The following is a 121,896-nucleotide window of genomic DNA, read 5'->3' as shown; positions in this document are numbered from 1 at the left end:
GTCGATTTTTTTTTTAAAATAGGCCCTCGATTCCGGAATTTTTTCATGTCATTATTATTTTCAAAAATATGTTAAAAAGCATGTGTGACGCATGTAAAAATCCATTTAAATAGGGGCTCGTTCTCATTTTAATATTTTTATCAGTTTGTCCAAAATTGGGGCAATATTATCTTCTAATGTGAAGCGGTGGTGGTGTAATGGTTAAGACGTCCGCTTGTGGATCGAAAGGCCCCAGGTTCGAATCCTACTCGTGCCACATGAGTTTGTATACAAATCTGACTCATATATAGTAATTTTCATCGACCACCACTTGCTTCTGGTGAAGGAAAACATCGTGAGGAAACCTGCACACTGGTTGATTCTTATTACCTTGTGTGTGAAATGGAGAAGGCAATAGCAAACCACTCCATTAATAATGCCAAGAAAGTTGTTGTGTGTGTTTCATTCCACGTAATGACTACGACCCTCAGCCATGAGGAATATGACTATCTTCTACTGTCTGCGAGTCGGCCAATGGACGGACACAAATATCTTCCATTTTAAACTGTCTGACATTGTACGTTTAATTTATAAAATAAAATGTTTTAAACGTTTTAAATTATTGTTTTGTATATGTTGTTTTGTAATAGTTTTAATCCGTTGTGTGTGATAATAAAATAAATAAAACTAGTTGGTCTATCTATACTATTATTATAAAGAGGTATGTAAGCGTTTGTGAGTTTGTATGTTTGAGGCGGGTAATCTCCGAGTCTACCGAATTGATTTCAAAAATTCTTTCACCATTAGAAAGTTACATTATCCAATATTGCTATAGGCTATATTTTATCTCAAAACTCCCACGTGAGCGAAGCCCTGGGCAACATCTAATATATTATAATTAATGCAAAGATCCAATTATTCGAAGTCGCCCTGACCGATTTCAGATAACATTTTAAATGGTCGGTTAAAAATTTAATTCAAATTGGGATTTGATTACGCCACTATACAATCCAATCGATTCGAACGTGTTTTGTTTTCCAAGTTTTGAAGGTTACTATTAGTATGACCGTTAATATGTTAATGTACATAATTTATTTTTGATCACAAATGAAATGGAAGGGTTACTGACTCTTTAAATATGTGTTCTGATTTTAATGTAATTTGTGCACAACTCATCATATCGAGTGTGTTATTGCTAACACTGGTGTCAGATTTTATTCAAGTCGCCTAAAGACATGTACACTAGTAAACCAAACTGTCCACCAGTGCCCAGGTTTCCTCACGATGTTTTCTTTCACAGGAAGCAAGTGGTGGTCTATGAAAACTTCTATACCTATCAGAGTCAGATTGATACAAACTCATATGGCACGAGTAGGATACGAACCTGAGACCTTTCGATCCACAGGCGAGCGTCTTAACCATTACACCACCAAATTTGTACAAAACGAACTCTTTCTTCCTCTCGAAATTAAAACACTTTATTTCACTATAAATAAGTGTACAATTTTGTGTGTCTAAAACTAAAACATGTCGCGCGTTGAACCAGGAATAGCATGGATAAATAGGTAATACAAAAAAGAAGATATAACTCAACTATCAATATTAAAAACAAATAAGTTAAACTAAATCTCCTCTCTCTTTTTTCGGAGCTGAGACCCGCTATCTTACTTTTTCTCTTGTCTTTTTTTTTGTACCATGTTTGCCATACTTATTGTCAAACATTGGCATCGTCAATATCGATAAAAACTAAACATGATATTATAAAAAAAAAACATAACGCGCAGAAACTGAATGAAATACCTATTTAAAACTTTTTTATTGCGCAAAATGTAATTTAATCTTTTGCAATTTACCTGAAAATGTTATTGTCGATAATTGTCCGTAATTAGTGTATATATATATTTTTGTCAATTCACTTCCTATTTATTAATATTTGTACAAACAAGAATGCAATAAACATTGTAAGTAACGCGCAGTGTGTCCATTCTCTCGATCGTGGGGCCACAGAAATGGCGGACATAAAATGCTTATAACAATAAAAGTAGGTACTTACATATCTTTTTAAACTATATAACTATTGTTTCTATGTGTATATAACTAATAATAATGAATTAATAATTAATCTTTATTTCTTCTCTCACGTAGAAATTACATAGGTAGACAATAATTAGGAGAAATCATTCAGTTACAAAAATAGTGATCTATGTGAGAGACTGGTGTCTGTACTAGGAAAACCTGTATGACAGCTCCAACGTTGAACCAGGTGTTTACAATGCAAGTTAAACAATTGATATATTTGTTTCTACAATTTTGTTCCAGACCGCCAAGTCGAGCAAAAAAGCGGCACGGCTTGGTTAGCTGGTATATAACATGATTTAACAGAAGTTTAATTTGAGTTACCTATCGCAAGTTTAGTGGCTCCATCTAGATAACCTTGACACAGTCTGACTGATATCTTTAAGTCACTCATTTCTCTCTCTTCCGATGTGAATAAAATATGGTCGTTCGTTTACATAATTAATCGTCAAGTAATTTGTGAGAATTCCGTAATCTATATATCTAACAGTAGACATAAACACCTATAGAATGTCATCAGCATTCCCGTGCCGCCCGTGTTTACCCCCTTAGAGATGGAATTTCCAAAAATCCTTTCTTAGTGGACAATTTAAATCTAGAAGTTTTCGTGATGAGTGAGTGAATGTTTTTCGCTTTTATATTTCAATAATTCAAATAACTATTGTCATAGCTTTCATTTCGTATATATGTTACTGTAAAAGCCTGTATACAGGTAAATCTTAGGTTTTTTCAGAAAATCTTAGGATTTACCGGCATGTTGTTGGGTTGGTAAATGTAAGGATTTATAAATAATTGACGATATTTTCGGGCTTTTGCCATTAAATGTTGGTTTTGGGAAGAAAATAATGAGTAATTCTTATTAATCATTTATTTTTCAGCCAAAACCTTACATATTTTTATGTAGGTATCATAATTATGAGAGTAATTAATTAACTAAGTAATTAGTCAAATCCTTCATAGTACTTCAAGTCATATTTTAAATTATGTTCATTTGGTAAGTATTGTTATTTGTAAATGTTTTTATATTTGAAAGGTAAAGTTATACCTTACCTTTAAAATACTTCTTAAATAGTAAAAAATAAGAAAACTAAAGTTATTTTCTCAACATTTACCGTACCTTTGATGTAAATATAAATTAAGATTTACCAAGTGAATGGTGGTAAAAGTTAGAATCGCAAAAATGTTCGGACTTTTACCAGTAAAACCTAAGATTTACCAACTCTTAAGAGTTGGTAAACCTTAGGTTTTACTGTAATATCTAAGGATTTACCGTAGTTCGTGCTTTTACAGTAACATATGTTACTGTATATATGTGTACATGAGAAGAAACCTGTGATAGTGACGGTTAAGACACTCTCACAATGGTAGGTCATTGAATGAGTGACCAAAATTATCTTGAGCTCCTCCGTGCTTTGGAAGGCACGTAAAGCCGTTGGTCCCGGTTGTATTTGCAGTCGTTAAAACTCGCCAATCCACAATGGGCCCGCGTGGTGGGTCATGATCCATACTCCTTATCCATCCATAAGGCACGTGCCCCAGCAGTGGGGACATTTGAATGGCTGATGATGACGATGACTGCAGTAATTATATATGTATATATATATAATTCATATATATGACAACCTCGGTGGCGCAGTGGTAAAGTTCTTGCCACTGAAGCTAGAGGTCCCGGGTTCGATCCCCGGTCGGGTCATGATGGAAAATGATCTTTCTCTGATTGGCCCGGGTCTTGGATGTTTATCTATATTGTATGTATTCGTTATAAAATATAGTATCGTTGAGTTAGTATCCCATAACACAAGTCTCGAACATACTTTGGGGCTAGCTCAATCTGTGTGATTTGTCCTAATATATTTATTTATTTATTATTTATTTATGTAAGATTTCCAAAGATGAATGAATGAATTATAATCATTCCAGTAATGTGTAATCTAGATAATGATAAATTAATACAATAGAATATTACCTACAATTTATCTAACAGTGATTAGCATATGATGCAACTAACACGAATGTTACATACTGGACCTGTCCTATTAATAAAACTATATTAGGTATGTATTTTAATAGACCTTTTAATTTATGTATAAAAAAATGGTATAATGATTCAGGCAAGTAGGTGACTCTAGGTTGTGAAGGGCATATAGGGTATTAGCTTTTGCTCGCGGCTTCGCTCGCGTGAATCCCTGCGTGTCAAGTTTCAACTTAATTACTTTTTCACTGGTTTTATGGGCCTTTGAATAGACTATCAAAATAAAACATTTGTCAATTAGCTTATTAGCCGTAGATGACTATCAGCTGCCAAGGTCCTTAGAGTGGGTTCCGTCATTCAACTTTGACGTTAGCTTTTACCTGCGGAACGAGGATATGTACGTCATTTTACCAAATCGATGGTTCACAAGTACCGTAAAGTTAACGTTACATTTGAGTGGTGCAACTGACATTCATGCAAGGATGAGGCATGTGTATGCCACTACTATTTTTGCTTGTATTATTTCAATCAATATTAAATCGCATGTATATATTGCATGTTGCATTGACGTCAATTCTTACTCATGACTAAAATATTTTTATATTTAAATTTAGGTCGATGACAATTAGTTGAAAAACGAAAATAGACATTCGAACTGAACTGAATATCACTTCTTCATAGTCGTATTCCTCATGGCTGAGGGTCGTGGTTATTACGTGGAATGAAACACACACACACAACAACTTTTTTGGCATCATTAATGGAGTGGTTTGCCATTGCCTTCTCCATTTCACACACAAGTTAATAAGAATCAACCAGTGTGCAGGTTTCCTCACGATGTTTTCCTTCACCGGAAGCAAGTGGTGGTCGATGAAAACTAGGTACTATACATGATTCAGATTGGTTTACAAACTCATGTGGCACGAGTAGGATTCGAACCTGGGACCTTTCGATCTAAAGGCGGGCGTCTTAACCATCACACCACCACCGCTGAATATCACAAAGATATTGTTAATCCGGAGATTTAAAGACAGTTAAGTTTTTTGTGGTAAAGTTCGATATTTTAATTAGCAATTTATGTGACGTTAATACATGTTGAAGTAGTTTAAATGTATGTTTATATTTTCCCTAATGTAAATGAGAACGGGTGGTGATGCAAGAGGTAACTTGTCTTTCGTAATGGGAATATTTTAAGTTAATACCTATTTTATATAACTTATATATAACTTATTTGTAAAAAAATGTTTGCGCATTTTAGCGAAATAAACTTGCTTTGTAAGCACGTGATGTAATACACTTGTGTACCTACAAAGGGCTCCATATTATTATCCTTCCGTAAATGACATGAGGCAACTAAGCAATATGAAGTCTTTGAATGCTGCAAAGCAATATATTCCCATGGCGTCAGGCGGGTGGGCCGGTCATTAACTCACACTCATATATGTGTGTAAGTTTATGTCTAAAATTTTCACAGTTATTAAATTGGGAAAAATTGAGTGTTAAGCCATGTCTGATTATAACTAATAAAAATAATATTTTACCTCTTGTGGGTGCGGTAAGCTCTTCTGGCATAGTAGGGATCGACACTGTTGAAATGAGTGGTTGTTCCTAAACTCTAGTAGTTTGTAGCTTTTGGTAGATATTATTTAATTTAGAACATTACGTGAAAAAGTGCCTGTGAAGGTGCTGCCTGTGAAGGTAATGCTTAATAAAAATAAAAATATTCTTTTCATAAATTAATTTATGAGAAAAATATTTTTATTTATATTAAAATTATTAAAAATAAAAATATTAAAAAAAAATATTTTTTTCATAAATTAATTTATGAAAAAAATATTTTTATTATTATTAAGCATATGCAGAAAAACGCAAAGCTCGCCATTTTGTCTAATTATTAAGTTAAAGCCACAGTTGGTTGGTGTATACTTAATTTGGGTAAAATGTAGAAGGAAACCTTATGAACACCGATGTAAAAGTTTACTTCAACTCATCAAGTCATACTATAATTACTTACTGACTCAAAGTCATATCCTGGTAGACTATTACGGTCAAGGCAAATAGGTATATGCACTTTTGTGTAATTCTTATCGATATTTACACCTTGTTTTGTTAATTAGTTGTAATTGGTATTTATTCCATCAAAACTAGATTCACTGATTAAATTAAATAAATATATAAATATATTAGGACAAATCACACAGATTGAGCTAGCCCCAAAGTAAGTTCGAGACTTGTGTTACGGGATACTAACTCAACGATACTATATTTTATAACAAATACATATATAGATAAACATCCAAGACCCGGGCCAATCAGAAAAAGATCATTTTCCATCATGACCCGACCGGGGATCGAACCCGGGACCTCTCGGTTCAGAGGGAAGCACTTTACCACTTCGCCACCGAGGTCGTAATTTTAATAATTAGGATTTTAATATTAACTTAGGTGCTATACTGTGTACCTGATACGGATAAACTATCGCGTCTTTATCGTGATTACGAGGTAGACAGAGCCAAGAGGTATACCTGACGGGTTCATAGGTGGAATTGAGATTTATTTGCGATACGAGAAGAATCTCCACTTTATAGCATCTCCCTTGATTGAGTTTTACGATATCCGCGGTAGGTGAAGCAGCTGACACATCCTACTAATATTATAAATGCGAAAGTTTGTGAGGATGTACGTTATGTGTGTATGTACGTTACTCTTTCACGCAAAATCTACTGGACGGATTTTTATGAAATTCCGTACACGGGTAGAATATGGCCTGGAATAACAAAAAGCTGCGCCCCGGGGCTTCGCTCCCGTGGGAATTTCGGGATAAAAAATACCCTTTGTGTTATTCCAGGTTACAGTAAGGTCTGTAACTTGTACGTAAGTAAAAACTTGCTTTACTTATTTGCAGTACGAAGTATTGATTTTTTACTTTTTTCTTCTCTTGTCGACAATTGGTTAATTACACTACTATTTCCTGTTTGTGTACTAGTAAACAGACAAGAAGTAGGGCCTACGAGTAATTTTTATTGGTTTAAAATACTTTGGTTCAGGATATCTTGCATTGCTAAATGTCAAGAATATACTTATCCTATCAAGGATGATAGGACAAGGTTTAGGAAAACCTTGTCATATTTTAGGAAGCAAGTCTCATTACACTAGTCTTCTTTAATCTGTTATATATCTATTCATTGTTCTATAATAACAACATTTACGTTTGTCTGTATGTTTATATATTTCTCCTATATCTTTTTATTTTAATATTTTATATTTGTCTATTTATTTAATACTGTTAAGTTTCCTGCACCCTCTTAGTTTGCTTGTTCCTCATTCCATCCAAAGGTTGGCTGGAAGAAATTGCATTAGCGACAAGTCAGCCTTTGCACTCAATATGTTTGAATATCTTGTTGTAACTTATAACTCCTTTGTGAATGGTGCATTAAAGAGTTTATCTGTCCATCTATCTATCATATCCACGAAGGTATATTCACCTCTTTGAGAACATTATTGTTGCTGATAATGCCTTAAGATATCTTGTACGACAGACGTCCAACCGAAGATAGTAAGTGTAAGTAAGTGGTTTTATTGTAGTGCCTTGAAGACATCTGTTATAGCTATTTTTAACAAACAAAAGTTAAGGCAGATTACATTATATATATATATATATATATATATATATATATATATATATATATATATATATATATATATATATATATATAGTATAAGTGTTAAATCCCGTTTATATATGTATATAAACGGGATTTAGCACGAACCTTTTTATAAGCATCACTTATATATTATTTTTGATACATTGTGATGCTTGTGTATAGTATCCAATTTTGGGGGAAAAGCTATGATTATAATTTAAAAAAAGCGTTCATATTACAAAAAAGGGCAATAAGAACAATGCTCTGTAAACATCAAACGGAGTCTTGCAGAAGACATTTTGTAGATTTAAAAATCCTCACAGTCCCGTGTTTGTATATTTTCATTTTACTTACAAATCTAGTTAAGCATTTAGATAAGTATGAAACCGAAGGTGAAAGGATAGAACGCTTGAATTCTAGACGAAAAGACATTCCAAATTTCCTTATACCACATTTAAAAATAACTGAGCAAAGCGTTCAATTCCAAGCAGTTAAACTTTTTAACAGACTACCTCGCGATTTTAAATTAATAACTAACGTAAATGTATTTAAGGCGCGACTGAGAGCTTATTTATTGGACAAATGCTTTTATGCAGTAGATGAATTAACTTGATGACACAAATTTCATAATTGAATGTTAAATAGGTTAAATATGACTTATAAATACTTAAATGACGAATTTGAATTTTTAATTGTTTTTATGTAAGTGAATGTTAACAATGTATTAGTAAATGTTAAATTGTAAATTATTATATGGATAGGACATTATTTATTATTATTTATTTTGTATGATTTAATTGTATGCCTAATGTTAATTCCGACACAATGTCTTATTGTAAAATGGAATAAATAAATAAATCTTCGCTGTGTCAATTACACAAGCATCACAATGTATCAAAAATAAAATCTCGCAAATAAAAATTTGTCCTACAGAGTTGAAATTTCTCATGTTTCACTTCAATATTGCATTATTATAAACATGACCAGATGGTGCATCCAGGATCGGCTCCCTCCTCAACTATAATAGCACGGTTACGGCTTTTTTGTCTCCGACGACAATAAATCTTGTGGATATAATTTTTTGTAAAAAAATCTTTAGATTGTTTCATTGTTAAGTACTTATCTCTGCGAAGATCTCCAATCATAATTAAGTTATTCGCCAATGCATAAATCTGTGGTTTACCTGAAACAGTGCAACTTTATGCATCATTGCATCAGTCATCTCGCTCAATCTAATTGATTGTTACGTGCGGTGCCATCGGAAATGATGATTTGTATGTCTGCATTCATCTGCATATCTTATGAAGACACTTTGTAAGATATTCTTCGGAAGTTACATTTATTTATTTATTTCCATAATGTCCCATTGTCTCCAAGTCACACAGTCTTTGGTTTTTCCTACACATTTCTTGTTAAAAGCCTTCAAGTCATCTGACCGTTTCTAACATTAAGGTGAGAGCTGAAAATCCGTGCCTATGCCAGTTATAAGCATGACACTCGTCATCATATCGAGTGTGTTATTGATAACACTGATGTCAGATTTTATTCAAGTCGCCTAAAGTCATCTGACATGACTTTTACGACTACTTACCGCCATCTAGTGGCATGTCATCGCATACACACTAGTGAACTAAATTGTCCACCAGTGTGCAGGTTTCCTCACGATGTTTTCCTTCATCGGAAGAAAGTGGTGGTCTATGAAAACTACTATAAATGAGTCATATTGATATACAAACTTACATATCGTACGAGTAGGAAACGAACCTGAGACCTTTCGATCCGTAGGCGGGCTTCTTAAACATACACCACTACCTCTTCCGCAACACACTGAGGCTTCACCTAACCATTGAACACTAACTCCAGTTTTATGTTTTCTCCAAGTTGATGTTATTAAATTGTTTGTTAGGTATCAATAAAAAAATACCATTATATTATTACTTATCTTAAATATTATATATTTTATCTAAAGCATGCATATTTTTTACAATTCTCTGACCTTTTCATCGACGTCAATTTACGTCAGGCAGGTCGGTGAAATAACAACCGAGTTATTGAAATTTTAATGTATACTTTAACATATATATAAGTCTACACACAGGAAACGTGTAAAAAAAATAGAAGAAACGTTACTGGAACACGGTTGAATGTAGTTTAGATTGTTAGATTAATAGTTCCTTAGTTATTTAAATTTTTAATATGACCCGATAAAATGAACGGAATGTTTTGTACACAAAGGATCGTTATTCATTATTAAACCTAATGAATAATCAGATCAACTAAATTAATAAAGTGTTATTTTAAAGACTAAAAGGTCATAGCTAAACAATCATTACTTAAAATATTTTTGTACAACAATGAGCGACCTCAATAGTATTTATTGTTCCATTTTTTTATCACCGACGACAGAAGGATGGGTTGGTATGTCTGTCTGTAGCATCGTAGCGACCAAATTGATTGGATGAACCGATTTGGATCTAGTTGTTCAATATTATTTTGAAGAGCCATACGAAACGAAACAAAAGCATGAATAAAAAATATTAAATTGAATTTTACAAAACTTTATGATTGTTTTTCTTCTTCTAACTACTTGAGACGTACGTTCGCTTTATAAAACATTAAGAACATCAGAAGTTCTCCAAGTCGTTTTCAAAATCAAATCAAGTTCAAGATTTCGTTTTTTAAATAAAGCTCATAGAGTTCCAAGAAATATTTATATTTATATATATTATATATTTTACTGGCCAATGATTTTTTCCCATACAACACAAACTAGGACCAAAAATCGAGAGGCAAGCCATCAATCCATTTTTGGACAACATTGTCGGCTTCGTGGATTTTTCATGTTATTTATATTTCTTTTTGCCGAATCCAACACTTTTGGTTATAAATACTTAGGAATTGCAATCTTTTCTTTCTTTTGTAAGTATATTTCCCACGATGGGTTAATGCCAGACAGGCAACCGGTTGTAAAATCACAGCTATATCTTCAAAATTTTTGATTATAGATATAACCTATAAAGTCAAGCCTAGTTTTCGAGTACCTAAAGGGTGAAGAGGGGCTATGTGATATCACTATAAAACTTCGAGTGATAACATTTTGTAAGTCTTCCATCGTCATCCATCCATCTAAGAAGAAAGTGTTTTTCTTCTCCTTTCCATATTCAAGCTCTCCAATGATTATCTTACTAAACCTACAAATATTATAAATGCGGAAGTTTCTGAGGATGTATGTGTATATGTATGTTTGTTATTCTTTCACGCAAAATCTACTGGACGGATTGTTATTAAATTTGATACACAGGTAGAATATAACCTGGAATAACACATAGGGTACTTTTCATCTCGAAATTCCCACGGGAGCGAAGCCCCGGGGCGCAGCTAGCATTTTACAATTTTCTCAGATAACCTTACTTACATAGTCAGTAACGTAGTCGCAAACATTGAAAGCTTGTGGCACACCTTATATTTTATTTATTCCCTGTTTTCAGCTTACGGTTCGATGGGCGAATTAATTTGCTTTTTTATCTGTCGGTATTCCCTAATGGTCTCAAATTTAATTCGACTGAAAGCTCCGGCCAATTACGGGCGTTTTTTCAAGCTAATTGCCCTATTACGTTTGAAGCTCTTTATTATATGGACTCTTTAATTATTGCGAATTAACAAGGCCTTGACTGTGAATTGTTTTATGTGTTTACTAGCTGCAACAGGGTTTTGGTCTCGTGGGAAATTTGGCATAAAATGATCGCCTATTGAGTAAAAAAGGATACTATCTAGACAAATTAACGCATGGCTTTTGGATGTGAATGGAATATAGTATCAATATTTTACATCCGTACAACATATGTACATATAATAGACATATTGCGCCGAACCCACATAATGGCATAAGATATGATAGGTGATCATGATGACCTCAATCGGTTAAATCAGGCAGCCATGTTTATTTTAACGTTTCGTGAAAAAAGTCGAAGAGATTTTGCTTCATTACCACGATTATTCGCATCAAAATTCATAAACAGACATACGATAAACGTCTACTACTAATATGAACATCAGCCTCAACAATGAATTAAAATTGTTTACGCGTTCACCATGTCTATTGTCCTCGCTTCACAGCTTTGATCTCAACAGTTTTGTACACAAACAGAAACCAGAACATTCCAGATGGCATGAAACATAGTTGCAGAGATAAACGAAACCTTCAGGGGTAAAATAGTCTACTTTTTTAAATTATGGGTTTACACGAGTGCAGCCGGGTCATCAAAATCATCAAAATCAGTCCAGTAGTTTTGGAGTTATTCATTGCTAACAAAAAAATAACAAAAATACAAATCTTTTCTCTTTCCAATATTAGTAAGTATGGAACGCGACTCCAAGAATCGTTACGGCAACTGATATTGTAATGAAATGAAATGAAAAAATATTTATTTTCCACAACAACACAATACATGAGTATGTATTGCGAGGTGGACTGGAGCCTAAACTAGGTTAAACCTGTATGTCAGGCCTCCAGGACACCCACCCGCAGTAAGAGAAGTACAGTCTTTTGTTGCATTAGATATGTTCTTAACTAAAAATATAACTAAACTTATGTTCTATGTAGGTACATGTTATGTAGAATTAAGTTTAATTAACGTGGAATAAAAGCTATACTTGCTTAGTTCAAAACAGTAATCAGATTCCGTCTCACAGTAGTCCAATGTAAGTAAATAAGTTTGAATAGTGGACTTGCAGTGTATAGGTGGACTTTGGAAAAATATCCAATTTGGCGTTAATATTATTATATATGAAAGAGGCAAGGAAACATGAATGACGTCTAAAGAAGTATATTGTAATCAAGAAACAGTCTGTAATATGGAAAGGCACCTAGAAAGCTAAGACTTAGGACATACATCTTCAGGCATATCCTTAAATCGTACACCTCCGTCGGGTTTCCAGCTCGGCCTGTCAAACACAGCTCGCTTCGAGGCTCCATCTAGAGTACTTCTTGAATCTCGTGATAACGTAGCGAGTGTAGAACTACTGTAATATTATAGAATTTTTTTTTGCAAATGTAAAGAAGTATTTTTAACTGTAATACTGGACATTCGGAAGCGCAGATTAATTTAAGAATCATTTGTTTGCACTTATAAATTATCCGCGCTGGAAATCGAACCCAGGACCCCAAGATGGGCGTGCGTAGTGAGCTGCTATGACAGTGATGTCGGCAAAGTTCATTATCATATGAAAGGCGCTGTTCAAGTGGAGGTTCTTCATTGCTTTCCTTTCCATCGCTAGATGACTTTTGACAATGATTTATGAAGATAATACCTACGGTAAATTACTTCTGAAGAGTATTTTAGCAATGTTTCTCATTGAAATTAAATTATATAATTAGGTACTACTTAATATAAAGGCGAACTCAGACACAAAATAATTACATCATCATTTTAATCATCAAGAGATGAAGTCATTCATTTTCTTCATTAACCTCTAAAATGTGTTGAAGATATTAATATAATACCTTTTATTAATACAATACATTGATATATGTTTCAGTCTATTTAACTTTATTTGCACATCAATAAAGTAAGTACATTTGTTCCCAAAGGCTACTAAAGTCCTTACCTGCAAGTGAAGAGGGTTGAATGAGGGTTGGTTATATATCAACCCATATACAATGCAATCTCCTTCTTTCTCAGGCCTGAAGGTGCCAAACAATTTGTCCCAGACGATTAGAGCTCCTCCATAGTTCACATCAATGCAGAATGGGTTACTGCCTGCGGATTTTAACATAGCAATCTATATTTACACAGCAAAATATATTTGCCAATGATTAAATTTGCCACTTTTTATTGCTTATCTGGGACCGAAAGAAGAACATTGAGTACACTAGCTGTCATCCATCCCCACATATTGTATAAATTGGGGATTATTCGCATAGGAAATGGGCTCGTAACTTTTCACTAAGGTATTTTTAAATGGATTTGTCATGTCACACATGTTTTTAAATTAATTTTGAGAATAATAATGAAATGAAAAAAATCTGTAATCGAACGGGAATTGAACCCACGCCCCTGTCTATCCGGGACAATTCCCGCTCGATTCCAGAATTTTTTTATATCATTACTAAACTCAAAAACATCATGTACCCTATTCTCAGTTACACTAAAAAACTTGTCAAACAGCTAAACATGAACTTCGAGTTTCAACTCTTAACTCTGTCTACCCCGTTACAGATAAAATGTGATTCGCCTGGGGATGCTATAGAATATTGAGTATACTGAGAACTGTATCATTAAAATCCTAAAGTAACCATTATGGTAACGGTAGGTAAGAATGGCTATCTCTGTAAGTAGATGGCCATTCTTTCTTAAATTTTAGTAACCCATTGCTGGGCAAACCTCCCCCTAGGCCTCCCTGCTATTTCACCATCTTATCCCTGATTCAGATCGTCCGATTATCTCATTCCAGATGACAATATATATTTTAATTAATTAGTCATTAGTAAGAACATATTACTTAGCGTTTGACGTAATGCTCAATATTCACTCCGTAACGTAACGATATACGAATTCTAGATAATTAATTAGATTAAGTATAATGTTATAGTATATGTTAGACACCCATTGTATCTGCCACTAAATTAATCTATGTCTTATTTGAGTATTAGGCCATTCAATTAATTACTTGTTAAACTTGATGCCTTGAGTTAATTGTGTAGAACAAACAAGTTGAGTAACTCGATCCAAAACAACAGTCAATTGTTTTAATAACGCGTTCTCTAATTGAATTGAAATTAAAATTCTACGTAATTCTAAAAAAAAACATCTTAATTTTAACAGCAATTAGATTACGGTCATTAATCCGCTCGGAATGACTTTATATCAGTAGGTACATAGTTTATCTAAATAGTCTTCAAACACAGTGGTAACGCGTTGGGAACTAAATCAGGGTTTGCATTTTTTTGGAAAATTAAGTGAATTCATACAGATATACGTTCGCATCAGGCCTTTCATATTTTGTGACAATTAACTGCATTGTCAACGTTGGTTACTCGCCTTCCGTCAAACATCTTATGATGTAAATAAATACATGAGGACAAATCACACAGATTGAGCTAGCCCCAAAGTAAGTTCGAGACTTGTGTTATGGGATATTAACTCAACGATACTAAATTTTATAACAAATACATATATAGATAAACATCCAAGACCCGGGCCAATCAGAAAAAGATCATTTTCCATCATGATCCGACCGGGGATCGAACCCGGGACCTCTCGGTTCCAACCTCTAGGTTCGTCATTAATTCATTGGATAAGTCGGTAATGACTTAAGAGTTACAAATACGAAGAAAGACGCTCACCGTGGTGAATACTATGATGACTGGGCGTGTTCAGTATGTACTCCAGAGGACCCAGACTCTTGATCGCCTCAGTGTGGATCCAGAACATATTCAGTGTGGATCCAGAACTGGGCCGGGGGTATTGCCAGGGCTAGGGGTAGGTAGAAAATCTGGAAACAGGAATCGATTTCAGTAATAACCCGTTCCTTTGATTGACTTTTACAATCTGCGCATGAGGCGGAGCAGTTGGCATATTCTTTTATTTCACTCCTAAGGCATCATCGGATGCATGATGAGATTTATCGAGATTAAAAAATGGAGAATACGACAAAGATTACGAGGTTGTTTGGTGCATATTAATTTCTATTTAGACCTAAATGGCAGCCATTGTTAGGTTAGGTTGGTACCATCAAAGTGTGAATCGGAAATGACATCATGCATCCATGTATTAAAACCCATGGAATTAATGATAAAATCATCAATATATACAAATGAATGTCGAAGATATTTTGGATGTCTACAGTTCACGGTTTTTCATAATCTAGATAAGATTGAATTAAAATAATCGGTGAGTTCAGTTCTGCTTGACACAATTATAGGTTAAGTTTGATTAGGTAAGAATAATCTAAAACATCTTGAAATAAAATCTCAGGTTCCACACTCAAGATATATTGGTGGATTTATGAAAGTGTCATAATCATTTCATATTTACCTAGCTGTATGAATTGTAATATTAAAATCCGAAAATAGAAAACTATCACAGTTTTAAATATAAAGCATTTATGAGTATAGGTACAACAATTGTACAAAACAAAATATTGGCCCTAATGAAATCCTATACAGACACATCTCCACCAATTAGCTGCATTCTGTCTGTTAAATGTGCTGTCTAACGCAATCATGGTAGAAGCTGTAGGAGCCATTTGCACTGTGCAGTCTTCATTATACGTAATAGGATTGTTCTTCAGAGAATATTGAAGGTATAGAGTTTGTGGCGTATCACTACATTCAAACGTAACAATTAAGAAAAATTGTAGCCAGCCCTTCAGGCTTGATAGAGACCAGCGCTTAAATGACAATAATTAATGAGTGAGACTAGTATACAGATTTGAACTAACTAGATTTGAACCTACGACCTTTCGATCATAGGCGAGTGTCTTAACAACTGTGTGCGTAGTGTGACTTTGTTTTTCACATCACACACCATCGAGTCGATTCGAAGTGAGACGCAGCTAACCAATCACAGTGTGCCATTCTGACGCAACGACAACCACACTGCAATGTGATTGGTTCGCTGCGTCTCACTTCGAATCGATTCGATGGTGAGAAGTGAAATGTAAATCCGCACTTCGCCCACTGCACTAACACTTCAAAACTATTATTAATGAGTGAGAATTGTATTCAGACTTTAACCACTATAATATAATACTTCCAGCAGGCCTACCATCAACTTTTACAGAACGTTTCCAATGCAACTCAGTTTAATTTAGGAACCTAAAATGAATCGCAATAGTACAAAAAATTAAGTCGATGGTACGAATTTGCGATGCAGTTAAGTTTAGGTCGTAAAGAGATGATGGTAGCCCCCCAGTACTTGAACTGGATTTGAACCACTAAAAGCATTACAAGGATTGTAATGCACATGCGTGGTGGGGTGTTGTGATAGTATATTTTAAAATAAGTTACAATTAAATTATAATATACAGTCAAATCTATATAAAATCTATATAAAATCTATATAAAATCTATATAAAATCTATATAAAATCTATATAAAATCTATATAAAATCTATATAAAACCTATATAAAATCTATATAAAATCTATATAAAGTCTATATAAAGTCTATATGAAATCTATATAAAATCTATATAAAAAATCTAGATATAAAATACCAATACTTACAAAACCACACCAGCCTTGCAGAACAGACTGTCTGATCCCGACTCCCATGTTGAAGTCTTCTGATGTGTGGTGCACTTGATGCTGTGCCCAGAGAATGTGGATCTCTGTGAAAAAGAAAATATATTACTTTATATTGTAGGGGGATAATTGTTTCCGCAGCCATTGAGCGTCGGAGCCCAGGGTCCGCTTTCATACTCTTTCGTTTTCACTTCGCACAGTCGTCGGCATTTCTAGTTGTCAGACCATTGGGACATTTGCAATTGCTGCGATTATTTCAAGGCAATCTAATGTGACGTGTGGTTGACTGTACCAATAATAGAACTGTTTTCTCAGTAAATTGTTTGTTAAAACTAATTAGCAATCCCACACGGCATCCTAGTAGAGCGCTATCAAAGGGATTAAACTTCTCAGTTAATGAGTTCAGTGGTTTAGTTACACACGAGCGAACTCAACTATTATAAACTTTTGTATAATATTATAATTGAATAAAAGATTTATTGTGAATCTAAGTATTGTTTTTATTTTAACATAAACTGATTCATTTATTAAAAATACGAATAATAAAGGAAAATAAAACATAAATAATTGCAAAGCTAATCAAAAATGCCACCCCGAATTGTACCCGGTTCAAAAGTACCCATAACGCTAGCTGCGTTTCCTCGTTGGATAGCAATTGATAGACTTTGAACCAAGTACCATCCGGAGCGGTAGTCATTTATTTTAATACCAATTTAACTGATATTTTTTAGACCACTTCTTTACCAAGATGAGAGTAGTAAAAATTTAGGTGACATGTATAAAATCTAATCCAGTGTTAGCAAAATAACACTCTTGATACGAAAGAAAGAAAAGGTCTTGTGTCATCATTAGCTTTCCACGAACAATGTATAGATATTAAAACTGAAAAGTGTGAAACATCAAAGTGTTGTTGGAATAAACAAAAATAAATGTGTCTCTCCCTCTAATTTCAAGAGTCTATCCCTCTCATACAGTTTGTTTATGTATAAAACAATAAGTCTTTATTATCGAAATCCGAGTTATACGAGTATAAGTACATTTTCTAAGCTCTCTCAGAATATAGAATCATATCTCATCTCAGAATATAGTGTATTCCCGGCCCTTGGATTAACTAAGCGTCACACACTTTTTAACGTGAAATAAATAATTAATACTTTTAATTACGTCTCTCATTGACTTCCACAATCCAATAAGTCTCACTAAAAGATAAACCTTTAGAAAAATTGGCTCCAATTATATGATCGGCTCTCTGTACGAAGGTCCGGCCGATTCCACGAACATTATTTATTATTAAATATGATTTATTTCCTAAATTGTGACGTCTTGTCAAAGTCATATAAGTTGATGTATCTTCTGTAAAAAAGAGAATATTTCAAGTATTTTTAAAGTACTTACTAATTCCATGGAAAATAGCTAGCTAATGTACAACGAATCAACCAATTTCTTTGATTATACATTTTTAAGCTCCATTCTATTGAGCGGTTTTATAAAAAAAGGATTCGTAAACTCAAAAAGTAGTTTGTAAATGATATACTAAATATACACATATATGGTTAGTTTGTATACCTTCGTTAATTGCTTATCTAATTAGTGTTGAAATTCAGCCGAGCTCAAATGCGCTTAAGAGGAATTTAGAGGAAAGGGTTGGCTTACAAAGCTATTTCAAGCTCCTACAACGATTTATAGTAGTCCAGGCTTTGTGCATTATAATTAGATTAGATTTATGTAATAAATTATAGTACAAAGAAATTAGTTATGGTGAGAATGATGGTCTAAAATGTCGGTGGTAGAAAACTATAGACACGGAAGACCGTGTAAAGTAGAGGAGAAAAGTAGAAAAGTGCATTCAGATCTATGGGTGAAGAAGGATTCGGAAAAAGGCTCAGATGAAAGAGGGAGAGAGATAGATTTGGAAAAAGAGACTAATGGAAAGTACTCCACCAACCAGAGCCTAGCCTTTTTCTGGTGATCTGGTGATGTTAATACAAATGATAAATATGAATAAAATATTCTTATACATAGTTCTGAATAGTTAACTGGATTAGAATTCTCAAGCAGTTTAAGTTCATTTCATAAATTATCCGGTCCTCAAAAAAAGAATCACAAGCGAAAGAGTTTCATTGATCGCATCAATCGATCGAACTTTTACGCATGTTCTGTAAATGCAGAAACTGTGTCACCACTATTTTTCTCTTATCTCAGCTTTTTTCCCAGTTGCGGTGGTGGTGTAATGGCTAAGACGCCCGCCTTTAGATCGAAAAGTCTCAGGTTCGTATTCTACTCGTGCCATATTTGCAGTGATTGCAAAACTCTTGCTTCCGGTGAAGGAAAATATCATGAGGAAATCTGCACACTGGCGGACACTTTAGTTCACTAGTGTGTACGCGACTACCTGCTACTAGATGGCGGTGAGTAGTCGTAAAAGTCATGTCAGATGCCTTTAGGCGACTTGAATGAAATCTGACACTGGTGTTAGCAATAACACTATAATGTAAAAAATAAACATTATAATAAAAAATAAAATTTCATCAAAATCGGTCATACAGATTTATACGAATAATTAATTTGAAAAAATAATCGTGCACAGATCTCAAATACCGCCAAAATGAACGCCTCCATTTATAACATTGTATTTTTCATAGAAACGAAGGAATACTTTGAGAAATGCATATAGTAGCGCCATCTGCGTGGAAAATTTAGAATTTATAACGGCGCGTAACATTTCCCAAAGTGTCTTACAACCGCCCTCTGTAGTTACTTTAATGAAACTTTAATCCCTATAAAGTTTACGGAAAACTCATATATTTTTAAACTATACTTATTTTCAAAGATGTCTCTGTAATCTACTTTCATTTCACATGCAAATATGGAAGTGTGTCGAGATACTGTGCCATATCTATTACATGCGAGCGTTTTCCTAGTTATTTCCTCACCCATTGAATGTCGGAGCCACTTCGCAAGGTCATCGACATCCCTAGTTGTCAGACCTTCTTGAGATTGCCGTCTTTTGCCAGGGCTTGGCGGGGCAATTGTTTCTTAGGTAAACTTTACGCAGAAGTATTGTTTTATAATTATATCATTAGCTTATCAGACACTATTATTATAAAGAGGTAAGCGTTTGTGACTCTGTGAGGTTTGAGGCGGGTAGTCTTCGAAACTACCGAACCGATTTCAAAATTTCTTTCATCATTAGGAAGGTACATTATTCAAGATTGCTATAGGCTATATTTTATATCAAAACTCCCACGGAAGCGAAGGCCCGGGCAACATCTAGTGTTACATGAAAAAAATGTAAGTTTGGTACAAAGAGATACAAAATGCAAGAAACGTTACATGCAAGATACAAAGTTTCCATTGCAAATATCTGAAAGTTCACATGCGTCTTGTCATCTGAATAATTTAAGAGTGTGTTCCCATTGTTCATACGTGCTCCATTGCGATGGCGCAGTCTGAGACTGTCGATGGATCAACGCAGAAAAACGTTGAAATTGTATGAAGTTTCGACGTACGTCAACGCACGTCAGTTACATCGTGGTACGTCGACGCAATGAAGCATGGCTCTAAAAGCTTGTAAAATAGTATGTTACTTACATAATTAAAGTTTTCGTTCTAGTAAATTCACAGTTGACCGGCACCACGGAGGTCACGTGATTAGTTCCCGCTCTATTAAACACCACATAATGAATTTACTGCATTTTACCCGACTACAAAAGATCAGTTTTATGGGCAAATTCTTGATGTTTTGTAAATTTGTAAATTTTTGTAAAAAAAAAAAATTACTAAATCAATATTTCTCATGTACAGATTACGTTACACATTCAAAGACAAAGACAAAAATTATTTATTTGCAAAAACATAAGTTATCATTGGTGAAGTATACGAGGCTACAAAACGTAAAAAGCCTTGACAGCCAACAGATAACAACAGCATTCTTAAAGAGAATCACGTCAGTTAATTTTTTGAACTGAGGCTTCCAGGCTTATAGTCGTGAATGCAACCGAGAACACTCAAATCAATCAGAGAAAGTGATACTGCACACATTTTATTATGTCCTCAGATAAATGCTCTAATAATTGTTTAGAGTTAATTGTGTTTCACATCGATATATATATATATATATATATATATATATATATTATAATCAGCACTAGGATCACAATCATAACCTGTTTTGATATGTACATTATGTACTTTTATATATTATTAGAAAAAAAACATTTAATTTAATGTAAGATACAATAATGGTAAGCCGATCTGGCATGATAGGGACCAACACTGTTCAAATGAGTTTCTTTCGGCAGAAATAACTATAAATATTAAAATTGACGAGAAAAAGTGCCAGTGAAGGTTTAATTTCTGAATGATTTGAATTTGAATTTGAATTTAAGATTATGACAAACAGTTTATTTGTTAGACAAATTAAAAAACCCCCTTTCAATATTAATTTCGCTGCATTGAGCGGCTGAACCGATTTTGATCAAACATATCTAAGAACCACCGCATCAAAAATAGCTATCGAATACAAAAACCACATCCGAATCGGTTCAGCCGTCGATGAGCTGCAGTGACATGTACACAGATCCCTCTTTATGACGGTTCACTGTCAAGAAGCATAAAAATTTTAAGCATAAAATAAGTTAGCATATTGTAATGACTACTAATTATAATTTCGCATAATACTAATAAGCACAACAGTTTCAAGCATATTCATGTAAGGTCATTATAAAGCGGCTTACGGGTGGCCCAAGGGCCACCCCCGCCGCACCTAAACCTACACATATTATGCTAAAACCAAATTCAGTCTAATTAATATTATGCTAAATAAATTATGCCAATTTCATTATGCCAATCCATTTTAGGACAAAACACATTATGCCAATGAAAAGGATCCCCTTTATGACATATTCCTTTGTCCTTTTCCTTTAATTTTAAAGAGGGGTAACACATTGCAGATTTTCCCATTGAAACTCGGACACTGACCGCAAATGCACTATGTACTGCATTACTTGCGAAGATAACTAGGCAATTATTTATATACCAGCCTCTACCCACGGCTTCACCCGCGAGTTTTTCCCACGGCAGAAGTTGTTTTTCTGCGATGAAAGGTACTCTACTCGTATGTCCTTCCGTATTTCAAACTACATATATAATTACAATTTCAAAATGATAAGTTGAGTAGACAAAGCTTTGAGAGGCAACAGACTTGAACCTACCTCAGGAATCACAATATCTACTGGTGATAACCGCATGAAAATCCATGCAGTAGTTTTGCAAATTATAGCGAACAGACAGACACACGCGGCAATGTAATTTGTTTTATAATATGTAAGGAATAGATATAAATTAACAGTAGTTAAAACAGCAGCTTGTCGTGCTGGTAATATCGATTAATTTCGAATACGTCACAATCACTAGCGGGTTTTTCTGTTACCAAGGAATGGCATGTACTCGTGTGTAGTACCGCCCTAGAATAGGACCACGCCATGTCCTTCCATGGATGTCGTAGTAATAAGGGAAACACTCCTAGTTGCTGATAGGCACCAATGGCATTCAAGGGAGTTGACAATAATCAGTCGGTCGGTTCGGTTGTAAATTCACAGCCTAATCTTCAAAGTTAGGTTAATTAAAAATATCGCTTTATTGCCACACATAGTATACAATACTTTAAAATAGACATAGACAAAGACAAAGATTATTTATTTGCAAAAATATGAGTTTACATTTTTTTACAATGTGGTGTTAAAAGAAAATCTTAATCCTACATGTTTCACCGTCCACGGGCATGCAAATTTAAATGAAGAGCATGAAACAAAATCGAATAAATAAAAGTAACTAAATTAAATAATTTTTTATCTGAGTCTATCATTAAAAAATGGTTAATTATAAAAGGTTAATTATATTATTTATTTTAGTTTTAGAGATAAATTTTGTAATAGCAAGGTGACAAAGGAATGACGCAGCTTCACAGCCCCGAATGAAACTATACAAGTATTATAAGATAGAATATACATATAGTTTTTCTGTATAGTCCCGTCTTTTGCAGTGAGCTTCCTGACTGCAGACGGAGTACTTCAAAAAGGGCGTGAAAAGATTTGAAAGAATTCAGAACCGGGAACACGCGTGTGATACCGTGGTGCTGTTGCAGGCGGTCATAGGCTGCGGTGACCACTTCCCATCAGGTGGCATGCATGCTTGCTTGCTCAGTAGTAAATTAAAAAAGTACTAGTTTGAAATTTTCGAACATTCTACTTAACTATAGCTTGAAGAATATTACTTAAATGCAAATTGCCAAGTAAGGGCGTGTTCCCATTGTTGAATCGCGCCCCGTTGCGACGACGCACCGCGTTGTATCTCTCTCGTGTTCCGTTGTGATATTCGGAATAAGACTAAAAGATACAAAACACTTGGTTTACGCCTTATATTACAACGTTATGAAATAAATAGGAAACCACAGGCGACACAAAAAAAAAAAATGTCTACAGGGTTTGACACTCGAGTTGACGTAAGTCAAAACTTCATGCAAGTTCTACGCATGGAATTAGTAGGTACTCCGTACGAAGTACTTATTAATTCCATAGTTCTGCGTTGAGGTGTCGACGGATGTCACCATGACGGAGGCTGTCACAGCGAAATCAAAATTAGATATGGGAACGCTCTCTAACAGTACACACATAGTTAAAATGTCCGAGAAAACAATTTGATTCCATTAACAGAATGACCTCATGTAGAATGCAAAATTAGAATAATTCTGTTGACTCTTATAACAAGCGATGATTGAGCGTTTTGATCCTTATTTTCTCAAATACTCGCTTCCTCAAATTCAACTACGTAATGATCTCTCCCATTGCCAACTGATATTAAACTCAACGACCCAGTTATAAAGTTACTTATTGCCTGTACGAGAGTGTTTAAGTTGATAGCAGGCCAAATGTCGGTGGAATCGATACGGCTTTTAGTCTTGGAAGATTCTGTACTCCCGAAAACGTGTGAACTTATCTTGGCTCCATTTTTATATTTTAGAAGTTCTTGTAATATGTTTTCTATATTTTTTATTTATGTTGCAAATAGTGCCAGCATACATGAGTCTTTATCTGAAAAAGTTATTTTTAGATGCATCCCAAAATATATTTTCTCTCTCGCGTTCCTAGTTGCATTCTTGACTGTGACGCCATAAAATCCACGCGGTAAAACATGCCTGACCTAGACCTTCTTTGAGAATGTTTGTCTCTCAAAGATTTCTATTGCTCCGCTATTGTTAAATTTTCAGAATAAAAAAACCGGTCAAGTGCGAGTTAGACTCGCGCAGCGAGGGTTCCGCGTGCCTAACGTCAACCCTCATTGGGAATGCTATGGTTGCAATTTGTGTATTTTTTCCTATATCAGCATAGTATGCCCTTACTTTATTCCAAATTTCATGACTCTGGGTCTACGGGACCCCATAGGTGTTGATTCCAATAGCAAATGATCTAAATTCCAATAAAAATAGCAAAATATCGCAAAATATGCGACATAAACGGTTATATTTTTTTGATCGCGTTAACGTATAAGTTTGATTTTTTCTCAGCTGAAAGAGATCGTAGACCTGGGTATTTGGTATAAATTTCAACTTAATACCTTTACGCGTTCCTGAGAAACCTGAACCTGAGAGACGGACAGACAGACGGACAGACAGACGGACAGACAGACGGACAGACAGACGGACAGACAGACGGACAGACAGACGGACAGACAGACGGACAGACAGACGGACAGACAGACGGACAGACAGACGGACAGACAGACGGACAGACAGACGGACAGACAGACGGACAGACAGACGGACAGACAGACGGACAGACAGACGGACAGACAGACGGACAGACAGACGGACAGACAGACGGACAGACAGACGGACAGACAGACGGACAGACAGACGGACAGACAGACGGACAGACAGACGGACAGACAGACGGACAGACAGACGGACAGACAGACGGACAGACAGACGGACAGACAGACGGACAGACAGACGGACAGACAGACGGACAGACAGACGGACAGACAGACGGACAGACAGACGGACAGACAGACGGACAGACAGACGGACAACGGAGTGTCCTATAAAGGTTCCGTTTAGACCTTTTGAGGTACAGAACCCTAAAAAGCAACTTTTGTGTTATTTCATATTCCATGTGCACAAAATTCAATTGAAAAAAAAAATCCAGTTGTGTTCGTGTGAAAGAGACACAAACATACACATGACGTAGAATCTATCTTGTACCCGGAATTCTAAAGTGTCCCAATGGTAAACTGGCAGAAAATGATTAGCATTATATTTATTTTATTATGAAATGTTTCTTTGAATTAACTTCCTTGCACAACAATGTATAAAAAAAAAATAGCTGTTGTATTGTTTACGAGTGTGTGCTCGAAATACAAAATTATTTTAGCATCTCAATTTTATAAGGATTTTAGACTTCAATTGTTCCAAATTCAAACGTTTTGTTAAAACTAACTCTGCTTCAGTATAATTCAGGAAAATTTATTGTTTATTACAAACAATTCCTAAACTTCTTCGTTTTAGCAAATATAAACTATATAAGATGAGATATATTTTTATTGTTACCAGATCACAAAGTAATGGACGTATTATTTTTAAAATGTGATTGTGTTCGTGCAAAGTTGCTGTAAAGCTTTGAAACGAACGGTTTCAGCGTGTGGATTCACAATGAAAACTTCGAAATAAGCTTTTGAAAGCATGCACGGATTTTTTTTTTAATCTGTCGAATTTAAGGTATACAATACAGTTTGTTCAATAGAATAAAATCAAATAAAATAATTCATTTATAAATTAGAATTTTGTGGACATCATTTCATGTTTAATAAAAAATCTCTTTTAAAAAGCTGATGACAAACTAGTGACATTTCAGAACGATCAGAGCTTAGAAGAAATTCCGAGCCAGACAAAATTATTTTTACTGTTGTATTAAGCCTAGTAAGTGTAAGGAATTGCTTATATATAAGTATGTTACGGTATATAATTATATACTTAGGGATATAACAATATTACGGCTTTTTCCACCTTACTGCGACATATGCACAATGGTGCATGCACAGATACTGTTATAGGGGAAATTAGCTTTTCCACAATCATTTCCACAAAAAAATACATACTATATTGAAAAGTACATAATTACCATTAATTATGTACTTATAAATATTATTAAAATCAATTAAAACAAAATGTTTAGTCATCGTGCAGCATTTGATGAAAAAAAGAACAATAAATTCTTGGTAAAAAAGTGGGGCAGTCGCTGCGGTTTTATTTCGTTTACGTCCCGAGAATTCGTGTGTAAAAAGTTTTATCGCGCACGAAGAAGCGCCATCTAGTATGCAGACGGGGAAACGATCACGTGCATTATTTACCCTGCGAAACTTCAGCTCCTGGCCGCTACTTTACACGCATGCGCGGAAATGTTGTAGGGATGGGAGTTGGGAAACTTGAGTGGTATCGAGTGTCAAGCTATTAATTGTATATTTTAATATATTCATTCAACTATAATTTGTTTTGAGTGGGATGGGAAAAGGAAAAGGAGAATAAACTGCGCTTCGACTCTTTATGCGTAAACAAGGAAACTATTGACGACCTCGGTGGCGCAATGGTAAAGTGCTTGCCTCTGAACCGAGAGATCACGAGTTCGATCCCCGGTCGGGTCGTGATGGAAAATGATCTTTTTCTGATTGGACCGGGTCTTGGATGTTTATCTATATATGTATTTGTTATAAAATATAGTATCGTTGAGTTAGTATCCCATAACACAAGTCTCGAACTTACTTTGGGGCTAGCTCAATCTGTGTGATTTGTCCTAATATATTTATTTATTTATTAGTTAGATTAACGCCTCGTACAACACCAGAGAATAATATTATAGTGAAACAATACATTCTTGCGCCGATCTAAGCATCTGAGAGAGACCTATATGATGAATATAAGCTATATGGGACAGAACTATGACGATTTTATTATATCATCTATTTTTTTGTTGTTTTAGAGCACTAAGCTAGCCATTGAAGTTAAATTATTCTATTGTTATCGTAATCGGCGGTTACTTATTAATTCTATTTGGCAACACACACATTTAGTCATATTAAGTATCTCTATATGAAACATTTCGGCTCCTCCATTACATTCCAATTAAGGGGAAATTAAAACTTACTTGACTAAAGATGTTGATGAAAACCATTAACAACCTAATCAATTTAAATCCTGCTATAGTTAAATAAGAAAATTATCGACATAAAAATATTATTATATAAATAATCTTTATTTACAGACACTATAAGTGAATTGTCGATACATTTTCCATATAATATATCGACAACCGACGTTTCCCATCGTAACGACATGTCCAATCCCTACTTCACCGAAGTCGCAGTGAACACCAACTCGCGGCAGCCGCGCCCGCCTCCATCGCACAGCTATAATTACACTACAATTATACATAATTATGATACAGTGTTAGTGTTGCCAGTGTCCTGTGGATTCAACACATGTGGCTGAAGGGAATAAGGTTCGATACCGCTTGGCACAAGCCCGGCTAGATCACCCCTCAGCCCTTTATACGTCGAAATGACACGGTGAGTTGCCTTTCACGATATTGAGTAATTTATTTGTGATTTATTACAATTATATATATGATTCATAATTGTGTTAGAATATTATTAAGGAGTTAGAAATATTATAAAAATAATTATTAGGTATATTTGTCTGCAACTTCTATTATAAGTTTAACGTGTCTCTCTGTGTATCTGTCTGTGGCATCGTAGCTCCCAAACGGATGAACCGTTTTCGTTTAGTTTTTTTGTGTCGTAGATAATGTTATCCCGAATGTTCTTAGCCATGTTTCATGAAAATCGGTTCAGCCGTTCAAATGTTGTTGCGAAATGAATATTGAAAGTCGGGGTGTTTTTTAATTTGTCTAACAGATAAACTTGTAAATATAATTTTTAATTACATAAATACTTATACGTGAAATAAATATATTTTAGAATTGTAAAACTGTTCTAATTTGCTTGAAACTTAATAGACATTAAACTTAATATTAAGCGCATATCATTGGATGTCAGTTATATAGCAAGTTAGTATAATTATTAAATTTAACTATTAACACTTGTTTATTTATAATATTTTACACTAAACCTCTAAATATATAGGTATTTTGTAGCATAATTCCCACAGGAGCAATTGCGTTCTTCTGTGTGCTGAAGTGTTTCAGGATACAGTCACCTGCACATAAAAATAACCAAACCCAGATCTTTGATGTGGCGGTAATAGTGGAGAATATTTAAAGAATTTGATTAGTTTTATGTACCGTTGACAATGTACACAATTAATAAAACTTTAACAATCAGATCAATACTTTATACAACGTTAGACAACTCCATAAAAGATTATGTTATTTTGGCATGAGTTTATCCCCTTTTTCCCCATTTCCCTTGTCTGGTCATGGCGTAAGGAATTTAAACGGAATCTCGACGAAACAGGGATAGGGATTTACAATGTCCAGGTTTTAAGGAAATTTTAAGGTCTGTCATTTATTTGCTCGTAACCATCGGTATTATTCCCATGGGATCCTATGGGGATATACCCTTACGAATCTGGAAACGAAATGTATTTTCAAGTTTCGTACCTCACATGAAACGGAATCTTTCTGTAATCACTTGTGCGTCTTTGAAAAAAAAGTTTGAATTGGCGATTGCGTGAGAATTGGACATTTTACGAATAGAAATTACACCATCCATATTTAATACTAGGTGCGTCCTGAGGCTTTACCTCCATGGGAATATGATAATATATAATGTATCTTGTGTCACTAAGGAATAAAATAACTTTTTATGGATGGAAAAAAATCGGAAATAGCTTATTTAATTTTGAAGATTACTTACCTTACGAAAACTTCCTCTTTATAATATACCAGTGGATGACCGACCCAGCTCGCTCGGATAAAATCATAACAAATTATACGCCTAAACCTTCCTCGGGAATCACTCTATCTGTTGGTGAAAGCCGTATAAAAAACCGTCCGGTAATTTTTCAGTTATCACATACAGACAGACGCGGCTGGTGGCTATGTCTTATAATATGTAAAAATATTATAAATTATACCTATCCCTAAACCTTCCTTGATTTTTTAATTATATCCATGCTATTACTGCTGGTGATACATTGCAATCTCATGTGAGCATTTTCCACGTTTATTAAATAAAAATAAAATAAATAAAATCTTTATTCAAGTATCTTAATAGCTATGTTACAATAGTACACGTATAACAAAAAAGTACAAAAATACATGTTGCATGCGCTAGGGTGAAAATCACCCTGTGTCTCAGGAGTTTAAAAGCTAAAACATGTGTATTAAACAATTATTAAAAGCAATAAAAATAAAATAATTAATAAATATACTGATTTAAATAATAGAAAAATGTATAAGGAAATTTAGGTAAATAAAAAGGTTAATTAGAAATGCAGGTATACTTGAGATATAACTGGTAATAATTCCTATGTATCTTCATACGACATATTCTGGCTTCTTGGAGAACTTTCTTAATCACACTAAGAGTGCACGGATAAAAGTCAAGATTATTATTCCGCAGCCATTGAGCGTCGGAGTCCAGAGTTCGCTTTCCTTTCGGTCCGGTCTGCTTTCGACAAGATTATTTGTTATACAAATTAAAAAAACTCCTGAATTTTAACATATGTAAGAACTACTGCAAATCTGAACGTGCCGATGGTAATGGAATAAAATAAAAAGAATTTGGTACAATCTGAGTAAACATGCCATAAAGGTACTTCAATATTCTTTTAAAATACAGACAGAGCAATATAATTTTCAATGTGGTGTGCAAATATAAAAATTCGTCCACAAACAGAATACTGCTTATAGAATTTTCATACACGAACGAGTGAAAATTATTCTCAATGTCGGGCCCTTCAGTTCCGTGTTATAAACCGACGAAGGACAACCAGTTTAAAGTCCTTGTTTTTATAACACGAATAATACAACTACACAATTCTATTCTAACTGATATTATAAATGCGAAAATAAGTTTGTTTGTTACCTCTTCACGCTCTATCCACAGGACTAATCTTCTTGAAATTTTGCACACATCATGTAGTTTGAAGTATGAAGAAGGATATAGGGATACATTTGATCCCGAAAAACTAACTATTCTCGTGGGAAATTTACGCGGGCGTAGGCGTAGTCGATTAGTTTTCATATAAAAACAAATAATCATACAAATTGTGTATATTCCTGTGATCGCCTTTCAAAACTCTTCATTTTCAATGTTATAAAGTTTTAATAAATAATAAAATAAAAATAAAATAAATACTGCACTGCATGCACTCCATGATACTAAATAAATAAATAAATAAATATATTAGGACAAATCACACAGATTGAGCTAGCCCCAAAGTAAGTTCGAGACTTGTGTTATGGGATACTAACTCAACGATACTATATTTTATGACAAATACATATATAGATAAACATCCAAGACCCGGGCCAATCAGAAAAAGATCATTTTCCATCATGACCCGACCGGGGATCGAACCCGGGACCTCTCGGTTCAGTGGCTAGAACCTTACCACTGCGCCACCGAGGTCGTCGATACTGGTCAAAACTTTAATTCTTTCAATTCATATATCTTGATATCTTGTAATGTGCTTCCATGGATGTCATACAAGGCAACTATGTATCTACATAGCAGGCAACAATAGCATTTTCAAGGAAGGCTGAAGTCAGGCGCGGTTGTAATAAAAGCGATAAGAAGAGCGGAGCTTCCTGTCACAAGCATTTTTGCATAAAAGGAGGCCCCAACTACTTATATTTAATGTATAACATTGTTACCCAATAAAACGTTTTGTTATTGTTATTGTTATTATTATTATTATTATGTAATATAACATCCAAATCTTCAAAATTTTGAAGTATATTCTCTACGTTGACCCGGGCTTCGTGGCATCTCAGCCCCCGAACAACTCAAGTCTAGTTTAAATCGGAATCAAATTGATTCTATAATATTAACTTCATTTGATTTATGTTCACTACTTGTACGTAGGTGATCCACAAAAGAACACTATATTATATTATATCCAATTACACTTGGGTGATATCACCTAGGTGTACAGTCGGAGGCAGGTAAACCTGACTCCCACCTAAGTAACTTACTATTACAGAGGGATTGGAGGGGTTAGTGCGAGTTAGGGTTATTTCACTTCTCAAATCGATATAAAGTGAGACGCAGCGAACCAATGACATTGCAGTGTGGTTGTCGTTGCGTCACAATAGCGCACTGTGATTGGTTAGCTGCGTCTCACTGCGAATCCATTCGATGGTGAGATGTTACTAGCAAGCGGCACTACGGCCTCAGGTCTCCCCTTGATTGTACACAGTGGAATGAATTACAAAGGTGAGTGAGTGAGAGAGAGAGAGAGAGAGAGAGAGAGAGAGAGAGAGAGAGAGAGAGAGATAGCAGAGTTACAATTTAGTACGACAATAAAATTGTTGTGAACAGATTTGAAGTTACTTATTGACCGTAAAATGTTGAATCATTAAACAATGATGTATTCGAGGTTTTATTGCAAAGCTATTGTGCTAGATATTCAATTCTATGGTGTTAATGAATATTTGATTACTTGACACTAGCTGACAGGTTGGAAGGGGTGGCAACAAAGTGACACGACCCTAAACGATATTTTCCAGAAAAAATATTTCTAAAAATGTTGGACTCCGTTAATGTTGTTTTGTTTCGACGTATCCATATTCATACTTCTATTCTACCATACTTTCAATAGTTAAATCTATTCCACTAGCTGTAACCCGCGGTGTTACCTGCCGTTGTATACGTTGTGATTATTTAAACGTTTTAATTATTTTTACAAAAAAAAAACTTACGTTTTTAATTTTATGCACAGTAGCACCATTAACCAACAGACTTTTTGCTCAAATTTTAAGGGAATCGCGTAGTTTTGTGATAAAATGTGCCTTATATGTGTAAAGGTATCCGCTACCGCAGTATTAAATTTCATAAGAATCGGCCCATGCTTTTGTACGTGAAGAATTAAGAAACATACAAACTGTGTATAGGGATGATGATGTTTATTATTATCAGTTCCATATAATATTTAAAAAAAATAGTTAAGATGATATGAACATTTTAATTTTCACTTCACACATGAAAAGTATCTCGGTAAAAAAATGACAATCCATTTTCTTTCAGAGAATTTCTTTTGGAGAATTTATTCTTGCGAAAACGAAAACTAACCCAATTAATTTCTACAATACTGGCGTGAAAAGTTGACAATCATAATTTGAAGCGGGCACGACAATGATTAAAAAAAAAAAAAACAATTTTTCATTGGTTCGTTCTTGTGGTGTTTCCTGTACGCGATTTTTTTTTGGCCGAGATCCAACTTGAAAATCGCGCTGCTGTAACATCGCACCCGCACTGCACAGATTAAAAAGTCATTAATGTAGGTCAATTTCGTGGTAATCTTAAATTTGCAAAATGACAACGCTTAACGCCCCACTCTATCGCGGGTCCGATAGACAAAACACAAAACACCCAGGACAATCAAGATTCTTGGCTCTATATGAGATCTGACTACTTTTTCATATATTTTGACTAAAGTGTAGAGTTTGTGAAGTTAGGGCTTGTAGGTTTAGAGAATGTAGTCTTTAGTGCTTAGCTGCTTTATACGATAGGTCTGATACCTTTTTCATAGGATAAGCAAACTAAAACTCGTCTTCGCAACATTTTGAAATGAAAATATTGTTGGTGGGATAACATTTTCCCCGCAAACAAAGCCATTATTTTCTTTTCATTGTCGCACGTAGTTTCTGATAAACATCTAAAAAAAATCAAATTATCATTGTGGTCACGTACACAAGTTACCCAGAACACCAAGGCACTGACGTTGGAACAAGATCGTTAAAGATACGATCTTATTTTCTTTTTAACTTGACAAAATAAGAACTTTTCCTATAAAATACGAACGGGACGCGAACCCTGAGACCTGACGCTCTTTCTACCTCGTTAGAATTCGCGGCTGTGACGCCCCGAGGCCCGGGATACAAATAAAAAATTAACCTGTGAAAGAAGATTTGACTTTTTGACGAAGTTGCGTTCGGGGCTGTGATGTGGCAAAACCCGGAGTCAGCGTAAAAGATTTTACAGTTTGTTTGACGTCAATTCTTCCTTGGGAATATTATTGCCTTTCAGCTGCCTAGGCTAGGCTCTGTCCCTTAGTCACCTCGTACGGTACCACTCCATATCCTCTGTATGCAGTGGTTCTATTTTAGGGTGGAACCACACGCCTCTCACTCATTTGAATATGAAAGAAGAATCTTGTACGTGATATTTCAATGTCTGCCATGCCCTCTATATAGTCACATTCACACACTAAGCACCTCTGGCGCACCACAAAGCTTTTGACGAGCATTGAAGTTACGTTACATAACTACATACATTATGTATAGGGTTGTTTTTCACTCTACTGCCAGTGTGTCTTAGTTTCTTAGAATATGATATAATAGGAAGAAAAATGTACTTATTTGTTCACGAATTATTTTGTATTCAAATCATCCTTACTTATTATAAAACTCTGCCGCATCTGCCGCAAAATTAACTGCACGGATTTTTAAGCGGTTTTCACCAATAGATAGTGTGGTTTCTGAGGTAAGTTTTGATGTGTAATTTATATGTTTTAACCCGAGCTAAGCCGGGACGGGGTGCTAGTTTATTACTACGTTTTGGGCGAAAGCGGTGGTGGTGTAATGGTTAAGATGCCCGCCTGTGGATCGAAAGGTCTCAGGTTTGTATCCTACTCGTGCCATATGAGTTTGTATACCAATCTGATCTCATATATAGTAGTTTTCATAGACCACCACTTGCTTCTGGTGAAGGAAAACATCGCGAGGAAACCTGCACACTGGTGGACAGTTTCGTTCACTAGTCTGTATGCGACTACCTGCTACTGGATGGCGGTAAGTAGTCGCAAAGTCATGTCATATGCCTTTAGGCGACTTGAATAAAATCTGACACCAGTGTTAGCAATAACTAACTCGATATGATGATGACTACGTTTTGAAATATTGACTCAAAATTAACTGTAAAAATATTTTTCACGTCCATTTCATTTTTAAACACACAGAACATTCAAAGACACCTTTCATTGTTATATAATTTTTACCGAAAATTAACTATATAACATACGAAATAAGGTGCAAAATTCCGCAACACTAACAACAAATGAGGCACACGTGCTCTATATCATGGTTATAATTTATGATACTATGCTTTTGTTTATGACAGTACATTTAGAAATACAATAGCCATTAAGTTGTAATTTCCTTTGCTAAATTCGTTTTGCAGTGTTATTAATGGTATAAAATACTAAATTTTGCCCGCGGCTTCGCCCGTTTCAATTCCGTGCGTCCGCTCATAACTTATTATGGTCAATATCTTGGGTTCTAAGCAACGTATCGCGATGTAGCCTATACCAGATTTTAGGTTAGACTATCCCTTATACAGCTATGAAAACCGCATCAAATTCTGTCATTCCCATAAAGACAGCCTTTAAAAAATATCTTTAATATTTCCTATGTACAGAAATAGCCTACTTACAGTTTTATTAAATATATAGTCTAGTGGATCCCGGCTTCGCTCGGGTAAAAACATAATAAATTATACCCCTCAACCTTCCTCAGGAAGCACTCTATCTATTGGTGAAAACCGCATGAAAATCCGTGCAGTAGTTTTTTGTGTTTTTCGCTAACAGACAGACAGACAGACGTGGTAGAGGACTTTGTTTTATAATATGCAAGGATTATATATTATATTATTATATATATAATTTATATTTTTTTCTCAAATGAACTATGCTGTTAGCAGTACATAGTTAATTTGAGAAGAATTTAAAATTACTTCGCTCCGTTTGTATATTAAGTACTTGTATTGTACCTATCTCAATTGCTTTTAATGGTTTTGAGTAATCATTTATTTGGAGTAAATATAAATAAATAAAAATTAAAAAAAAATATCGTTTATTTCCTCAGATAACAAAAATTGTACAAGGAGACTTAATGCTAGTACTATGCTACTCGTAAGTTGGCATGTTGACATCAATCTTTGAAGAGAGGCTAGTTCCTGAAATAGGTTCATGCGAACCTGTGCTACAGGTAGCAAGGCCTCCCCCTCGAATATGAGTCTATGCCAGAAACACTAGTATTTTAGCGCTAAAATTAGCAAATAAATAAATGTATTATGACACAAATCACACAGATTGAGCTAGTCCCAAAGTAAGTTCTAGACTTGTGTTATGGGATACTCAAGGATATTATATTTTATAGCAAATACATATTATATAGATAAACATCCAAGACCCGGGCCAAATTTAATTGCCTTCTTAATTTCACACACAGTTATCAACCAAAGTACAGATTTACTCACGATGATTTCCTTCACCGCAAGCAAGTAGCGGTATATGAAAACTACAAATTCATGTGGCACGAGTAAGATTCGAACTTGAAATGTGAAATTTAAACGACACGGAAAATGTTATGTTTTAAATCTAATACTAACTGATGCCTGCGACTTCGTTCGCGTGGCCGAACAATTTTTGGTAAGGAGTCAAATTTATTAGAGAAATTTAATTGTACAGACAAATGTAACGATACCTATACATACAGAAGCCATGCCAATCAAACTGAAAAAGTATATTTTCTATAGTTGAACTGATAATAGCTGAACTGTTATCGGTCAGAACTTATGTCAGTAGTTTGTAGCTTGTGAGAAATTACTTTTTAATATACTAATAGACGTGAAAAAGTGCCTGTGGAGTGAAAGTCTAATTTCTGAATAAATGATTTGAATTTGAACTGTGCTTGTAAAAAAGTTTGTACCCAAAAAGTCACCTTATATACCTAAAATATGCAAAGTGTGTACATAGCATGGATCGGAGGGTGCTACAGAGGTCGGGGTTGGTTGAGGCAACGAAGCGAAATTAGGGTTGCAGCTGAGGCGTGCTTTTCTGGAAAAGCTGTATATTTTATGTCGTATAAAATGACGGCAAATACTTAATATTTTATCCATAAACTATTCGATGTTTAGGAATAGAAGAGGATCACTCCATATCCTTTCGTAGATGTCGTACGAAGCGACTAAGGGACACGTAGCGTTAACAGCTGTCAGAGCAATTGACGGCGTTTTTTTTACGCGAATCTTGGGCTTTGGAGTTCCCAGCTCTGTAACACGCGACGATGAAAGATAAGAAAGTATTCTTCTTGCTTCTTACAAAATCCCTTTTTAAATGTGGTCGGTGCATAATGTATTTTACATACGTTCATTATACTTTTACTACTATCATATAATTCCAAAAATACTGCTTCTTTTCTTCTATCTTCCTCTCCATCCATCCACATTAATATTCATTACATTTTTAATCAACAGATAAAGATTCGAAAGTCAAGATTTATTATTTTAACCACGTAATTTCTCACACAACATTACTCATTTCACAAGATATAATGTGTATATAATGTGTTAAAACTAGTAGAACAAAGTTACGTTTATTTGTCAACTCTTTGGTCCTGCGAGGATTCGTGTTTTTCAAGTAACTTCGTACGTTAGCTTCTGAGCTTCACTTTTGATGAACGTTCAGAATAAATCTATTTTTTGCCCATAGCTCAGCCCGTGATAGCTACGCCCATATTCTTGGGTCATTAACAATCTTTTCCAAATCAAAATCGTTGTCGATGTAGCCGAAAACGTGACAGAAAGGCGAGAGGAATGCCTCCGAAACTGTTTACACACTCCACTGTTTTACACACTGTGCTGTGCCGACATGAGTGAAATAAAGTCGAGAAGAAGAAGAATAGTCACTGTTATTAAATGAGTTGACACGATGAAAAAGAAGAATGTGCATCTAAAAAATATTTGTCGTCGACATTTTATATTTTATTTTTCCAAAGAAAATGGCTTCTACAACAAATCCAATGGCAGTAGAAATGCAGCGTAAAGGCTCGTAAAAAGCTGCATTTTTATAGCTTAGCTGACATTACCCACGCAATTAACATCGGAAGGTCCCGAGAGCAGAAACAAACTGGAATTGCTTAGCATTAAGATGTATCATGTTCATGTGTGTAGCTCGAGCTTTTTAAAAACTGAATAAGGGCATTATTATCTTCGTTCAACGGACACAAATTCATATTATATTATATAGAAATTTTGCAAAATGAATACTTTCTTATTTTATCTCTCAAATTCTCCGTTGTTGCACCTATTACGCCCAGAATAGGCTGTGTAAAAGATTTAGCTGTGACGTTATGACCGGCAACTGATGTCAGCAAGGAGTTCCGACGGCGTCTCTCCGAAACGTCGATTTTGACAATTTCCACTAATTAAGTGCCAAAGCATAAGGTCGACGCATGGATTTAGTAAGTACTTCGTCGGAGTGCCTACCTATTCTATGGGTCGACGACATAAGAAATGTTGCGGGTCGAAACTGGTTTCGTAAGGCACAAGACCGAGAATGATGGCGATATATAAGGATACCAATATGTCTTTATCCCACTTCTGGGATATTCCCAACAGTGGAAAAAAGAGGGCTGTCAATGAAGTGTTAAAAAGTTTTAGACCAGAAGGTTGTAGAGGTAGAGGCTGACAAAGATGGCGAGGTTACTTCTGCAATTTTTTTAAAAAATAGCCTAACACTGCAATGTATTGAGACGGGTGGTAAAGTAATGGTGATACTTTTACCCAGTAGTGGGACACGTCTGCTAAATATTAATTAGGAAAAAATATCTTGACAACAGTTTAAGTCGCTACATCAATTTTGGTAGATAAAATATTACTTCCATGATAATTACGTAATACAATTGTAATAATAATTTTATAAATAACCATGGAGACAAAGTGCAAAGTTATCGGGGTTTTATAGTGGGTTAAATAGTAAATAGGCACTAGGTAGTAGGTAGTAAAGTAAGTTTATTATAAAACTTAAGGTAAGACCCTTACTGGGTCTGTTCTTATTATTTTATTTTATTTTTATAAATTTATCACGGCCACCCTCTTGCCTCGCTAGCTTGATCGTAATGTTTACGCGTCAAAGCGTCCGAGCGGATTTCGAATTTCAAAATTTATGACAGTAGATCCAAATGTGCCATAGCAGGCGAAATACATCGAAAGAGATTCCAAACAAAGCGTAGCTGCGTTACAAAGTCTTGTAATTCGGAAACTATAACTAGTTTAAATAACAGCATTTCATTTTAATATCCACACAAACATGTAATGAATGATTTACACACAATGTACAACTTGTAAATGGAAAACTACTAATCATGTAGTCACACTTGGTCATAGCTTTAATAACTTCTTCTTCTATGCATTGTGTTATTGATGGTGACAGATTTTACTCAAGTTGCATATGAATATGATGCAGTTTTCACAGCAGATGGTCTAACGTAAAATTTGGTATAAGTTTCATCTCGATACGTACTAAACGCGGGCGATGCCGCGTGCAAAAGCTAGTGCCAAATAAACAATGTAATTATATGTACAGTAATTAAATGTTGGAATATTAATATTTTGATAGAGTTAATTAGCAAAATTGAATTGAGGTGACGCAAAACAAAATTAATGATTGAAAGTACTCGTAAATTAACAACTCATTTGTGCCATAATTATGTTACAGACAAATATATGTTCATTGCCTCTTCAATTTAACTAAAACGTGAATTTTGTTTGTTTTTATTGACGGCCATCAATTGGCATTTAAATTTAGTTTATTACTACGTTTTAGGCGAAAGCGGTGGTGGTGTAATGGTTAAGATGCCCGCCTGTGGATCGAAAGGTCTCAGGTTCGTACCCTACTCGTGCCATATGAGTTTGTATACCAATCTGACTAATATATAGTAGTTTTCATCGACCACCACTTGCTTCCGGTGAAGGAAAACATCGTGAGGAAACCTGCACACTGGTTGATTCTTATTAACTTGTGTGTGAAATGGAGAAGGCAATGGCAAACCACTCCATTTATAATGCCAATAAAGTTGTTGTGTGTGTTTTATTCCACGTAATGACCACGACCCTCAGCCATGTGGAAATACGACTATGAAGAAGATCAATTGGCATTTGCATTTCATTAATAGTTTAAAATAAAAATACATTTATTATATAATTCATTTAATTAAATGTACACGCAAAGCAGAAGATTAGTAATATCTAATGTTCCTTCTCCATTTACCCTTAGACAATATTAAAACGTGATAATATGACTTGAGACCCAGCAAACGAGCTAAGTTTTGTGGCGTCGAATGAAATATGAATATAGTTCAACGCAGATTGACACCGCCAGTTAATTATTAAGTCGAGAACATGCAACTTAGAAACTTTGATTAATTAGGTATGTGTCAAGTAATTTTCGTTAATATTAAACTTTTTTTTTTACAAAAAATGTAAGTTTGACACAAACATTTAGTGTTGTCAGAGAGATCTTTAAGCATATGTGACAAAAAATCAAGACCCGTTCAGTAAACCATTGGGGAGTTACAGAAAAAATAAGTTTAATTTTGTTAATGTCTATTATATATCATTTATACCTAAAAAATCTGAATACACGGCTTCAAAAGCAATTTTCTTTTTCATCCACCGATCGTAGATAAACTTTTGCGTGTTACATAGTGATTTTTACATGGAAAATCGTCAAAGTTCATTAGTGTTCATTAATTCAGGCGCAGTCAGTGTCATGCACCCGCAGGCACGGTTACCAGGATAATATTTCTGCAATTAATTGTGTTCAGTTTTTATTTCGTACAATGTTAAATAAGAAAGCGAAGAAATTTACAAAGAAGAGCGACCGTCACGGCATTTTAAAGATTCCTTTAGAATTTTAAACCTTATTTTTTACGATGACGCTGGGCTTCGGGACGTCACAACGTCGGATGAATCTGAGATAATGCATACTCTCTATGTCAAGCCCGCGTCGAGCGTAAAAAATAAATTTTTCACTATGTTTATTGGATAAATGATTTGAAAAACGAGTGAGAACCAAAGTGAAAACCAAAATGAGTTTGGAAAATATAAAATTACTATTTCTTTCTTTTAATTATCGCTTGAAGTTAATACTCCTAACGTCGGGCACCTAGTACCTACAGTGAAAATGGTAGTGAACGGGTTATGAAGAGTTAATGAACGAGGTGAGCGAGCTGAATGAAAAGAAGTTGTGATACAATCTCATGATCGAATTTAGTCAATACAGAAATCGAGTTTTTTTATTTGAATTTAATAACTTCAACAGTGATTTTATCGACTGCCTGAATCTGGGAATACAACATCATATATCGAGACATTTTTCCTTTAATGGCTTCGTACAACATCCACGGGAGGTTACGCCCTATAATCATAGGGCGGGAACCCCACGATCAGAAATATATTTATTAAGAACAAGCTTTTGTTTACCTGTCTGTAATCAAATCTTGCAAGTTAGATTTCTCCTACTTGCAGTTGTCCTACAGAGTTGAAATTTCCCACGTCGCTTCAGTTTCCATGACAATGTATTATGATAAGCATAACCCTATGGTGCTGCCTGAATCGGCTCCATATAAAGGAGCTCCTCAACCATTCACGCACATGGCACGGACATGGGTTTTTTCTCAGACGTTAAATGCCATAAGATCTCTCTGACGACAATAAAAGTTTGCGGCGAAAATGACATTTTTGTAAAAAACTAGTTTCACACGCCTCAAATTGTTCATTACGTTCTTCAATAATTCAGTATCTTTATCACGTCGCTTTAATAATTTTCAAATTTAACGAGTTAGTTCCGAGCTCAATGGCGCCGTCAAGCGTGATCACATCACGCCAAACTTTGGTAAACTGCAATAAAACTTAAGAAGCAATTTATACTTTAGTCTCGAGAGATATTTGCCAGCAAAAACACAAATTAAGTTAACACAAAGCTTAATTATTTTTACATTACCTATTATTTGTACTGACAGCTGTCAACTGTTTGTTGATAATCCTTTTGCTGACATTAATTACCTCGATTATTAAAAAGTTACTAGGCCGGCCGCCATATATCTATATTATCTGTGTAAAAAACGAGGCGCCAATTTTTTACGTTGTTTTATCGAAAGAGTAAATTGTAAGATTTTAATGGAAAACTATAAGTAAAAATACTTTGTTATTGATAAGGTGATGTGAATACATGTTATTATTGAATGACACCAAATTAGTTTTGATTTCCAATGATAATCTGATATTTTGATCCGATGCCACAAACATATTCCGTCATTTTGACATCCGTCGTCAGATAACGCAGTTCAACCAACAGATGTAAGATAATGTTCTTATATCTGCGTGAACAACGCAAATATTGTATGAAGTTTCAACGTACGTCATCGGACGTCAGTGTCAAAATTATAGCTAAAACAACGCAGCTGCAACGTGCTGCTTATAACTATATTGTCTGTTGCACTTCAGAAATGACTAAATGTGTGAAACACTCTTGATTTTTCCACCAAAAATAAATAAAGAAAGAAAAAACGTTTATTTAGCACAAAACATAGATAAGACTGGACATGTAATAGTATAAAATATTGTACTAAAATGGTCTTCGCTCAGCATGATGTCGTGGTCACGACGACGCTAGTCTCCCGCGGATGTCACAAAAGGACACGAAATAAAATAAAAATAAAATGTACCTAGTTACATATGTAGTTATACAGAGTTACTGGTATCAAACGCAAAACCTCCTAGAGACTACTTGAGTAGGTTTATCAAAATAAACATTTATTCTACGACTTTTCGTGATTCGTAGCTTTTTTTTTCATATAAAAAAAAATACAATCTAATTTGCGATTCTACACATCTTAACTCTATGTAATGGCCAAGGAACACGAGACATTACAGTAGCGTTATGTAGCGGAAAGGAACATAGAGTTAAAGTTTTATAGAAAAGACATTAAGACTAAAAAAAAAGGAAAATGTTTGTATTTATTACGTTTAGACAAAAGTGGTAGAACAAATGTGAGTCTCAATGTACCTTATACGCCTTTGGTTAGGCGTTAGATATCAGTAACCCTGTATAGTTAGTTACATAGAATAAAATGTTATAACTACATTTTATTTTTAGTCGCGCTTCGTTGCGATGGCGCATGAATGAAATTCATTCATTCATGCGCTGTCATGCAACGGAGCGCTACTGAAAAATGGGGCATGGCTCCAAAGCTCAGCCGACTACCAGCCTGATATAACGTTATCTTGATCCGGAAGCGGCTGGTGGTCGTCTATTAGCGTGATGAAGTTAGTGGAGCACTCTGACCGTCTGTCAATAAATGTATTGCGGTTTATCGGGTTTGGCTTACAGTACTACTAATTTAATATGTCACATTTGACACTACGTCGAAATTCATAAATGTAAACTTGAAACGGGGGGCACGGAGGGCACACAATATTTATTGATCCAAAATCAGAACTATAAAAATGCCGCGATTTCATGAATTATTATTTAGAACGATGTGATTCCCGCTCTAGAATAGGACCACTCCTTCGTGGTTACGAAGCAAATATAAAGACAGCATTCTCAATCCTAATTCATATACGCGACTGCTTTGAGTATCACAGCCAAGGATGGAACCTAGTACGTGCGTGGTTGTAGTATATGGTACATGTCAAAAGAGTACTTATATTTTTAGGTATGACCAGTTTTTTACAAAAATGTCATTTTTGCCACAAGATTTTATTATCGTCAGAGAGATCTTATGGCATTTAACACCTTACAAAAACCCGTCCGTGCTGTAAATCAAATGGTTGAGGGGTTCATCGTTTGGAGCCGATCCGGGATGCACCATCAGGTCATGCTTATCACAATAATGCATTGTGATGGAAACTGAAACGACTTGGGAAATTCAACTTTATAACAGTAATTGGAAGTAGGAGAAATCTAACTTGCAAGATTTGATTACAGACAACGGGACAGGTGTAACTAAATAAAAGCATATAAAAAGATGGTTGTCGTATTTACTATCACATTCATTACTATAAGAGCCACTTCAGGAGATAGTTGAAAATAAACATAAAATTGATTTACAATCACAACCCAATTACATTTCTATGATCAATAAACCTAGAGAGCTACTCGTAGTCTATTGGTTATCAGAAGGGCAGGGACGTTGCAGATATGAAATTTCGGATCTGAATACGGATACTTTGTCTATTGGAAGTGTAATTTTGGCGAGAGATAAATTCATTTGAGCTACAATTCTAATTTTGAATTAGCTGTCTGTTTTGCATTGATTGATTAAGTTTCCAATTATAATTTTGACTTTAGGAAGCAGGCTAAATTCTATATCCGAATAAATAATTGTCATTATTTGTAATTCAGTGAATAACAGAACAAGTAATACAAAGTTTTGACGACCTCGGTGGCGCAGTGGTAAGATTCTTGCCACTGAATCGAGAGGTCCCGGGTTCGATCCCCGGTCAGGTCATGATGGAAAATGATCTTTTTCATCTATATATGTATTTGTTTATCTATATATGTATTTATTATAAATTATAGTATCGTTGAGTTAGTATCCCATAACACAAACCTCGAACTTACTTTGGGGCTAGCTCAATCTGTGTGATTTGTCCTAATATATTTATATTTATTTATTTATATATTTACTATTTATTAAAGTAGAAAAGAAATAATGATTTAATAAACAAAAACAAACAAGCTTTATGCAAATCTTCACATCGTTCGATTCGATTTTGGAATGTTTTAATGCTAGCTCCACACTGTCTCCGAACTAAAACACATGCCAACACGTATGCGTGAACATTGCGTAGTTAGTTTGAGTACTTTTATTTACCATAATAAAAAACCAGCAGTGTATACTAAATCCGTCATAGTTTGGCAAACTGTTCGACGAAACTATGGAGTCGGCATAAAACATTCGATGTCGATAGTAGAACGTTTTCGAAGTGAGACGTAGCGAACCAACACACATATGCACTATATATATGCACTAATAGCATAATCGTATGCACTACGCTTACAGTTACAGGGGTGGTTCGCAGAGCCTTTCAAACGCTGCGGTCGCGCTGTCATTACAATTTTTCAAATTTAAACAAAGACAAGAATGAGTTTTACTATATGACTGTACATTAATTACTCTGTACTGTGTAGTAATGTCAATTTTATGAATGATTGATTTTGGAAATGATTCCTTTGTCAAGAAAATTGACGGATTGTAATGACCGCGCAGCCGCAGCGGTCGAAACGCTCTGCGAACCACCAACAGACATATTTTCGGATATCCGTTCTCGAATTACTAAGCTATATGACATAACTATTTATCAGAATATCGACCAATGTCAAGGACGCTGTTCCATACACGTGGTAAACGATTGATTGGTTTTGGGATGGCGGCATATGAATGTTATGACATAGGTGGTGTTTTTAGTTTGTTTTGTTACCTTTGCGTAATGATTTTTTTTATGATACCAGTGTTTGCAATACACACTCGAAAAATAATTTAAAAGAAAAAAATAAATTTACCTATTGCAGGAAATTTATTGTGGCTACGAAATAGTGTGTCCCTTTCGCTAGAACTATTTTCTGTTTCCTTCCACCATATACCGTTGGAGCCAAGGAGCGTTTTCCCATTAATTGTCAAACCATTGTGCGCATCTAATCTAACCGAAGGGTTATCATGAGAAATCCTGATTATATTATCACTTCATGTAATTACTCGTTTTCAGCTATGAGAAATACGACTATAGAGAGAGAACGATTCTTGTAAAGATTAACAGATCTTCATCATCATAATTATGTGTGTTATGTGCTAACACTGGTGTCAGATTTTATTCAAGTCAGGACTTTTACGACTACTTACCGCCATCTAGTGGCAGGTAGTCGAATACACACTAGTGAACTAAACTGTCCACCTGTGTGCAGGTGTTTCACGATGTTTTTCTTCACCGGAAGCAAGTGGTGGTCTATGAGAACAACTAATAACGGTTCATTGATCGTCATTATTAACGAATCGTGCGTTGTTAAAGTTTATATAGGTACTGTCATTATTTCAAGATATTCTTCCTCCTAGAACAGCTGCAGAGCTCGTGATATTTTGCTTTGCAGAGACAACTGACGTCGTATGAATTTATATGAGTACATTTGTATCCCGCTGGCAGATCGTTTATACAACTTTGCCAGGAGATCTGTCTCACAGAACTACTCCAATTTAAATGTGAGATTTTATACGTTTCCATTTCGTTGCATCGTAAATATGATCGTTCAGTATTTTATTGCGATTTGGTAAGTTGGCTGAATCTTTGCAATCTGTCTTTTCATATGCTTTGACTTGTAAAATATGTAGATATGTTTGAGGTTAACTATGTTCGCGCTCAGTATTGAAATTCAACTTTGAAGCGATTCATTATTCGTTCGTCGTGAAATTTTGTCCCACATTCTAATATGGGATAACGTTATAAGAGGCACAAATTCATGTTCCTTTTATCCCACCTGGGTTGAAGATGGCGATATCTGGAGAAGTGGAATAGGGGATTATATTGAAATTTAGTCTATACGTTTTGTTTAAGTCTCTACTCCGGAATATTTTCACGACTGTAAAACTTGTAATACAGCTGCTTTTATCATTAATTATTTTAAACTAAGCAAATGTTGCTCGCTGTTATGTGTTTATGTATCGCATTAAACTATAACTACAATTTACTTACTATAATATTATATATTATGTAAACATTGTAAGCATGTCTTATACTAAATTAGTAAATAAATTTAATTTCTACTTACATACTTACATATTATTATAAAGAGATAAGCGCTTGTGAGTTTGTACGTTTGAGGCGGGTAATCTCCGAAACTACCAAACCGATTTCAAAAATTATTTCACCATTAGAAAGATACATTATCCAAGATTGCTATAGGCTATATTTATCTTAAAATTCCCACGGGAGCGGAGCCCCGGGCAACATATAGTAACTAATAACGACGCCCATAGTTTGATACATCTATACTACGCACGCTACGATTACCAAAACTTGACATTAGATACTTTATGAAAGTTCATCGTTCTGATTGGCACGAATATTGGCCCAATTTTTTTCAAAGCGATCTAGTTAATTTGCGTATTGGCGTGTTGGTTCAAATGTTTGCGTCAGACGGTCACCAAAAACTATTTATTTTTTGTAATGGGAAAACCGCACGCTTTCCTCGTCTAGTAGGCGCCGCGCACTGCGGTATGCTAACTACGCATGCGTGAAAAATACTACAAATAAAATTGAATCAAATCATATAAGCCGTAAGGTGCAATATCCTTCGAGTTGTCTCATGTCACAGGCACGAATAGGCAGTGTTCATTCAAAGAATCGCGACCTCATGTTGTATTCAAATTGAAATGTTTCCAAAGCTACCTGCATTATATTGTTATGGAGATCGTAGGAATATTTGTGTATAATTTTATTTTATTGTTTTTTTTTTGCATCCAGATTTTTCTTCTAGAAACTTTTCTACGTCACTTTCTTTAAGATATCAAAAGTTTTTAATGACTGGTTTTTAGGTCCTCCCTCTCAAAGTTTTACATAATGTGAGGAGTTACTTTATAAATTGTGTCGATGTAAAAAGTGTTTTTGTTTAGGTTCAAATATAAATATATTGCTTATCGTAATTTATATAAATAGTTTGTTGTCGAAACAGTTCGTGCTTTAAATTCTATCTTTCAGTTTTTGGCGCTTTTGTCATTATTTGAGTTCGTACATCAATCTGACTTGTATAAAAAATATTGTAGTTTTCATAGGTAAGTATATAATATATAATATTGTGAGGTACTTGCAAAATGGTTGACAGGAAATGGAAGATTTATTGTATTATCTAACATAACTGTTTTGATTTGGTACTGAAATATTATTATTATTATAAAGTATCCTATCCTACTCTATATATGCGAAAGTTTGTGAGGTGAGGACCTCTCATGCAAATTCTACTGGACAGAGTTATAAAATTTGGTACACGGGTAGAGTATAACCTGGAATAACACATAGGGTACCTTTTATTCCGAAGTTCCCACGGGAGCGAAGCCCCGGGGCGAAGCTAGTATTCAATATTTTTGCATAAATAATACGTAGCAAGATCATTAACTAACTCGCGTCGTGTTATATCACAACAACTAATCAATATGAAGGGTTTATCGAAATCTTTCATAATAACTAACTTGGCTGTAATGAACGCTACATCATAATGATCTGAAATCGGAAGCACGTATATCGAGATCAAATTATTTGCCGCTACGAGAGGGCGAATCTTTGATGTCACTTATTACACATAATGTATTTTTTGCATAAATATATATTGCACGGGGCTTCGCTCCCGTAGGATTTTTGAGATAAAGTATAGCCTGTAGCAATTTTAGATAATGTATCTTTCTTGTGGTGAAATAATTCTTAAAATCGGTTCAGTAGTTTCGAAGATTACCCTCAAACAAACAATCCCACAAACGCTTACCTTTTTTATAATATTAGTATAGATGGCTCAATTCACTTTGGAAAAATTATATTAATTGTTAACCAGCATTTATATAAAATCATAATTTAAATAAAATAATGACACATGAAAATGTATGACAAAAAAAAAACATTATTTATTTTATACTTCAGTTTTTCTCGAATCTTGACTAATAATTACTACTTTTAGAATTACTTCCGCCATTTAAACCGTGTTGGTAGTTATGGAATAATAAAAATAAATAATTTTGTTAACGAAACCCTAATATAATTCAAAATTGTATAACAAAGCTTGCGGATTTCTGAAGACCGGCCCAAGATATAGATATTTAAAAAAATATAGATATCTAAAAATAACGTGAAATTTTAAATCATCGAGAGAAAGTTGTTGAGATTAGTAGCACTTAGATAAACACACAAATTCTGCATCCTACAACTTTATTACACCAACTTTTATATTTACATATTAAGTATAACACAAAGTCCTCTATCGCGTCTATTCGCGATAAACTCAAAAACTACTGCACGGATTTTCATGAGGTTCTCTCCAATAGATAGTGATTCCTGGAGAAGGTTTAGGGGTATAATTTGTTATGTTTTTACTCGAGCGAAGCCGGAACGGGCCGCTAGTCAATTATGACGAGAAAAACAAATATTTAAGCCCGGGTAAGTGTTGTGTCTAAAACTATGCACAATGCATTGATTAATTGTAGAATTTAACTTGCGTGTGACACGCACCAAATTATAACAGCCATACGCCGTAATTATTTGATTCTGCGTGGCAACCCTATAGCTGTTTAAAAAAAAACCGATAAGGGGACAAAAATCGTTCTTAATCTTAGTAAATAAATATGCCATCAAAAAAATTCTGTAAAAACAGCTCAGTTTTTCTACCGTAAAAATTTGTGAGATCCATGTAATACCAAGTCGATTAATTTATTTAGTCCCTACTTAATAGACCTTCTGTCTTAAGTTATAACGTAAGTTATTATCATATTAATATTAATTTTTTTTTACGTTTTAAATAAATGTGAGTGATAAAATCAAGAAATTTTTACAAGTTACAATTCTTAAATTACTGGTTCAAATTTAATGAAATTTGAAAATGCAGGCTTCGTGTTTTATCCACAACGAAGTTATTGAGGTTCCAAATTGGCATGAATTGTTTCGAGAAAAGGATGGTACTATTATAAAAGATGGTTTTATTATTTTATGACATACAATAATAACACCATCTTGCCCCTGAGGACAAGGCAGTGCCCCTGGGGGCACTGCCTTGCACTTGCAATTGCACTTGCCCTCAGATAACATACAATAATAATATAACATTAATTAGTATGCTCGTGATCGTATACCGGTTGTTTTTCAATCCCCGATGCAAAACGATGGGCTGTGTCTGTCTGTCTGTCTGTGTACGTGGCACCGTAGCTCATCAAGTTGTATCGAAATGAATGTTAGACAAATTAAAAACAAAAAACCCGACTTTCTATTTTCATTTCGCTATAACTTTTGAACGGCTGAACCGATTTGCATGAAACAAGGCCAAGAACACTCGGGATAAAATTATCTAAGACACAAAAAAACCTATACGAAAATTGGTTCATCCTTTCGGGAGCTACAATGCCACAGACAGATACACAGATACACAGACAGACACGTTAAACTTATAACACCCCTCTTTTTGCATCGGGGGTTAAAACATATGGGAACCAGAAAGGCGTAGAGATAGGGGAAGGCTTCAAAAGTGATGGCGGGTTGAGTTTTACGATTTCCTGCAGGTGTGGCAGCATACTGCAACCAATTCTTCTTCGATGCTCTTGGCATAGCAGTGGTTAGGCATGTTTGAAGCATGGATTTAATAAGAACTTGGGAATTCTATGATTTGGAGACAGGAGACAGTATTGTACTGTAAGTTCTCCATTTCACTCGAAATTAATTTTAAAAAAAATTAAAAAAAATACGGTATATATTTATCTCCTTTTTATTTTCAAAATTTGTTGAAAAGCATGTGTGACATGTTTAATTTAAAAAAAAAAATTAAACTAATTCAAAATAACAAACTATTTAAAAATAAAGGGGTAAGAATTGTACACATATGCTAGCGTCTCGCTCCGGCTTCGCTCGGGTAATACCATAACAAATAGTAGCCTATGTGACTCCTCAAGTTTTCGCCTATCTCTTTGCCAAATTTCATTAAAATTGGCCTAGTCGTTTTTGATTGTCATTGCAAACAAAAATACACATCTTTCCTCTTTATAATATTAGTATGGATTTACAAAAATGCCAGTTCCTGCATTTCGTTGACTAAATTACCTACCATTTTAAGATAACTGGTAACGTAAAATAATGATTTCATAGCTATCTCTCTCTCTCTCTCTCTCTCTCTCCTTCGGCCCAACTTATATCACACAAGAACAATGTATGTTGAGAACAAACAAGACACGAGTCCGCAACTATATAACAAGTTTCATCAGTTATTCTAGGTCTCAAGTTTTCCAAGATACCGCGTCATTCACAGTTTAGAATAATTTACTCTATTAATTAATAATTTAACAATATATTTTGTGGATGAAATTAAATTTTTATATATTTAAAGGTAAGCGCTATCTTGTTTTCTTTGTCTCATCACGACGTCTTTCCGCTTGTATTTTCTGCTATGAAGCTCAGGGTCCGCGAAAATAAAATTAAAATGTTGCAAATTTTGTCGGCAACCCTCTTTGAGAATGCTATTGCCTATCAGCATTGGCAGTCACTTGGTCGCCTCGTACGACATCCATGTGAGGTTATTATTTGGACCAGTGTTCGCTGATAAATCTTTTGAAACAATTTTTATTCGTGAAAGAGATGGATGTATATACATTTCCAAGAGACCTCACGAGAGACGGCATAATTCCGCCGAATTAATTTGTCAATCTCGAGCTTTTGAACACGTCACCTTGAAACGAGATTTATTAAGCAGAAGATTTATAGTCAACTGCACATGAATCTACTCAATTTCGACGCTGTTACCATGGTATTCGGTGGAATAACTTGATATAAGGGTGACTATTGCTTGGGTTATTTATGCAATTGCTAGATTTAAGAAATAATTTACTATTTTCTTCCCGTGTTAAAGGGTTTCGTACTCGTGGGAATCCTTTTATATTATACCATATGCTTTTGATTGCGATTCTCTGTCAGAAGGCATTATCAGTTGTTACTAATAAAATAGAAAATATGAATAAATTACTTGAAAATTTCAAGGGACTCGTTTAATCATTTAAATACTTTCTATGGGAGAAATTAATTTTATTTGTACCGTATAAATATATTGCCATGTTTTATAAAAGCAACTGGCCATTAGTAACTTTTTAACATCTCACATCATAGCTCTACCAAAACAAATACCTATAATTATTACAAAAGCACGGCAATAATGCGCATTCAATCTTAAATGGTTGGTTTATATCATGGACTAATCGAAACTCCGTGCCACGAATGTGGTTGGAACACGCAAATGACGTTAAGAAGTAAAGGTTTGACTCGTACGCCTTATATGCAATGTTTTATCCTTCTTCCTACTAATATTATAAACGCGAAAGTTTGTGAGGGTGTGTGTAATGTATGTATGTTTGTTTGTTACTCTTTCACGCAAAATCTATTGGACCGATTGTTATGAAATTTGGTACACGGGTAGTATATAACCTGGAATAACACATAGGGTACTTTTTATGCTGAAATTCCGATGGGAGCGAAGCCCTGGGGCGCAGCTAGTTAACTATAAATTATGTAATTTAAAAATGTTTTTGACATAAAACTCACGATGGCGTAATTTTTAATAAAATATTGTAATAAATTATTGAGATGAAATTATCGCAATAGTAATTTGAATTATATGTAACGCGTAATGCCATTATAGACAAAGCCTGTTTTGTTTTTCTTGAATTAAATTGGTGCTATATTTATCGTAAAATTATTTAAAGAAAGAAGAAAGGTCTCCTGCAAAACCAAAATTGATTGATGGAGAATTTTCTTTTAGTTTGTCGTTTGTCGAAATTTTATGTTATATGTTTTTAATATCTGCGCCCCGGGGCTTCGCTCCCGTGGGAATTTTGGGATAAAGAGTCCCATATGTGTTATTCCAGGTTATTTTCTACCCGTGTACCAAATTTCATAACAACCGGTCCAGTAGATGATGCGCGGAGAGGTAACAAACAATCAAACTTACTTTCGCATTTATAATAATGGTTGGTTGGTTAGTAGTATTTACATAAGTGATAGCGATGCTTTAACTTTTGACCAAAACGTTTCATTTTTTGTAAGAATGATATAATGTACTTATATAAGAATTTAAATAATGATGAAAAAATTGCCAAATGATTAACGAGGGTACTGAAAAAGTAAATTCGTTCCAACCGATGGTATTAAAAACCGTTCAGTACCTTATTACGACTCCGATTGAACTATAAATGATAATCGATATTCAATGTTGCCATATATAAATGATAAAAATGACCATTCCAAATTAATTTTGAACATCTATAATTCCTCAAATTCAAATTCAAATTCAAATCATTCAGAAATTAGACCTTCACAGGCACTTTTTCTCGTCAATTTTTATATTTATAGTTATTTCTCACAAGCTACAAACTACTGGCATTTCGGAACGACCACTGCTGAGAAGAAATGCCGAAAGAAACTCATTTGAACAGTGTTGGTCCCTATCATGCCAGAAGGGCTTACCATTATTGTTTCTTACATTGTTTTTTTTTTTTCTAATAATATAGAAAAATAAAGTTCTCAAAAACCACATTGTAATAATATTATTGATGATTACTTCTAAAACTTGTATGCCCCTGTGTCTCGGGTGGAATCTTGCAACACAATTTTGAAACAGATATCTTCAACAGATTGAGTTGAAGTATTGCTGATAAGGATGACCTAATGATGCACCCAGAAACGGCACCAGACGTGGGAAAATTGAATGCATAAGAGCACTCTAACAACAATAAAAAAAAACGAAATTTTAGAAAAATCTTAGTTTTTTTGATGTGTGTAAACTTAAAACATGCCCCGATACTCGACATACGTGTCGTATATCGGGGCACGTTTTAGGTTAGGTATTAACCTGTTTTTAAATGAAAAAAATAAGTTCAATATATTGTAGTAAATTAAAGCATCACAGTTTAAATTAATTACAAGATTTTGTTTGACCTTGTGCTATTTGTAAAAAACTTGCATGTAAAATTTCACCTACTATTTAACTTTGGAAAAATTCTACCTAAAATTAATTGAGTTAAAATTTCTCACGTTGATGCATGGTTAATATTTAGCATGACCTGACATGGTTAATTAGATGGATGGTGCACCCAGGAGCGGATCCCAACGAGGGAATTTCTCAACGGACATGTGTTTTCAATACGCGTTGGATGTATAACAAGATCTCTCTGACGACAATAAAAACAAAAAAAAAAGAATCAATTTTTGTAAGCAAAAATCTTGTTTTAAAATAAATTTAGTAGAAATACTATACAAGCTATTGTAAGCTATGTTACATAAACTGCAGCATAAAGGGAGAGATTTTTAAAGCTCGGCAGAAATATTGAGTTCGTATCGGTAGCTTTTAAATGCCATTTAGTTTTAAATATTTGATGTGGCGAGTGTTAACCTATACCGAACGGTTAACCGTTTACGGTAGTTTTATAGGCTATCTCGCCTCTGATTCAAATGTTTAAATTTAATGGTAGTATAAAATAAAGTTTGTGAAAGCTTTTAAACTGACTTGTTGATTTAGGATTTCGATTTTTTGAATAATTTTTATATACTAGCGGCCCGTTCCGGCATCCCTCGGGTAAAACATAACAAATTATACACCTAAATCTTCTTTAAGAATTACACCATCTATTGGTGAAAACCGCCTGAAATTTCGTGCAGTAGTATTTGTGTTTAAAGCGCACAGAGAGACAGACGCGGCAGCTAAAACGAAATATTTATTTATGTAAAGTTACATATTTCTCATATCTGCATGAAGCCTGGGCTCAGCGTAAAATACCTTATTTTTTTTAAGTTTTGGCTGTGATTTTACAACCGCCTGCCTGATGTCAACCCGCCTTGGGAATGCAATTGTTACCTTTTATCTGACTAGATTGTGTATCCCTTAGTCGCCATCTACGAGAGGATATGGGTCCTATTCTAGCGTGGAAACGCACGCTATAATTATGTTAAGTATGTAACCTAAAACACTTTATCGCACCAAAAGCAAAGTACAAAACACATTTTAAATAATGAGATAACTAGAAAGACAATGGCTGGCATTATCGCTAGTGCAATCTCGTCTAGGTCACCTCCAGGAATGGAGATATTATATTTTAATAATGTTATGAAAATAAAAATGTTAAAATTACTTGTCTCTCTCTCTGGGTAGTCGTATTCTTCAAGGGTCATGATCGTTACGTGAAATGAAACACACACAACGACTCTCTTGGTTCTATTAATGTTGTGGTTTGCCATTGCCTTCTCCAATACACACACACAGGTTGATAATCGACCAGAGTGCAGGTTTCCTCACGATGTTTTCCTTTAACGGAATCAAGTTAAGTGGTGGTTGATGAAAACTACTATAATATATGTGAGTCAGATTGGTTGGAATTACGGCACGAGTAGGATTCAAACCTAGGACCTTTCGGTTGACAGTCTTAACCATTACACCACCACTGCTTCAAGTATGCTTATAAAATTACTTACAGAAAATGTTTACAATAATATTCTGAGTCTTGTTTAAGTCGAAAGCAACATTCAATTGTCTACAATTATTTATGAGTTCCCATTAACATTACAAAGTTAATCCACCTACTCACCTATTTTTCTGCAAATCATGTCTGAATTAATTTTATTTCGTTCGTTGCGAAAAAGAATGAATAAAATTATTTAGCTTTACTGTGGTAATGAATTCTGGACGGTGTTTGAATGAGACATGAAAATTAGCGGCATTCTACACCTGTACAATGGAAACTATGATCTTAAAAAAAAAATTAACCATTCGAAAAGTTTAGATAGATACAAATTTCATTTGTTACTTTTTTTTACTAGCCACTGCTGGGCAAAGGCTTCGCCATCCATAGATACCTATCCATAATTCGTCCAGTTTTTATCCGTCGCATCTGCCAATCGTCTGACCATCTTATTCTGAGACGGCCTATTTTTCGATGCTTATAAAATGTAACCAATGTTTGCACGGGGGTCTTTAACTGCATGCCAAAATACCAAAACTGATCAAAATCGCTGTAACGGTTTAGCCGTGGAAGTGGAATAGACAGAGAGACTTTCGCATACTAGTATAGATATAAATCTCCAAGGTAGTCATATTAAAATGTTCAATGAAGATTCCCTTAAGATCAGATTCCATATTTCATCTCAAATGCCTAGTTTTGCAGCCAGCTTTTCCCAGTGGACCTATCTGCCTCGCTGCACAAAATATCTGGGTCGAATTGCTAAATCTCGTATCAGAATAAATTGTCTGCCTGAAAATAGTATTAGATTCGCGTTTAATGTAATAAAAAAACATATTTGGGTTAATAAAGATTTTCGAGTTACTGTGCCGAAGTAGAATAATTGAATTTGGAAATATTCCTGAGTAAGAAAATTTTTATTATTTTCATCTCAAAAATATATAAAATATTGCTTTCGGGGCTGTGACGCCGCAAAGCTCGTGGTCAGCGTAAAAAGTACCCTTAATATTTTGAAGATTCTATTGTCATACATAATCGAGGGTCGTAGTCATTACGTGCAATGAAACACACACAAAAACTTGTCTTTGCCTTCTCCATTTCACACACAAGTTAATAATCAACCAGTGTGCAGTTTTTGTTTCATCACGATGCTTTCCTTCACCGGAAGTAAGCGGTGATCTATGAAAAATACTACACATGAGTCAGATTGGTATACAAACTCATGTGGCACGACTAGGAATCGACCTGGGACCGTTCGATTAACTTGTCTTAACCATGTCTTTGAAGCGGTGGTGGTGATCACCGCTTCCAAGACTAGAATAATATTGAATTCTAGTCTAGAATTAAAGAATTTAATGTACCTAATTTTGTAAACTGTACAAAGGTTCGAACCCACCACGCCTTACATATGGTTTCTTAAAGAACCCTCGGCCCTTTAAAATTACTTCCTTGAATTTTACTGGTTGAAAGAGAGACAAAGGAAAGTCGGATTGAGTCAATCAAAGTGACTGATTCTTATCCCCAAAAAGGTTATATAAATTACTGTAAAAGCTCCATTGATAAATGCGTGTGATTTTCACACACAATCTTCACCATTTCTTCGAGACCATCCATTTTTTTATCCCACCCAATCATCAATCTTACGCTTAGTTTGTATCAAAATTGTATTACGAGATTGAATATTTTCTAGGTTTGTGGAGTGGAGAATTTATTTGCTTTTAAGATTTTTTTTTAAACTGAAAACACCAGGCGCTTTGTTCCTATTGGGACATTTCATGTTATATCCTAATCGTTTACAGTGTTTTATTGCGATTTGTATATTAAGTTTTGCATCATTTATGGTCACGAAGAGTTTAACTTTCGCATTTATAGTATTAGTAAGAACATAAAAACAAACTATGATACTATGATACTGATGAAAGTCGGTAGGATTCTTTCTTTCGTTGTATTCTTCGAAAAGACCTCTATTTCTTAGTGATGAATATATATATTAGAACAACATTTTTTCCTCTAAAATCCCAAATTCAAATAATTTATTTAGAAATTCGACCTTCACAGGCACTTTTTCACATTTTTCACAAGCTAAAAAACTCTAAAATCTCACTTAAGTAGGTAACTTTATCGAGATAGGTAATTAATATTTAAATAAGACTGTCATTTTTATTTTTACATGGTACCGAGCAAACGTTAAATGGCATTCCAGAAATAGAGAGTCAAATCGATTTATATAAAGTACACTACCTTTTACCCGGAGCTTCGCCCGGATGAATTTATCTGCGAAAGCGGAACTGACATGATATTCTTACAAACTGTTATCCCCTCTAGAAATTAATGGGTTGATTTTGAAAAAAAAGTAGCCTATGTTTGAACGGCGTCTTTAACTACATATATACCAAATTTCAGCAAAATCAGTCCAGCTGTTTAGCAGCGAAAGCGTTGTACTTAATTTATTTATCACATAAGTGTGGAAGTATCTATTGCATATTTACAGTATCACGTCTTTTTCCATTACGTGGTGGACAGACAAACAAGAGTTACCAAACTCCAAGGCTACATTACAATATAACTAACTTTAATTCTGCTTAAATATTTTGATTTATAACCAAAAAATATGCTTGTCTTACTTTAACTTGACAACAAACGTGTTTCAAATTACAGAATATTTTTTCGACAACATTTCCATTCCGGGTCGTTTAACAGTGACGACGTACTTATCTGTTTGCTCTAAATAGAATATTTGACACTGAGACATAGAATATTTATTGTCCAGATTTTCTTATTTACTACGTAATTCGGTTATCATAATTATTTTTGACATACATACTTAGCGGTCACTGCGTAAAATATTGTATTTTGGTTAATTTTATCTTTGAAACGCTGTTAAAGTTCAAATGCCAGAAAGTTATGTATTAGATAATATATAATCGTGTGAAACTGCGATGATAATAACTCTTGTATGTAAGCAAAAGTAAGTTTAGCTATCGAAATAGATGTAAAAATTGATACCTATGTAATGAACAATCTACTTACCAACTGAAAACTCGTTTTTATGTTTATCGAGACGGAATCCTGCACTGGAGGAGATTTTCATATTAACCTATGCTTTGGTTGTTTGACTTAACTAACACAATATGTATGATTATTTTAATTTTTATTTATTTTATTTGTCCACAGGATGTTGATTGGAATGTGACGCAGGCGTAGTGAGCGGCATGCGAGGCGAGCGCTTCCCGCGGTGTGCGGCCTCGCTCGCCGCGCTCATCGCATTCGCGCTGCTACCACTCTGTCTCGCTTCCACATCTAGTGAGTATTGTGAACTCAGTGATCGCTTCTCGCGGAGTGCGGCCTCGCTCGCCGCGCTCATCGCGTTCGCGCTGCTACCACTCTGTCTCGCTTCCACATCTAGTGAGTATTGTGAACTCAGTGATCGCTTCTCGCGGTGTGCGGCCTCGCTCGCCGCGCTCATCGCGTTCGCGCTGCTACCACTCTGTCTCGCTTCCACATCCAGTGAGTATTGTGAACTCAGTGATCGCTTCTCGCGGAGTGCGGCCTCGCTCACCGCGCTCATCGCGTTCGCGCTGCCACCGCTCTGTCTCGTTTCCACATCCAGTGAGTATTGTGAACTCAGTGATCGCTTCTCGCGGAGTGCGGCCTCGTTCACCACGCTCATCGCGTTCGCGCTGCCACCGCTCTGTCTCGTTTCCACATCCAGTGAGTATTGTGAACTCAGTGATTGATCGCCGTGAGCACCGTTATAATTTCCCGTTGTGTGCGTGTCCCGTTTACCGAGCTCATCACGTTTGCCACGCTCATTACAATAATCCCAATGATCGCTTTCCGCTTTGTGCTGAGGGCAGAACAGGTTTTCCCGTTATGCGTTATGCCCGTACTCACCTACGGTACAGAAACCATGACACTCACTCAGAAATCCGCCGAGAAGTTTCGAGTTACACAAAGAAGCATGGGGAGAGCAATGCTAGGAATCACCCTGCAAGATCGAAAACGAAACGATTGGATCAGATATAACACCAGAGTTAGAGACGTCAGGGCTGTTATAGCAAAGAAAAAGTGGGCATGGGCCGGACATATTGCGAGAATGCAAGAGAGTCGGTGGACGAGACGAGTTCTAGAATGGAGACCAAGAGCAGACACCAGAGGACGCGGCAGACCACCGCAGCGTTGCGTGGATGATATCCGACGGCACGGAGGTCGGGACTGGATGAGTCGGGCGCAAGACCGCCAAGAGTGGAAGAGGAGGGAAGAGGCCTATATCCAAGACTGGATCACCGATAGGCCACCATGATGATGAATACGTTATCTGAATTTTGAAGAATATATATGTATTTGAAAAAAAAAAACGTTCTTTTGTTCAAAGATAAATATATATTAATAAAGATCATAATTTACAAAATCATAAAATATATTTTAGTCATCTCTTTTTGCATAACTTTCATAAAAAAATACTAACAATATTTATAATCTCAAATGTTTTAATCCGTAAATAAAACAAAAGTAAAATAGATCAATTAATTAATATTCGTTCGGGTCGCGGTTGGATCCCAAGCCGGCCCTAACCCTCGACCCAAACATTTTAATATTCTATGCGCACGTGACTTCCAACCATTTCCTTCCAGGAATTATTGAATACTAATATATTAGAAGTCTAATGGTAGGAATGAGAGGTTCCAATTTGTATCTTGACAATTTATAAAAAATGATAATTAAAGTCGAAAATAAATTAATTGTTAATAAACCAGCAGTTGCGGCCAAACCAAGTGGACACACAGTGTCCGCCCTTGACAGCAAACTACTGACTGGGTGCGAATGAGAAAACCTTATTGCACAAACCATCAAGCCATTTGGCTCGAAGGAAATGAATAATCGGCTGATTGTCAAAAATACACGTGAGGTCCAACAGAAATATAAACTTCAGAATTGTGCCAAACGTGTAATAAATTGAAAAGTTTGGCCCATAAGACTTCACACATTTCAAAGCACTATATAATTTCTTGAGCGACACACGATAGCGCGTTCTAAAACTAGATATCGACATCTATTGACATAAATATTCAATTTTAACATTGGCGATTGAACAGTAGACCATGAGCTCAGGCTCCGTTTTCCTAGGTTTTTCTTGTTAAATTTGCACGAACTTTGGCATCCGTAGTTGTCTATGTATATATATTTTCCTTCCATCAGCACTTGATCACAATCATAATATGTTTCAGTATACCCTTTGACCATGTACTTTATTGTGTACTTACATGTTATATTACTGATAAAAAATTATACATAAATTTATATTTAAAAAATGGTAAGCCCTTCTGGCATAATAGGGACCAACACTGTTTGAATGAGTTTCTTTCGGCATTTCTTCTCAGCAGTGGTCGTTCCGAAATGCTAGTAGTTTGTAGCTTTGGTAAACATCATTTAATTTAAAATATGACGTGAAAAAGTGCCTGTGAAGGCCTAATTTCCGAATAAATGATTTGATTTTGATTTCTATTTGCACACATATTCACCTTGACGAAATCAAGTCAACACTTGTGGGGTGTGCAAGACGTCAATGGCAATCAAACGAATGCCAAACCATGCCATGGTTTGGCAATCATTCGAAACGGAATTTTCTCGATAGGTACTTTGTTTCAATATTATTCACCATTTGTTTATGGAAAAGCGATTTCTGAGATGGATGTCAAATAAATAACAGATGTAAATTGATGTGTGACAATCAATTAAGTTTTAAAACATTTCAAATTTCCTCATTGGTATGTGTCAGGTGATTTTAATTTTCTCAATTCGATTTCAGGTGTTTATTCAGCGAAATATAGGATATTGATTTTAGATCTTATAGCATTTTATTTCAAGTTGGTGTTATACATTCTAACAAGTAAAATGATGCACCTAACTGCATTGCATCTGCATAATCTAGGTCAGCTTGAGCATAGATTACTGTCTATTTGCATATCGATTGCTAGATCTGTATATAAATCGGAACTGCATTGAATGAATGATCTGACTGTTTGTATTGTATACACAACACGACTTGATATGACACGATATTCGTGTCGTATCATGGAATCAATTGAGAAAAAAAAAATGCGTGTCAAAATCAGAAGTAATCAGTAATAATCGAATTATAAATCAGATCTTCTGTTACCAGCGTATAAGTGTATTATTCAATAAACAATTTAACTAATGCTGCTTGTATATAAATAATCTAGCCTCAAAGTAAGTTCGAGACTTGTGTTATGGGATACTAACTCAACGATAATATATTTTATAACAAATACATATATAGATAAACATCCAAGACCCGGGCCAATCAGAAAAAGATCATTTTCCATCATGACCCGACCGGGGATCGAACCCATGACCTCTCGGTTCAGTGGCAAGAACTTTTCCACTGCGCCACCGAAGATATATAAGATTACATTAAATATTATTTCCGTAATCCTCCTAAAGTGTCTGTAACGATTCCCTTAACGCCAGATTGAGGTATCTCAGTAATTCTCAACGCAGAGGAAATAGAAATATCTGGAACATTTCCGTTCGAACCTTTTCCTGAAAAGTTTATTAAGATATAGAAGACATTTTGGATGGAAAAAAATATATTTTCATAGTGTATAAGTTCATTTGTAAATCAAGAATTGCTAAACACAATAAGAGTTGGTTGCGCGCATATTTAAAAGAAATATATGTAAAGGTTGTACGAGTCACATGTAAAATCAATATGGTGGCGGATATAGCGTTGCACATAATATTAGATTCTCCTGATTTCAAAATATTTTATAATCTATAATCACGCATTACTGAAAATAGCGGCCCAAAGCTGCGAGGGTTTCCGTATGCTGACCTCCAAACTTCAATTCGAAGATGGCACCCCTTGATGATGAACGCATCAAATGTTTTATGTATGGTGTAAATCACAATTACAACAGAGGTTTCTGCCTCTCAGTAAATATGAAACGAAACGAAAATACCAACTCATTCTTTTTTGAAAATTTCCAGAGGGTGGCTACTACGACCCATGCTCGACGACAGCAGACTGCAACTTCACGGACTCCGTATGCGATCAGCGGCAGAAACTGTGCGTTTGTCATCCTGACGTGCCCATCTCCAACCACGTCGATAAGTGTGGGAAGCGTAAGTGTTGCTTTTCATAATGGTCTTTCTTCATATTAGGCAGCTTCCTCTGCCGTGCTCTGTGCGTCGGATATTTAGACATAACCCTTTTATAGCACAATTTATTTTTGTAGATGATTGGATGATTAGTTCTCTCACACTGGATCATTACACTCAATTCCCGGAAATCGGATGCAGATTAACCGATAACACAATAATGCACGTAACAATTTTCCAAGTAATGATATCTATTACAAAAAGTGAACTATTTTTTTTTTAAATTCTTTCTGTCCACGAGTAAATAGGCTAGCGTGCATGCATTTGTTTTTGCATGCTATCATTTTGCCAGAAGGACATACCTTACCTACCTTTGTTATCATTGTTATTAGTACAGTCAACAAAATATTAAATACTTAGAATTCACCGCGAATTACAGTTGGTAAGTATAAATTAATGCCAGAATGTTTAGCAATAAGATTGGCTACACAAGCCAATGCGAGCATACCAATAAGAACAAAATTGTTGAAGCTGTCTCCATGATTGAAATCGGTATCGATGTCAGATGTTAATGTGAATGACGGCACAATCCCTCTTCTAAAACCAGCTCTTCAAAACTATTACACTTACAAACTATTACGTTGTTTACTAATAAAATATTACGTTAGGTAATTAAATAGAACTCCGTACCATTAGTCTCTTAAAATTCACAATTCGATAGCAAACATTACAGTTTTGTACGCAATGTTTTAACAGACCTCTTAAAATCACTAAAGAACTGCGCCACGAGCACTACTTACGTTTCTCGTCGAAACTAAATTATTTACTTAGGAGGGTCGAAAATTGACTCCCATTAAACTAATAGCCGAATGCACTGACGCAGCACATTTAATAACTGCCGCATATTAAAATGCGCCAGACGGACATGCAACATGCGACTTACATTTTGTATATCGACCGGTTTTTTATAAACAATTTCGTTGTTTCGGTTTATGTTGCAGTAATATGTAAAAAGATTCTGAACAATGTTGCCGTTTTCTTGTCCAATAGACTTCTGATGATGGATTTACGTTTGATATGAGACCAACTGGTAGTGTTACATATTAAAAAGCAAATAAATAGCATATGCCTACTGGTCATAATTTCTTCTGCTATTTCTGTATATCCCTGTCGTAGTAAAGGGCACACACAAATCACTTATATATTCATCTGATCAAACAGTTAAAGATAGTAATATTTTAGTAGCTTGTGTTTTCATTAATAGCTTTCTCAATAAAAGTATTTCAGTACATCTCGAAACCATTCTGGATAAATTTGAGACTGAGCGACTTGCGATCACTAAAAAGATGGATCCAATGGAAGACGATCTAGGAAAACTTAGCCCTTAGTAGAATATGGTCCGATCAAGTGTTAAAATATCTCTTAAAGTTTATTTATATTCTGCGAATTAGTTATGATTAAACAGGGCTAGACGTGAATCCGGTGAAGGAAAACATCGTGAGGAAATCTGTACACTGGTTGATTATTATTAACTTGTGTGTGAAATGGAGAAGGTAATGGCAACCCACTCCATTAATAATGCCAAAAAAGTTGTTCTGTGTATTTTTGTCGACCCTTAGTCATGAGGAATATGACTATGAAGAAGAAGAAGATGTGAATCCGCCAGCCCGTATTGAACTTCTTGCATCTATAGTGAGGGCTCGAGCAGTGAACATAAAACTGGGTGATGGTGATTATCATTCACCTTCAGCGATTTTTATGTAAAAGAAGCTTAATTTATGCAATTTTAAATACATATTATATTAATCAACTAATCTTTGTTTCTTTCAGCGGCATCAATAAACGAGACGTGCGCTTTCAACGAACAATGCGAGGACGTGGACTTCAAGACGGAATGTCGCAACGAAAAATGCGTTTGCAAGTTCGAGATGGTGCCAGAGATGAATGCGGATGGTGTTGTCGTCTGCACACGTATGTATCATCCATAGATAAGAGAAATATATATATATGTATAGTGTTTTATTATCTGTATTTTTTACAATGTTGTACAAAACAATTTTACTTAACATACTGCATACTAAGGGAAGATAATGAATAACTTTTGAAGAAGGCATAGCATAATAGCATAGTATGTATGGCACCGAAAATTTACAACAAAATTCTTTCTTTCATATGGATTTTGAATTGAATAGGAAAAGAAGTAGAAAGATGGAGTATATATACAATACAGATAATAAAACACTCCATAATAATATCAGACAGTTTGTCTAACTGGCTTTGATATTCACAAGACAGAAAGCATACCACGATAACGTCCAGTTGACTGGTGAAACTCAACCCAAGAGATTAACGTTAATCAAAGCAGAATGCTTGATAAATTGTAGTCTGTATTATTTACAAAGTTGTACAAAACAATTTTACTTAACACTGCATACTAAGGGAGGTGAATGACTATTTAAGAAGGGATATGGATTTTTAATTGAATGGGAAAAGTAAAAGGTCTAAGAATGGAGTGCGTTAGGCAGGATATGGCTTAAAAGGAAGTAACACATCGAAATCAAAATCAACGTCACGTCAACTCCACGTCATATTCTAAATTAAATTTATCAAAACTTCAAACTACTAGCATTTCGGATCGACCTCTTCTGAGAAGAAATGCCGAAATAAACTCATTCAAACAGTTGTCTCTATCATGCAAGAAGAAACAAGTTATATGAACTTTATGGTCAAAAACAGTATAATTTTAATGCGGAATTTATATCATATGTTAAACGTTACTCTAAAACTTTTAAAAAGGTATGTTCAACAGCAAAATCTTTATATTTAACTTATAAAATAAAAAATTCTAATGACAAAATCAAAACAGCTTGGTCAATCATTAATAAAGAAACCGGCAAGTTTAACCCACGCGACAACAATATTTCTTTAAAAATTGGTGATAAAACCATTAATTCAAATGACGAAGTGGCCAACGAATTCAATAACTTCTTTGCCAATATTTCTAAAAATATTACGGGCTCCCTTTCGTCTTGTCCCAGTGCTGCAGATGATTTATTAAAAAGAAATGCCTCAGATCCTAAATCTACCTTCCGATTTAGACATATTTCTCCTGAAGAATTATTATCTGCTTACAAAGCACTCAACATGAAAAATACAGAGGATCTGTGGGGTATATCTGTCTCAGTGCTTAGCACTATTATTGATCTGATTGCTCCCCACTTAACTATTATATTCAATAATTGCATCTCAGATGGAGTTTTCCCTGACCTCATGAAAATCAGCAAAATTATACCTCTTTTCAAACAAGGCGCTAAAAACGATCCCACTAATTACAGACCCATTTCTATTCTACCTGCATTAAGTAAAATTTTTGAAAAGCTAATTTTAACTCAATTAGTTTCTTATTTTAACATAAACAAAATATTACACAATAGTCAATTCGGTTTCACTAAAGGTCGTTCCACTACTGATGCAGCAGCCACTCTAGTTGGAATTATCAATGATGCTTGGGAAGCCGGACAGGATGTTATAGGTGTATTTTGTGACCTTTCAAAAGCTTTTGACTGTGTCGACCACAACATACTGAAAAATAAGCTTAAATTCTATGGTGTCACTGGAGCGGCCCTTGATGTACTATCTTCTTACTTAGACAATAGAACTCAGAAAGTAGAAATTAATAGAGCAGCCTCTAACAGCGCTCCTGTGCACATGGGCGTGCCTCAAGGCTCCATTATTGGTCCTTTTCTATTTCTAGTTTATATAAATGATCTTCCTTGTCTTGCCCAACAATTGTGTGATGTAATTTTATTTGCTGACGACACGTCACTACTGTTTAAAGTTGATAGAAAAAGTAGAAATTATAACAATGTAAGCAACATTATGTCACTTGTGCTTGAATGGTTTACAACTAATAACCTGGCTTTAAACACAGACAAGACCAAGTGTATTAAGTTCTCTCTTTCAAACGCACCCCAACTTGATATTCCTTTAGTAGTTAATGGTAAAGTATTAGAATGGGTACACAGTGCCAAGTTCTTGGGCATTACTGTGGATAGTAAGTTTAAGTGGGATAAACATATTGAAATCACGGCCAAAAAACTTAGTTCGGCAGCTTTTGCAGTGAGAAGGATCAGACAGTGTACAAACATCGAAACAGCTAGGCTCGTGTATTACAGCTACTTTCATAGCATAATGTCCTACGGATTATTGTTATGGGGTAATGCAGCTGACATAGGAAAAATTTTTGTTTTACAGAAACGAGCAATTCGTTTTATTTATGGACTTAAGCCTCGGGATTCCTTGCGAGAATTATTCAAATCGATAAATATTATGACTGTTGCATCTCAGTACATCTTCGACGTACTTATTTTTGTTAAATCTAACTTACACCTGTATAAAACATTGAGCGATGTTAACAGTGTAGTCACTCGTAATAGGCATAAACTTTGTATGAACAGATTCCGACTTAAAAAGGTTAGGCGGTCTTTCGTGGGTCAAAGTGTTAAATTGTTCAATAAACTCCCTGTAGAGGCTATTAACTTGCCAATGCCAAAATTTAAATCATATATTAAAAATGCTTTAATGGCTAATGCTTATTACACGATTAGCGACTATTTAAATGATAAAAAACCTTGGACCCTTCCTAAAACTTCCACCTCTCACACTTGATTTTAATTTTTTTATTATTATTTATATATTTTCTTGACATGTTTATTACATATATTTTGACATTTATTGTAAAACATATACGTGATTTGTGATCTCCAAGTGTCTGAAAGTAACATAGGTATCTATTATGTTAGATTATGGAGATCGAGTATGTCATGCACATTCAAATGGTCAAACCGGTGGCGGCGTCGTGGATCGGGTCGGGAGGTTCCCTCTATTGTGGTTGAGCTTCGCGATGGCTGACTCACGCGTCAACTCGTGAACGGGTGCTGCCGGGGGAACTGGTCAGCTCGATCTTTTATTAAAAGTTTTTTTTTTGTTTGGTTAATTATACGTATATGTATAAGTATATATATATTTTCCTTTCATCAGCACTTGATCACAATCATAATATGTTTCAGTATACCTTTTGACCATGTACTTTATTATGTACTTAATGTTATATTGCTGATAAAAAATTATACATGAATTTATATACAAAAAATGGCAAGCCCTTCTGGCATAATAGGGACCAACACTGTTTGAATGAGTTTCTTTCGGCATTTCTTCTCAGCAGTGGTCGTTCCGAAATGCTAGTAGTTTGTAGCTTTGGTAAACATCATTTAATTTAGATTATGACGTGAAAAAGTGCCTGTGAAGGCCTAATTTCTGAATAAATGATTTGATTTTAATTTTGATTTTGATTTTGCAAAAAAGGCTTATCATTTTTTAAATATAAATTTATGTATGTATATTTTTTTATAAGTAACATAACAATGTAAGTACATGGTCAAAAGGTATACCTGAAACATATATTATGACTGTGATCGAGTGCTGATGAAAAAAATATATAATTAACCAAACGAAACAACTTTTATTAAGATCGGTTAGTATTAGACAGGGAGAAATGAAGACTGACATGCTTCACGTAAAGTGGGATAAGGATAGGCGATGTTTTACGGAATATAATGTAGTATTAGATGTAAGTAATAAAATTAATAAATAAAAAACTTTATAACACTAGTAATGATGAATTTCCAGCACTGTGATGACGATTGACGACCTCGGTGGCGCAGTGGTAAAGTTCTTTCCACTGAACCGAAAGGTCCCGGGTTCGACCCCTGGTCGGGACAAGATGGAAAATGATCTTTTTCTTATTGGCCCGGGTCTTGGATGTTTATCTATATATGTATTTGTTATAAAATATAGTATCGTTGAGTTAGTATCCAATAACATAAGTCTCGAACTTACTTTGGGTCTAGCTCATTCTGTGTGATTTGTCCTAATATATTTATTTATTTATGTGATGGTATATCTATTTTTATTTTCAGCGGAGAAGGAGCCAGATATATCGACAAAAACAATCGACCCAGCAATGATCGGCGTACTTGTGGGCATGGCTCTGATGTTTGTCATCATTTGCGTTGTGTTACGGCTGTTTAGCAGGTGATTGACGTTTTTGTATTTTATTATTAGTATTTTTATTATCATCACTAATTCTTCCAATGAGCCCGCTATCCAGCTAATCGAGTTTCATCGTCGCAGCCCAGAGTCCGCTTAGCGTATATCATTGATACAATATTGTATGTATATATATTTTTGCCATGTGCTGCATTTCACAAATGTATATGCAAAACTTTCAAATAATTTAAATTATTATTATATACGTTACCAGGATTTTATTTATCTTAGCTATATACGTAATGTATGGGACACAACAGCTACAGGATTTACGAAAAACTAATACCTACAAATATTTATAGGGATTTAATTTCCGAAATCAATACTTTTGTCACAGTGTAATAATTCATTGAAACTATTCCTGATTTCAAAGACTGTATATATTGATGAAAATTTTCATAATTTCAGAGCAAGATGGCGGGAAAACCGTACCATTTTCAACACTCCGAACCCTCGTCTGATGAATGTGTCGCTGTTGAGAGACTCCAAGTTGTTGCACACCCAGGTGACGATGATACTAAAGATATATCGAAAATACACGTAGAGATTATTAGTAGTTAGAACAATAAATACGCTACGTATGTATTGAAGGCGATTATTTCGTGCACAATGGCAATAAATAAAACATTTTGTATTCTTAGCGTAAATTAAAGAAAACACACTAGATGTAGAATTTTACTTGAACGTATTAGTTTTTAGTATTTAGTAATTAGTTTTCCATTGCATAATGTAGTCACGGTTGACTAAATCGAAAACTGTGGTCGCTAAATTCTTTTTATCGTACTGGGTGTGATCCCAGTACGATTATTATTATTTTATAGAAAACTATAATAATTTCTACTAAAATTATTTAATAAGGAGAGCATTTCGAAGATTTGTCTTTTGGTTATGCATATATCTTGTGAACCACGGTTGTGAACCACAATAGAATAATTTATTTCTGAACATAAATGTTTGTTATTAACTGCCTTCTAGTGATTGCGATCAATCTGTGACTGAATCCTGTGAATCACCCCAAAGTGGTGTACAAAAGCATCTGTCAAAATTTTTTAAAATTTTCGTTAAGAAATAAAATAAATTCATTAAAACGCCAGGTGGCGCTAGTGTGCGAGAAGTGATCGCATGAAATCTCCATACTTCCACATCCCCTCATTCAGGTATTCCGTTTAGCACATACGCAACCATGAAGTTGCGATTCGGATCGGTGCGATTCCAATTTGTGTCCTAAACGAAATACCTCGCTCCATTGGTTCCTAGCAAGGTACTTTGACTTTTGATCGTGACAATAATAATGACTACAATGATAGATTTCCAATAATATTGATATATTCATAAGAATATCATCCTATTTTTTAAATAGTGCACTAGTAAAAGTTTATTCTTTTGGTATAAACAAATAGTGAAAATTAAATTGGACTGGGAGTTGGTCTAGTCATAATTTTAATCGTTTTTTTCTTTAGTTATTTGCATGGTAAAGTCACTTATTTGTAAGATTTACAAGAGAAATATGATTATTATATACAACATAGAATGTTAGGGCATCACAATTATGAGATTTTTTTTTTATATTTCATAATTTATGAAATTAATATAGCGCGATTGTTTGAAATATTATTTAAGTATACAATTTAAAGATTTATTATCATGTATCTGTGAGAATTCACTGCAGCATGTCTAATAAAAACATTTCAACTATTTTATTTACAGAGCCTCCAAATATGCTGAATGGCCCTTGCACCAGCTATATTGCAGATTGCTATTGATACAATATGCAGATTTTTTACTGAGAATTATATGATATATTATTTTTTAGTTAATACCTATATATAATTTTATTTTGATAAATTTAATTTGACGACCTCGGTGGCGCAGTGGTAAAGTGCTTGCCTCTGAACCGAGAGGTCCCGGGTTTGATCCCCGGTCGGATCATGATCTTTTTCTGATTGCCCCGGGTCTTGGATGTTTGTTTTTATTTATATATGTATTTGTTATAAAATATAGTATCATTGAGTTAGTATCCCATAACACAAGTCTCGAACTTACTTTGGTGCTTAGTGTGATTTGTCCTGATATAAAAAAATTATTTATGTAGGATATAAATATATCTACATGAAAAGTCACACTGTCCATATAACGTAAATAATAAGCAAGGTGCACATGTTATAATAAAAAGGTACTTGATGGCGAGCCAAATTAAAAATGAAATAAAATCATTCAAGTCACTTTTTCACCATAATATAAATTAATTGAATTTTTACATATTAAAAAAATCTATATTAATTATGATCTTTAGAGCTACGAACTCGCATTTAGACTAGACCACTCCATGTGCAAGATGGACCTGCAATATGCATTTCGTAAAGTTTTGAAACTACATTCCAGAAATGTTGAAATTGTTATATTATAAATTAAATTGTTATATTGAAATTGTTATATATATAAATTAAATACTCAGTAAAATTTCAGCCAATCACAAATGCCCCCTTCGAAAGCCATCTCGATTCTAACGTTAACCCTTCAGCATTTCCAGGATCGGCGCGGGTCCAGGGTGAGCATGCGACCACCATCGCGCCAAGCCAGTCAGCAGGAGTTGAGGCCACATTCGCCGAGTCCAGGTCTGATGATAGCATACTATAGTTTTAGTTCCAATTTACTTATTTTTATAAAGACCCGGACGCAATTGACAACCTCGGTGGCGCAGTGGTAAGATTCTTGCCACTGAACCGAGAGGTCCCGGGTTCGATCCCCGGTCGGGTCATGATGGAAAATGATCTTTTTCTGATTGGCCCGGGTCTTGGTTGTTTATTTATATATGTATTTATTATAAAATATAGTATCGTTGAGTTAGTATCCCATAACACAAGTCTCGAACTTACTTTGGGACTAGCTCAATCTGTGTGATTTGTCCCAATATATTTAAAAAAAAAAAAAAAAAAAAAAAAAAAAAAAAAAAAAAAAAAAAAAAAAAAAAAAAAAAAAAAAAAAAAAAAATTCAAAGATCCGACTGGCTATAAGTGGCGTGGAATAGGAACGAGTAAAATATCTTAATATCAGAGGCCCAAGACCTTAGGGCTAAGAGAGTCAAGTAATGAATTGTAAATATCAAACTTAGTGGAACAATTGAAAATAATCTAATTATTGATGCATTCATCAAACTTGATTCTGATTGGAAAGATCTGTCGAATGATAATTTTGATTTCATAAGAGCAAAAATTATAGTTGTTGACGTGAGACTTTCAGATGGTCAATGTCGAAAGCAAATTTATTCAGAAATTAGACCTTTACAGGCACATTTTAAATCTATATTTAATAATAGGTTTCACCTATAGCGTCATATGTAAACTAGTGTCTCTGTCTCTTGTGATAAAATAGATATTGAGTCATTGTATGCTTTACTCGAGGAAATTTCAAATTTATTTGAAATTCCACTTTGCAAAGTTCAAAAATCATATAGAAACAAAATATACGAGCCATAAATTTTGTTTATGAAACTGAAGTAAATATTTTGTAAACGAATTTGTTTCGAACAAAGCTAAAGTAAATATTTTGTAAACGAATTTGTTTTCAACAAAACCAAAGTGAATTACTAAAAGAAACTAATTTATTCTGAACGTTACCCAAACTCAAACTACCAAAGATGTAACGACGAAAACGCCATATATCAACAAAAATATCACATTTTTTTTTTACCAAACATCATTTATTTTATTTATTGTCCAGCCAACCCTATACACAATTTCCAAAAGCCCTGACACTACATTGAATTCATGGTGATTTTATTTTATTATAGCACGCCACCATCAAAGCCATCAGTTACACCGAAAGTCTTCAGGTTACATTCAATTGTTTTTGCTTTATTTTGCTGCATTATATTATTTAAATAACCTGTAATATACTTGAGGTAGATGCACAGAGTTTTACTATCTTCTTTCCCTTTTAAAGAATAAAGTGATGAACACTTCAATATAACACACTTAATATTACATACAATATTTTCTATAATCTAGCTATTTTTGGAGAAACGAGTCTCTGTGGATTTGTTGTTTGTCACTTTAGGTATAAAATTTGACCGTCTATATATAGGTTGAAATAATTCTTTTGGGCAAATCATTTTAATAATTGATTTTTAACGTTTGACCTTAGGATCTTGATTGACTTAATGTACCAATAAACACTTTAATAATAATAGATAATTATATTTAGAACACAATGTAGTCTGCATTTACCTCAATTATGAATCAATTTTTATTTGATTTCAAGGCACGGTAGATATTTAAAAAAAGAATATGATAAGATTACCTATTATGATAAGATTAGATAAGATTTAAAATTTCAAGAACTTTTGACTGTGAGTAAGGAAATATTACTACAATTTAAAAATAAACATAATAAAAAAAGAAAGTGCTGATTTCCTTGCTCAGTGCGTCATCAATCATGATACATAACATTTTCGTCATCAGCCATTTTCAGATATCTATATTCATAATAATTAAATCATACCTATTATTTCAAAGCACTTTACAAAATGATTGACTAACAAATTAACTATTAGATAGTAGAAATATCTATTATAACTGCATCATAATTGCATGAATCACGAGATCCTTTTGAATTTAGGATTTGTAAAAAGGATTGCTTTAGCGAGTTAATATTTCAGATTCCCCTATTCATATGATTGAAATTCAATACTATGCAATAGTCCTAATAATATAATACACTACATTAGGTCATTTACTAGATTTCAAAGCGCTCATCTTTGACTGCCTCGTTGGGTAGGTTGCATATGGTATGATGCTGAGGTCTGCTCATAGTTAAAGCATGTTTTGCAGCTGCGTCTTGATCAAAATCTATTTGATTTTTTTCTTCGACATTTTCAGGATCACGCCGTGGGTCAAGAGCGAGTAGTGGACATTCAGCAACGTCATTGAGATCAGCTACTCTCCGTTCACCAACTGCACCCGGACCTACGTCGGTTACTGTCGAAATACGCGCTCCAGACGCATAATAAACGGATATGGAAATTGAAAAGAATGCTATCAAAATGATGACAAAAAATTGGAATGCTTCAAAGCATACGTAAAAAAAGTATGGTTAAAAATTGAAAGTCTGTATAACACCCGAACATGATTATTGTAGCATTCAGTCCAGTTACAATATTTGTGATAATGATAACCAATCGTCAAACTAGGCTTACTTTCATCCATATAGCGGTATCATGCACTAGTATATCTGTCATAATCAGCCACTTAAAAAGTGCCTCTAAATCAAAATGTTTATCTTTCATCAAATAAATTATAAAATCAAATATAAATTCACACAAAATTAGATTTAAATCAGAATTACTATATCTATACTAGCATGTATTCACACGATTCAGATAATAAATCACTTTAGAAGTAGAGCACAGTTCAACGATATTCATAGTTTAATACATAGATTTAATTATAGTGAGATTTAGCTTTTTTAGCACTAGAAAAAAAAAACCGCTTTTTGGCAACTTAGACGTTAGATAATTTTATTAAGTCGTTTTATCAATTAGATAAGTACATTGTTTCTAATTATCTTTCTTCTTTTCAAAGTTTCCCTTTGTAAAAGCTAGATTTCGTGATCCCTGCCTTAGGATTATAACTAAAACTAACTTTTAAGCGAAAAATTTATTTACGGGGACCATCTCCTGAATAGGAGTGTTCTGAATTTTGAATAGACATGAAATATAGAAGAAGGGAAGCTTTTGCTGCATTCTATAATTAAATGAAATAAATATAAGACTTTCTAAATAACTTAGCTGTAAATTGAGAGTGAATGGTGGCTTTCTTAACTATGAGAGAGAGTTGTGAATCGAGGATAAGATTTATGTTCTAGTATTCTTCATAGGTATTTCTATGAATGTGTAAAACGGGGAAATTTACACAATTATCTATAAGTTATTGCACATCAGGAGCTTCGACCAAGTTTTGCAAAACGCACAAACCGATCTAGTTAGGGACCTATCGTGTAATTTCTTGCAACTTTAAAGCGTGTTAAAGCAAAATTAACCTAAAAAATGTACGGGATATACTACAATTAAGGGGAAAAATTGAAGTATAGATCGTGATTCTAATTTGGGATAAATTTTTAATGAAGTAAGCTATTATAACTTAACCAATGCTCACGTCAAAGCAAGCATTTCGTACACTGTGCTAGTAACAAACCTACTAACAATTTATGCTGTAATTTAATTATATAAACTTTTATTATAACTTATACTTCCGAATCAGTGTTTTATTTATACCATATTAGCGATCCGTCCAAAGCCAGGGCGGCTTTGGACGGGCAAAAACATAATAAACATATATATTTATATGCCTGCCTTTCTCGGGAATCACACGCGTGAAAATCCGTGCAGTGGTTTTAGAGTTTATCGCGAACAGAAACAAAACAAGCGAACAAAATGTTGTGCTGGAAAAAGTACAGCTTTTCATTCTTTTTGTAAAAACGCCATCTATCGATATTCTTAGTGTTCAGTTATAAGATAATTTTGGTAACGTAAGTATTTATGTTTGTAGTTCTTTCAAAATCGAATAGATTTAGCTTTTATTTATCCTGTTGAATTTGTTATTAGTATTATTTTCTAGCTTTTTGTCCGCGGATTCGCCAGCGTAAATTTCCCACGGGAACAATTACTTTTCGGGATGAAAGGCACTCTATGTCCTTCGACACACTTTAATCTACATGACGTATGCAAAATTTATAGAAGTTTGGATGAGTAGACAGAGCGAGATGAGGTAACAAACAAATAACTTACTTTTGCATTTGTAATATTAGTCAAGATTTATTTAATAGCATACATAAGAGAATATTACCATTAAATATTACAATATGCTCTGAAGAAGAGTCATAATTGTCCAACTAAACTATATATAGGAAATATGTATTTCAGTTGTATGGGCATGGTATTGTTATGCTTTGTACAGTTAAATTTCTGTAATAATTTTGACTCCTTCACAAAAGAAAACAATTTACTGCCCAAAAATTGTTCGGCCACGCGAACGAAGTCGCGGGCATCAGCTAGTTGTTAAATATATGCTAACAACACAAATATAACACGGCGATAATCTATTCTTCTTTTTGATTTTTTATAATTTTTGATTTTATCAATATCATGCAAGTCAAACAAGCGCCTACTCTTGTCATTTCACTTGGGTAAAAATCACCAAGTATAAATTATAGCTCTGCAAATCACGTGAGCCAGGTTAGGGTTCGCCACAAATCTCTGGTCCAATCTCGCGTTCCGAGTTTTAGCCGGTTCGAACTGGATATTTTCAAAACGATCCGTTTTATATTTCTAAACTTGCGAACCATCAAGAACAAAAGGTGAATGGAGCTAGACACAATGTGTGTATTGTTGATAATATTTTTCTTGAGCCATATGAGACTGCTCATTGCTATTACAACATGAATGATTATTAAAGTTACTGGGACACAGCCTTGTCAGCTAGTAGGCAATAATAATATTCAAAGAGAGTTCAAACCTTGTTGGTTGTATATTTTCGGGCTTCAAGCGCCGCTTAAAATAGTCAAAATTGATCTTAAGATCAATATTTTATTTATCGTTAAAATACATATAGATTCAATAATCGCGTTATTATTAGCGGCAATGCGGGACAGTGCCTTTTATCCGGCTAAAACTGGAATATTTGAAAGAAATCCGGTTTTAGTCGGTCGTTTGCTCGTCCGGGCAGAATTTATTTTATGTTAACAGGACACCAATCGGACCTAAAATATCTGGGCCTCGATTTGTCATGATTTCCTGCAAATGGGATGATTTTTTTTAAATAATGGCCTGACTCCGTGATCTTTGGTCGTACTACGTGCTTTACTAGTACCTTATGTATCCGTGTAATTCATAATGTACATAACCGCTCTTAGTTATATTTATCGATGAAGAAATTTCATTTATAAAACAAGTATTATGAATTTATTTTACAATTATATCAACAAATCTTTTCCGTTTTATTTTTAATAAATTGTTAATTTTGTTATTTGAAGATCGTCTTGATTTAAAACATACTTAATTATATTTTATTTTTTGTTTCCAAATATATATTTATATAGATGAAACGTTTGTTTGTAAATACTGCACACAGTACAGTAAGACAAGCAAATAGAAAAATCATAGATAAAAGATAAATAGAAAAATATATGATTACTGTTTGTCACATCTCACTCAATCTTGCAAAATTTTTGCATTGTACAATAACGCCCAGCTAAATAAAAAAAAATAGTATAAATTTGCAATAGGTAGGTATACTTAAAGACCAGAGGTCAAATATTATCGGCTATATACAAAACGTAAGCCGTTTTTTTCTGCCGTAAACGGAGCCACGGGCCACAGCTAATAATTTATTTAGATTTTACATGCAACTACCATAACGATTTTGTCCTGTCACCTAATTCCTAATGTGTGGACTAATTTCTATCGTTCTCTGAAAGGTTCGCATTATCTAATTTGTTGATAGAAAGCTTCCGAGACGCGACGCATCTGCTGAATTAGGTTTGTGTGGCCGCAATAAATGAATTATCTGAAGAGGACCGGAAACGTCAGCTTGGATTTTCAACCAACAAAAATGGAGGTTTTTTTTATCTCCGTCTCGTCTAGTCTCGTCTAAGTGTTTTCCAAATTTCTTACTCAGTAGAATATGCATGCAATACGGTCAGACGTGCCGCAGGAATGGAGGGAGGAGGAGGAATCTTCGTGCATAATTTGTGTGTTTTATCTACTTTGTAAATATTTACATAATCTATACTATTATTATAATGAGGTAAGCGTTTGTGAGTTTGTATGTTTAAGGCGATTGATCACATACAACTACTTTCTTGACATTATGAATAGAGTGATTTGCCATTGCCTTCTCCATTTCACACACAAGTTAATAAGAATCAACCAGTGTGCAGGTTTCCACACAATGTTTTCCTTCACCGGAAGCAAGTGGTGGTCGATGAAAACTACTATACATGAGCCAGATTGGTGTACAAACTCATATGACACGAGTAGGATTCGAACTTGGTACCTTTCGATCTACAGGCGGGCGTCTTAACCATCACATCATCACCGCACCACCGCCATCGCTATAGGCAATTTAATATTTTTTCTCAAAATTCCCACAGGAGTGAAGCCCCGGGCAACATCTTGTGATTAATAAAATAAGGTATATATTCTCCCGTGAATGGATATCGTGCGAGACAAATAACAGAAACCGCAATCCCACAATAGCATTCCCAAGTAGGGTTGACGTCAGGCAGGCGGTCGATTGTAAAATAAAATTCGGCATTCCAGCTACGAATGGAACTGGGAACGCACGATAATGAAAAAGAGAGAGAAAGAATGCTAAATAAATAATTGATGTAACTGAATAGGCATTGATAAAACAGAAGAACAAAACAAAACTTAATAATGTTCCCATCGATATGAAGGCAATACAAAAATTGTCACGTACCCAACTAACATATTATTTACTGGCAATTTCTTGCACCAAGAAAAAGCGAGTCGAACGAACCATCACGGAGATTCGACGAATAGAAAACCCTGGAGCCGCCGCTTAGGCGTGTTTGGGGATCCGTATGAAACATTTGCGTATTTTAACAAATAAAATAAAAATGGCACGAAAATACGCCGAAATGGTTAGTAAAAGATGTATGGCAGTGACTTGGCCGGCACAACCGTGCCCTCTCATTGTAAGCCAAAGTAAAATATGTATTTTATTGTTATAATATACCTTTATGACATTTGAAGGCACAAATATTTATATGGCACTTACATCTTTCTTAAACTAGTCTTATATAACACATTTCCCTGTCTGGTAATGTCAGACATCAGCCATTTTATCACACAATGTTATATGAGCGTTTATTAATCTTAATATTTTTTAAATTATACAACAACTAAAAGAAAATAAATTAAAACGAACAAAAACAAATTATTATAAAAAAAAGGGACATCGGGTGTTTTGTATATTTTACTATATTATTTGATAATATCGTTTATATTTTTTAAAAATGTATATCATATACAACAAAACTAAATTAAATTACCTAATTACTAGTGTATAATATTTTATTGTAAGACTTATTGTTTGAGGACAAGAGACTTGCAAAGTCAGACATTTCCAGAATTTAACGGCTATTGGGTGTTTTACCTTATTTAAAATGCCAGTCCCTGCAATTCGTTATTGTTATGTGCCAATACTTAGGTACACACCTAAGTATAGACACATAATTAATACAAACATAACCGCGTAATCGAAGATAAATTTTAAATAAATACCACAGATAAAGAATAATTTATTCATGTCTAAAATATATAGAAAACTCCCAAAATGTCAAATTTGGAACAAATGCCCTATTTATCAGTAAAATGTTGTGTTGAAGATAAGCCTAATTTAGCCTGTGACGCCGTCCACTCCATTTGTCTGAATGTGGGGTAATTTGTCACATTTTATGCAGACTCCACACCATCGATAAAGAATTCGCCGAACTTTGATAGATTCGGTATACATTGCTGATCTTTCATTGCGGTAATTTGAAGCACTTATATATACTAAGCAATGTTCGCGCATTCGCCTCGGGATCTGTCTGAGTTCGGCGACAGTGTGGAGCTGACATTAGGCGTAATCACGATGTGTTCAATCATAATGCTTTTATTTCTTACGATGTTTGTTCGGGTTCATATCTGCTTCGCAATTTAGTCGCTTTCCAACCGATTGAGCTAAAATGTTGTATATGTACAGTCAATAGCAAATCAACCCATCCAAATTGATTGCAAACTCGTCTCTATTACCGCGCCATAGAGGTTCATGCAGCGCAACTTGATGTGCTGTTGGCTGTACATGGTTTGTCTGGATGACAATGCATTTATGATATGTTTGATTTGAAATTATACAGGGAATAAATTTCTGACTATGCCGTTCCCACAATTTTTTTTATCGATGAAAGTCTGATCAATTTTCAATTTAATTTTGTTATATTTTAGTTTTGAACATAAAGATAATAGATGGCGCCACCAAGACTTTTAAAACGCGCTATGGTTTCGCTCAGACAAAATGATATATATATTGTACTACCGAAATAAATCAGTTAGATTGATATTGTCAAGAATGATGACGACCATGTGAAGTGGAGACGAAAAAGTAGGAAAGCGGATTGTTACAATAGCATTTACCTATAATTGTAATAAACAAAATAACCTTGACGCATATTCACAGCATCAGCGACCTAGTAACTACTTCACATTTGTTTTAATATTATATTATTGAGTCAGTTCGCTCTCGACCATTACCATTACCATTTTATAATATAATTTCCATTTCTTTGTAATTTATTCTCAAAATAAACAGTTTAATTATAATTTTAGTTTTTTAATAAAAAAAGACTTTCTTCGGACCCCGTAACAGGACCCCGGGGGCTTACTGTCATCTCTTAACGCGATCCACTTTACGAGATAAACTGAACTACATCGCAAATTCGTACCATCGACTTAAATTTTAGTATGAATGCGATTCATTTTAGGTGCCTAAATTGAACTGAGTTGCATTGGAATCGTTCTGTAAAAGTTGAGCTGGGCTCCGACATTCAGCGGCCGTGGCAATATCTTGATGACCTTCCCCCATTTGGGGGATACGATTTGTTTAAATAATATGTACAGAACCCAGCCATATTGGAAATAATTTCTCGAGCGCTCCATCGGAAATTATATTCGTGTATGTGTTAGGGTTGGCAGACACGACATGTGCGCGTACGGAATTGGCGCTTTGCATAATCTATCTAGTTCGTTTTGAATGACAATTGAATGATTATTGTGTTATTATTGTGTTTTTTTATTCCCCTGTTTGATGTAAACTTAGTTTTCATGACCTCTTATGATTGAATCGGTCGAAAAATAATTAAGGTACTTATATTGAAATTCATACAAGAAAGACACATGTAAACGTGTGTTTACAAAAAAAATTTGCAATGAAAAAAAAATTGTATCATGAAGTGTTTAATTAAAAAATCTGTAAATGTTTGATCGAAGTGTAAAATGCGGGATATAACTAAATGTCAAGTTAGAATTTTTATTCTATACTACTTGGGTGCGTAGAGCGACTTTGCTACTTAGGTGCATGTCGCCATCGAGTCGATTCGAAGTGAGAAATAATAAAAGTTTATTTAGATAACAAAATGTACATTAACACAGGTTTTGGGAGTCTCCTTTTAAGCAAAATTTGCTTGTGCCCAGAGGCACCGCTCTTTCATAACATAGTAATTTCATAACCTTCAAAGTAGTTTGACCTAAATTAAACTTATTTAAATTTACGTACACACATACAAAATAGAATATACACAAAAGTGAGACGTTGCAAATCGATCATATTGCGCTATTGTGACGCAACAACAACCACACTGAAATCTGATTGGTTCGCTGCATCTCACTTCGAATCGACTCGATAGCGAGAAGTAAAATAAGCCCTGTCACCATCGATTCGATCCGAAGTGAGACGCGGCGAATTGCCATTGCGGCTTTGTTTGGTTCGCTGCGTCTCACTTCGGATCGACTCGACAATGAGGACTGAAATGTAACCTAACTAAAGCCCTTATAACTGTACGCACACTTAAAATGATAGGCCAATTGAAAGTAAGTAACATTACAAGCAATTTGCTTCGACGCTACAATGAGATGCTTAATTACTTGTCATTTTTGTTCGTCGTCTGAAAGCCCCTATTTCATGTCTTTGTTCGATCAATCGTAAAAGTTATTGTTAATTCGAAAAGAAAAAAGGTAGCTCTCCTTGTGTTTCAGGAAAACTGGTTCAGTAAATAAAACCCAATGAAGATCTAATTTCTGAATAAAGTTTTGATTTCTAGTAAATAATATTGGTCAGTTAACTTTCCCTGTTGTGTTTGTATAGATGAATGAAAAAATTATAACTTTTATTCAAAATCACAATAAAATTATATATGGACTTCTATGTACAGAAGATATTAAAGAAAAATAATTATGGAAGGGCTAATATATATAAGTCAAAACAATTTCTTTTCTCAGTATGTTTGTTAGGGCATCACGCAAAAACTACTATATGGAATTTGATTACAGTTATACTGTATTTTTACAGTTGTATAGCGGAAGATATAATAAAATAAAAGCGAAAGGAAATACATTGTACCAAGGCTTTCTCCCTTCGAACTTGGCTGGGTTCACTGTCACGATAAATAAAAAAATATAATATTCAGAATATTATTGAAATCCAAAATGGCCGAAAAACGTTACAAACAGGATATCGAGCAGCGACCGCGGATATATAAATCGTGCAGTCCGCACATAGATAACCACGGCGGACATAAATTCCGGATAAATAATCTTAGTTATTAGGACTGCATGGAGCGGGGATTTATGTGAGATCGCCGCCATTACATTTTATTCTTTTAATAATTCAATTTGTTGAATGGCCAGCTCGAAAGTTCGAAATTTAAATAATTTTGTAGGAATACCTTTCTAAATTTTGACTTTAATTTAATTCCGGATAAATAATCTTAGTTATTAGGACTGCATGGAGTGGGGATTTATGTTAGATCGCCGCCATTACATTATTTATTATTTTAATAATTCAATATGTTGAATGGCCAGCTCGAAAGTTCTCAATTTCGAAAGATTCCTTTTCTTAAAATTTAAATACATAGTTTAATTTTTTTCTTGTGTTCTACAATATCGTCGAATAAAAGTCTTGAGATTTTTGGTTTTTTACTTGTGAGAGCCACATTGTCTCTAAAATTAAAGAGTAATTTACCATTTCCTTTTAAGGACAGTATAATAATATGCAAGACCGAAGAATAAAATAAAATAAGAAAATCGAAACCTGTGAGTATGGTTTCGATCGTGCTGCAAAAATTACAAAAAATATTTATCAATAACTTTTGTATACTTGTCTTAATAACCGTACTTTAAATCACCTCGATTTGCAAATAATCAAAACGAGGGGTAAATTTCACCCCTTTTCAACAAAGCCGGGATTTTTCGGGACAAAAGTAATTAGCCTTTTGTTATATTACAATAAAACTTCATCAGGCTAATAATTTTAAGGAGAACTTTCCTTTTGTCCCGACATTATACCTTACGCCTTGTCTTATTAACAGACCCTTCGGAACTAATCGGAACACTTCAAGTAAAACTGCTTCAAGTTTTTAGTTTTTCAGCGGAATCAACAACCTAAAAGTCTAATATTTATTAGTTATTCTCGCCAATTTCTCGCGTTGAGAATTTTTCTCATGCCTATATGCAAATGCACATACAGGAGGATTTGACCTCCTGAAATTTATATATGTATAAAATTCAGGATACATGTAATATGTAAATATTTTATTTCTGTTATGTTTGTTATAATGTTGTGTAAACATTTGTCAAATTTGTCGCTTCTATGCATGCAGTACTAGTAATGTAAACGTTTAATCTATCTATCATATTATATCTTTTCCTTACATAATATGAAACAAATTCTGGTGCGTCTGTCTGTTCGCGATAAACTGGAAAACTACTGCGTGGATTTTCACCAATAGATAGTGTGGTTCCTGAGGATGTTTTAGATGTAGATATAATTTATAATGACCCGAAATCATTAGTATCATATATTTTTTTATAAAATTAGAATATGGTAGTTGCCAAGGTCAGAGAATTGTAAAAAATATGAATAATCCAGATAAAATAGAAATGTTTAGGATCACCATGATAATTCACAGACTGTAACAATGCAGCTGGATCTAAATACGAAGATTTAAAGTTGGTTGGATAGTCAATTTTCATTCCATTATTAAAAAGTATGAAATTATAAAAATAAATTTAACCATCATAAATAACAAACATTTTGTAATAACTTGTATTAAGAAATTATAACCATAAACGTAATATTTAATGTAGCTGTCGAACAAATCATATCTTTCTTCGCGAACATTTTCGCACGTTGTGACGTTACTTGTTCGTGTCATTTAGTATGGAGCGTTTGGACGAGTACAAAAATGTGTGATTTTATTTTGGTCATATCTTTGAAAGTATTGTCATTATCACAGTATGTTTTTCACTGGTGTTTCTAATGATATAAGAGCCTTCGAATAGTCATCGACGACCTCGGTGGCGCAGTGGTAAAGTGCTTGCCTCTGAACCGAGAGGTCCCGGGTTCGATCCCCAGTCGGGTCATGATGGAAAACGATCTTTTTCTGATTGGCCCGGGTCTTGGATGTTTATCTATATACGTTAGTATCCCATATCAATCTGTGTCATTTGTCCTAATATATTTACATTTATTTATTTATATCAAAACAAAAATTTGGCAACTAGCCTATTAATGCATAGACGTCTTATGTAGTTCATAATGAGGTTTTATAGAGAATTATATTAATTACTACATGATAATGCAGTTGTTGGTATATAATATAATTTATTTTTATGATGTGAAATAGTACATATTATTTACTCAATGTAGTAAAAAGTTAAAGACAACTAAAAACAACAGACAACGCACACTAAAACCACAGACAAAGCTAAGACACAAAGCAGATTATTCCGAATTGCCAGTATACTGCGCAATGACATTCTGCCTTCTCTGTGGAAGACATTTTGATTTTGTTATCAAAATCAATGATAGAATCATAATATATCTAAAATATTCTAAGCGTATGTTGCAGCAGTAAACTTAACAAAAGATCAAAATTAACATAAAAGTTGACTGGTGCAACTCTAAGTTAATTTTCCCGTCCTCTGAGTTCTTTGTTCGCTTTAGTGTTATTCCTATGGCTAGTGGCTATTATGTGGAATGTAACACACAACTACTAACTTGACAAAACTCATATTATTAATCTTATTTTAGGAAAACAAATTCTAATTTCAAATTAAATTATCTGTTTAAAATTATAATGTCTAGCTGATGTTGTATTGAAAAATCATCGAGATATCTATAGATTATGCATCAACCCATCAAAAACTGCTTTACTCGGTAATAGCATAGTATGTATGGCACCGAAAATTTACAACAAAATTCCAAATCTATATAAAAGCTGAAATTTAAATCTATTTAAAAAGCACCTCAAGTCTTTATTAACTGATAAATGTTATTATACTATAAATGATTTCTTTAATGATAGACTCGGTTAGAATTATACATATACATTATAATTCTTTTTTTTGTTATTTGTAGTGGATAGCATGCTCCTCTTTATTTATTTATATTTGCATACCTATATTGGGTAAAACATGTAAGTTTAATTCATTTTGACATCAATTTGTATATTTGTACTCATGTTTTTAATAAGTACTTCGACGGAGTAGGTACCTAATGATTCCATGATTTGTACTCATGTTTTTGGGAAATATTTTTTTCTTTCTTTCTTTAATACATCATCATAGTACTACAACCGACCTGGAACATGAGATCGAAGAGGGCTGGCCCCAAATAATGGGAAGAGACAAGGAAATAAGAAGGGGTTTGGGGCGTCACAGCACTCTATTGAAATGAGAAAGAAAAATGGGTAAGGAAACTCGAAGTAAACGAAGTTGCGGGTCACAGTTATTAATCCTACTAATATTATAATTGCGAAAGTTAATGAGGATGTATGTGTGTATGTTTATTATCCTTTCACACAAAATCTACTGGACGGATTGTTACGAAATTTGGTACACAGGTAGAATATAATCTGGAAGAACACATAGGGTACTTTTTATTCCGAAATTCCCACGGGAGCGAAGCCCCGGGGCGCAGCTAGTGTAACATAATCTTCTCTTAGTTCCTTATTCATTTCATTAGCATTGTTAATGATTTGACATGATCATGAAATTTCCATCGAATTGAGTTATTAACTTGCGCGTCATATTGCTAATTTAATGATAACTGACACCTAGCGTAATTCGTTCATGTAATATTCATAGTGTAATTGCATAAATTTTGGTATAGCTGCCCAATTTGAATGCTAATACCTGTGGTATTGGGCTACAAGATAGAATACGGTGACCTCAGAGCCTCGGTCATTATGTCGGGCTGAGACACTGGAGTTCCTGGGTTCGATCCACGTTAAGCTCAATAATGTCCTAAAGATTTCACGGGGGAGTCATGTGACAAGCGATTGTTGCAGAAACCTAAACGGAATTCCTAAAACGGCTTCCTTACGTAAACTAAATTCAAAGGGAAGTTATAAATGGGACTTACACGAATTCTTCTTTCATAAGCTTCTTTGTCGGGCATTCAGTGACTGTTTGCGCATGTAAGTACGTACAGTCCAGCACATTCTATCTACATGTAATCATTGCAAATTGCTCTTTACTAACATAGAATAAAGGTCTATTATATATATATAAAGGTTGATCAACCTGATATGCAGTATAAGTTACCATCAAACGTCATATTTTATCAAGAAAGGTGGATTTGAGAGTCTTTGAAAGATCTAGATTGGTTTGGCAACTAACGATGTTCAATCTTGATGTTACTTTCTTTCTATTATCGTGTATTTATATATGTATTTATACTATTAAAAAAAATAATTTCAGTATAGTTATGGAAATTTCTAGTCTCTGCCTACCCCTGAGGCATGGTAATAATATAAATGCCTACTAATATTATGAATGCCAAAGTATGTGAGGATATATGCGTGTGTGTTTGTTACTCTTTCACGCAAAATCTACTGGACGGATTGTTATGAAATTTAGAACACGGGTAGAATACGACCTGGAATAACTCAGGGTATTTTTTATCCCGCAATTCCCTCGGGAGCGACGACCCAGGGCGCAGTTTACATTATATACATGCAGGTATACCTTTGTCTTATTTTTGCATCGTATTATCATTCTCTGTGTGACCTAAAAGTAGACCGTAAGGTTGGGTGTTAAGATAACACATTACACTTTGGCATTTTGTGCAATAAAGTTGAAATAAATGTATAAAAAGTAAACTTAAAAATAAAAACCGTATAAAAACGTGTTAGTCTTTGATAATTTAGCAACTAAAACTTGCAAGACTCCAGCAACATTCGAGTAAGTCATTTTAATTTAACTACTAGCTGCCATAAGAACTCCTGAGTTAATGAGCATCTAACTAACGTTAGTGGAGCAAACTGCAGCTTAAAGAAATTACATTCTAGACAGATGTACTAGTAAACTAGTTTTGATAATATATATTTATTAAGTAGATAAAGTGTGATGACAAGAGCTGTTTAAAAAAACTATTACAAAAACGTTCGTTTGTAAATCAGACAGGAGATGTCGGCTCAACATTGTCCTTGAACAGTTGGCTAAATTTTGGCGATTCGGTATACATTGCTGGTTTTTCATGGCGGTAAATAAAAGCACTCATATTAACTACGCAATGTTCACGCATCGCGTGGGCATGTGTCCCGAGTTCGATGACAGTGTGGACCTACCATAAGGTTCGTGGTATACATCGATATTCGTCAATTCTTATCGATAGAGTATTTCCGAATTTTCTCTGTTTCCTGACATCGATTTTACTACTCTATTTGACACGACCTTTACCTTGTTATTTATTTCGTCTGCTATTAATGAATGTTGTTTTATTCCACAAATATTATAAAGGCGAAAGTGAAGGTATTTTACTATATATAGAGTTATACTAGAGTTTCTTTAGTTAGTAGTTTAACTTGATGGCCTTCTCTATTCTTGAAGGTACCAGACGAATTCCCAGAAAAAATTCAGAGAATATAAAACATTTTGCGGAAAAACCAATGTGGCACGACATTGAGGTCTAATAGGCATTTTTGTAGGGTCGAATCTTGAAGATCCAGTAGTACTAGATTATGCTCTTGAGTCATAACACGCTGGACAATCGTAACATTACATCGTTTAGGTCTTTGGTCACAACCTTATTTTGTGATCAACTTATATGTGACTTTTGTGCGAAGTAGGTACTGTAAAACTACAAACAAAGCCAGATTTAATTACAACTCTCAAAGATCAAAGTAACACGTAACTTCTCAGCGTTGGGGATATATTTTGAGTTGGTACTATTTGTTTTCGCAGGTGAAAAATACTTTACTTCTTTCTTCTTGTGCTCCGTGGCTCCGATATCTCTAATGACCTTTCTTCGTAATTTTGGTGTGAAAAGAACCCTAAAAATTATCGATTTTGGAGCATTTGGTGTCCGCAAATAAAATACTTAGGTACAATACATGCATATCCTTCCATTGATCGTACGAGACGACTAAGGAATAAAAACCAGTAGTTTGCAGCTTTTCGATAAATTCCTATATAATACGAGCTTTCGCACGCGGCTTCGCCCGCGTTAATTTCCATAGCATGCCTCGAGGGACCATATGTATCCTTCCAGGTACTTGAAACTACTTGTATGCAAAATTTCAAGAAGAATGGTTGAGCAGATAAAATGAAGAGGTGACAAACAAATTTACTTTCGCGTTTATAATATTAGTTAGGATAAAATTTCATGTGAAAATTCTTGTAAAGGGAAAGAGATATTTGAATAATTGATTTGATTTGAAAAGGTGTATTACGCAGGCGTCACAAAAGCACAGGCGAATGTTAAAAAAATTAGCTTATTTTTCATACAAAACCCTAAGTTTTGGAACGTCTCAGCCGAGAATTTATCTGAGATTTCACGATCAGATGAAAGAGACTGCGTCATTTACTAGAACCAATACTAAGGTCTTGGAAAATAGTAAAAACAAGAAAACAGAAGTCTCTCAACTCTAAACATTACCTTCACTCTGTTAAATAAATGTTGATAACACGGTAAACATTCTTTGAGCTTTGTTTTTCTAAGGAAGTACTTTGTTCTACTTTCACATAATGTTGTGTTGTGTTTGTGTAGTTTTATTGTTTTTGATTTGTGAAATAATTAGTGTTTCTTTAAACTTTAGTATGGCTTTGAACACAAAACATATAACACCTTCACAGCTCACTTTTGATAGTCGTATCCTCATGGTTGAGGGTCGTGGTCATTACGTGGAATGAAACGCATTAATGTTTTGGTTTGCCATTGCCTTCTGCATTTCACACACGAGTATAATCAACCATAGCGCTATAATTATTTTATTTTCATTAAAAGCAATTTGTAAAAAATATTTTTTACAATTATTCAATTATTCATTATTTTCATTACTTAAATTAAAAAAATATTTTATGCTTACATGACTTGCTTCGGTAAAGAAAGACTTGTACTCTAGCTGATAATTTATCATCTACAGTATGAAATGGAGTACGGTATATAAAACTATTGATATTGCCAAGAACTTCGTGTATTTAATTTCACATAATAACTACGACAATTATCACTCATTAGGAACACGATTGTAATGATATAACGTCATAACACACCTGTGACTATTAAATTTTTAGTATATACTCTTACCAGTCAAATTTGATGTTAACTTTCTATCTAAACAACGGCGGCGTGCAGGTTAAAGTTAACGTCAAAGTCGACAGGTACAATCCACTTAGCGTATGACGTGTGTTTCTGGTGTTTTCTCCCCGTATCGACATTTCAACTTTGTTCACAATAAAACAAAGAATAACGCCATTTGAAACGTAAATTAACAACATGAATTACTTGCAAACATTCGTAGAACAGAACGCAAAGACTTGTTTGAAAATTATCAAGTTTACACCTCGCTCCGAATCGAGTATGAATTGCTTGCGCCGACATAAAGGTAGGTGGTTATTCGATAATTGGAAAGTAATATTTCTTGATAGATTTTTTTTTTATTAAAAGTGACAAATGGAATTTCAAATTCTATTTTTTTTTAAATAAATGGTTGGTTATGATTTTATTTCCTTTCAATTCAAATTGTGACATTAATATAAATTGAGTTCTATTCAGAAAAAGTAATTATTCTTGATTGTCTAAATTATATCATTATTAGGGACTAGCTTTTTATTATTATTTATTATTATTATTATGCTTAATTTTTTGCTTCCGGTGAAGGAAAATATCGTGAGGAAACCTACACACTGGTTGACAATTTGTTACCTAGTGTGTATACGACTACCTGCCACTAGATGGAGGATCAGTCGTAAAAGGAGTCGAGGAGGTAATCAGTCTTGTCAGATGCCTTTAGGCGACTTGATTATAATCAGACATCGGTGTTAGCAATAACACACTTGATATGGTGAGGGACTTTTGCCCGTGGCTTCGCACATGTGGTAATCTGGACAATAATAATGTTACTTGGTCGGATTTTCATTGTAGCAGTTAGTATAGGGATAAAAATGTGGTACTTTATATACAGGGTTACTGGTATAACCTCCTAAAGACTACTTAGGTACATCAAAATAAGCATCTTTTATTCTACGCCTTTTCCTGACTCGTATTTTTTTTATCATATAAAAAATACAATCTACTTTGCGATTCTACACATCTTAACTCTATGTAATAGCCAAGCAACACGAGACAGTATAGTAGCGTTATGTAGCGGAATTGAACATAGAGTTAAAGTTTTACGATATTAAAACTAATATATATATATATATATATATATATATATATATATATATATATATATATATATATATATATATATATATATTGTATTTATTATGTTTAGACAAAAGTCGTTAGTTTCTATGTGCCTTATGCGCCTTTGAAAGGTTATGCGTTATATACCAGTAACCCTGTATAAATAAAATATGTATCAACCAAATGTATTTATTAGAAAATATATCTCTTAATATTTCATTTTTATATTTCAAACTTACATTTATAGAAAACTAGTATGAACCACAAATTTCGCGCCTCGCTGTTAAAATTGGCAGTTCTGATGTAAAACTTTTTGGTAATTGGAAAACATAGAGTTACTGTAAAGCCATATATTATCACAAAACAGTGCTGAACTTCGGCGAAATCGGCATTCATTGCTGGTTTTCAATGCGGTAAATTAAAGCTCTCGTACAAACTACGCAATGTTCTGTCATTCACTGCGCCATCAGTCCGAGTTCGACTATAGCCTGTAGCTGTAATAACAGATTTAATTAGTTAATTAAAAAAATTAAAAGGTTTTTTTAACCTTTTTGTAGAAAAATCAAATTTGTGATTAGAAATTGATGAACGAAAATTGCCTTTATTTTCGGCAGCGGTGTGCAGGTTAAAGTTAAGGTCAAATTTGACGGTGCAACTCATGGTGAGTAGCAGCGTCAAATTTGACGTTGACCGGTGTGAATTTGATTTTACCCGCGCGCCGCTATCTTTGAGGCAAAATTAAGTAATTTGCGTTTTTCTGCGCACATTAAAATTACGATGCAACTAACCCTTAAAGTATCTTTGATCAAAGTCTTTACTGGTAGGGTGCTGGCTGTCATTGTTGATTTCTTGTAGCTGTCATGTTAAAGGTATAAACTTTTCATCTGTTAACACCGTCCAAATTGGAGATCTGACGAAGTGTTCAGTAATTGGAAAGCGGAACCGATCATCGGGGAATGATTCCATTCCCAATTAAAGTTATTGATTGTGCAACACAATATTAATTATGCAAAACAATCCGTTTGAGATTATTTCTGTACACGTAACTGTTATTAAACAGTTGCCGCTTTTGCCTTAATAGTTTCTCTTTGACAGTTCAAAGGGCACTTAGCCAAACTCAATATTTTTTAAAGGGCCAACGTTAATTTTGCTTCACTGAAAACGGATAATAAGTTTATAAAATACAATTATTACACTTATTAGAAACTAAGGACCTTGCTCGGCATTGCGCGGGGTCATTTATATACATAAATTGTTATACTTAATATACTCAAGTGGAGTTAAGATTTAAGAATACAGGTGTAGATCAGAGAGGTCCCGCGTTCGATTCCCGGTAGGGTCATGATGGAAAATGATCTTTTTCTGATTGGCCCGGGTCTTGGATGTTTATCTAAATATGTATTTGTTATAAAATATATTATCGTTGAGTTAGTATCCCATAACACAAGTCTCGAACTTACTTTGGGGCTATCTCAATTTATGTGATTTATCCCAATATATTTATTTATTTATAGTCTTTTTTATACGTACTATCATTATATATATGTTACTAAATTGTCCAAATAATGGAAAAAAATTATATAATTTCGTTGCGTAATTATAAAAGAAGAAAGATTACAGACAGACAAATTCTGAGTTCGACTTTGTTTTATACTATGTAGTGATAATATAAAATTAAAATTCCAACCGTAAAACACTATTTAAGGTTCAAAATTAACACTACAAAAGTGAAGCTAGTAATTGAATAACGTATTTCCCTTTAAAGAGATATCGTTAGTCTAAAAAAGAGGCGCGTTGGTTTTGCGCTAACTCTGGCGGTATGGTGTTAGTATTAAGATGATGCGGAAATTTACATAACTATCTTATGTCATACTTAAAAAATATACCTATCTTATGAACGGTAAATTTTTAATAATCATATTACAATTGTTGCTTACTTTTCACCATTCATAAAAAAATATCCACCAAAATATAAAGTTTTACCAGAACTTAAAAAATTTAAATTACATGAACTTACAGTTACAGAAATTACAGTTACGTGAACTGTAAAAGAAACTGTTGAGACACACATATGAGACCTATGTTATGGCTTTGTTACCTTTGTTATTATAATTTTTTGTTTACTTAGTTTTTATAGCTAAAACTTTTTCTGTTTGATTCTATGGCGTGACTACCAGAGAATGCCTATGGAATTAAATCCAATGATTGAATGAATGATTAAGTCATTCATTCAGCTAAAACCTTTTCTGTTTGGTTCTATGGCTTGACTAACAGAGAATGCCTATGGAATTAAATCCAATGAATGAATGAATAATTAAATGAAAGGAAACTTCATGCGACAGAGATGCGAATAACTAAAAAAATAACTAAAAATAACTAGATTAGTAAAAATAAAGAATGAGTATGTAAGAGGAAGTATGAAAGTAGCACCAGTTAATGAGAAATTACATAGTTATAGGTTAAGCTGGTACGGGCATATTTTAAGAAGAGATGAAAATCACGTCACTCAAAGGTCATTAAAGATAGAAGTAAAGGGTTCCAGGAATAGAGGAAGACCTAAGAAGAAATGGATGAAGCGTATCAAGGATAGTATGAACAGGAGAGGAGTATCAATGGATATGGCAAATGACAGAACAAAATGGAAGGAACTTACATACTGTGCCGACCCCACATGAGTGGGATAAGGTCAAGAAGAAGAAGAAGAATGAATGAATGATTAAGTCATTAATTCAGCTTAAACCTTTTCTGTTTGGTTCTATGGCTTGACTAGCAGTAATGCCTATGGAATTAAATCCAAGTAAACTAATTTAACATAAAGTTACGTGGAACATTACGAGTGTTTTATCAGTTTCAACGTTAAACTTAACCCGCTCGCCGCCGTTATTTAGATAGCGTTATTCTATGCAGGCTCAAAGATAACTGGTGCAACGCACCTTAAGATCCTATTTCAAATTGTATTACGATAAACTGATGAAAAACGTATTAGACGTTTGTTTTAAAGTCGGTTTATCAGCTCTTAACAGAACTTACAATTTATCGTAGACGTGCTACGATCTTGTCTACGCCGACAGCGCGCCGTAGCAAGCTACGAATCTGCTACGAAAAGACGCGCGCGGCTATGGTGTTTCTCAACATGATAGGTACTTACTTATTTTGCAATGTACTGAAAGAAGATTCGCGAAATTTCCACGGGAACGAAATAATAAAATGAATTTTACCCGCGTACGGTAAATCTGTCTTGTTCATATATTAAGTTTTAAGCCTAGCAGTAATGGCCTACCAATAGGATGACAGTTTTTCACGCATAACCTTCCGAAGGCGCATAAGGTGCATAGAGACTAACATCTTTTGTTCTACGACTTGTCTAAACTTAATAAATACAAAAATTTTCCTTTTTTTGTTTAATGTTGTTTCTATAAAACGTTAAATTATGTTCGATTCCGCTATATAACGGTACTGTATTGTCCCGTGTTGCTTGGCTATTACATAGAGTTAAGATGTGTAGAATCGCAAAGTAGATTTTTATATGAAAAAAAAAAACTACGAACCACGAAAAGTCATAGAATAAAAGTTGCTTGTTTTGTTATATCCAGGTAGTCTTTAGGAGGTTTTGCGTTTGATACCAGTAACCGCTTCAGCTTATGACGCGCGCACGCGTCGCTGCATCCAGCTCAACTTTCCTCGTTAACCGCTCGTTCGCTCAAAATTCGAGCGCTGTTGATCCCAGCCTCTGCACTAATTCCTAGTAGTTTGTTTAGGCGCCTAGTAGTTTGTTTAGGTTTCGGACGTGTTCCCTACACCCGTGGAATTCCACATCGGGATTTGTGACAATTTTGCAACTCGGATGCAAATATTACTTGCAATTTAATGCTAGATGCTAGTATGATATGCTATGTAAATATCTTAATAAATATGATAAACGCGAAAGTCTGCCTGTCATTTCACGGTTAAACCGCTGGATTTTGACATTTGGCATTCATATAGTTAACACCGTTCAAACAAATATTTTTTTTTAATCCACCCCCATATTACTATAATGGGGGTGAAAGTTTGTATGAAAATCATGTCTGTTCCGCTTCCGCAGATAAATACACGGGGGCGAAGCCGCGGGCAAAAGTTACCGCCATCTAGTGTCAAGTAGTCGCAAACACACTAGTTGACTTAAACTGTCAGTCAGTGCGCAGGTTTCATCGCGATGTTTACCTTCACCGGAAGCAAGTGGTGGTCGATAAAAACTTACTATACATGAGTCAGATTGGTATAGAAACTCAAGTGTCAAAAGTAGGATTCGAACCTGGGACCTTTAGATTACAGGTGGATAGACTTAACCACTTGAACACCACACACTTTTCAATTTATATTGGTTTAAGTTACATAATAAAAAATATGCATAACTAATGCTTATCCAAATGTATGGCTAATCTGTTGGGACGGTAATTTTAATGAAATTTGGAATAAACATATTTAGTAATATGGGGTAAAAATTACCTAAAGCAGAGCTGCGGCTAACATTTACATTATCATATTCTGAGCCTGCCAACGCGCCCACTACGTTCAGTTTGATGAATATACCAGTCTCAATAATTGAAACTGTATCTCCTGCGCGTCTGTCTGTTTATGAATGGAAAATAGGCTGATTGGAAATTCTGATATGATACGAACATAGTTTATGTCTACAATATAATTTATGACCATGTTACCTGTGTATCTTGAGTTATGTATTGTTAAATTTACATATTGACCTATGTTTGAATTAATTTGTAATCTTGGCTTGTATTATGACTATTGCTATTAACTAAAGTTTCATTCTTTAAATAAATAAATATATTAGGCCAAGTCACACAGATTGAGTGAGCCCCAAAGTAAGTTCGAGACTTGTGTTATGGGATAATAACTCAACGATACTATATTTTATAACAAATACATATACAGCTAAACATCCAAGACCCGGGCCAATCAGAAAAAGATCATTTTCCATCATGACCCGACCGGGCATCGAACCCGGGACCTCTCGGTTCAGTGGTAAGAACTTTACCACTGTGCCACCGAGGTCGTCAAATTTTAAAGTCAAAGTCAAAGTTTTTTAATTCCTAATTTTTATCTATTTATTGATTGATTCCATCTGTATGTCTAAAAGCATCTTTCTGTGACGTACGGCAGTAATAGAGAAGGATATGCCCTATTGTAATTTCCACAACAAAAGTTGTGTGACGATACGCGGGGCGGAAGGCAGATGCGTGAGAAACGCGGTACCTTCCGTTACATCTAGTCTTTCGCCCAATAGATGCACGGAAAATTAAATTCTGATGTTTAGAGTACAATTTATAAATTTTTCAAGTACTATTCAGATAAGATAATAAAATGTGTGTCTAAAAAGGTTTACAGTTCTTCAATTCTATTTTTTAATGCAGCATACATTTTCATTTAAAATTACTTGGATAGAATGAAGCAATATTTATCAAAGGAATGAAGTAATTCTCTAGTCTTAAATCAGTCTGGCTCTTGGTCACATAATCCTCAAAGCAAGGTTTTGCAAACAAGAATTCCCCAGATACTCGTCTATGCTAGCGCTAGCAGGCTTTGTTATGTCCCCTATGTCCAGACAAGGACGAAATTAGAACTTAGTATAGTATTCTATAATAATTTTGGTTGCAACATTGCTTAACTTTTTAATCAAAATTGTGAGCCAAATAGATTTTATAGCATAACGGGTAAATAAGCTTGCGGGTTGCCTGTTGCCTAAGACTGGGTTGCACCTATTACGTTAACTTTAACCTGCGCAGAAAAATGCGGGCCACCGTTGCAAACTATAATTTTCAAAAGCGTGAAAAAGGAAAGGTTTAATTATCTCTTTAAATAGGCAATTATTTATATGAAATGTTTGATCTTGTTGTATTTGATTTTTCTAGTGATAAAATCTAGGTGGACAAGTTTTTTTAAATAGATTTGAATTATAAAGTGGCGCAAGAAATAAAGCAAATACACCCAACAGGAAAAGGTGAAAGGCTGAAAATGATGATGATACAAGAAAAAACGAACGTTCTTTTTTTAAAATCAATAAAAATAATACGAAAATGACAATTGTATGGTAGCTTTCATAGACAATGTAGAACAAATGGAACATCGTTCAATGTCAGAGACACCATTTGGCAATATGTGCCCGCGTAAATAACATGGAGTAATGAAAATACACAAATATTGAAAATATATAATATATGCAATCTTGTATATGTGAATATAATCGTAAATTGTTATGTATATCGGACTGTAGTTAGGTTGGTGAAATAAAAAACCCAAGAGATACGGAGACGTGTCGGTTTCTTGCAAGGACCGAATTAATAGGGTTGGTTAGAGCATATTATTGCCATATCCAAAAACGAATCTATACTAAGAGGAAAGCGTTTGGGACTTTGTGAGTTTGTATGTTTGAGGCGGGTAATCTCCGTAAATACCGAATCGATTTCAAAAATTCTTTCACCATTAGAAAGGTACATTATCCAATATTGCTATAATCTATACTATTATTATAAAGAGATAAACATTTGTCAATTTATGAGTTTGTATGTTTGAGGCGGGTACAAAGCGTAATTACCGAACCGATTACAAAAATTCTTTCACCATTAGAAAGGTACATTATCCAAGATTGCTATAGGCTATATTTTATCTCAAAATTCCCATGCGAGCGAAGCCCTGGGAAACATCTAGTTAAAAGTAAAAATGAGTTTTGATGTTGGTGTTCCAACATTACAGTAGACACAATTTACGACAAGGATTTTTGTGCCACTGTTTGTTTACAGTTTAGTAAATATGATGTTGGCGCTAGTTTTTTTTTTGCCCCAGGCATTATCGGGAATGGAAATGTGTTTTTTATATATTTGTGTGCGTTTAACCTCAATCTAGCCTGATAAAAAGATGAGATCTTAGGTGGTACACGCAAGCTCAACTGGAAAATCCAATTCTTGTCTTTTGGCTAGTTGAACTAAGAAACAAAAGTTCTTGACAAGTGATAGTCATTAAGTAAGTATGTAAAATACTTTATTGCACAAAAACATGTGACAAATTTTAACAAAATAATCACAAAAGATTATATACAAAATTATATTATGATTGGAAAAGATCAAGCCGAAGGTACGATGGTCTGACGAACTGTCGGCCTTCGATAAGGATTGGCAACAACTGGCGAGGAATAGAAGTTGTTGGAAACAAAGAGGGCAGGCTTTTGCCCAGCAGTGGGACCTGAGATCTATTTTAAAAAAAATCACAAAAGAAATAGACAGGCGGCCTTATCTCTAGTGCAATATCTACCAGGTTAAGATTTCTTAAGATGGTTGATGTCAGTATTCGAAAAATCATATGTTTGTATTTACGCATATCTCAGACTTTGGGGTTGCGTCACAGGCGGAAATGTGACCGCAGGAACTTCAAATAGAGAGAGAGAGAGAGATTTGTCCATCGTCTTTATATTCCTACATCTATGGCAAGTAATGAAACAAAAGCCTGTCAATATAATCATTGTTTATACATACGTTACTGCAATCAATCATTGGAAACCGGCACACAACTTTTAAATGTGTTTATTCAGTAAATGCTCAATGCTACATGTCTATTGGAATGAATGATCATTATTGCGGGGGTGTATATACAATGATATATTATGTACAGTTTACCATGTTCGATTATATTTGAAAATGCAGATTTTCACGATAAATTTAGTTTTGGTTATACTGTATGCAAAGACCATTAGCAAATCTGAATTCACTAAACTTCCTATATTATGATAATGATTTATTTAGTATTAGTAGTCTTAAGTGTTTCTGGTTTTGCAAACTACTAAATCCTAAATGCGAAAGTTTGTGAGGGTGTGTTTGTTACTTTTTCACGCAAAATCTACTGGACGGATTGTTATGGAATTTGGTACACGGGTAGAACATAACCTGGAATAACAAATGTAATAATTTTTATTCCGAAAATCACACGAGAGCAAAATCCCGAGGCGCAGCTAGTCCAACATAAAATATTCATTTTTTGTTATAATCAAGAATTTGTATATCCATGTTTTTACGATTACAAAAAAACGTTCACAACAATTTATCACTAGGAAAGGTCAATACTCGACCACAATCCACAATTACATTAATCAACATAACAAGATAATTTACGAAATTCCCCATCTTTGTCCTCGTGCTGACTGTACACGTATTGTTTTTGCCCCTGTACACATTAGTTGGTGCGTCGAACATCGTTTGTCAAACTAACCAATCCATCTTAGAGACCATTCGTCAACGTTAAAGGGGATTTTGTGCTGAATACAAATAATTCGACATTAGTTCCTACTTAAGTATTTACTAAGCCCGGGTTTAATGGTAGTATAATATTATGCTTACTCGCGAAAATACACGAGTCATTTTCAATACATTTGCTCAAGATACTTGTGTTTTGTTCGACGTCTTATATAGCCCTTGTCGACTTTATTGGGTTAGCTCAGGTTTTTGCGAGAATGCAATCGTATCGACAATAAGTGGAAAATTAATAATAGTTTTACATATGAGAGGAGTGACGTTGTTTTTTCCATATTTCGCGAGATGATTTTGTTTTGATCTTTTGTTATATCTAAAGCTTCAGTTCAGTTTCAGTTATATTATATTTTTTTTACGCTGCCACATAAATACAAGAAAGGGTTTTTTTTAATTTATAGGGAACAATCGATGCAGAAAGGATTTACTATTTCAAACGAAAAATGTCTGTCATCAAAATGAACAGACTGTTCTGAAATCCAAAGAAAAGACTGGACATCGTAACCAGCCAAGTTCACGTGTACTTTCGTAATCTATATATGTATATGTTATAAAATATAGTATCGTTGAGTTAGTATCCTATAACACAAGTCTCGAACTTACTTTGGTGCCAACTCAATCTGTGTGATTTGTCCCTATATATACCTATACATATTCGTTTCCCATCCGATTTGAACCTGTAAACTAACCAAAGCCTCCATCATTCTTTAAGGCGTATTGAGTACGCGTGACTCGAATACTAAATGTGAATTCCGTGTACATTTTTTATGCGCCTGTAAAGCTGTTTTATGTCCATTTTTGATCTGCAAATTGCACCGAATTATTTGAATAGAACTTGTGTATTTTTAACTGGAAATCGGACAAAATATTATGAAACAAGTGTGTATTAAAATCGGACACTTTTTATTTTCCAAATTTTTCGGGTGAAGTTGCGGGCTACATCACGTTCGTTATTAACTCTAATCATACTTGAGAAAAAACAAACAGAAATAATCTTATTATAGGTTTTCACTGAACCCTAAATATAATACTTCGGCCCTATATAATGTACTAGTTTTACCCACAACTATGTGAGTAAAAATCCGTTTTCTGTGGGAATTTCAGGAAATCCCTTCTTAGTGCTTCCCTACACTGTCCTAGGAACCTACACACCAAATTTCAGCTTTTTACGCCCAGTAGTTTCGGCTGTGCGTTGTCTGTCAGTCAGTCACTCAAGTGACGCAAGAGTTTTATATACATAGATAAAAATAATATACGCTATGTCAATATAATTTCAAATTCGAATTTTGTAACAACACTTTCCATTTAACAAGGGCTCTGTAAAAGAGCGCGTGGCTTTTATTCACAAAACCATTAAGTCAGCTCTATGCTTTTAAGCTCAATAGAAAAGCTCCAAATTCAGTCACGATGCAAGCTTCGCAATAAAATGAAGTAATAGCATGTAACTTTTGCTTTAGCAGCGTTTCACCTCGACGGCTGTGTTATATTCCATTTTCATAGAGAAATATCGCAGTGTGTGTTGTGACAGTTAAAGTATCCGTTCCGGTGATCTGATATTTGGCGGGATTTTTTCGGGTCACAGATTTTGGGACGGTTTTATCGCGTTCTGTTTTATTTCGAGACGACAAAAGTTTATGGTTTATCGTCGCGGTATATAGATTTTTCAAAATGTTATAATTCACGCTGGCGAAGCCGTGGACAAAAGCTAGTCCCAACTAATATTATAAATGCGAAAGTAAGTTTGTTTGTTACCTCTTCACGCTCTATTTACTTAACTAATCTTTTTGAAGTTTTGCACTCATATATATTGAAATGTGGAAAAGGATATAGGGTACCTTTCATTCCGAAAAAACAACTGCTCCCGTGGGGCATTAACGCGGGCGAAGCCGAGGGAAATCTAGTCTACTTTTTAATAAAGCCTAAATCATTGTTCAAGAGTTAGTAGTGGGTGATAAAGAAAAAAATCACAATAGTAATATTTTGAATGACCCATAACAAAGTATGAAACCTAAACTTGGTATTGTTTACACAATATGTTCACAGCTCTGTACTCAGGTATTGAAATATCGCTCGTGTTATTACCATTCATATTACAATACGGTCTAGATTAGCGGTTCTCAAACTTACCTTAACGAACCCTAAATTATATAAAACCTTTTTTATGATTCGTCTTATTGAGGGTGATATTGTTAACACTGATGTTCTCAATCTGAAATATCTGAAATAAATAAATAAATATAAATATATTGGGACAAATCACACAGATTGAGCTGGACGATACTATATTTTATAATAAATACATATATAAATAAACATCCAAGACCCGGGCCAATCAGAAAAAGATCGTTTTCCATCATGACCCGACCGGGGATCGAACCCGGGACCTCTCGGTTCAGTGGCAAGAACCTTACCACTGCGCCACCGAGGTTGTCAAAAAGGTTGTGAAATCTATCACGACCTGTCGTCGCTGCATATAGATTTTACAGGTTTGCCTAGGGACTTTGCTCACGTGGACATTTCGTAATACGAAGTACCCTATGTGTGTTTTCAGGTTATATTATACAAGTGACCAAATTTCGTCAATCTGTTCAGTACATTTTGCGTGAAAGAATAACATACTCATTCCTCACCAACTTTCGCGTTTATAATTATTGTAGTATTATGTAGTTGAAACCGATACAGTACAACATTTATATAGCCTAACTTATCAGCTCATAATTCATTATTATCTCGGGTTCTAAGCAAGTATCGCGATTAAACCTATACCAGTGTGAAAACCACATCAAATTCCATACAGTAGTTTATGCGTGACAAATAAAAATAAATTGTTTTGGCTTCTGTTAGTCCCATAAAGAACCGTCATAATTATTTTTCTTTAATATAATTAATTTAATATCATTCAATAATTATGTATATACAGATATAGTCATCTTACAATTTTAATGTTGTATGGATTGTATGGAATGTTATTGTATGGATGACAAATATTATCGCGGAGCTCCAACAGATAACGAATTGTTTTAATGTCTGATTTATATAATAAATATTATATTATTTGTTGGAAATTAATTAAATAATCGATATGATTGTCTGGACGACTTTGTTTCAATACCCGACAAGGCTTTATGTACCTGACTTAAAATATTGTAAACACTTAGATAGGTGTTTAGAATAATATACCTAGATATATTATAAGTACATTTAAGCGTTGCTTGTAATGCTGTCATTTATATATTTGTCGACCTCGGTGGCGCAGTGGTAGTGTTTGCCTCTGTACCGAGGGGTCCCAAGTTCGAACCCCGGTCGGGTCATAATGGAAAATGATCTTTTTCTGATTTAGTATCCCATGACACAAGTTTAGAACTTACTTTGTGGCTAACTCAATCTGTATGATTTGTTTGTGTTATATATTTATTAGCATGGTTCTCCCCACCGTGCACACTTTGGAGACCACTGGTCTAGATGAATAATACCATGTCCTATAGTTCAAACAGTCGGGATATTAATAGCTGTGCGTGGTTCTGATTTGAATAGTTCCTATTAGACGGACGACAGAGAGTAGGAAATTTAGAAGCGTGTTTGGGATTTTAATTTTAGTAATTTCGTTTTAGATATTTGAAGTAAATTATGTTAGAATTCAGTATGGTGGCGGCTGTATTTTAAAAACGTACGCGTTTTGCTTTGTTGATACACATTATCAGTTTACACATAAACTTCCTCTTTATATAATGTTCTTAAAACTATAATAAATAATTAAGAGTGGGATGCGCCAGTCAACTTTGACGTTAAGTTTAACCACCGCAAAAAAACGCAAAGTACCCCATTTTGTCTAATCGTCAGCGGGGCGTAGGTTAAAGTCATCGTCAAATTTGACGGTGCAACTCAACCTTTGAGTTGGTTGCACCAGTCACCTTTAACTTGCGCTTAAAAACCCAAAGTACGTCATTTTATATGAACGTCAGCGGGACGGCGCGCAGTTTAAAAGTTTGGAACACACATTTATTATAATAAATCTTGGACCTTGGTGTTTAAGTATAGATTCATCCAACCTGCCAGCAATCGCAAAGAAATAAAAATATTATAATTAATAGCACCTCCAACAATATTCCTAGCAAATGTATCAAGCCCAATAGTTAATATATTGAAGTCTGGAACTAACGTTATCTGTTTGCGTTCGGCACACGTGCATATGTTTGTACAACACTAGTATATGTCTCTCGACCTGATACATTGCTAGGGGATTAGACGAATGACTCAAAATTCTACTTGAAATAGTCTAACTTTGAGGTGATTTGTCTCCAAGGGATTTTTTGGTCAAGTGGCGCGGTGAAAGCAAGTTTTAGATTAAATTTACATCATGATAACTTCACACTGTCACCGAACTCAGACATATGCCGATGGGAATGCGTGTACATTACGTAGTTAGTGTGAGTGCTTTTATTTACCGCAATGAAATGTATATACGAACGAATCCGCCAAAGTTTGGCACACTGTTCGACGACAGTGTGGACCCGACATAACGCCGGCCTAAACTAAGCAGTGGGTCACTGATGGCTGCAGATGATGATAGTTAAAGTAGGCATAACTTCATGAGGAATAATTTTCGCTCAGCATGTTCGCTCAGCGTAAAAAAAAACCTAAAAATTTTGAATAAACGAATTTAAATTATTATCTTTGTTATTATGTTAACTTCATGCCCTTCCCTATATTGAAATGTAGGTGTGCTTCGAAGAACGAAATTTCAATATTTTTTGTATTCCTCAAAGCGCACTTTTTCGGTGCGGTTCGAAGGATAATTGTGGTGCCAATCAGGGTCAAAATAGATTTTAATTAAAAAGGGTTTTACCTTTAACAATTCCAAATTCACAATATATAATAGAATACGTGAAACAACTTATACTTACAATATTTGCCGAGCTTCTTTGGTCCGTCAATAGTATTCGTGTTGTGACAATGGACGTAGTGCCCAAACAAACACAGATCAAGTTGTTTGCCTTGGTCACTCGAACATGGGTAAGGATTTCTTGAAGCGGAGCAAGGAAGTTTGAATAGTAAACTAGTAGGGTTACTAAGTTGGGTTTATAAGGATCATGTAACATTCTGTCTTAAAGTGTCTAAAACAGACATGTTAAAAGTATTCAGGCAGAAGGGCAAGCTAAAACATTGCTGGCTTGATGTCATCAAGTAGATATTTAACTATTTATGTATATGTCAAAGAATATAGTATCGTTGAGCTAGTATACAAGTCTAAAAATTACTTTAGGTCTAACTCAATCTGTGTGATTTGTACCTATATATTTATTAATTAATATGCTATATGATCTGTCGAAGACCGATAAAAGTGGAGTAGAAACATTGCAAGTTAAATAAAAGCTTATGAAAACGCTGAGCTCCAACGCCTAACGACTGAGGATGTAACCGGGACATCTTACATTGGTGACATATCATTACATCACGCAAATAACAAAGAGAAACTCTTAAAGTAGTGTAATTGCTATGAGATTACTGAAGAAATTGAGAATCGAGAAACATATGTGTGAATTATCATGCAAATGCTCAGCCAGACTCAACCAACTGAATTTAACACTACACAATTATTTATTAGTTATGTCATCTAGATATTCCACACTGCTTTTTAACTTTCGCGTTGCATAATATATTAATCAACGGGTATTAAACGCGCACATACCTTTTTTATTTCCGTTACGTTTCGGACCATGTTACAAAGGTCCGTGGTCACTAGACGACTGACTCAGCAAGCTACGGCCTTTGTAACAGCGTCCTAAACGTCTGAGAAATAAAAACGGTATGTGCGCGTAATAAACATATTAAACAACAGTGTTTAATATTATATAATATTTCACACTTATTCTGTGTTCAATTGAAGTCCTACTTAAGCTTTCCTGCTCGCCGTCACGGTATCCGCGTATGGAATTTTACTCGAAATTTCAGTTCGACGTTAACTAAGGTTGGTAGGTTCAATAATGGGTACTTCTCACTCCTGTCCGATTGGATCTCGACCTACTGGATCGATTTTCAGTTAACGCAGTACTGGTACTCACATTAAAGTTTAGGTACGATCGACGGCTGCACACACACATGGGGTATTTTTAATAGATTTGGATATGACGTCATCTTGTAATCGGTTATTTAAAACTGCTTATTTTGTTGGTTGGGTTGGTTGGTTGGTCTCCGGTGAAGGAAAATATCGTGAGGAAACTTGCACACTGGTTGATTCTTATTAACTTGTGTGTGGAATACAGAAGGCAATGGCAAACTACTCCATTAATCATGCCAAGAGAGTTGTTGTGTGTGTTTCATTTCACGTAATAACCACGACCCTCAGCCGTGAGGAATACGACTATGAAGTATGATTTTGTTGGTCATTTTTGTATTAGTGTCTGTGGCAATACAAATAATCTAAATGTTGTCTATTTATATGATCACTCAGACACACACTCGCTGTAGCGTATCAACATTTCATTGTGATTGAAAGCTTTTCAATAAAATTTCAAAGTGCTTTATGTATGATGATAATATGTATGTAAATCTTGGAGATTTTTTACATTTAATATATTTCTAAATAAAATATTTTAGGGCGATGAAGAAATTGTAGTATATAAAAATAGTAATTACAATTACATGAAAAATAAAGTCGGTCTATTTGTTTGTATATACGTTTGTTGCCATTGTTGACTACACAAATAAATTTATGCGTCTTTCGGTTCTGTTTATAATTCGAAAATTCGGAACTCCAAGAGACTAGCTTCATTATAGCGCAAGTGTTTGGTATTTATAATACGCTGGAGTCCACGCATAAGAAGTTGCGGGCATCATCTCATGTTGCCCGATAAGTTTGAACAGTAGACCTTCTATACCGAACGTCCTATTTAGTATTGGATTAGCTAAGCTAAGGTATTGGAACATCTATAAATGTTCCATGCAATACACTATTACATTGAATTTCAACAGCTTACTACCGATGTTTGCCTTAGTGTTCTGTGTACTTCACGTATTTCCATACATTTACCTAATCCTTGGATTATAAATGCCGAAGTAAGTTTGGTTATATACGCTTTTGGCTTATACTGCTCGTAACTTTCAAATTATGTGGTTATTTGTCTTAAAATGAATAGATTAATAATAATAATAAGAAACAAAATTCTCCAAAGGGCCTCTACGTGTTGGATACATATCCCCACGCAAGCCTCTCAAAGGGACCGATCTTAGTGCCGTGAATCTCAAAAGGAGAAACAAATAATAATAATATTTATTTACTAGAGACAAGTATATCGTTTCTTAGCCTAAAAAACTAATTAATGCGTAGTGCTTTTTATATTTACAATTAAATATACGTTTTTATGAAGCGTTGGTAGTGCAATTGTTTTTCTTCATTTGAATTATTAACAATTCTAGTCTTTAAGGTAAGATTAATATTTAATTGATAAATATTTTTTTATAAAGACAGCTGAAAATGTTTGTTAGATATATCAAGTCAATCAATTTCTAATTCCTTTTAGATTTACCTAGATGCGTTTTGTAAGTACATTTTGTAGGAAAAACTTTGCTAGATGTGATAAATCTGAAATACATATTTTTATTCAAGCAAAAAATATATTTCAAGTAAATATGATATCATTAACAAAAAAATAATAATATATACAAACTCAAATTAAATTAAAAAAATTGTTTATTTTTAATAAATAATTTAACGGATAATTTAATAAGTAGATTGTTAAAAATTCTGTAATAGTAATGGATTTAATGGGTTTGGTTAATGATGTTTTAAATGTATAATTATCTGGTTAAAGCTAATCGAAGGCACTTAGAAAGAAGAAAAATAATAATCGAGCCATAATATTATTAAAGCAAACTTTGAGGAATATCTATATTATTGTTATAAAGAGGTATGTAAGAGTTTTTGAGTTTGTGACTTTGCATATTTTAAGGCGGTTAATATCCGAAACTACCGAACCGATTTCAAAAATTCTTCCACCATTGGAAAGGTAATGTATAACCAAGATTCCTATAGGCTATTTTGTCTCGAAATTCCCATAGGAGCAAAACCCCTGGCAACATCTAGTACATGATAGAATTATTAATACTAGAAAACTTAGGAGGAATTCAGAGTGTCGAATATAACCGAACCTATACACGAGTGCGCCAGGATGACTACAAGCAGGTAGAGATTGCGAGACTTCGTACGGCGAGCCACACCTGCCTCCCAGAATCGAAAACCATATTGACCACGACCACTCCGTCAAGAGTGATACGAATAAGATGATGATATGATGATATAACCGAAGAACAGTCATTATTTTTCCATGATAGAGTCGAAACATACTACATAAAAAAGTCATGTGTCACAAATAAAATATGTATCATCTAGAAAATAAATAAAACTAAATCTTTGGAGCCCTTATTGAGCACTCAAGAATGAGTTGAAGTGAAAACAGCGCACGCAACGCACTCGTCACGCAAACATGTTATTCCTTGATCGCTTGATCACGGCACGGCTAAAACTACTTGTATTCCTGTGGGGTTGGCACGAGGTTTTGATAGAACAAAATTGTATAGACAATGTCTTAATTAACCACGTTTATTCTAATTCGGCATTTCTTCTCAGCAGTGGTCGTTCCGAAATGCTAGTAGTTTGTAGCTTTGGTATAAATATCATTCAATTTAGAACATGAAGACATAGACAAACATTTTTTTTTTCAAAAACATGAGACTTTTTTTACGACGTGGTGTTAAAAGAAAAACTTGACGTGAAAAAGCCTATGAAGGCATAATTTCTGAATAAATGATTTGATTTTGATTTTAACCAAATTGTGGATTTTCGAATATAATGGTGTTAAAAAAATTTGTGCGTTTCAATCTAGTATGATGGAAAGCAAGAATGAGTTCTAGGATGTTACCTTTTCTTCATCATTGAATTCCCCATGGCTTACGTGGAATGAAACACACACAACAACTTTTTTGGCAATATTAATGGAGTGTTTTGTCAATGCCTTCTCAGTTTCACAAACAAGTTAAAAAACAACTAATCTTCAGATTTCTTATTAACCACTAGAAAAGAGATGCCAGTTTCCACACGGCAGAATATAAATTTGGTTACCATAAGAACATAATCGTATTAAATTCTTTTTCAAATAAAAAAAAAAAACTAGATCAAAATATTTTCAGCCTTGTGGCTGCCACGATGTCACGGACAGACATATACGTTAAACTTATAACACTCCTCTTTCTATAGATAGGGGTTAAAAAGAAAAATATTGGCATTATGCTAAAGCAATATATGATTGCAGCCAATCTCCATATTAAAATGGATGAATATAGGTTGATGAAAACGATTGGTCTTTGGCTGCGGTTTGCGCTTCATTGAACATGTTATGTGAGTGTATACATATATAGTTGATGATTGATATTTGAGTGATTGCAGTAAATAAATTGAGAATATATGTGGCCGTCCAAAAGACGACCTCGGTGGCGCAGTGGTAAAGTTCTTGCCACTGAACCGAGTCTGGTCATTATGGAAAATGATCTTTTATTGATTGGCCCGGGTCTCGGATGTTTATCTATATATGTATTTGTTATAAAATATAGTATCGTTGAGTTAGTATCCCATAACACAAGTCTCGAACTTACTTTGGGGCTAGCTCAATCTGTGTGATTTGTCCTAATATATTTATTTAAATATTTTCTTTAGTACCATGCTTTAATTTGATAAATAAAGTTTTAAATAAATAAACCACCAATATCTTGCGCGGAAAAAACACAAATTACGTTATTTGTCGTAAACGAATGCGCGGCGCACAAGACAAAGTTAACTTCAAATTTGACTTTGACTTGTGCAACTCACGCTACATAGACAAAAAATGAAATAGATTCTTTTTTTAATTCTCAGTGGCAAAATTGTAGCTTATGAATAAATGTATTTTACTGAATGAGCGCGCGGTTTCTCTCATTGAGTGCATCCAAATGCATGCATATAATTTGTTGGACGCGAGGCTGCAGTGGTATGCAAATTTTATTTATTGCTGTATCCCGATCCAATAAAGGTTTTTGTGGCCAAATAAAATTGTGTATTTGTAACAAATTGATTTTTTGTTCATACCAAAGAGAAGGTTCCGTGAAACCCATGAGTACCTTTATTATGTTTTTTATTTAGTTCAATTAAAAAAACAGTTTATTTTTTCAAATAATTTAAATTTAAGTATTGAAGTAATAAATTATTTGGACTACTGACTTATTTGGGGAGTAAATGAACGGAGGTCAAATGTTAGGGTAAGCAAAAATAGCCTATACTAAATTAAGAATAATAAAAATGTAGGAAAAAAATTTTAAGCAAAAAGTTTGTGTACCAACCTGTTTGTGTTCCCCTAAGTTTTTGTATTACTAATGTAATACAAAAAATTAGGGGAACCAATAGAGACTCTTGTTATGGTACACTGGTAGAATATATCTGGAATAACACATGGGAATATTTTATCCCGGAATTCTCACGGAAGCGAAGCCCCGGGGCGCAGCTAGTCAATTATACACCTAAATCTTTCTCGAAACCACAACTTATTAGGCTAAATCGCTTGAAAAATCGTGCCCTAGTTGTTGAGTTTATTGCGAACAGACAGACATAGACGCGGCAGACTACCTTTTTCTTATAATATGTAAGGATGTAAATTCGAAACGTAAACTCAACTTGTATAGTATAATCTTCTCAGTGGTCGTTCCGAAATGCTAGTAGTTTGTAGCTAGCTTTGGTAAACATCATTTAATTTAGAATATGACGTGAAAAAGTGCCTGTGAAGGCCAAATTTCTGAATAAATGATTTGATTTTGTTGCCGTCACGTCACAAAGCAACACTGTGATTGGCTGTCTCCGTGTTAGAAGAGATGCGATAGTGTAAAGCGAATTGCAAACCTCCGGTCAGTATAGATTTATATGTAGTGGTTTGCTGTCGGCGTTGATTACACTCAACGTCCTAATTCGCGTCGGTATTCTATGGTCCGGTGAAGGAAAACATCGTGAGGAAACCTGCACACTGGTTGATTATTATTAACTTGTGTGTGAAAATAGAGAAGGCAATGGCAAACCACTCCATTAATAATGCCAAGAAAGTTGTTGTGTGTGTTTCATTCCACGTAATGACCACGACCCTCAGCCATGACGAATACGACTATGGGGAGAGATTCTATGATATATATTCAGTGGTCGTTTTAATCTTGAAGTTGGAATATTATTATTTATCTATATTGTAAGTATTAGATATCTGAATTAGTAACGGATCAAATTATGATAATATATTCTAGGTATTAAAATATATTTAATTTCTATACGTCCTAGCATAAGTGCCTACATTAGGGATGAACTACGAAAGTTCTTACGTTCTTACAAATTATAAAACGAAGTTCTCTGTCGCATCTTGTCTGTTCGCGATAAACTCAAAAATTACTACACGGATTTTCATGTGGTTTTCACCAATATATTTGTGATTTAGGCGTATAATTTATTATGTTTTACCCGAGCGGAGCCGGGACAGGCCGCGAGTCTTATAGTTGAATTTGTCATGATAAAGACTTTCGTTAATAGTACAGTTAGTACTTATAATTCAGATCATTCCATTTGACAGGACAAAGATTTATCAGATCTTTTCTATGTTATACCGGGAATTCTGCACTTTTTTTGGTACACTCAACAGCACATCAACCTACCCAAATACAACGCAAACTCGCCACTATTACGGCGCCATAGAGGCTCACGCCAGGTAACTTGGTGTGCTGTTGACGTATGAGGTGAAACGAAATTGATGCGGGTAACGCAGTAGGCGAAAACGGGCGGCGTTCATTAAAATTTTACTTCAAATTCAATACCGTGTTCCATTTTCGAAATGTTTTCGTTATTAAAAATAAATCTTGATGTAAACGGCCAAATTCTTTTTGCAATAAGTACGAAATTACTTAGAACGGAGCTTCTTGTATGTCTTTCAATATTGACTCGAGACAAATTCGTTGACACACGTTCCGGGTCCTCCTTAATTTTGTGTGTATCAATTTATGCTTAAAGATTATTTAGAGATTATGTTTGGGTCTGTACTTGACTGAACTTTACAGATTTCAATTAAATTAAATGGAAAATACTTATAATCTACTTGATTAATTAAAAATAACACAACTGGCATGCATTATAAGTTTAAGTTGGTATGTTTAAAGAAAATAAAAACTTTTTTCTAAAAAATATATTTTAATATTAAAATATATTTTAATATATTTATATAGACATTTGTCTATTATATAAAACGAATATCTTTGATGAAAAAATATTGTTTTGAGACTTGGATAAGTATTTATGATAAAATAGAAGAATCTAACTAGTAAGTTTTTGTAGTTTTAGTAATAGTAAAAAAGGGAGTATATAAAATAGCCTTTTAGTAACGGATTTATTTTGTTCTACATAAATTATTATCTATGCTGGTTACTCAAAGAGAATTGTAATTTAGATGCTCACAGATCTATTTTATACCTGTATGTATTTTTAGAACAAAAATGCCGCGTACAAATATCAGCCAGTGTGTCTGAAAAACGAAAAAGCCAGTATCTCACTTTTCATCATCGTCGTAACAATTTTGAATTCCCACAAAAAAAGGGAAACAAAAATGCTGGCCGAATATTTTAAAATTCGAATATCCACCTAGGGTTGTCAATACGTTGGAAGCGCGCCGTGCGGATATTGGGGTGGTTCAGTCGGTGACGACTTCCGATGGCTGTCGGCAGTGCCAATGCACGTGTTGTGACATCTGTATGTTAGTAGGGTTGAACAACGTCTATTTTCGTAGTGGATATTGAAATAGATTCGTTGTATTTAAACATGAAAAATGATAATTCGATATGATATAGTCGGCGACTTTTAATAATAAATGGCTAAACTTTAACTATCATTGGCTCAAATGTGTCAATTTCACTACAGACTGTAAAAGCTAAATTAAAATCTGAGACGTTAATAATAGAGCATTTATGTTTATTGCAGTTGCGATACACTCAGTTATATATATCAATCACCTGAGAAAGTATAAAACATAGCATATTGAGTTTTTAGCACTTTATAATATTACAAAATTAATTTTGAAAGTGTAATAATTATGCAAAGCGAAAAAAAAATCGTAACAACTCAACAAACTCTAGGTTGTTACAATTTGATTAAATTCATCATCGCAAAGTTTGTCCATACTGTTAATTAATATTGGTTGACATGAAAATCGTTTAGACAACCTAATTTAAACGTTGTCAATTGTTTACTTATGTAAATCGGCACTGTACAGCTTAACAGAATAATAATGTACACGAATAATTAAATTAATTCCTTGGTAAGCCCATTGATCGGAAACTGAAAATTTCCGATCGATGGGCTTACCAAGGGCTATGGGCTGGACTGGTGGACTCTTTTTTATAACTGGCCAGATATAATTCTTGAAAGTTGAGTTTTTGAAAGTTTTTTTTTTTTAAAGAATATCTGTTCGTTGTAAGTAACAAATCTTTAAAAACTGTAGCCTTCTGGCATGTGCAACAATTTTAAACCCCCGACGCAAAAAGAGGGGTGTAATAAGTTTAACGTGTCTGTCTGTGTATCTGTCTGTGATATCGTAGCTCCCAAACGGGTGAACCGATTCTCGTTTGGTTTTTTTTTGTGTCGTAAATAATTTTATCCCGAGTGTTCTTAACCACATTTCAAATCGGTTCAGAAGTTCATCATCCGTTCAAAAGTTGTAGCGAAATGAATATTAAAAGTCGGGGGTTGTTTAATTTGTCTAACAAAAAAGTTTTTTCAGCAGTGGCCATTACAAAACGCCAGTAGTTGTGCACTGCGTAATTTTTTTAGCACTTCCAAAAGCCTGTGATTTTCGAAATAAACCGATGTAGTTCTATCAGCAAATGATCGTTTCAAAAATCTAGCGAAACAATAAAAAAAATATATGCAATTTACTTTTGTTTCGGCGAACTAAAAAGCTATTCCAACATTCAATGGTTTAATAAACATAAATTCATGTCCAATAATAAAACTTCATTCCCCAGTGAATTTTCAATTCTTTACGATCCCATAAATTTATGGCCAGTTTACGGCTTAAATACAATAACTCCGGACGTAGAAATATAACGATCGTTTTCTAATATAGCACCTTGTAAAACTTTATTGTTGGTAATTTAAGAATGTCGAATTAAATTTCAACAAAAACATACAAAATAGGCGAAGTTGCTAGAGCCAGGCCCGATTGCTATATTACAGCCGCTGCGCTTCGTTGTTATTCATACTTTTTGACATTGACGTGCATCGACGTACGTCTATATATCATACGAATCTTAAAACTATTTTTGCGTTGTTCGTCGACGTCAAAATAACTAAACACGTTCGGTTTGTTACACACATGGAATTAGTAGATACTCCGTTACCTAAAAATTCCATCTTATGTGATGCAAATGACAAACCTACACACATACATCACACTACTCACAACTAGCGCATTTATAATATTAATAGGATTGTTAGCTTAGTTTAATATAATTCCACTTTAAAAAATTCATCAGTTAACAAAACAACAGTCAAAAATTCCATAGTCATACATCAAAACGCTCCACGTGATATGGGGGTAGGAAAGTCAAGAAATTGCAATTTGTATGATAATGAGTCGCGGCGGCCCTTGTTTAGTGTTGTTCGCTGCTGTGTCGTGTACAATTAGATCATTTTTTATACGCTTGGCAAAGTGTGTCATTGATTTTTTGCAAAAAAAACATTTGCAAAACGAACCCTGGGCTCAGACGCTTTATGGCTGAAGAATGAACCGGGAAATCGCTCAGATGACATTGGAGTGAAACGATGTCAAATGTTATACCTGTTTTTGTGTTACCTGAAAAATCGCTAACGAGTTTATTTTCAACCACTGAATCAATATTGAGGAATGCCTGATGGGGCGGAAAATACTAATTTGCTTTGAACTTAAAACGTGAAGTATTCAGAAAATAAATATCATTTTTGTTGACAATGTACGCGTTTAATTCGCACTGCCAAAGACGCAAAAATACCTTGTATGACAGTGATGTATTGTGACGTCACGGAATTTGGAGTCAAAAATCTCTAAGATACTTTTGTGAGATTAAAAAAAATATTAACCTCGTAATTAATAAAAGTGGTCAAATTAAAGTGACGTTTAATTATTGTATTTGGTTATTTAAATACCTATATATGCATTTTATTTTATACCCGGTGAAGTAGCCAATAGAGTCAAAAATATATCATTTTAGTAAAAAAAAAAAACTTAATATCGTTAATTCCTGAGAGAATAGGTACTCGTACTGCGGTTTGCGTTTCATTTCTACTATCCAATCGATTCGAAGTGAGACGCAGCGAACCAATCACATTGCGGCGTGGTTGTCGTTGCGTCACAACGACGCACTGTGATTGGTTGCGAACCTCGATGGTGAGATGTGAATGGCAAAGTCGCACTACGTACACTGATAGCGTTACAACAATCGTATATATATCCCTAAGGTCCACAACTTTTCTCATTTTGCGGCGAGCGGCGCGGCGGCGCAACTTGCGCAATCGTTTCCCACTAAACTACTTACAGTCAATATTGGATGCATTTCTTTTTGCCAGCCTTTGTTTTGTTTCCCACTGTGTATCCTTCATAGTCGTAGGTATTCTTCATGGCTTCGTGGAATGAAACACACACAACAACTTTCTTGGAATTATTAATGGAGTGGTTTGCAATTGCCTTCTCCATTTAACCCACCAATTAATAATCAACCAGTGTGCAGATTTCCTCACAATGTTTCACCTTCACCGGAAGCAAGTGGTGTACGATGAAAAGTACTAACTACTCGTAAAATAGTTAACAAAATATGTTTACGCAAATAAATTCGTGCGGGTAAAGCCGATGGCAACATGTAGTTTATTAAATTTACGAAATATAATAATAATAATATTTTAACAGTCGAAAAAATATCCAAGGTATTTGGTCATCAGCGAGTTAAAAACCTTTATGTAATACTACATCAGAATCTAGTTACAAGTCAACCCATATATAATAATAATTATTATTATTATAATTTAAATACATGTCATATTGTCCGAAAGTTTCTCCAAATGGACGAAAACGGACAGACTGACCTATCAGGATCATAAAATAGATAAAAACTTATCATTCACTTGGTTTACGCCCGTAAATGATATGATAATACCAGCTCATGCTGAGAAAAAGAAACAAATAATAATAATAATAATATTTTTTTATTCAATTGTTACAGGATAAAAGCGTTAAAAGCTACAATAATTACAAATTAATAAACAATTACATACATTACAGGAAAAGTAAATAAAATAAATAATAACTATATTTAAAATAAATAAAAGAAATTATAATTACATTAAAATTATAATATTAACATAATATATGAATGTAACTTAAGATAAAACTGTTATTAATTCTTCTGCTTCTTCGTATGAGTGTATGTTTATATGAATTTAAAATCAATAAAATGTGAAACTATTCTGTCTATTCATTGCAATGCAATTTGAATACAAATCCGCCATATTGTTAAATAGGATTCTAATTTCAAATTGGGAACATCGGTAATTCCCCAGCGACCAAATAGTTCCGCGTCACATATGATTAATATCAGTTATTAATCAAAGCATTATGGGGGTTTTAATACCCAAACGGTTTGGTGGAAAGGGATTGTCGATTTTCATCTGCAAATATATAAATATAGATCAACTACGCTACTTCTGTATTAGGAATCTTAAAAAATATATTTTTTAATTGTTCAAATATTCTTCTAAACTAAGCTTCTATGCTGCCAGTATATCTATTTACATTTCAATAGAAATATACGGATTATAAAAAGAAACACTGCCCTTATTATGATTGCCAGTAGTGTAATTTTAAATATAGAACAGAAATATATCAAAAAACAAAACCACTCGTTGCGGTATCAATTTCAACTGTCACGCGCCATATGACGGTAAATAAGGGTTATATGGGCTAAGTGTAATCGTTTTACAACTGGCCGCGTTTATTTTACAAACCCGTGTTGCCAGTATTACATTTGCGTTCTCTCATTGATGTGTACTAATTTTGTTGGTGTCGGTGGAACGGAAAATTAATTGCTATTAGGACTGCAATGTCGAATTATTATCATGACACGTTTCATTTGTCTATTTGCTAATACATTCTCAATAAGTGACCAAGCAAAGTATCAGAATTGGGATCCAATAAGATTGAATTCTGGTTGTAACCATGCTTAGGATTATCAGGTAACTTGCACCACATTAGGGGTTTCGAGGAACTGGGTGAAGTGGACCCAGTATGAGAGAACTGATCACCTTGGGGTCACCAAAATATATATATATATATATATATATATATATATATATATATATATATATATATATTTTATTATTATTTATACACATTTACAACTATCATTACAGAAAGCCTAATGCGATAATGAAGTCTTAAAACTATTCTTATTAAATCATTTTAACTACTTCTATCTAATTGACATAACAAATGACAAATAGTGCCACCCTTGTGAATTCACTCAGAGTATAATAGAATATATCCACTTTGTCATCAATGTGATTGATGATGCGGAGCGCGCGCGTCAGCGGCGCAACGTTGAGGTTGGTTCTGCCGCGCGGCACGGCCAGCAGCGGCGGCCGCCGTCGTCTCCACACGTACCTGTCTGGTACCGCTAACCCCATTCTCTCCAGGATGCCTGCATTGCGCAGTCTCCCTCTCAGCAGTTTGAAGATGTAGCATACTAGAGTCATCTCTCTCCTAACTCTCAGTTCGTTGTATCCAACCATCCCCAAAACGAAAATCGTGGGATATATAAGAGGGTAGTATGGGTACACCTGGTACAGCCTCATATACAAGTACCATAGGATTTTGATATATTAGAACAAATCACATGGATTGAGCTAGCCCCAAGGTAAGTTCGAGACTTGTGTTATGGGATACTAACTCAACGATAGTATATTTTATAACAAATACATATATAGATAAACATCCAAGACCCACGCCAATCAAAAAAAGATCATTTTCCATCCTGATCCGACCGGGTATCGAATCCGTCCTGGATTCGATTTCTTGGTTCAGGGGCAAGAACTTTAGCACTGCGGTACCGAGGTCTTTAAAAATATTAATCATGTGTCTCTGTCATCCACGATTGTTGGTAAACGTGAGTGTCGTGAAAGAAGTGTCGATCGACCTGCACTGAGATAGGCGGATGATAAAATTATTAAATACTTTTTGAACTGTTATTATTAATTGAAAATATTTAAATCTAATAAATATACGAACTGAAGTAGAAATTCAAATTAATAGCTATTTGTAAACTTGAATAAAACATGTAATTTGAATGTAATTATGAGAGGAGAATATTCAATTCATTTACCAAGAGTAAATCCATACTAATATTGTAAATACGAAAGTCTGTCTGTATCTGTATCTGTTCTGCTTTCACGGAAAAACCGCTGGATCGCTTTTGATTAAATTTGGTATGATATTAAATTTGCACTGTTACCGTCCTATAATATAGGCTAGTTTTTTTTTCAAAAATCTACCCCCAAGTGACTATCATAGGGGGTGAAACTTTGTATGAAAATCATGTCTGTTCCGCTTTTGCAGAGAAATTCACGCGGGGGAAGCCGCAGTCAAAAGCTAGTCACAAAGTTTGACGACCTCGGTGGCGCAGTGGTAAGGTTCTAGCGACTGAACCGAGAGGTCCCGGGTTCGATCCCCGGTCGGGTCATGATGGAAAATGATCTTTTTCTGATTGGCCCGGGTCTTGGATGTTTATCTATATATGTATTTGTTATAAAATATAGTATCGTTGAGTTAGTATCCCATAACACAAGTCTCGAACTTACCTTGGGGCTAGCTCAATCCATGTGATTTGTTCTAATATATCAAAATCCTATGGTACTTGTATATGAGGCTGTACCAGGTGTACCCATACTACCCTCCCATAACACAAGTCTCGAACTTACTTTAGGGCTAGCTCAATCTGTGTGATTTGTCCTAATATATTTATTTATATATATAAATAAAAAAAGAAATTTAAAGTCGCCCTGAATTTAATTCATGACAAAATGAAAGTGTGAGTATCCTGTTTGATGTTTAAATTACTGTACAAACAAATTTGTATTGTAAGATGTACTTAATTTGAAACAAATAATAGTAAATGGGATGAAAATTACCGCAGGCAAATCTGCGGGCAACAGCTAGTTTCCTGTAATAATAATAATGAAAACTCATCGCATAAATATTAGGTCGATGAAATAGTTATTAAAAATATATATATTAAAAAAATAAAAAAAACTTTTATACCGAGTCTCTACTATAAGGCCTACATTTATTAAATTGACGTCTTTGGAGAAAAGGCCGCGGTGAAGTTTGTTGCGCCGCTTCTTCTTCACCTGCGCTTTGGAAGTCGGCGGTATACTTAGTTTAAGTGATTTTTTGACGTTAATAATTGACGTATATCATCCTATATTGAACAAAGAATTTTAAATTGAATTGAATACTAGACGGATTTTCATCCACTCCACGGACGTGATTTTACGACCGGCAGCTTAACATCAAGCTTCTTTGAGAATGCTGTTATTGCTTAGTAGCTGCCTATCGCTTATTGACGTGTAACAAATCAACAAGAGCATATGGATTGGTCCCATACTAGGGCGGAACCATACACCATTTATAGAGGAATTGCTTCTAAACAATCATGAACAACTCATGATAAAAATTATACCACAGATTATATGGCAATAACATATAAGCTGGTAACGAGTATATAGGTAGTCCTATTAATATTATAAATACGAAAGTTTGTGATGATGTCTGTTTGTTACTCTTTCACGCAAAATCTACAGAACGGGTTGTCATGCAATTTGGTACACGGGTAGAATATAATCTGGACAAACACATAGGGTACTTTTATACCGAAATTCCCACGGGAGCGAAGCCCCCGAGCGCAGTTAGTAATATATAGGCCGTTTTTATTTAATTGCACCTCAAATGGCACCATTAAAATCTCTAGACAAGCAAAAAATCTGTAATCTTTTAAGTTATATTTTATTTCCAGAGGGTCGTAAGGGTGGTAATAAAAAACGAATTAGCGACCCCTGGTTTGGCCTGGTGGCAGGTTTTCGGGTAAACGTTAATGGTTTTATATTACCAAGCTGTTTGATATTAAAAACGTAATTGATTTCTCGTAAGGAACGCGTGCGCCACGTATATGCTATAAAAATATCGGCTTATTGGGTTTACTTGTAGAGGCTTAATACTTTTTTATTAGCTGCATTCCGCGTTTATGCTCTCGTCCGAATTTCGAGATACTGGTCTGGCCGGTAAGAGCCGTCGCTACGTTGCACTCTGTTGCGATGACTCAGTACGTTGTGACTCCGTTGTTTCTGTCGAAATTTTTATGTGTTATCCGGGCGACGAATGTGGTGGGTTTGATTCAAAAAGAAAGGTCCCTATTTCCAGTCATCTGATGGTAAATTAGTTTTAGATTTAAATAATCGTTTTACGAGTAGGTATTAAACTAGGATATGTTAATATGTAATTCCAATTTTTTTTTCGGTACAACGTGCGTCGCTATAAGCAACTTAGTCCTTGGGAAGGCTATGGTTTACCCTTCCCTTAGTCGCCTCATACGACATCCAAGGGAGGATATGGAGTGATCCTATTCTGGCCACAACTCCAGGTACCTAAACTATAAATGTTAGCATGCTAATAAACTACGACGTGCGGCGGTGTCATTGGATTGTCGCTTCAATACGTTTTCGTTCCAGTGGTACCACGCTGAAATATCTTCATCAAAATTTGATAGATATTCACGTAAAGCCGTACGGTTACATTCGCCTTCAAACAACATTGAAATCTCCTGTTACAGACAGTTTACGTTCGGACCACAAAATAGACAATTATCCGACAAACTCAGACCTCTTTTGTCTGTGCTTGCTTTTGGCAACCGGACAACCGGTTCTGACCGGTCCAATCTGGTTCCGGAATCAAATATATCTGTTTGTTTAAGACTTTTACTTTTAAATAATTCCAATAGAGGTTTTTGTATTTTTCTTGTGTCGATATAAATTTCTCATAGTTGTGAAAGTCGATTGAAAGATAAATAAAATGAACATTTCCATGAGGGTAGACAGAAACTAGGTATTTACACTTTCCACGTTCATTATACATCTCACTCACTTCCTCTATACTCATCACCCGTTTCATGCATCTTTTTCGGTTTATGGGTGCTCCTAATATCTTATTTTTAACCCACGATGCAAAAAGAGGGGTGTTATAATTTGAACAAGTCTATCTGTGTATCTGTCTGTGGAATTATTGTAGATCCCAAACCGATGAACCGATTTTCGTTTAGGTTTTTTTTGTGTTATAGATAATTTTATCCCGAGTGTTCTTAGCCATGTTTCCTGAAAATCTGTTCAACCGTTCAAATGTTATAGCGAAGTTAGAAGTTATTGAAAGTCGGAAGTTTTTTATATTTGTCTACCAAATATACTTGTCAAAGGAGATCTACGATCTGGAAAACAAAAGATAATGAAAATTTATAAATAAAATGTTTATGTATTGGAGCTCATTTCCTATCACGATAGCACTTAAAATTTTTATTTGTATTCTATTTATTTTAAAGCTCATTGATCTGGTCTGCGAAGAATTTGTCACGTTTCGACTTTATTTTTCTTTCATTTTAATCCTTCTCATCTCGTCCTCCCGTGTTCACACAGTTGCATTCGAGGCTGCGAGGCCATAAAGCCACGTGACTTTAAAAAAATTAAAGATTAGCTATATACAGGGTTAATGGTATCTAACGCATAACCTTCCAAAGGCACATAAAGTACATAGAGACTAACATCTTTCGTTCTACGACTTTTGTCTAAACGTAATAAATACATTTATTTTTTTTTTGCTTTAATGTCGTTTCTATAAAACGTAACATAACGTTAACTCTATGTTCGATTTCGCTACATAACGTTACTGTACTGTTTCGTGTTGCTTGGCTATTACGTAGAGTTAAGATGTGTAGAATCGCAAATTAGATTGTATTTTTTTTATATGAAAGAAAAAACTACGAATCACGAAAAGTTGTAGAATAAAAGTTGCTTGTTTCGATGTACCCAAGTAGTCTTTAGGAGGTTTTGCGTTGATACCTGTAACCCAGTATATATATGATATGAAGATTCCAGTCGCCTTCCTCATTAATTCCTCTTGGAAATCTATTGTATTCTATCTATTGCTAAGTCTATGTATCCTTTAGTCGTCAATTACGATATCCACGGGAGGATATGGAATTGTCAGTCCTATTCTCGAGTCCACGTCAACTCCTGTAAATATTTTTATCTTTGCGCATAAATAAAAAATGTCTAAACTGCGCCGGTTGCGCAAAGAAACTCAGTCGTCCAGAAGCTGTTTGCCTAATGACGTGTAGGCTCATTAGAAGCCCTGAATCGATCTGTATGTATATATGTAGTAGATTGAATACACACAGATGTTTAGGTATAACGTACACTTTTTCCTAATGGACTGGGTTTCGCGGTTAATCGACTTTGGCGTAAAAGAGAGGTTACCGTTACCTCTCTTTTACGCCCCGATCGTTTATCGGTCCCGATAAAATTAATCTGAATATGGCATCCATACTAATATTTGAAATGCTATCTGTCTGTCCGTTCCGATTTCACGGCTAACCGATTTGATGAAATTTGGTATACTATATGTATACCAAATTTCATAAAGGCTAGTTCAGACATATGGTAGATTTTGTTTCAAAAATCAACCCCCAATTGACTATAATTGGACCGCTTTCGCAGAATAACACACGCGGACGACGCCACGGGCAAAAGCTACCTAGTTTTCAATTTATGCGTCTATTTTGATTTAAATAGTCAATAGCCAGTTGTAATGTAGAAAATACACGATAATACAGCAAATAAAACAAAATACGTCCTAAACATACTTCAGCATCAAAACCCATAGCCAGTGACGTACAACCACGGCTAATAAATATAACTGCTCGAGATATTTATTAGGGTCCTACTCCACCGTTTTGTATTCAGCCCGCGGCGTCCTGCCCCGGCGTGTTATATCTTCATAAAGTGCGTAGAAATTGCAGGACACATCGGAATATTCCTGGTATTTACTTTTTTCTTTGTGGCCAGCGTTAATGTATTTTTTTTTCACACCCAAAATTTTCATGCAGTGCGTCAAAATTTCAGGACGTATTGGGATATTCGTGGTATTTACTTTTTTCTTAATAGCCAGTGTTATTGTTTTTTTTTTCACATCCAAAATTTTCATGAAGCGCGTAAAAATTGCAGGACGTATTGGGATATTTGTGGTGTTTACATTTTTCTTTGTGGCCAGCATTAATGTTTTTTTTTTCACACCCAAAATCAATAAAATATTAATATTGTGACATCATCACATAATTGTATTAGTAATTGAGGAATAAACAAAAATAGATTTATAAAATCAGAATATTGATTACTCGATTCGACCGTTGATGAAAATATTGTGGTTTATTATAATTTAGTTATACATATTGGTAGACGTCTAACAAAGCAATATGAACAACATATAAGCCGACAGCAATGAGAAACAAAGCCCTGTCTCCTCATTAGATATATTTTTCCCATGGGTTGTTTTCCCTGATATGCGATGATACTGGCATGTAATTAAGATAGTACTAAAATAAAAAAGTAAACTGAAGATGTTTGATACCGTGCTGGTAGTTGATCAATCTAAGTCGAACCAAGAATGAATTGCTGAACGTTGAATTTTGTATCAGGCTCTAACATTTAAAAAAAAAAGTAAAGCGCAGCACACAGTCAATGAAACGCAACTGTAAAGAGTCGCGTTTTATTGTGACTTTTGTCTGTAGTTTGTACCAATGATATAGCTCAGTTTAAAAAAAACCTGTCTTCTTTGCCAACGAGTGCCTTCTTCGAGTCGATTTAACTAATTAGACTGTTACGTTTATATTTAGACTATGCGATTTGAAAATATAATGAGATGAAAAAATTTTGGAATCTGATTAACGTAACATACGTGTTTTGGCCAGTAGTTGAGAACTGTCCTGAAACAGCAGAATCGTGGGTCAACAGCTATATTGTGGACGAGTGCTAACTCGTTCACTAGAATTTTAATTTAATTCACGAGTTTTCATTTTTACAAGTCCCACTGCTGGGCAAAAGCCTTCCACAATTTCTTTCACGAATATCTGTCTAAATAAATAAATCACTTTTTACATTTAAAATGTAGTTTTCACATAGTTTGTCTTACTTATAATATAGTTTGTTTATTTGTATACTTATATACCTTAGGATCCGAAAAGTTATCATAGGAATATAACCCCTATATTAATACTCCGCTAACGTAAATACTTGACTAATACAATGATTATGAAGCTAATCAAGCTGGCTCGCGATAGATAAACCGATAATTATCTCTCCATGATCTGTAATCGGAAAACAGTCGAATACACAATTAATAATCAGCGCGTTTAATAATCTATACCCGAATAGTGGATGTCAGTAATTATATTCTAACATCATTATAATACAATCTATGTTTGACGCGGTCGTAGTCCTGGGACCACGGCTAAACTGCTGGACGAATTTTGATGAAACTTCGTATGCATATAGTTAAAGAC

The 121,896-nt window shown here is 34.5% G+C and overlaps 2 protein-coding genes across 5 annotated transcripts; one reads left to right on the top strand and one right to left on the bottom strand.

Annotated features, from left to right (window-relative positions):
• Positions 1 to 12,644: 12,644 nt before the first annotated feature.
• On the bottom strand, positions 12,645 to 57,350 carry LOC128671562 (alkylglycerol monooxygenase-like). The gene is made up of 5 exons (XM_064436086.1): positions 57,204 to 57,350; positions 16,900 to 17,003; positions 15,017 to 15,165; positions 13,279 to 13,430; positions 12,645 to 12,693 (listed from the first exon to the last, which is right to left on the bottom strand). Exons 3-5 carry the CDS (start codon positions 15,102 to 15,104, stop codon positions 12,691 to 12,693), a joined length of 243 nt encoding a protein of 80 aa, XP_064292156.1. The 5' UTR covers positions 15,105 to 15,165; positions 16,900 to 17,003; positions 57,204 to 57,350; the 3' UTR covers positions 12,645 to 12,690.
• On the top strand, positions 57,346 to 73,656 carry jus (julius seizure). Of its 4 annotated transcripts, none has more exons than XM_053748160.1 (8): positions 57,346 to 57,476; positions 61,185 to 61,319; positions 63,126 to 63,266; positions 67,274 to 67,388; positions 67,812 to 67,908; positions 69,934 to 70,018; positions 71,194 to 71,235; positions 72,281 to 73,656. In XM_053748160.1, the coding sequence occupies exons 1-8, from the start codon at positions 57,386 to 57,388 to the stop codon at positions 72,406 to 72,408; spliced, it is 834 nt and encodes a 277-aa protein (XP_053604135.1). In that variant the 5' UTR covers positions 57,346 to 57,385; the 3' UTR covers positions 72,409 to 73,656. The 4 variants fall into 4 exon arrangements, with proteins under 4 accessions (XP_053604135.1, XP_053604134.1, XP_053604137.1 ...); XM_053748159.1 differs by having other exon boundaries at positions 69,925 to 70,018; XM_053748162.1 differs by lacking the exon at positions 71,194 to 71,235.
• Positions 73,657 to 121,896: the final 48,240 nt, after the last annotated feature.

The sequence above is a fragment of the Plodia interpunctella genome, chromosome 7, assembly GCF_027563975.2.
Source record: "Plodia interpunctella isolate USDA-ARS_2022_Savannah chromosome 7, ilPloInte3.2, whole genome shotgun sequence".
Lineage (NCBI taxonomy): Eukaryota > Metazoa > Arthropoda > Insecta > Lepidoptera > Pyralidae > Plodia > Plodia interpunctella.
The sequence above is the reverse complement of the archived record's forward strand: the minus strand, read 5'-3'. Positions and strand labels throughout refer to the sequence as shown.

What these genes read in the sequence shown, in the direction of transcription:
- LOC128671562 (XM_064436086.1), bottom strand. Translation starts at nt 15,104, where the DNA reads ATGTTCTGGATCCACACTGAGGCGATCAAGAGTCTGGGTCCTCTGGAG. An exon ending in TCATCATAGTATTCACCACG is followed by an intron (nt 13,431 to 15,016) that starts GTGAGCGTCTTT and finishes TAAAATCCGCAG; the next exon opens with GCAGTAACCCATTCTGCATT.
- jus (XM_053748159.1), top strand. Translation starts at nt 57,386, where the DNA reads ATGCGAGGCGAGCGCTTCCCGCGGTGTGCGGCCTCGCTCGCCGCGCTC. An exon ending in GCCACATTCGCCGAGTCCAG is followed by an intron (nt 70,019 to 71,193) that starts GTCTGATGATAG and finishes ATTTTATTATAG; the next exon opens with CACGCCACCATCAAAGCCAT. An exon ending in GTTACACCGAAAGTCTTCAG is followed by an intron (nt 71,236 to 72,280) that starts GTTACATTCAAT and finishes CGACATTTTCAG; the next exon opens with GATCACGCCGTGGGTCAAGA.